This window comes from Poeciliopsis prolifica, unplaced genomic scaffold (assembly GCF_027474105.1).
Source record: "Poeciliopsis prolifica strain line A6 unplaced genomic scaffold, Auburn_PproV2 SCAFFOLD014, whole genome shotgun sequence".
NCBI lineage: Eukaryota > Metazoa > Chordata > Actinopteri > Cyprinodontiformes > Poeciliidae > Poeciliopsis > Poeciliopsis prolifica.
In genome coordinates, this window is record NW_026562389.1 from 3,693,313 (window position 1) to 3,815,208 (window position 121,896).

Genomic DNA, 121,896 nt, shown 5'->3' on the forward strand with positions numbered 1-121,896 from the left:
GGAGAACAGATAAACATGGCTTCCTTCTCACCGTTTGTCAAATTTTAAACTTTTTAATTATTCCTATGACTGCTTACTGAAGATTATTAACATGAGCCTAATTTGAATATCTTGTTTTCTTGTCTTCCCCATTTTTTATGAGGGACTGAGATAAATGTTCCTCTGTCTGAGAAAGCAAAAGACAAATTATCGGACAAATGTTTCCTGATGCACCGATCAGCTTATATAATAAAACATTTGAGAATGCTTCAGCTGCATTTATTTTAAAGGAAATGCACTTATTAAATGGCAACAATCGTTTAGTAAAGAATTAATTATATCACAATTGATGTAAAATAATAATACAAAAAAATAATTTTAAAATGTTCAATTGGTTTTATTATTTTCAAGTGAGATTTTAAATAAATGATTTGTCTGCAACATTCAAGCAAAAAACTTTACTATTGTGCATAAAAACAAAACAAAAAAAAAATAGTAACACACAAGTACAAAGAAATTGATCTAGTGAGCCGTGTGAGGTGCATAAGATTGATTTGATGAAAACTTTGCCGGAAATAAAATAAAACATAAACAAATAAATAAATAGGTAAATAAAAAAACTTAAACTTCTGTATTGTACATGGTTAACTTCTAAGAACCAAAGTACTGATTAATTCAGAGCAGCATTCGACTGATTTTTTTCTTGTTTTTTAGTGGAGTGATGATGTTACGAAATAACATCAAATACAAATCCCAAGATACCTGAGAACAATCTAGAAATTACTTCAAGAGTTTAGTTTTTTTTAAATATTGAAAAGAGACAAAATTTTGAATAAATTCCTCTCATCTCCATGATTTAAAGACAAATAAAACATGGCAGGAGGCACGTTTATTTTTCACTTCTGTTAGAATGGCATTAAAGTAAACAAAAACAAAAAAAAACATCCCGTACATCAGCCAGATTGGTTCCCGTTTCAGATTACCGTCTCTCGTTTCTCAAGTTAGCACATCGTTGGCTCTGCATTGTCAAAACCTGTAAGCTTAGCAAGTTGTTCATCACTTGTTTCTGACGCCGCAGAGTGGAGTCATAAGTTATAATCAGCCAGTGTGGCGATCAGATAACCAGGGCGTGGTTCAGATAATGAGGCCAGTCAGACTTTACAACGCTGCATTGTGTGGCTCCCATCAGGGCAAGTGATGAATCAGCGCTCAAGATTCAGATAAGCCTATTTCATCATGACAGGAGCAAAACTGAACCTACAGGTATTGTGAGAGGGTAACTTCTACAGAAACAGCCAGAGCGTGTTCTAAAGGTCACGACTCAAAAGGTCAAAAGGATTTCAAATAAGACATACAGGAATGCATGTAAATACAATTCCATGTGCTTCACAGACACTAATACACAATGCATCAAGAAAATATGTGGGTTTTTTAAAGCTGTAATTGCTTTAAGTGCTGCAAATCCTTGTTGTGTAAATCAGCAGAAATCAATCAAACATTGCTCATGATCTGGCATTATGACCTGCCAGCCCTAAAGCTTAATGGCACTTTTCCTTGACAGCGGCAGCAACAGAAATGTTGGTCAGCCAGGCTTTCAGCCTCCCAGCCAGCCTTTTACGTCAACCATCTCGTCGTTCATTCAGCCATTAAGCCCCAGCCCGCACCCGTCCCTCATAACTCTAATCCACCTGGCTGGCTCTGGAATAGGCAGTGCTCATTTTGAGTGCCCCTCAATCTGTGGACACAACCAGTTTATCTGCGAGCTAATCCACGCTGTCACATCCAGCAATCATTATCCCCATCGCTGATACTGTCTGCATCTATCACTACCCTTAATGACTCTTAACATACTGGCGATTTTTCATGCGTGTTTCTGTCAAAATATGGTTGCTCCAGTGACTCAGACACAAAAGAAACAGTCACAATAGGACAGACCGACCAGCCAGTGGAGGAGATAATTATCTGTCAAATTTCAAAAAGCCTGCAGAGAGTTAGATGAAGTCAAAACAGACAGGAAGGCAGACAACCATGCACATTTATGCTTCGTCTGTCTCTCACAGACACAGACACATTATCACGATCCTGAATGATGTGTCCCCTGGGTATTAATATGGTCCTCTATGAGCCATTAATGGGAGTCAATAGGCCCCTTAATGGCTGTTCCCCATGTTGGTTGGCCTCTCATTAATGCGTCATTGCATAAGTACTTGTTAGATTCATGATGGTCACCTCCATGCAATTATGTTTGATGGGGGTCATACCAAATGAGGAAACTCCTGTTAAATACAATAGGCATTTAGGAAATTTAGAGTGTATGAGTGTATTTTTATTCAACAGCTAAAAATTACTGCTTAGTAAATATTGGAAATGTGTAGAGGAAACAAATTTAAAAGGGCCATAAAGAGTGGTGGGAAGGATGATGGGGATGAGTGGGATGAGAGGATGGGCCGAAGGATGGGAGGGATGAAAAGAAGTTATAAAGAGGGATAACAGAGGATCAGAGGGACAAATATAAGAAAAAAAAGAAAGGATGGGTGGGATAAAGATTGTCCTAAATAGGAATAAATATGATGACAGGGATTTTAAATGGATACGAGGAGGATGAGTAGGTTTTAATGTTTTCCATTAAAGATGGAAAAGAAGAAATACTGGGATTAAAAGAATGGATTAGTTAAATTAATGGGTTAAAATAAAAGCATTTATAGAACAGAATAGATTGAACTTGGCAAGGAATTTCACTTGAACCCAAGTCAACACATCAAATGTATTTGTTTTGTATGAATATAATCAGATATTAAAGTTACAGTCAGGTATTTATACAGAATCACTTTGTTGGACACTGTTCCACCATCTCACATCGCCAAAGGTATTTTAATCTGGTTTAACTAATATGTATGTGTGCACAAGTTACAAAAACAGATGTTACTTCTTTGTCATTTAAAAAACAAAACAAAAAAAAAAAGAGATTTCCAAAGGAGTCTCCATAAACTAAATCAAACTATCTCAAACACTTCAAGAGCACTTAATGTACCTATAAGGCATTTAGTGGGTTTAGTTGTGAAGCATGGAGATGTGTGAACAATGAAAACAGGTCTATTTGCTGCAGCAGCTTGTGTGTCACAAAGTCTGACAGCCTCAGAAAAAGAAGGCACATGTGGAACTGGAAGATATTACAACACTGACTTAATTTATGATATTTCCCGGTTTCACCAATAAAGCATGCTGAATAGCGCTGCCAATCACTGTGCAATAAATGACTCAGCATTTAAATTTATGCATCTTTATCTGCAAAAGATCAGCATCCCTTTAGAAGCAAGTCTAAATTAATTTTAGAAACTTTGACCTGGAATGCAATAAAACTTTTGCTAATGGGTCTTATGAGTGGATGGCTCATAAAGAAAGCAAGAAAGAAAGAAAGACTTTCTGACATCATGGGAAGCATCATGAACACTAACATGGGAGTAACAGCCCATGACCTTATTATACCAGAACAACTTCAAGATGCAGCTCAAACTTCTCAGAAGTCTCCACAAATCCAGAAGAAGATTCTAAGTAAGGATTTACAGAAACAAGGGTGAAAGGAACTGTCTCTTGTGCTTTGAGAAAAAAAAAGCCTTGGGCTGTGAGGAAGCAGTAAGAGGAGCATACCTCTGGGAGTTCTGATGGCAGAGTGAGCGGGGAAAAGAGCCAAGCCTTGTTCTGCTGTTATAAGCCCTGCACTGCACACACTGACGAGCATGCAGGGGAGAAATTGGCAGTGGGAATAAGGGCAAGGCAGTGTAAATGTGGAGCAGAAAAGTCTTCAGGGTGCACTGTGCACTCATTCTTGTGACCCTGCACACACACACACACACACACACACCCAGCACAGGATGCATGGGGGCTTAGGAGATGGCTGTGGATGGGGATGAAAACAAAGCCTGTGGGTAATGTTGGAAGGAAGCTCAGGGAATTGGGAGAGAAGCCTGCTCCTCATCCACCGGCCATATGCAGCATTGGATGTCGCGCACGTCTCGTATTCACAGAGACTGGGAGCATACTGGCCATAAAAAGAGAGATTACCCAGAAAGAAAACAGGGGACGCCGGAAGGAAAGAAACTAAAACTCCCAAGTGCACATGCACCCAGTTACACACCGGACAAGGTTCTAACTGGCTGGTTTTGCCAGAAGTGAAAAGGGTAATCCTATGAAACTGTTTATGCGTGGAGAAACTTACTTTCAGTGGCCAAAAGAGAAAAAAAAGTTAGAAGAGAAGATGCCAGTGAAGTTCATGCTGCTGCAATCTGTGACCTGGTTTCTAAATCCAGCAGCTATAAGGAAGGAAATAACAGCTTCGCTGCTACATCCACTTATTTTTGCTTCGGTCCGTTCCTGCTCAAAAGGTTCAAAGCTGTGACAACTTTAAAAAGACATGTGCTTATTTTATTGTGTGAAACAAATAGTGTAATGTGTATTAGCACGGGGACTCGACACATAAAAAGACAGGTGGAAAGAGTGACAGGAATGTGCCTCTGGAATTCAAAGAGGATGAAAAAGTCTGAATTTACAAGCCATCTGTCTCTCATCCAGAGAGTCACAACAATGACATAAACATAAATAGGATGTGGCTTTATGACTTTGCATGAAGGCTTTCTTTCTGTAGGACCAAATAAACATATCTAGGTAGAATGACGCATCTGCTCGATGAAAACTGATTTGCTATGATGCATGTTGATGTGGTGACCCTAATCTTCACCTCATTCAACAGATTCACCATCATATTCACATTTAAAGAACCTTTGAACACAGATTGCTTTGAGTCAAAAACATGGGACATGAGTCTTGACTCCCAACCCAGCACTTTTCTGTTTGATTAATTTTGCATGAATGTCATTTAAAGACAAAACATGGTGACTTTCAGATGAGACTAAAACCAGCTTGTGGCTTCACTCTCCTCCCTTCATGTCTCTGAAGCCTCTCATGCAGAGGTAGATATTGATTGCTGATGCACGTCTATTTTTATATTTAGACAAACACACATATATGGCAGGTGGACTAGTAATTATCCTTGCTGTGGGGCTGGCTGCACATTCCTCAAACAAGCATTTATTTGTGATATGCTGAAAACAAATAGGGGGGAGTATATGCACAAATATAAACAGATTATAAACATAATTGATTTATTGGCCTCAAGTACATCCAGTGTCAACCTTAAGATCAACCAAACATTGACCTCCTTGAACCATCTATTCACATTTTCTCTCCAGCAGAGTGAGAAAGGCTAGCTTTTCTGGACAGATCAGCAGTTCAGCTCGGGGCACGCAGATATGTACACGAAAAAATCACATCTTTAGAAATGTTAGAGTTGTCACTATCATCACAGTTTTTCCTATCTGCTAAAACACTATCCCACCTTCTCTCAACCAAATATTCATACTAAAGTATGTAATAATTTGGAAATTAAAGGACTAAGATATATGTGACTGCTGCCTTGTAAGACATCGTGGAAAATGAGCAGAAATCAGTCAAGATATGCGGAAGACCACTGTGGATTTCCTGTTCATTCGCAGGTTCAATGTCAAATGTCTGAAGGAGCCGTTTTTATCTGATCAAACAATTATTTACAGGTACAAATATAATGCGAACGTTGACAGGTTTTTGTGCATCAGAGATATGCGTCTAAACTCCAAAACAAACCCAAAGGAGCTTGTGAGGATGTTGGCTGAAACTGTCAAGAGTGTCATGAACAATATACCATAATAATCTGAAGAATCACTCAAAGAAAACAAGGTTAAGGAAGATTTTCTCACATTGGATTATTCCACATGCAAACAAATTGTAAAAACAAACAAAACTTTAGCAGCATTTTGCAATTTCATGACAAAAGGAAAAAAATAAATCTCTTACTGACATTTTGATTTCAAGACAACAATCCTGTTTATTTGCTAATGTAGCTACAGCCTAAATCTATTTTTGCATATATGAGTATTAATAAGTTTCATCTTCAGAAGTAACATCCATAAGTGTGGCCATGACCAAAACAAGGAGAAAGTCAGGAGAGCGTTCTGCTGAAAGTCTCACTTGCTTCCCATCCCCTGTGGGCCAGGACAGGAGTGAAGGAATCCACTGCATGTGTGAAATCTGTCACATTCTTGTTAATTTGCTAACAGGGTTTCATCCATCCACACTGAACAAGGGAATAGAGTTTGTCATCTTGTTTTCTCCTCCCATCCTGTGAAAATCCCACTCTGCAACATTTAAGTTTCATCAGCTCTTTTTACGCTTTGACCAGGGTTTATTTTAGTTCTGTCATTTCTCTTCAAGCTCAAATCTTTTCATTGTACATATTTATTTAGCAAATGCTTCTCTCTTCTGCAGTGTTGCATCACAAAACTTCTAAAGAGGCTTTCAGGAGAGCAAGAGCATTGAAAATTAATGAATGTGTCATCAGCAATAGAGATTAATGAAGACTCAAGATTATTTATCTTTCACGCCTTTCCCAAAGTGCCCTGTCACAGAGGAGTTATAAATGGGGGTCAGTGAACAAAGTTTGGCTCATGATGTGATTCCCACCAAAAAAGTATTACCACTAGTAAATGAAGTTTAAAATGATAGTCGAAAAATTGAAATTTCAGATGTATCGTAAGTCAAATGCAATATTCCCCTTGACGTTCGTGCAACATTTTTTGACCTCTTAGTAAAGATGTGTGAAAAACTAAGTATTCCTTCCCTTCCTGCAGAAGAATAAACAAAAAATTTAATCTAACCTCACATTTGGTTATTTATATTCTGCAAGGGGGGCAATACATCTGCAACAACAAACAGTCTTTTAATAAAACGTTATTGACAGAACTGTTGTTTCAGCTGCTTTTGCCAACAGGAGAGCAGTTCATCCTCTCACATCTGGTTTCCTCCTTGGACAGTCCCAGATCCCTTCTTATGCTCTCTTCTCTTCAGATGGAGGATGTAGGTCTATGCACCGAGTTGGACATGGACCGAGGTTATTTTTACATCTGTTGAACTATTGTTGTGCTGTTGGAACAGGGTTAAGTACATCCAGTGACAATGTCTACTGTTTACTGCATGTTCACTTGATTTCCATGTAGCAGAAAAACCCTCAGCAGATGGAAAACTTCAGGACAAGAAAATTTGTGAACAAGAAGTCTCACTTTATCAAATATTCTGCTTAAAGCAACCTTGTTTTTCTTTCATTTAGTGGGTAGAGCATCTAGAAATGTGACTAATGTGGGGGTTTGAGTAGCAATAATGTAGCTCAAATATAAGTACAGTGTACCAAAAACCTACTCCTAAAAGTAAGTTTTGGTAAAATGAGAACCACTCATTGTTTTCAGACATTGACGTAAATATTAGCAATATTTAAAGTCTTTTTTTTATCATTATTAGATTTGAAACTATAATTTTTCACACATCAACATCTATAAGTAGTAATTTTTTTGTAATTAATTTGTAAAACCTTAATGTTTTATTTATTTTCAAACTAAAAATAATTTTATTATTTCTGCAGTAGATTTTTTGGTCCAAAAACTCATGTAAGCCGGATGGATATATTGATCAGTGACTGGATGTTTGCAATCCAATCAATAAAAGATTAATTCAAATCAAGGCTGTTTACTTTATTAGTTATTAAAGATAATGGTGATGTTGAGAAATTCTTGGCAAAGATGTTTCTGAACACCTGAATTACTCAGTGGTATCATGATGGGTTCTGCTGTCAAATCAGCAATCAGTTTCAGAACCACCGACTTACATCTGGAGACTGGAATTAAGTAAAACAAGACAAAATGACAAATGAGAGACTCGCAACTGAACGAGATAACATGTCATTTTCACCCTAAGGGTTTATGCAATCATCCATTTCACTTGGTGGTCATTGATGCAGGACTTTAACTGGAAACACGCAGCGCTGTGCTGATTGCTGCCGATGGTCCGGACTGTCTGGGCTTGTTTGACACCAAAAGCAGAACAAACATGTTGCACAGTGAGTGCGATCGCGCCGTTCTTTCAGCAGCTTTTGCTTCAGAAACAAGAACACGAAACTGACAACACAACATCGCAGGAATGCTCTGACTCCGCTGAGTTATTCCTGACAGTGAAAGGGGTCAGTCAGAACTTCAAGAGAAAGAAACACTGTTTTTATGTTTTAATCAGAAGTTTTGGCTCCACAACAAGAAAAGTCTTTTTAGAACATTTGAAAGAACAGAAAAGACTGAACTGTCTAAATTTACTCCTTGACGAAATTTTTCTGTTGAGATTTCTGATTTTCTGTTTTAGAGGTGAAAAACAAGAGGCTTGTCTGAATCATCTGTTGGCATTTGATCACACTTTACACTGGGAGGAGAAGAAATCATCTGTAAAATAATTTTCTTGCAGTGCAGCCAAAGGTGAATTAAGGCAACATGCACTTCTACTTTTCTTCTTTAACATTTAGTTGGATGGAAAATATAGCCATGATGGTAGAGATCAAAATCTCCTGATTTGGTATTGGTGCTGGAGATCACTTCAGCACAACTGAATGGAGTTAGAGCTAATGGAAGAGACGAGTAGTTCACCAGCTCTGTGTAGTAGAAAGGAAGCATGAGTGAAACAGATTGTACATTATGTGGGACGAAAGGATGGTTGTGTAACATCTTTTGCTCTGACACCGTTTAAGGAGAGTCGTTTTCAGATTGAGGTTATGATGAAATGCGCCCACAAGATCGCCCTTATTTCACTGTATAGAGCGAAATGTCATTGAATGTTTTTGGAAGATGATCTAAAGACAGAAAATGGACGAAGTTAGGGATAGAGATGTGTTCTCGTAGGTGCGGGAGCAAGTGTGTAAAAATATCACACCTGCATGTTACAAATAATGCTCAGCCTGCTTCTTACATGAACCTTAAGCGTAAGGAGAAGGAATGGACAGACATTTTGGGGATTTGATTACGACAATGCAGATGATACTGCAGTCCACGTTTAGACGGTGTCACAACGTCCGATGGCTAATTCATCCCACCCTACCCTGTTTCCTTGTGTTCACCATTCAAAGTAATTTTCATCAGGTGCCGTTTGCCTTATGTGATGTCACCAGACATTTCAATGTTAAAGCTCGTTTTCAGGAGGTGTGATTTAAATCTATCCTCATTAAAAAAATAAAAAACCAAATGGGAAATCGGACCATGACGTGGTTCTGTGATTGACGACATGTCCGATGGTGGTATTTCATGGCTTCACAAAAAATATTTGGCTAGTAGCGATAAAATAACACCTACATTACCTCAAGAGGACATTTAACCACATTTTTTCTGTCTTTATGCTGAAAAAGCCTTTAATGAGGACTGTGCTGGTACACTTGATGTCTGTTTTTTGTGATGTTTTCACAGCTGCACTCTAAAGACGGAAAGTGATGTCACCAGCTGTGTCCTTCACGACTCTTCATCTCTCAAAGGATTTTTCTGTCTTCACCTGCATTTTTTCCCCTCTTTCTTGGTCAATCTGTCAGGGGCATATTTCTAAGCCCCATCATTTGCCTTTAGAAGTTGTCACACCGTTGGACCTAATGTATTTATTTTTCTATCTTTCTTTTTAAACAGATTATCGGCTTTAGCGTCAGTTCTTCTGTCTTCGAGCAAACATAAGCCGTTGGCTTCAAATCCTAACAGATGAAAATGCGAAAGGAAATACCGAGGATTCAAGTTACTGCAGTCAGTTATTAACCTGCTCTGGGATGCATGAGAGTTAGGAGGCAGAAAAACTGCTAAAACATCAATTTCATTAACCACTGCCTATAATATAAATGTTAATAATCACTTACATCTTGATTTCCAATGCAGGACTAAAACATCAAAGTTACTACAGTTGTCTACTGACTGGTTATGTGTGTACAGATGTGTGTGTTTACTGTCTGCCTCTGTCAGAGCTGTAAACAATCCATCAGCACAAATCCATGACTGTCTGTCTGCTGGTTGGACAAGGTCACCTCACACAAACACGCACACAGACGACCGTCCTGGATCAGACAGGTTCAGGACAAACACAGCATATCTGAGGGCTGACTTGGCAAAACCAAACCAGAAACAAATTCATTTTTGTCATATTTGCTAAATTCCAGGCAAACAATTTTGGAGGAGAATTGACTTTAGCCTGGATTGTTCACTGTTAACTTACTCTTTGCAGTCAGTATTTTTATTGATTGCTTTATTTATCAGTTTTCCTGGTGCATGTAGTAAAGTCAGTGCACAAGGTACAGAATATCAATTTCATATGACTTTGTGCAATTTTCCATTTCAGCACAGTTTGTTGCCTGTGCGCTGTGCCAAGTTTGAAGTTCCCCTCTGTCTGAACAAAATTGATTTTTTTTCTGCCATAATGTCCGTCAAATTGAAGCACCTTCAGCAGCTGAGACTTTTTGTGGAAGAGGTTGGGGACTGTTGCTGCCTTTGTCTTCATGAAAACAAAAAAAGAGAGAAAGGAGCACCAAACACAACCTGAGAGAAAAACTGTCTGTCTATGCAGACTGGAAAAACCCAAGAGCACTGGTACATTTGCTGTAGCATTTGGTACCTAGAATCTAGACTGGAAAAAAATATGAAAGGTTTCTCAGTCCTTAAACAAACTTAAAGAAGTTAGACGTGAGAGCAGGCAGTCTGTTTAGTTTTGCTGTTTAGGACAGACTGTCAGCTAAGAAAAAGGTTATTCATATCCCTGATGGATTTAGAAATACGAAAATATAACAATAGTTAAAAAATGTATTTTGTAAATGCATGTTTTGTTAAAAACATGTTGAAAATAGCCTGATCAATGATCAACTCCAAACTTTGCACTTTTGGCATGTTTCACCAGTTATTTTGAGGATTTATTGTTAATGATGAGCTCAAGTGATGATGACTCAGATCTTGGAAGGTGGAGTGCCTCCTTGCAATTACCCTAATCTTCAGCTTCCTTTTCACATGTTCTCTGTCGGATGCAGGCCACACTCTGGCTAAACGATACATCCACTCTGTAGACATGTTTATTAATAATTCATTATCCTCATCTCTCATTCCTATCTCCTTTCCCCTCATTCCTTATGTCCTCATTCCTGCATCACTATCTCTATCAGGAAATCTTTGATCCCTCATCTCTTTATCTCCCTGATCAATAAAACTCCTCTCCACCCATCCCTAATTTCTACAACCTTTTTTGTTTACTCCATTCATAGATCATTCCTAATTATCTGATTCATCATCCCGGCATCATTACCTGCTTTACCCACATCTCCCTCATTCCCATCTCCTTTACCTGCATCTGGAGAAATCTCTTTAAACTGTGTCTGGCTAAAGCCATTCTTCTTCAACATCTGCAATTGTCTTAATTTTTGGGTGTGGTCTTTGCAAGAGAAAACTTAAAAACTGCTCAAGTTAAGGACCTTCACTGCATAAACTGCCTGCCAGCTGCTGTAAGCCTTACTGTTCAAAGAAATCCAAGCAGATTATATTCCCTCTTTCCTCTCATGATTGCTACCAGAAGACAACAGGCTTTTCTTTTCCCCAATCTTCAGCTTAATTATTTCTGTCCTTATTCATACATGCCTATATTGTGAATGCAGATGCAGTTGATGCCTTTTTCCAGACGTACTGAATCATGCTCTGCATGTGAAAGCAGCACAGAGTCTCATGTACTCAGGTTCACCTTTATCCCACCTCATGCTGACGTTGTGTGGTCCTAAGTAAGGTGCACATGACGTTGAGCCTCTATATTTATTTCCAACTGAACCACTCAGGGTTGATATTAACTGTGTGGAGTATCAGGAGCCATAATCACATAATGTCTGACAAGGAGAAGGTAGAGCAGGGGCCATCTGGTCTGCATGGGTGTGGCCAAGCAACAACACACTGACACAGAGCACAAAGCAACACATTTATTATGATAAAACAACAAAAAAATAAAACACATTATTGTGTAAAATGTCATGCAGGAGACACCCCAACTGAAAGGACTGAAACCCAGAAAGAAACTGTTTGCATATTTCATCTTTCTATCCCCTTCATTCTGCAACAGCATCTCTGTCCATTCTTTCTTCCTCTTTGTTCTTCCGCCCTAACATCATCCCCAAAGCCCAAACCTCCTCCTGCCCATCACCTCGGCCACCAGCACGTCACTGGAGTGGCAGCCATTGGATGGAGCTGCAGTATATCTGTGACCTCAGTGCACACATCCCCACAAAGACAAGCGCACACACACACACTGGCAAACACGTGACTGCCCCCTGCTGCCGCTGTGGACTATAATCAGTGAGGTGCCAGCTGCAGGTCTGGAGCACTTTTCTCTGAGGACTACAGAGATCAGTCATCTCTCGAGGGAGATGGCAGCATGTGGGCTTCCACTGTATGAGTTTGTGTTTGGATTTTAAATCAAAGAGGGGAGATTTTACTGTTCCTACCAAGTGGATGAGATGTGATCTGTGAAATTATCTAAAACCTGAATCTTAAAATCAAAAGACCCAAAATATTTCCAAGTTTTTTTCTAAATGGTAAGGCCATAGAAACTGTCTCATTAAGACAAAAGATGGAGATGCATCATAATGTGGATGTAAGCAAACCGGCTTTGATGCCATGGTTGCACAATGTTCAAAGTTTGCAGTGAAACAAAGCAGTGAATTGGTAATAATACAGTTGCTACAGTTGCAATTATTTGCAAAAGTATCGACACATGTTAAACCTTTAAACGCACTAAGAACCATGTTTCAAGTTCACGTTTCCCAAACAGGGCAATATTTCAAATGTACAAACTCCTGTGTCACTATGTAACAAAGGGAAAAAAGATCTAAGGTGTTTGAAAACAAAAACAAAAAACATTTACAAATACAAATGTGAAAAATGTGGTGTGTATTTGTCTTGAGCGGCACATGAGTCACTCTGGCATCTGGATATTTTGGGATACGTCTCTCCTGGTTTTTAAACTCGAAACAAACTTTTTCCCATTCTTCTATGCAAATAAACACAAGCTCAATCAAACCGGATGACATTCATCTTATTTTTTGCATCATGGCATAGTTGTTCAATGGGATTTCGGTCTGGACTTTGACTGGGCCATTCGTGAATATGTTTGGATTCAAACTAGTGGTGTACTGGGTGTGCTGGTTCCCTTAGCTGTTGCCTCGGCTCAACATATGTGAATCTGTAGAACGAGACACCGTTGATTTATAATGTTCAATAAGTGTTTGTGGATTTCACGGTGGTTGTGCTCCTTTACCCCTGTAAATCCAATGTTTATCATTTCCTTTTGTTTCAAAGCTACTTTCGTACCTTATGTCCATCTATCACATATCATAGAAAATCATTGATGATTGCTGCTGTAATGGGACATGATGTTAAACAATTAAAAGGATGTAAATGCTTCTGTAAGGGATTAAATCTAAAAAAAAAACACACACAAAATCCTGCATCTTCCATGCATCAATTTGTTAAGACTTTTGTTACTCTTTGTTCAGCCTTTACTCAGATCATCTCGTGTAAACTGAAGTTATTGTGCGCACAAAGTATTTGCCATTAGTTTTCTCGAGTTTATTTCCCTCATATGCTGAGAAAAAATGACAAGGTGCCTCGGGTGATTATCGAAAGTATAACCATGGAGAAAGACAGTTTAGACTGCGGCTTTACTTATTTATCCAGTGATGCAATTTGTCAAATTCCTCTAGGTTAGGCAAGTAGTGCTGTCCTAAAATGTCACCGCAGCCGTTCAGACTTGTGTTGACATATTCAGTTTGTTTCTGTAGTTTACCTAGAGATTTTTATCACAGAATTTAAGGAAAGGGCAGAATTTAAGACACGGCAAAGACATGTTCAGTTTACTTTCAGCTAAAATATCTTTCCAAAGCTATTCATGCAACTTTTCAAGCATTTTTGTCACATAGCAAATCACAACTGCCAATGTATTTTAAGACCATTTTATGTCATGTTATATATCTCAGAGGTTTTGAGTAGACAGAGGGACAGTCAGATCAGGAATATGGGTGATGAGACGTTTAAAGACAGGTTAGCACAGCTGCAAACACCAAGATATGTCCACACACCTAAACTGTCAGTCAAGCAAGAAGGGCATTGATCAGAGAAGCAGCAAAGAGGCGACTGGATGAGCTGCAGAAATCTATTGTTGAATGCTAACCAGGCATTCTACAGATCTAGCCTTTGTGGAAGTGTGACAGGAAAGAAGCCATTGTTGAAAAACAACAAATAAGAAGTGCCAGGTGAAGTTCAGAGATGCAGAAAACATGTGGGAGAAGGAGCTCTGTTCAAAGGATGCAAAAAAAAACTAATGCTTATTTCCCTAAACACACCATCCTCAGTAACAACAGGAGAGGATGACCAACAGAGAGACAACGTCCCTACAGCATGATGGTGTTGTCATGCTGTGGGGACGTTTTTCTGTTTAGTGATGAGATTAGCTGATGGGATTATGAATGGAGCAAACATGGAGAACAATTCTGGAGAAAAACTTGTTAGGAGCTGCAAGAGACTTGAGACTGGGGTTCATCACAAAATGTCCAAAGAAATCCCATAAAACTTCTCCATTCATCACAAAATGTCCTTTTGTGATGAATGGAGAAGTTTTATGGGATTTTTTTGTTGTTATTGTATCCAAAAATCACACCTCAGATGTGTGCCCATCTGATTTTTTTTTTTTTTACATTCTCCTTCTTCACAGTAATGCATTTTTTTCCATCCATCAATCCTGGAAAGCAGATCCATAACAACAGAGAGACAATGTTTCAGTAATTTTTATGTATGTATTATGTATCTACACACATATTGGGTAGATGTGTGTGTAGCATGTCTCCCAGCTCCTGTCTCCATATGGGAGTCTGTGTGTGCATGTGAGTGAGTGGATTGTTGGTATGTTCTCCAAAGCCCTGAAGGTCATCTGCGAGGTGATTACACTTCAGCTGTGTCCAGGTTTGAAGCACAAACAGCTGCACTTCCACATTGATTTCCTGTCACTCCAGATGGGAATACATAGTGTATACCAGACTGAACCCATCACACATACACCAACATCAGTTTCTCTATCTCTTATGCACACACACTCAAACTAATCATCCCAAAATAAATGATTTCAGAGTGGGCGGTGAAAAGGTGAAGGATCACCCTGTGGTTTGTGGCAGGTCACCAATGGTTTCCGTAGCTGGCTGGAAATGTATTCTCTGGGATCTGGATGAACTGTCAAATGAGTTTATGGGGAACCATTTCATCGTAGTTTTTAATTCTTGAATCTAAAATGTCTGACATGTTATTGAAATTTAAATGACCAGCTTTGCCGGTATTTCTCAATCTTGCTGAATGAATATGAATGGAGCGACAGCCTCCATCTGATTCTTGCTTAATATTCATGAGAGGAGGAGATTTGATGAATTACCCAAATCTGTGTACTGATCTCTATTTGAGATTATCGAACCAAGAAACCAATTGTTCTGTAATGAGAGGCATTCACGTTGTCTCGGGATGGGCTTTAAATGTTATTCTGGGTTCCATCCCGACTCGGCCGTTTTAGACAGGAGGTCAAGGGTCGTAAATCCTTTGAAGGGGAGCATCCGTCACACTTGACATTTTACATTGACCTCCATTCAGGGCGTGCAGCCTGGAAGCCGTGAGGGCGGTGGGAGTTGTTGACAGCTCTTCGGAAAAAGGTGCAGATGAATGGAAGTGCACAAAAACACTAGCTTGTTGCCCACACATGGATGCAAACGTCTGGCTTCACCCACAACTCAAATGTTTGTCTTAAAAACATTATTTTCCATTGCTATTCAGGGCTTAATTATTACTTGTGTGCATGGACTGCAATTAGGCTTGTTCAGACCTACTTCCAATGACAGGTCAACTCAAAGCAAATGAATATCAATAAAAATGACAGATTTTTTTTTACTAACATCTTGAATGCGACATAAAACAAACACCGCCACCTGTCAGCTGTACCTCCTCACATCTCTTTTTGTTCTAGTACACATTAATAAAAGCAAAACCATCTTTATTTTGCACCACCTGATCTAAAAAAAAATGCAACTCTTGAACCACAACCCTGAGATTTCAACCTCACTGTGACCATGGAATCTCATCTTCTAGTTAATCCACCATGTCACAAAGCTCAAATCGTCTTAAACAGGTTGATAATTCTGGACTACCAATTTAAATTTCTTACACACTTCGATTAACATAGTAACTGAAATATAAATTGCCTACACAAATTGCACTGGTGCCATTAAATGCAGTGGGGGCTGTAACTATGACTTGTCCAAAAAGGTGCCAGAGAAGAAGGATTATGGGATTAAATTTGTGTCTCTGCTTTGAGGTCTAAATGGACATGACCTGTCCATCTGACAAAGTGTTTTCCAGCTTAAAGTGTTTCTTTGCTCGTGCACAACCACCCCCAACCACACAGACTCACAAAGACACTAACATACACGTTTCTTCCATAATTGATGTGGGAGATGAGGCTCCCCAGGGGTCACCTCCTCTCCCTTCATCCCTCCCAATTTCTGCAGCTTTTCTTGGCTGCCTCCTGCTCACCTTCTACTCTCCTTTCTTACATTTCACCTCTTCATCCGCCCCCCCTGCCTTTCATCTAGTCCGTCCATTTACCTGCCTGCTGGCTCACATCCATTTAATGTGCTGACAGCACCGGAGGTGACCGGGTTGGGGTACCAGAAAACCATTCATACAGGAGCAATGTGCCTTTATTTATTTATCTATTTATTATTTAGCCTCTAGTCTGTTTTAGTGTCTGTATCTATTAATATTTCTAAAAAAAAAAAATCAAAAAAATCCTTTCCATCGAGATGAACTCACACAAAACCATCGCACACACAGAAAACACAAGCAACAGGAACACACCTTGTGTTCACTGTATCCTCAGAGGCTTTTATCACGGTGTACCTGGATCCTCTCCAGATGTTGAACGTCTTCCTGGCCAGGTGAGATAGTCAGCAGGAGGCAGACACGCACACCTGGAGAAAATAGATTCATGGTGGTGGAACAGCTAATTTATAGAGAAACCCAGCACGCCTGAACACACATTCACATTAGATATGGCTTAACTGTAATTTGTCACACTGATATACATCACAGCCAGCACATCTCATCACACATTGTGAATTTACATATGGAAAGTTTATATATTAAACATGACTCTTATACTGCAAGTAGTTTTTGATTTAAATGAGTCTTTACAGGATTTATTATTGTGTTTCACAGAAACTGAGCATGTTTTATTGCCCCGAACAATCATAAAATTCCTCCATCATGTCACTGCTTCCATTCAACTCAATGACTTTTAAAATCTCAGGAAGTTCTCTAAATAAAGGCAAAATAAAATCTCAAAGAGACCATCTTTTGCAATTAAAGGAAAATGGCCACGAACTTCAACTGGAATATAATCCAAGTCTGAACATGATGCTAGCAACACCAGACTTGACACTTGGTTCAGTTTAATTAGACTCATATTGACTCTTCAAGATGCTTCTTGTCACTGTGGCTAAAAAGTGAAACTTTCTCTTGTCTGAAGCTAAAATTTTAATATCCAATTAAACTGGAATGGGTTTATTCTCAGTCGATGTTGACACAAAACTGGGTTCACTGGAGAAAGTAGCTGGTGTTCCAACAGCTTCTAGTTTATGGGTTCTGGGTTATTCTTGGACATCCTGACTAATTTCTTTCCAGTTGATAATTTGGGTCAGGTGGTAGAAAGCTTGACACAAATGTTAATAAAATCCTGTTTCTAAAAATTATTAAAGTTGCTTGTGCCTTTCTGGTGTTAAATTTGCATAATTGGGATCTGGTGACATTCAGGCTGACATTAAGCCTCTGGAATGACTCCTATCAATACAATTTTGAAAATATGTGACTTGTACTTGGAAGTCATGTGTACCAGGAAACCAATAAGTTTGAATAAAATATTTTAAAAAGTGATCAAATCAAACATGATTCAGTTACAGTATCCCAGAGATGAATACAGAAATGCTGCCATTTCTCTGGAACTCCCTCTGAAGAGATTTAACAAAATATTGAGAGTGTTTGCATACATTTGTAGCTGCATGAATAACTGACAAATTCAGAGACGAATGCCCAATTCCTGCTTCTGACATTCCTTAGAGTTGTTTGTGCCATGATGCGGTTAAGTTGGGAGCCAAGTGCAGACAAAGCCAGGGGCTCTTGCTGAAGAGCAGATTCTTTAATAACAAACAGAAAGGAGAACTTACATGGGGAAATCACAAGGTTGAATTCAGGCAAGAAACATGGCAGAGGTTATAAATCCAAGAACAAAAATGAGTGGAAACAGCAAGGAACAAAGAGAAAGTTTTATACTTTTAACCCAGAAGGACTAATCAGAGGCAAATGGGAAGAGCTGAGGGAGAATGAAGCCAGAGGAAAACATCTGTGAAAGGGAGGAAACTATCAGGCTGAAGGTGAATAATAAATACAAAGAGGTTGAAACAGGACTAAAACCGGAAAGAATAACACTGATCAAAGATTACAACATTCAAAAATATAAATAGCAATTGTGCTACAATTTATTTTTTAAACCAATTATCTTCCAACATGACTTTATTTAAATTAAAATGCTGATTTTAGTCATATTTTTAGCAATTCTTTATAGATTAGCTAGAAATGTATTGAAGTTTTTATGCAAATAAGATCTTTCAAACCAGTCAGATTTGTTTTTACATTTACAGTGATGCTCGCTTTTCCATGTTTTTTTAAATAATCCATGATCACATCCATGTGAAATTTTCTTTTATGTCGTTCCATGATGTTTTGTTTCATTACATCAGGAACTATTTCTTCGACCGTAGTTTTCCAGATCTATTGACCTGCAGTAGATCTCAAGGAAAAGGGTTGGAGATCCGAGATTTACACAACTTATAGTAACATACAAATTAGGACAAATTAGGCAGATTTTATAGGGCTCTTTATGTCATAAAGTTTATATTTAAAGGGGATGAACAAAATGTAAAGATTTCAAATCAGATGTTTTATCTTACTGAGCAGATTTTATAACACTAGATAGCTGTTTTTGTTTTTTTTATAGAAGCTCTGGTCTGCTCTAAATGTTGATCCGTCAGGGTGCTTTAGGCTCTGTGACAGTCTCGGGTAGCCGTCTGGAGACCCTGTTTGGGCTGGGTGGCCCTCAGGCAGCCCTCAAGACCCAGAAGAAACCGCTGCTCCTGCTGGACTTTCTGATCATCCTTCACTCACCCTGAACCAGCAGATGGTGCAGGATAAAGTGACTGGCATAAAAGGCTTCGCATAAAACAACAGGAATGGAAGTGGAAACAATTGCAAAGTTGCAATGAATAAAACATGGGACAATGACTTCTGTTTCACTTTACAGTTTTTATGTTTTTTACAGTAAAAATAAATAAATAAATTTACATCCAGGGAATAGACTTCATGTCACAAGGAAAACAGTTCTGAGACATCACTGGTTACGGTAAGAGAAGAGAAACAGGAAGGAGACAAGAGAGAAAGTATCCAAAGTATCCAGGAACACAGAACCCTGGAGGTCTGCAGGACTTTGTTGTTTTCAAAGTTTTTAAAGCCAGGCTTTTACATATTGATGTGAAAGTCAGTAAAGATTAGAGCAATTTGAACTTTTAGTAGCTTTCTAAATGTTTGTCTCCCTCAGTTGGGACTCATTTCAAAAATGTAAAATAGTTTTTCTTTCTCTGTTGTTGCATTCTGTTGTTTCATTAGAGCAATCCTGCAGCTATTCTGGCTGTTTATGGATAATTTGGTCTTGCAAATGGTGTTCAGCTGTGCCAGTCACACAACCCTGAATCGCACTTTTGACACAAACACAAAAAGGCTCCTTGATATTTTTGAAAAAATTCTGAACAGAATCAGAACTAAAATGAGAACATGTACATTTCCAGAATACTTTTTCTGTAGATTTTCAGATGAGCATCTGGTAATGGGAACATACTTACACAACTATTGATATTGACAGATCTTTCACTTCACTAAGACTAAATCTGATGCTAGGAGCCAGATATTCACTGGATGAGGAAAACACATTTGTTCTGATTAAGTCAGAAAAAATATTCCTGTTAGTTCAATTAGAATTATAATTGTTACATGCTAGGAAAATGAGAGACAGGATTTTCCATTTTCTCCATAGTCAGACATTTTTCCTTAGCTTTGCTGCATTTAAACTGAAAGGGCTGTGTCAAGCATATTAGGTGTCCTACCACAAGCTTCTCACACTAGTTTGACCCGATGACCAGAAGTGATGCTGGTCAGGTTTGTAGACTGGCTTGTTTTCTCTGAGATTGGGGTCTTTATGACAGCCACTCCAAAACACTGACATTGGCCTTTACACCATTTTGTAGCTTCATTTGGTGTTATTGACCAACACCAATAAAGTTTGGAGAGTTGATGCCACGGGGTTGGCACCAACCCTCACACTGGATGCCAACCCGGTGAAGAGAGTTGGCATCTTCACAAGATGGATGATGCCATCCGTTCTGGGAAATGCACAAATCCCTCCTGCAGTAAAACGCCCTCTCAACTTGATGCTGCCACTGCAGTACTTCAAATTTGAAAAGTTCTAAGGCTTAGAGTCTTTTCCTTTTCTGCTTTGGTCAAACACTTATATGTTATATTCCTCAGAGCAAAGGACATGTCTCCAAGAAAATCAAAGTTTTGCATTTGCATTTCTAAGTTGCGATCTTTCTTTTGATGTTTGATTATGATGAACACACTGTTTCTCATTGTTTAACTCATCTGGTTGCTTTGTCATTTCCATCTCTGCTTTAACATAAGAGCTCATTGATTCTCAGTGTTTGCAACCTTAACGTTCAACCTTCACTCCCATCTTCGATCTCCATTTGGCTCTAGCTTGAAACCAGACATGACACTTTATCTCATTTTTGTGGGATTTAGCAAACAGAAATGATTCTGGTCGCCTGATCTGACCCCAAACTGGAAAAGTTTTGTCTGATTAAATCTTTAAGACAGTAAGGAAAATGTCGGTCTGTTTTTATTTGTTTTATTTGTTTCTCAAAGTTGAACACAGTGACTGAACTCAGCGACAAACAATTTGAAAATGGCTTGTTTACAGGGACATGAGGGAATATGTTCAGGACACTGAATCTTTTTTTCTCTTATATGTTTTATAGTCAAAGGAAAAATTGTTGCATTGTGACAGACTGGTGAACCTCCCCACCCCACTAGGGACAAAGGTGATTGATTGATTGATTGATTGATTGATTGATTGATTGATTGATTGATTGATTGATTGATTGATGGATGGATGGATGGATGGATGGATGGATGGATGGATGGATGGATGGATGGATGGATGGATGGATGGATGGATGGATGGATGGATGGATGGATGGATGGATGGATGGATGGATGGATGGATGGATGGATGGATGGAAAAATTGTTAAAAATCACAATAGGCATCAAAGCCCCAATTTCTATCATAAGAAACATTTTGCTAAAAAAGTCAAAGGGATTATCATGTTATTTTATTATCCAAGTCAGAAAGATATTGTTTCTGCTTAAAGTACGCAGGTAAAATTGGGAAAAGCACAACTTCCAGCAACAACAGACCATTGAGTGTAGAAAGATAGAAATCCAGGAGAGTCCTGGCACTCCAAGAAAGACTCACAATTAATAATTTTAAAAAATAACAGATGACTCAAAAGTTTTGCACAGCTCTGCATATTTATGTTTTACCAAGTAAACAAAAAATCCACTGGTTTAGTTTTGTGTCCATAAAAATAATATTTTAATGGATTTTCATGTTATACCGGGTGTAAATTCCTGCAGCTGTGGTAAAGCAGAGGAAGGAAGAAGAGGAAGAAAACGTTTTGAAACTTTCACTTGACCTCTTGGCTCAAGACCACAAAGGAGCAACATGGTTCAGGGTCAGCAGCCAAAGATTAGAGTTTAGGAAGCCTTTTTGTTCTTCAGTAAACGTCTCTTACAGCTTTCCCCTATGATGGGAACCAGAATCAGCTGATTCAGAGTGCAGATTCAAATTTCAATGGTTTCTATAAGTGTTTCCAGTCCATCTACCTCAAATACCATTACTCTTTTCTGACACAGCTTCTAAATAAAAGCCATCTCTATACCATTTTTCATCTGATGATAACTTAGTGTTTATGTACTGAGCATCTGTTTGTCTTTCAGATTCACACACGGCTGCTGCTCACGATTCAATGGATCACACGATTACAGCAGTTCACACCGGGTGAGTGGGTGGTAATCATGCATGTTGCGAAATGCTTCTCATCACCGTATTACTTACACACCACACATCTGCCGAGTCTGAGAGAACAAACAGCTTTGTCTGAAATATTCAATTACACACACACACACGCACACGCGCGTACATGCACACACACACATGCACACAGAGGCTCGGTTCTGTTTACCTCCGAGAGTAAAGCTCATTAACAACAAAGTACTGAGCAGCTTTCACCATTTCTCACATAGTTTATAATCATCTAAATGTTGTGACAAGTATGCAAAGAGGACAGAAGCATGGTAGCGCTGATGAATGGGGTATAACACCTCAAATTCGATAAAGCTGCAGCGCCGTAAACCGCAAGATGATCCTTTCACATGCGATAAATCCATTGCCACCAAAACACGAGTCAAACGATGACTCGATTATAGCTGACAACAGCAAGTGTTGCATTGAGAGATGCTAAGTCTGCCTAATACAATTTACTTCAAGCTGTAATTTATCTTCATCAGGTTACCACCAGTGAAGCCAAACACCCAACTGATTAATATTTCAGATGTTAGTTTATTAAGGGTAGAGTGGGAAGACTTTTACTTTTGCTTTCATCTGGGATTCTATCATATGCTCTTCTCTTAAGATCACCTCACATGTTTTATGTAAAATGTAGTTTTAAAGGTCCTGCTAAATGAGCATCTGATGACCAATCATTGAGTTTTCCTGTAATCCAGGAAATGTGGAAGAGATGAAATCCCACTAATTGGACTAATTAGCTCTAAATCAAATTAAGACAGCAGCTACTCTTTCTAGCCTGAGTGATCAGCACTTATTAGAAACTGATGTGGACACTCTGGTACAATTTGTTCCTCTCATGAAAATGTTCAGCAGTAATTACATGTAACTGAAGATAGCAGCAAATTGTTGCTTGTATTTTTGGTTTACTGTTAAAGCAACTCTGACAAGGGATGAGCCTGACTACTTCTAAAGACTTCTTAAAGGGAGAAAGGAGATAAACTCTCAAGCATTTAGGGCACGAAGGTCTTACTTTCTCTCCTGTAGGGTAAATGAAACATCTTGCACTAAAGTGTTTTCCCACTTTATTATGCAGCAGCATTGAGCCTCGGTCCCACAGTGCTTTGGAAACAAAACGTTCACACTCCTTAAATCTTTTCATGTTTTGCTACATTATATCCAGACTTTGTTACATGCTGGAGAGATTTTCTGTAATGATGCTAACATGTCTTTTGTTTGCTAGAACCACCCACGCTCTAGTTTCAACCCATCCCACATGTTGAGAGGTTTCCTTCTGGGGTAGGAAAATACTAACTCAATGACAGAAAGGTGACAGGAAACACAGATGTGGACAAGAAGATTTGACTCTTTAAGCTTCAAAATCAAAGCTTAAGAACAACTGAAAAAGCTGTATATGTATGTGAAAAAACATCTTGATCCTCTAAAACACAACCTGAATTCTGGCTTTTATCAACTACAGACACTCCTGGTCTATTCCTAATATGAGTGTAAAGCACACCAATCCACATTTCTTCAAATCCAGGCTCTCCACACGAAATTATTCCATAAGCAGCTAATCGGCCCTGAATTGCACTTTGGACACCCCTGCTGAAGGGGGAGCTGAAGCTTTGAACTGCTGAGCAGCAGCCAAGAAAACACAGGGATTAACAAAGAGCTTTTGCAAGTAGAGTGATTTAGAAATTCATCCCGAGATGTGTAACAACCTGGTGCTGCTAAAACACATCTCACTGCTGTGCTTAGTCATGCTTTCATGGAGGATGAAGTATTTATTTCACCTAGAGACATGCAAACCTTTTATTCGACCAGCTCAGCGTTTGTCCTAAAATACCCACTCATATTCATCTCTCTGCAGTAAAGTAGAGCTGATATAACAACTAGAGCCTGTGATTTTAAATACCACAGCATCTTTTAGAATGAAAATAAGTACTTTGTGGTAGTCTGACACATGAAAACAGTTTGTAATTTGTGGATGAAACATGGCAAGATGGTCTTTTTCCCGGTCACAGGACATAAAGAGGTGTGTGACCAACACACACTTCTTTACTCCTATAGCCCCACTGACATATCTTCGCTAACAGATGCAGAATGAAAACCTCACACACACTGAGGGACAGATGGTGCCAGCAGACATCCAAAAACATGCAAGCGCACTGAAATCCCATGATGCCACTAAAGCACTTACAGGTATTCAGTTAAACTGAAAGCTGTGGATATTCATCACAAAACTATCAGCTCAACAAAAAAAAAACACATGGACACAACTTAATCCTTTCTGGTGGTTTCGGCTCTGCACACGATGAAGAAAGTATCATCCTCCTGCAGATGTCTGTCAGATGCTGCGTATTTGGACAGATGGACAATCCTTTTACTTGTGCACTGCAGGGAGGCATGCGCGCATGACTGAATCCATCGTCCTCTCTTTCTTTGTTACAGTGGGGCTTTAACTCTATCAATAAACAAACGCAGCAATAAATAAACCACTAACTTAGTTAGAGCAGAACAACAGGCAGAGAAAAATGGAGGGTGTCCCATTTGCCTGTAGGTTTTTGTGCCTGCTTGAGATACTCTGCACAACAATGCATTCAATTATAAACTTGAGACATTACTGATTATGAATGCAACGCAGGGATTTAAGTGGGTGACTTCGGCTGGAAGGAGACAAAGGAATCCTCGAGAGCAGTGGATTCCTGTATGCCGAATCACATAGAGAAATGTGCAGCAGCAATAGGATTTTCTCCATGGAGTCCAAGGTGCTGGGATTTGGAAAACAGGATTAGCTGCTGTGTAATAATGTGGACGTGATGGGGGCAGCATGCTCACAGGAGTCCGGCTTTGTGCTGTAGGTTTACATGCATGTAGAGCAACCGGCGGGAAAACAGCAGTCATACGGATTAAAAATGTCCCACCAGTGAAATGCGGTTCTTTGTCTTCTTTTGGTCGAGTTTCAAGATATGATGAAGTCAGAACTTCAGGTGCGCAAGCTTTCACATAGTTCAATTCACACACTGGAATCTAAATTAATTCATAGTCTAAAACTGTGATAAATTACTTATTACCAACATAAAGTAGATCAATTTATTATCTCAAAATCAACCTTCACCAAATGCAAAAAAAAACTAAAATATTTCTTAAACATTCTCAGGATTAGTCTGATTTAAAGTTAGAAAGTGAGAAATAAGGGGTTTACTGTTTATTTTTTACACAGCGAATGTAAAAAACTGGTTTGAACTGCACTTAAAAGTAAGTTTTATATTTCACTGCAACATCTAGCCAGTGATTTTAATGCTTTAGTAAAAGCATAAAGACGTTCAATCTCAAAGTAATGCATTTTTAAGAAATCCACAGCTTGTACTTTTCATGAAGAGTAAGCACATGATAATTGAAGCCTGAAATAACATATTTTAATGCCTCGCAAACAGAATCTTTCAAACTTTCCGTCTCTCATTGTGACGTTTTCTCTTAAAAGCCTTCAAACCACTCTGCTGGCAGTCAAAGGTTAGTCCACTTATTACGGCACAACTGTACTTTGTGAGAAACACACAACAAAGAATGTTCCTCTTACTGCATGTATCCATGTTCTGTTATAATACATAGTCATGTATGTCAACACTTATTGAGTCTGTTGGGTAGAACAATGAACTGTTCATTTTGTAGATGCTTTGCACATATAACTGAACACATAACGTCTGTCGTGTCTAATGTTTTAGTCAGCAAAAGACACAAAAATGAGATAAAAATAGTAAGTATTCAAATAAAATATTTAAAGCCAACTAACTTTGTTAGTACGTTCAAAAACTAGTTTAACTATTTAATTTAAGTGTCATTTAGATGTTAAACTTGTATTATTTCTGACCAGGAATGTTGATTAAAATCTATCCATTTTACTTAAATGTGTTATGATTTAGTGTTGAACATGTTTTTCTTTGTTAATGTCTTTCTAAGAGTGAAAACTGTAATTATGCTGTAGAGACTCATTTCAAAAAGTCGTGAAATGTCTAGAAATTGATGCGTGGATAAATATTGTGATTCTCAAAAACACTGAGATTCAAGCAAAAGAAGAGGCCAAGATTTTGTTTTCCAGTTGGTGAAGAGAAAATGTCCAGCTTTGGACCTTTGCACAGTACAACATCCCTATGTTCATATTTCTTTCTGTGACAAAAAAAACCTAATAAAACTCAGCAGTGATCAATTCCTCACAATAATAAAAAATATTTTTATTACATTATTTAGGAAGAGTGTCACAGTCAAAGGAATTTTATACTAAATATTTCAATGCAAGTAATTTCAGATTAACAAATACATCCAAAAGAAAAAGGAGGTTGACACGAATAAATAAAAAAAGACATCAATAAAAAAAAGAAATTACTCTGATTAATGCGTGTGTCCTGGAATAGACCCTGCTTAACTTTTGCTTGTATCTTTGCTTTCCCCAAGTAATTGTTGCAGAGCTGCACCATTGCTCAGCAAAAGACAAATCTGAACTGACAGAAAGTAATAAATAGATTCCTGAGTTTGTTTACAGCAGCAACCTCGCATATGTTACCTCAACTCAGAGGTCAGGTTATCTGCCTCCAGCCAAAAAATTGTAAGAGAGGATTAAGTTAAAGATTTAAATGCTTTCTGGTCTTTTTGGCTTTTTAGCTGCCTTAAGGAAGGAGTTTATGTCTTAAAGTATTTCAGAGACTGTAAACAAAACTCTTCATAACTTCATTCAGTTTTTGTGAATTCCTTATTCTCTTTGGTGAACCTCTGAACAAGGTTGAATGTGTTTGTTGTTTCTCTGAAAAGTGGCCTTGCAGATTATGAATAATTCACATTTTTAATGAAATAATTATTATAAAAATCACATACTGATTTGTTCTGGCTTTATTGGTTTTAGTTATCCCAGACTGTTTACAGAAGGCAGAATAACTCCATTTTGTTTCTGTTTCATGATAACTACAAGTGAAACTAATGATTGTTATGATCAAGTCAGACTTCTGAGATGGTTAAGAAGTAATAATTTGCCAGAAAACTTGAAGTTTCAGCCGTAACTTCAGAGTATCTGTGCAGAAGTGGTTTTGTAGCACATCGTGTTCAGTGAACCGGGGAGCAGATCAGGTTCAACAAGAGCCCGGCTACAAACTACACAGGAGGAAGTACCAGTCAGGCATCTCTCTGGCCTACTTTCCCTCGTTTTATCTTCCTCTTCTCATATCTTCCCACTCTCTAACTTCATCCCTTCGTTTCGCTCCTGCAGCACAGAAAAACTGGTTTGAGTGCTTTAAAGTATAATTGATTAGATGGGAAAATTCTGGTGAAAGTTTTGGCTTGGGTGGATTGTTAGGTCTGAGGAAATGCACCTAAAAGGGAAAGATTTGGGTTTAGCAAATCTGCTTTCTGCTTTATATGCAGAGTAGTTTGATATGCAAAATGAGATGCATACATTAACAAGCACAAATAATAACCAACCATGACCTGAGCAGAGAGGAATCCCAGGTTATCAGGCTGCAAAAAACAAACCAGCTTCTGACTTTCCTGCTTTCTTATTTTATTTCTTCATCACAAGCAGAAAGTGCAACAAAGTTAATAAATGCTCTGGGAGCAAAGGCCTGAAAGGCATAAAAAGGTGATCATGCATACTGTAGATTTCAACTGGTAATGCAGCACATTTAAATGAACGCTCTCTAAAGCGTATCTGTGCTGTGAACGCTTTCACAGCACAGATAAACAACTTTCCTTCAGTAAATACATTTTTTAGAACTTTGCAGAAAACTATTCCTAATTGAAAGAGTTTTAAGATGTAAGCATGTGCTATAAGAGCGACTGTTGGAGTTCTGGGTTGAAATTACATTTTCGGGCAAAACTTTTCTTGATATTTTGAATTAAAAACCTATTATAGTTATAATTAGCATCCAAATGAGACCTATGATCAACAGTAAAATGTTTGTTTTTTTATGACAAGCCATCAAAAGGAAAAAAAAATTGACTTGTAATGAGCAATTTTATAGTCAAGTGTATCAGAAAAATCTGTCAGGGAAATGATGAGACAAGACTTGCATGGCATCACTCAAAATATAATATTATACATTATGTTTGTGAACATAATCTCCTTCTTGTGTTCTGCTGAGAGTATAAATGTTTTTTTTTTCTGATAAAATGTATCTGCAGCTTTGTGTGCCATACCTCTGTTGCATGTTGTGGTCGGTTTTTATAACCAATATAAAAGGACATGGAAACCAAGTGAGACATGTGGCATTTATGTCTTCACGACGTCTTTCCTTAATATGTGTATTTAATTTTGAAAGGAACAACCATAAGGGAAAATTAGTTTCAAGCACATCAACACTTTTCACAGTAAATAAATTATATTCTTGTCGGGACTTAAAATACCAGAACAGATGCTGCCAAGAGCCCAATAATGCACAAACACAAAAAATTTAAATAGGAAAAAAACCTAAATGAGCAGATGTGTAATAAAGGGGAATAAGTATTGAACTCATGCATTAAAGTGAATTATTTCCCCAATCAACACAAATTCATTTAAACCCATATTGATGACCTATGAAACATAATTCTCACTCCTGAGGAATCACTTGAATGGTGGAAAGCATTCAAATGCTCCTCTGAGCACATTTAGGGCCATAATCTAGAAGAAAAAATAAAAAATTTTACTATAACCTGTTCATGACCAGCTCCTCGCAAGATTTCAAACTGAAATGACTCACGGAGGCATCAAAAAATATCAGAAATGCTGTCTAAAAGTTTAGAACAATTCAGAGAAAACTTCAGAAAGACCTGAAATTCGCAGAGGAAGTGGCACTTAAAGTATAAAGTAATAATATTTTAAATGATTGTGAAATACTGTAATCGTGAACATTACAGATGTCAGTGCACAAACCCTGATTGGGGATGAATGGCACTGCACTTCAAACATAACAGCAACAGTCTGAGAGCAGCAGCATTTTAACCATTTGGTTCTGGGTGAATGGCAGAAATTTTATGAAACACTCCCAATGCAAAAAAATCCAATCAGTATTTGAGACATTTTCGTTTTGATTTCTCTGCTTGGATGACGGTTTTTGAATGAATTTAAAGACAATGAAAGTGTTCAGTCATTCTTACTGGTTGACTCATTCTCATATGAAACTCAGCAAATGTAGTCAGCTTTTTAAAGATTAGTTTACCAACTATCTGACCAATTATGAGAAAACCCATAATTAAAGCCTATGCATATTTCACAACACCAGAGACATTTATCATCTTTCAGAGGGATGCAAAGACAAACCGATGTCACTCTCTTCTTTCAGTCGTGGTTTGAAAATTCAGGACAAAACCTCTTAATCTTTCATGCTATATGACAGTTATTTTATGAAAATGTTGCAGTCCCCAAGAGTTCTTGTGAAGCATTAAATATCCTGTCTAGTAAAAGAACAAATGTCCTTACTCTAGTGGAGAATGTTCTGGCCTTTAATGTTGGTGCAATGTATGACGTGACTCTTCCCAGAGGATATTAATGGTGCAAAATTGCAGATAAAATTCAGTCAGACTATGAGCAATATTGTAATCTACTAAAACTGCACATAATGAATAATGAATACTAAGCTGCCTGCCTCATTTTACTTCATTTATTGCTAATAAAACATTACTTTTCATTGGAAGCTGCATGCTTTGATTCAGAATTGGTATAGTCATTAATACTTTAACTGAAAATTTAGTTAAAAGAGATAAAAATAGGATTTTACAGATGATCAATGAAAAGAAAAACAGAAAAAGCATCAGCATCACAGGAAAGGTTGACGTTTTAATTGATCTTGAATCTTGATACTCCTTCAGGAACAAGAAAGAAAACCATCATAAACATAGCACTCAGCCAAATACCTTAACAACCTTGTGTAGTTGTTTATTTTTGTCAGATTTTACTCTAATTACAAGTTCCAAAGGAAAGCTATGGGATAATAATGAACACATTTGGCTGAGGAAGAGAATAACACTTAAAGCTCCAAAAGAATTTGAAGCAATTGGGGTTTGTGACTCACAGTGGAGATGAGCATGACAGGATGCAAACACTACAGAGAGGAAGCAGGCTAGCATGAAGGCAGAGAGGGACAGGTGCAGCAAGTGGGCAAGAAAGAGGAAACACTGTGAGTGAGAAGCGACGACAGACACTTAAAACAGAGAAAATAAGACACGGATATCTTAGGATGGTAATATGAGAAGCTGCCAGGTGTAGCGGTATGACGAAAGTCCCTGTGAGCTGAAGTTGTTTATGTAACACACACAAAGAGGCTTTAGATGCGCACAGACATCAGTTATACCACCGTACATAGTTCATGAGGGCGGCTGCATGCTTCGCCTACCACAGCAATCAAAACAGCAACCAAACACATTCCAGGACTGAAGACAAGAATAACAAACGCCGACATATGTCTAATAATAAAATGTAAAAACTTTGAGTATTCATCCCCTCCTGTCTAATAGTTACCTGGAAGGTAAAGCAGAAAACTAAAATCTGCACTGAAAAAGTGTTAAAGCAGGGTCGCATGTTTATTTCTTTCTTTCTCCATGTCAAAATGGTTCATTCCACCAAATATATTCTCTGGCTTTAGATTTCAGATGTTGGGATTCTTTTTTAATGACTATATGCATAAAAACAATGTTCAACAATGTTCACATAAATGTGATTTGTGTCTTACAAATCACATCTCTGAGAGCAGTAAATGTGTTCTTCGTAAATGCTTTCTTAAGTCTTTAATTGATTTATGAAAATGAATGCATCATAGTCTCAGCCCTGGCTTACTGAAATAGCATAAAACTTCTACACAGAAGAGTGTTATGTAATACTTGTTAGCACTTAGCTGCAGTGAGCTTTTTGGCGAGGATAAACACACAAAGTATTTCAATAACCTAGCCACAAGTCAGTAACAATCAGGTTGAGAGTTGACCAGATCGGCCCAATTTTAGTGCATCTCTAGTTAAAGTTATACACCTTTGTTAGGTTTGTAAGGGTTTAGTAAAATGGATGTTTATTCCTGGTATTTATTTCAGCAGAGTCTGTGTAAAAACTACAGTCAGTCCCCAACAGTGATCAAGTACTTGTTTCTGTTTCAGCTCATCCTCTAGTGATTAAGAGGAAAAACCTTTGAACCAGTGCAAGTGGAAATCATGAACCAGTGTTGTGATGAATCCCCTTATTGACAGGTTGTAATTCAAAGATAGATATAATATATATGTTTTATTCATAAAAACAATTGTAAAACTGGAAGAGGGGATGAAATTGCAGAATAATGTTTCAGAGTGGCACAGAGAGTCACTGACTTCTGTCATCAAGCACAGAATCCCACATTATAACAGACACAGAAAAATAAAATCGTCAAAGAGCAAAGGAAGGCAAAGTAGCCACAATGTCCACTACAGCTGCAGAAAACAAAGAGAGAGATGGCCAAGAGAGAAAAACAGAGGTGATGTCACACATGTGGATGGAGAGAGCAAGACAACGCAAGAAGAGGATTGTGAGGAGAGCTGTGGAAAACAGACAGAAAGTGAAAGTGCACAAGGAGTGACAGGGCTCTGGACGGAGTGTGTGGAAGAAAAGAAACGTCCACTGAGAGTCTGGTGGTAATTGTGTTGGTGGGAGATAAAGGCACAAGTTTCCCCTGAAGAATTTAATAAATATAAAAATTACCATTAGCTGACCTTTACCAAAACCCTCGTCCCTGGCAGCGAATGACTAATCATAGCTTAACAAGCACAACGAAGCAGAGCAGCGTGTTGAGTTGGGGATTTATTTTTGCTGAATTAGACAGCAATATATGTTGATCAATAAAACATGAGTGGATTCATTGGTTGACCAGCGTGTAAAAAATAAAGGTTCGCAAATATATGAGTGTAAACAGTGAGGGTTTTTTCACTGTAATCTTACCTCTCAGTCTGGATTTGTGACAAATAACTTGTATAATACACAACAATTTCATCAGAAATAAGTTCAGAATGTGTTAGCATTAGCAGCGAACCCCTGCTGATAGTACAAATACTCTTTTTGTCTGACATGAATAAAATACTAAAACAAGACTACTGGGAATCTTATGTAGTTACTGCTTTCCGCAAAAGAAAAAAAATTGTTTGAATTTAAAACCAAATAAAATCAAATTGCTTTTATTTTACAACGACAAATAAAAGGTAGTTTTCAAACTGTTCTCAAAAATTTGAGGTAATTGTTTGTTTGTTTGTTTTGTTGTTGTTGGGACAGAAGCTGGAGAGGTTCAACCACACACTGGGTCAAAAACTGTATACAAGTTTGTTGGGTAACAAAAGAGACTAAAGTGAGTCTGAAGTTTCTTCAGAGAAGAAAAAGCTAATCCGTTCTAAATGAACTTTTTCCAAGGAAAAAACGAAGAAAAAACAAAATGATTAATTAATGAATGCTGACATGAATTGGTTGAGACGAAGACTTTAGTTCACTCTAAAGAATATATTTAACTTTGACATCCATCCATCCATCCATCCATCCATCCATCCATCCATCCATCCATCCATCTATCCATCCATCCATCCATCCATCCATCCATCCATCCATCCATCCATCCACCATCCATCCATCCATCCATCCATCCATCCCATCCATCCATCCATCCATCCATCTATCCATCCATCCAAACACAGAAACTTCTCTCTTGACTGGATTTTAGCTTCTTGCTGTGAGGTAAAAGTGCTGACTGTACATAACTTTCCTACAGCCACAAATTGGCATATCCACTGAAATAACAACTAATAAAACACATAATCCAACACTAACTACATGCAGAGCTAAAAATCTCTTTCATTGGTAAAATAACCTTGAACAGTTCGAAGTACTGTGGTTTCTGAACAACCAGTAAAAGATTAGAGTGATCTATTTTCAGGTTTCCGGTCATATTAGAAACACATGTTAAGAAAGAGAGCCGATAATGTTTAGCTTTGGTTTGTCAGCAAGGAGTGCTCTGTCAATGCAAAGATACAGCAAAAATAAAAGTTTAGTCTTTCAGCTTGAACCAAAGACAAATCTCCATTAAAGCGAAACGAACATCAGGAATTTAACTTTCTTTTTCACTGACTGGAGCAGCCTCCCCAAACATGTGGCTCTAACCTCCAGCGGTATAAACGGAATAAAACATCAAAACAAATCTGTGAAAAAATAAACACATTTTATGCCACAGAGCAAGCTTCCTTTTTCTTGGACCAGGTGCTCTTTGCCTGCGCCAAGGACGACTCCACAAAATCATATTGCAAGATCAAAATGGCAACTTGTTTATTGGAAAATCTGCCCATCTGGCTAAGCTTCACGGCTGGCAGCGAGATGAAAAAGATGACTCACTAAAGTAATGCTGGGGGAATGAGGGGAAAGCAAACGATGTGAATCATGAGTAAGGCCTGGCAGGTCCCGATTGGCTCTATAATGGAAACCAGAGTCCACTGAGCCAGTCTAGGCTGCAAGCCCAGAGTTGTCACCTAGGCCAGTGGACCAGAGATGCACAAGCTGAATGAGTGAGCCCATACATAATGCCAACTGAGCAGCCAGATAAGCAGAGCGGTGGCAGAGCGGAAGAGAAAAATGACAGTAGGAGGAAGACATAATGTTCACAGCTGGAAGTGTTTGCAAAAGTTTAGAGCTGGAAAAGTAAGGAGGAGGAGAGAGTCTTGGGTTTCAGAGTGATAATAATGCACTGAATTTAAAAAATGTGCACAGCAGAGGAATTACCTTGGAACAAAGAAGCTCTTTTTATGCTTTCTAATAAGACGTTAGCAGAAGCTTTTCTCCACATCTCAGCTGCAGCTGGCTGTATAAATGTATCGCAGTCTGGATATTTTTAATCACTTTGGACTGATTCTCAAAAAGTACCCTCCTCTGGTTCCCAGTCCTAACTAAAGAACTGTTACCTTGACATTTGAGGGCAGATGTTTCTCTCCTTCCAGCTCGTTTTAAAATAAGATCAAAGTTATTTTTGATTCAATCTCAATGGACATGTTAACAAAATAAAAGCTGAGAGTTGAGAAAATCCAAGAATCTTTAACAATAATCATAAAAAAACAGGTCAGTGAAAAGAAGCAGTTGTGTTTATGATACAGTAAACATATTGAATCATTTATTCACCTTTAGGTAGGTTTTATTTACCCTGCAAACAGTTTCACAAAGAGATTCTCATGCTAACTTTATAGATGGTTTCTAAGCATTAACTTCTACAACTAGATTAAAGTTACTCAACCTTTCTACTTGTAAAAGGATACCAAGTCTTTAAATTTTGTTTCTAAACGTATTAAAGTTTTTAAACTTTTCAGTCAGAAATCTTAGGTGTGAAAAATCCTTGAACCCAAACAGGGATGTGTAGCTATTCCTAACAGAATAATATCCACTTGCAAATCTATGCATGTAGTTTAATACACTGAAGATTTAGTAAAAATCTGTAAAATTCATTTGCACAGCTGACAAAAGAAGGCCCTGATTAAAGAAGTGCTTATCATGCTGAAAAATGAAAGATGATTACACAAGCACCATTTAAGCTGATAAAAATATAAGAGGAAATTTGCTTAGCCACCAATTTGACAAAAAGAGAATCTTAATTTGAGTCCAGCTACTCTGAGTTCAGACTAACAAATAACAGAGTAAGAAGGACCAGCATTATTTGGATGTAATTTGGTCATCAACACCAACAATAGAAATGGAAGCGATCCAGTTTGCAAAGAGCCTTTATGTCTGTAGGATGAGTAGCAGCAATTTCTCTTTTCTTGCATATTTCAAATACATAATTAAATGAAATTGTGATGGAGTAAGATTTTTCTTCAAGTGTAGGCAATCAAACAGCCTTTGGGAGAGGAGCGGCTAATATCATAGCTTGTGAATGATAAACAGCTGGACAAGAAATCAGCGTGATTTACTGCAAAGTAACATCAACGACACATCAACAAAAATGGGAGAATCAAGACTCACCAGTACAAGAGCTAAAGCAGCTTTTGCTTAATTTCAAAACCAATGTATGGAAAATATATATCACCATAAAAGTTTAAAGTTGTGCGAATATTACCAGAACAAAGAGATTTTACTTTCACTCTCAGCAGTACAGAAATGAATGAAAATAACAGAAAGTAAGTTCAAAAATAAATCAGGGAACAAGTGAAGCAGAAACATAGACTATTTCAATTAAAGTTAAGTCGCCAAAGCTTTTCTCTTACTGGAGGAAAACATGTCTTTCAGCATGCAGAATTTATGTTTTGCAGGTTTTTTACAATTTGATTAATGTGGTGATTCATGCTATTACTCAGTTGTTGAGCATTTGTCTTAACTTTCCTGCTACCACGAACATGAACATGAAGAAGCTCCTGAGGCCCACAGAACTAAAGACATGGACTAATTTTAGACATGACAGCAGCACAAAGCGAAACGTCACAGGAAGTTAGGCAGACATCCACTAATGGAGATGATGACTTATTCTGGTGACATGTTCAACAATTCAGAGAATTGCAAGGTTTGCAAGGCTGGCAGATCTTAAACAGATAAAACAATGTTCATAAAAAGACATAACGGTGTATGTCAAAGCAGCTTAGTGTCGTGTGTTTTTAAAGGCTGAAAGTTAAGAGTCAGGAACAGAGTGGCTAATCAGGACAGAGGCAGACAGAGTCACTCCGTTAGAACCTCTGCCGCAAGGAATATTTTGGCTTTCGGGATACAGAGGAGAAAAAGAGCTTAAGGAGGGCTGAGGTTAAAGGGTCTTTATCTGTGCAGGAACTGGAAACTACTGGGTCAAGTGGGGCTCAGAGCTTGGCAGAGCAGATAGTGGGCTTGAAAATTTGTAGGAGAGTGTCTCCAGGATAATAACGCTGGAAGAAGTGATGATGATTTTCGGAGAAAACCTCAGTGTCCCAGTTTAATTTAAGAAAATGGGAGCATCGGTTCCAAGAAAGTCAGCAACCTCAACATAAGAATGCAGGGAGAACATCTTGATTTAGTGTCTGAGTCGGGCAAGACATGCAACATAAAAATAATTACATAGAAAGAGTTTAAACAAAAAGGAGCATGACTGAAAGAATTTGTATTTAGAACAGCAGCAGAAACTGATGGTTTGCAGAGGATTTGTTTGCACAGACACTGACCACAGGTAGCTTATTAGGACTCAAGGCAGAATAATAATTTCAGATGGAAAACAAATACAGAGCAGTGGCGAATTTGTGATGTGGAAATGAAAAGTCGGCGCAGACCCAACGCCAGCAGAATTGTGTGTGACCGTTTCAATTCCACAGCCAGGAGAGAAATATCCAGTTTATTTTGTGAAAAGTTTCCCGCTGTCAGTGAGAAGCAGCTTCACAAAAACAAGGCTAAATTAGAAAGCCTTGGGTTCAGCAAGAAAGAGAGATTTCAGAGGAAGACTGTTTGGCTTTGAGTCTCCAAAGCAGGAAGGAGATTGAAAAAGAAAAGTTCAACCACAGATTGATAAAATATCCAAGACTAATTCTTTCTGGGCAATTCCTCATACATCTTTGGACAACCTCTAGATCGTCCTAAGTAAATCCTATAAGTAATTTCTCCTAATGAATTATTTTTTTCACATTATCACTATCTGGCACATTATATGTGCCAATTAGGACAAAGCCTTAAAACAATGTTGCGCTGTATTTTCTTTATTGTCTCAAAGTTTCTAGGTCGAAGGCAGCAAACGTCTGCGAGTCTTACCTACTTGAGCTCAGCTTCTGTATGCAGTGTGGAGACAATGGTGAGAAAAGTGTGTATAGGGGGGTTTGAAGAGAGAGGAAGTGACACTGAGAAGTCAGAGTTAACAACTCCACAGTTAACAAAGCAACAGAGGTGAGTGAAGTGCAAATTTCAAGGGGAATATGAACAAAACCTGCATAATAAAAGCAGCAGAGAGGACCGGTCCTGATGAAGCAGCAAGATGTCAGCATCATTAGCATGGCTGCAATGCACTGCAGGCATTAACATATTACTAGTTTAGGTCTCATGTAAATTAAGCTTTTTGTTATGGTTGTTGTCTATTGAACTTTTTTTCAGCGATTTCCTTTTTTATGAATTTATGAAAGACTCTTAGTTTAATGTCATGTTCTCTTGTCTTTCCCATTTTAAAGATCTTCTAAGAGAAGATTGTATGGTGACATAATGTACAGACACGTACAGAGAAGCATTTTCAGTTCTTCTGCCTGAATCTCGCCTGGTTTAGGAGTTTTATTTCTTCAAGATCCAGTCATACTTTCTGGGATAAAACAACCACTCATTGATGTTGTACTCATTAAAACTCCTTTTCTCTTAATGTTCCTCTCATAGGAATGGAAAAATGATGTCAAGATAAATGTGGCTGATCAAAGCATAATAGAAAACCAATGCTGGATGTGTTGACATAAAAGGCATCTCTTGAACACATTTGCTGCTCAATAAAACCTTTGCTTTCTCTGTGTAACTCTTTGTTTGGAGGCCTGAGCTGCTTATTCAGCTTATACCAGCGGCCTGCAACCAGCAGCTGCAGCACAGTAAGAGGCTCTTAGATCTTTGTTACATTGGACAAAAAATGCTATAGAATTGAGTAATGATTTCAAATGTAAAGGTAATTAGAAAATGTTGGTTGTAGTTATTTTACCTAGGTTTTTTTCCAATGCAATATATGCAATCCATTTGATATAATTGTCTTCCAAAAAAGATTATTTTCCTCTGAAGAACATGTTTGAAGCCTGCAAACAAAGTCGAAGTTGTTCTTTCATTTAAAAATGTAAACATTTTACACAGTAGATTTTATTAAAAAAAGAAAACTGTATTTTATTTGAATAAAATATGTTTAAACCAAAAATACCCAACCATCCCACTCATGCTAATTGTGCACAATGCTCATATAAGGCGGTTAATTCATCTTTGTAATTATTCTGTGTTTTCCTTAAACATTAATAAAATCCTGTTTTACGGCAGAGCTGTGTAATACAGACTTCTTTCATCCTGGTTGATATAAGTAATCATTTTCTACAACAACCATCAAGTTCTAATCCCTCAGTCAGGTTTTTCTCCTGGCCCGAAAGAATCTATTCCTCACATTTCAACAAAATTTAGACCTGCTGAAGCACAATCCTCAGAAGCTATTAAGTAAAGAACAGAAATACTTCCAGGTCCAAACATGTGGAGGAAATGAGGCACTGAGCTTCACCTCATTAACACCATAAATGATAAGATCATTCATGAGAACGCTTCATTTTGTTCTCACTAAAACCTCTTTCAGTGAAAACAAAGTACGGGACCAGAATAGTTCTCCTAATGAGGCATTGAGGGTTTTTTTATGCATGTCAGAGAGCAAAAACGCAACAAATGTTTTTCACTTAGAGTCTGAAACAAAGATGTGGGGAGTTTCAAAGTATAAAGTAACAGAAACCGTCCTGTTGGTTTGACATCCCAAAGATTGGAAAAATAAATGACTGAGACATTTGTAAGCACCCCAGAGTCAAACTGAATCAGGAAAACTGCTGCTACATGCTGTTCACTGGCAAAGTTGCTTATGGGTGAAACAGTATGAAAATATTTCTAATCTATTATGACCTCAGGAGGGGTTGTTTTATAGATGTCAGCTCAATAAAGTATTACTTTTATATATATATTTTCTATGTCTTGAGTAACAAACATCAGCTGAAAAACTGGCTAAGATGATTTTGCACCTTGAACTTAATATTTGTGCTTGCTTGGTCTTGCCTCAACAAAATACCCAAATGACAAAAATCAAATAAGGAAATATTAATTAACAGCACACAAGCATTACAATATCCTGCTGGATGTTTTATATTAGAAGGGATCCAAAGGAAAACCAAATTTTTGAGGAAGCAGAGAAGCAGAGAAAAAAGATACAAATGAAATACAACCCATCAATTTCTGAAGCTACTTCGCTCTTATACCAATAAATTAAATCCATGGCAATTATTCAAATAATAAATAGAAAAGGTGCTTCAAAGAGACTAAAGCTGAATTTTTATGGCCTAAATACAAAAATTACATATGAAGGAAAACTAGAAATGCATTGACCTGAACACACCATCTCCAAGTCCCAAATAACTTTCTTTTGAACAAGTAAAATTTTATCAAGAATTATTAACTACAAAAGTGATATTTAGATTTACACTGAGATAAAATATTGACTGATTTAGGTCTGCACTTTGACCAACTATTACAAGAACAAATAAAGTCATAGCTACTACAACAGAAAAAATTAGAAAAAAACTTAACACTTTTATAATAAATCATCAAAAAGGATTACATTTTACACAGGCTTGAAAGTTCAAGAGTTGTAAAGCAGAAAACAGGAATTAGGCCAACTAAATCAAGTCAAAACTAAAATTAAAAATCAAAGCCACCCCAGGCCTTCCTGCTGTGTGGAGCCAACAAGAGCAGCTGTGTTTTTGTGGAGTGAGAATTCTCGGCCCAGGTGTTGTTCAGGTGAGCTCCGCCTCACCTGAACAACAGGATGTTATGGAACAGACACAAGTCGTCACCTATTTCCATTCAAGATGAAACACTTCATTTATTGACCAATCAACTGAGTTTCCAGCTGATGCATCCTGACCTGCGTCAGGTGGAAGACCACCAGTAGGACTCTGTTATTTAGATATGAGTAAATAAACCTTCAGACAATGAAGATGATGCGTTTTATCAAAGCAAAACCACATAGACAGTGAAATTGTTACTGTAACTCATGAAGATCCCATGTACAGGCAGCTCCTGAAGCACATTCACACACAAATCTCCGTGCTTGGGCTCTGAGTCCAGCCAAAGCGATGACAATAAAAGGAGGGATGAAAGGATTGAAACGTTCACAGTTCAAAGATTGTACAATATTACACAATCTTCCAAGCTGAAATCTGTGGTGAAAAGATGGAAGGACGTTAACCTCGAATATTTGTGTGAAAGCCTCGTTGATGCCAGAGGTCAGGGGCGTGTAGTAGGTGACCAGTCATTACAACCAAAGAGTTCAGCGCACTGAACCAGTGCAGAAAATCATACCGGGTGCAGAAAAGGAAACTGCGGATACAATTTACCCGGCCTTTTAAAAATTATAAAAATACACCGTTCTCTGTCAGTTAATTTCAGCAGGAATTTGTGTCAAAGAGAAATTCTGTGTACAAGCAGCACCAGATAATTAGTTATCTCATCCTGAACATGTTTTCTTGCTTTTAGGCTCGTGTAGTTAATTCAGAATACATCTCCATCCTGTTTGGTGAAGAATAGGGAGACTAGATTGTTTTCTCTGTAGGACTGTCATGCATTTTGTCTCTCCCTGCAACACAAACTCACACAATTTTATGAGTTTCAGCCTGCTGGTGGACGGCAGCAGAGGCAGGGTCTGGCCCACGGCACCATTGTGTTGTGCCACCTGTCCATGTCAAAAGGTATATTGACATGCAGTGGTGTCTCTTTCTCACAGCTTGTTGAATCTAGACCACAAGGAGTTATGGCCATTCTCAGTGGGGAAAAAAAAAGTCTAACACAGTCCAACTAGCTAGTCTGTTTGCTCTTGCAACATTAGATGTGTTCACTTCAGTGAAATCTCAGCTCATATGTTGCAAGAACGGTTGATGTAAATTTGTCCAGTGATTTCACATGCAAAACTTGGCGTTTACCAAGCAACTGAACATGACTGCAAAACTTGAAATTCTGAAGAAATCTGACCTTACGTAACAGGGCTTTTTCCGTCACTGAAAAGGAATCATTATCAGAGGAATATTCTGATTCTGATTTTAACTGTTCCTCACAGAGATGCAATCAAAGACCTTGAAAGACCTGCAAGCCACTCTGTCCCTCTGCTTTACAAAGATTTCACTTCTATTTTCTGGCATGAACAGCAGGATCAAAGAGGGTTTCCATGTTGCCACAGAAATCCTCCCATGTTTTTTCAAGTGTGGATTCCAGCCTGGCTTAATAATGGCAACAATCTTCAATACGTGTTACCTTTGAAAAGTTTCTGTGCACCGGCAGCCTGGATGAGTCAGGAAAAATAGCTCCTCTTTCTCAAGTTTGATCCAAGAGACCAGAGCTATCAGGGTTTGTAATCTATAGTGCAGCTTTGCCAGTCCATCAAGATTACAGCCAATTGCAGAAGTAAGTGTGTTAGATACATTAAAGCAAAGGAAACAACAGACTGCCTATATGCTAAACTGTAAACAGCAAGTATGTTTGTTTGGCATCCAGGAGAGCTGATATTGTCTCAGCAAAAATATCAGAGTGTGCCAACAGCTTTGACACGTACATGCAGAGACGTAATTCAGTGTACAAGCTCAGAAACACACTGCTATCCCTGTGGCTGGGACTCTGTGTGCCTGGGTCTGCTGGATCTCAGTGTGTGAGTCTTAGTGTGAAAGTCTTTTTTCCTTCAGAGAATCCATCCCTACTCGGCCTCGCCATCTGTTCCTCATGCTGTGGAACACGGCGCTGTCTCTTGCTCCAGGCGTTATCACATGGTGGGAAAGATTGTCAAAAAAGAGAAGAAAAATGAGGACAGAGGTGTTCCAGGACAGACGGCGGGGCTTCAAAGGTGAGAGGAAGGCATGGTTGGAGTTTTTCTCCCAGCTGTAGGAGGGCAGTATGGATAGATTGGTGTTCCTGCAGTAGCTACCAAATCCATCCATAGTTCTTCAGAGTTTCTGAAGTTTTTCTTTAAACATGATCTATTTATTCCACTCATTTTCTTTCCCAACCATTTTTTATTTTTGTTTTACTTATTAAAAAGCTTAACTCTGGCCTATGAATCTTTCAGCCAAATATAAACCAAAGATGTTGTGATAACCTTAAGTGAAAAACACCACCTTTCACAGCACGAACACAATTTAAAGCAGAAAAGTATGTATAAAATGATCTAATTGATTTCATATGGATCTAACTGCCAACTGTTGCTTTAAAACATTAAATATTCAGTTTCTCAGGCTAGGCGGGAGAGATTACCGGAGCTGGTGGAAAACAAAAAGACGTGCAAGTAAAATAGGTCAAAAGAGAAAGAATATAGCAAACATGTGTCTCAGCTGTGAGCACAGGCTCTGAGGTGAGGTGTTAGTTTATAAGGTGAGAGTTTATAAGGAAAATCAACCAGGTTTTAAAAATCTTGTTTAAAAACTTAAGTACTTATCTTAACCATGCTGTTTCTATGTTGCATTCATCATGGTTCTCAAGAATCAAGAGCTGTCAGGAATCATATCTGTGGGCTGTTGTAGACACAGTGGACTATAGGAGCCAAGTGGAAATATATACCCAAACACAGATTATGATCACAAAACAGCAACGGTAAACAGTTTATGCTCCGGGCAGCGTGGAGTGAAGTTCGGTTTTCCTCCTTTTCTGCAGCTGGAGTCACTGATTTTTGCACATAAAGGGATTATATGTATACAGACCTCTGGCTTTCATTTGAAGGCAAACAAAAAGGAAAAGAAATAAGTAAGACTATTTTTGAGTTTTGGAAATAAATAAACACGCGGATGGATGATGGGATGGATGGATGAATTTATAGATATATGGAGGGATGGATTGACAGATAGATAAAAAGGTTAATAGAGAGGTGATAAAAAACAGAAGGAACAAATGAATTTATAGGTAGATAACGGAATGGATGATGCAGAGTTAGAAGGATTGATAAAGATATGGATGGATGGACAGGCTAGTAGAGCAAAGAAATGTAGAGGAAAAAACAGATAAATAGTGGAATAAAAGAGAAACCAAGTTTAAAGAATAGATGAATAAACAGATGGAGGTTCTATGGATCAAGAGTTGGAGTTTCTCCATCCATCATACATGTTTGGTTGGTGATTTATGGACATATGTACAAAAGTTAGACAAATGTTTTACACATTAGGAACAGTATGAAAAAAGATATGTTCCTGTATAGTCAAATTCCAGACTTAATCTAGATTGCTTAGAAATCAGAGATGCATTTAAAATAGTAGTGCAAGTAAAAAAGAAAACATAAGCTTTCTTTAACTAAAGATTACTTTAGAAAAACTTGTTAAATACAAAATCCAGTGACATTTTAACAGAGACCTTTTCCTCAAACAAAGTTCAATTTGATGAAAATCAGTAAAGATGTTTGAAAAGATCTTCTAAGTTGTTTAATCTCCAGAAAGGAATCAGATGACCTCTAAGGCTTGAATCTAAAGTGGAAAACATGAAGGACTTATCACAGATTGGGGAAGGTCCATGAACGAGAACAAGGATTTATCAGCGCACCGATCAGCGCACAGACACGTGTGCAAATGAGCTGAAGGTCTGCTGTGCATCACACACCTCCCATCTGTTGGAGCAGCATCCAGGTTGGTCCTAATGAGGAATAATGAGCCTTCACTGAACAAAAACAACAGTCTGGGCAGGCTTCATGTCCAATTCACAGTTTAATACAACAGCAACAAATGAAGCTCACTCTTGAAAGTGAAACAACTTCATTAATACAAATTTTAAGACAACTGAGTAATGGCACTTTAACTCCTAAGGGATCTCATTGTAGGTAATGTTTGGAGCAACTGAGCATCAGGTCGCTACATGCAGTAGAAAAAAAAAAGTAAAACTGATGAAGTACAATTCAATTTCCAAACAAACCAGTAAAAAAAAAAAAAAAAAAAGCACTGAGCTCCCAGTAATGAGCAGAGACTGGAATAGGAATAAACTTCAACACAGTCAAAAGTTCCTTCTCTTATGTTTGACATATTTTTCTCTAATAAATCAAGAGCAGAACTGGAATTGCTTGGCCTCTGACAGCTGGCCCAGCTGTCAACATCAACACTAACAACATGTTGTTTGTGTGGGCGTGGCTGTGCGCCGGGCATCAAGTCAGGGAATCCAACTGTCCCTGGACGATTTCAAGCTGAAAGAAAATAGAGGAAGATTTTGAGTTTTCAGGGGGGAAAAAAACTAGTAAACTTTCATAAAAATATGGAAAAGCAACAAACACTAACAAAAGCAAAGAGAAACAGAAATATATGAAAGTCAGAAGCACACAGGGAGGCAATGGTGTTGTCAAGCCAAGCGTCTAATCAATCGGGAAGATATCCAGCATGAACACTGCTATCACACATGCTTACTCAAAACAAAACAAACAGACCTTGTCGTAGAACTCAAGAAGCTGCTGGTGGTTGAACTCAACAAAGATGTTTTCCTGAACCTGCGAACAAAAAGAAAAACAAAGAATAATGAGGATGAGCCCGACAAATAAGAAACAAATGAGAAGCGGAGCGCACATATGAAAGAGCGATGACTTAGATCCGCTGCTGTGGCTTCTTGTGATTTCAATAAAAACATTCATTAATTATTGCTGTGGTCTGGACAATGTGCACTGACTCCAAATGTTATCCATCAGGAAGTCTAAAAATACAATGAAGGTACAGCGGCTGTCCATTAACTCTCAGTTGTGCTGGCTCACTTTTGAAGCAATGAGGCAATTTTTAGCCAAATTTTCAGCTTTACATCCAATTTTAAAGGCCTGAAAAGTTTCCTCACACTCAAGCTGAATGCCATTGTTGTGCTGTTCTATTAATTAGATGTAACGCTCTGAAGTGAATTGAGTATTGTCGAAACCTCTGAAATGAACTCTATGTCTTGCAATATTTTCCAGTGACCAACAGTTTTTCAAACTTTCTGATGGCCTTTCAAAACCTTTTTCTTTGGTTGCTTTTGCACCAATTTTCAGTTTGACACCTATTGCATCTCCACACCTGTAAATGTAAAAATCCTCCTAAAATCAAGAGATTCCTATAAAGAATAATGTGTCTTCACAAAACATGTAACTATATGAAAATAAAGAGTTTTGAATGGAATATATGAGACTGTAATAAGACAACCCAGTTCCAAGATGCTTCTATTTATTTATTTGACATAAAATAGTATTTTGGCTCCAAAACGTTCATTCTCAATGTGATATGAAAGCAAGAGGCCTAAGTAATGCATTACTCAGGTCATGTATTAGATTTTTTCTTAGAAACTAGTTTTTTAAATATTGTTTATCTCTTGAGGAGAGTTTTTAAGGTCAATCTCATCTGTTTTTGCTCCTCATCCCTTATCTTCCACTTGTTAAGCACAAACTGGGGCCCACACTGCAACATTAAAACACAAGGGCTGAGAAATGAGTGAAAAGACTCCAAATTAAGAAAAGGACCTTCAGAAGTTGTTTCAACTCCAGAACTAGACACTAAAATCAAAAGCCAGACCCTCATTATGTGTTTATAGCTGGATTCATCTCATTGCACCGTTTTTCCTCTTTTCATTCTGAGAACAATGTGACGGCTTCTAAAAAAATAAAGGGAAGCGAGGCTCCGCAGACAGCCACCAGCCATCTCTGGACTGCTATTATCATCATCATAATCAGTCCATCAGATACAACGACGGAACAATAAGCCACCCCCATGAGCAGGTGTAATGGCGATGTACTCGACGTTCAGATAAATGTGAAACAAATTTTAGGGTGGCACAGAATGAGAGGGGAAGTTTTGCACTCTGTGCTTTTTATGATGGTAGTACAACTGAGTGAATAACTGAGAGACAAATATACAAGTTTAAAGAGAAAGAAATGTTTCAAACCACATGTGAGCCGGCTGATTGTACACTCATCTCCAGATTCCCTCCCTGCGGTTTGGTGCTTAGAGATTAAAGGAGGCTTGGGGGGCTTTGAGCTAACTGGCTGGCTGGCTGGCTGGTTGGGTGGGTGGAGAGGGTATGTGTCACAGCAAATTAACGACAGAGATATTAATTAGAAGCAACATTAAAAGATCATAAAGGAGAGCAAGGAGTGCCGTTATCTCCTGTTGAAGCCCTCACTCTGCAGCACGAAGCCAAATGTAGGGCAAGCTTGAATTCAGCTACAATGGAGGAATCGCTGCGAAAATCCTGCCCAGCAGGAAACAAAGTAATATATTGAAGTGTTAATATAACTAAACGAGTAATTTGCAATGCAGCGTCTCATTTCTTAAGGTGATAAATAATGCTGTGGAGGAAACAAGATTGCCGTTTTCAAGTTATTTGATGTGAAGTGAAAATTTTGAACGCCGATAAATGATCTGAATGATGAAGAGCCGGTGCTTCCAGCAGCACTAATCTCCTCTCGCATCAGTCTCCTGTTATTGATCTCCACGGTGGCGAGCACAATCAAGACGATGAAAAGCAGGCGCTGCATAATCGTTTATTTTGGTTACGAGCTTCTATGGGGCCTGGGCCACAGAAACACCGCCGACCTTGATGAACAAAATAAATAAATGAGAAATAAACAGATTCAGCCAAACAGAAGTGCCTTTATCGCAATCTGACAGGGGTGAGTAAGAGGCCAATGGAGGTGCAGTTTGTTTGAGAAACGTGTCGATCAAAACTAAATAACAAGGAAGTGAAAAACAAAAAAGCCAGTCTGGATCACAGCTCCTGTCTGTTATCTTGTGGCTGAGACTGAAAGTATATTCATGTATGTTTGTGTGTCTGTGTGTGCATGTGGGATTGTGTCAGGCCCGTCACAATGTTCCTGAGGGTTGGGATTTCACCAGGCAGTAACCCAACAAGCCTCTGACAGATCTAGGCTGACACTAGTGGGGATAGGACGCATCATCTTCATCGTCCCAGCCTCATAAAACCGACATTAACATGTAAATGCACTCATACGTGTACATACGTCTCTGTGGAAAGTCTCAAATATTATAAACAATGATTATTTTACAGAGATGGTAGTATGTTCTTTAAAATCCATCTTGTTTTCGTATGCACTCCCTTTGAGGTTTTGCTACATTAGAACCAGAAACTTAAATTTATTTTGAGAGGATTATGTGCAACAAACCATCAGAAACTGGTGCTCATTTGTGAAGAGGAAGCACTCAATCTCTTCCCTCTGATATACGCAGAGCAATAAATCAATGACAAAGTTTGCATAATATGTGTCGCAACAGGCTTGTGATCAATATCCATAGAAAATGTGTCAGAATGGTCAATATCTTCACCATACTCCAATCTAGAAACGCACAGCATTCTGGGAAATGTATTCATTTCCAGCTAAGAAAGGTTGGTGCCATAGACTCGCTCAAGCAACAAGGTGTTGAGTAACTTGTGCAGCAGCACTTTCAGGTTTCACCACTTTTCCTCATAACTGCTTAAAAAAATAAATAAATAAATAATAATAATAATAATAATAATAATAATAATGATAATAATAATAATAAACAATGTAAAGTGGAAGGAAGTTTATCAGCTCAAGAGGAAAATGTAAATAAAACAAAAATGGTCACAACACCAGTTTGGCTGGACTTCAGATGTTCCAGCAAAATATGACGTTGGCAGCATCATTATTCAGTAGCTACACAATCAAGGTCACAACTTCAGGGGAGTTTGGGTAATGTGACTCAAGACAAGGAAAGAGTTTCATCTTTAAGCAGGAGAAAAAAAAGAGGAAGAGTTCAAATAATTTCCGGTGTTAGAATGGCTCAGTCAAAGTCGAGATCTAAAACCAGTCTGTGGAGAAAAAGATGAAAATTGGCTCTCACAGATGCTCTGGATGGACTCTCAATGAGATTGACTAACAGGCTAACAATCTCCTGATGTTCAGGGTAGGTTTGTGTTTGTCTATCACATGAAATCTCAATGATTTTAGTGAGAAACTGTAAACATATGCTTGAGTGTAATTTAGTAAATTCAAAAAGCAAGAGATTACAAACTAAATGAACAATATGAGATACACAAAGGGAAAATAAACTCATAAAAGAAAGCAAGTAGCTTCCATAACTCAGAGAGATGCCGCAAGGAGGAACTAAGTAAATATTTACATTTGATTTTCCAGCAAACACCTGACAGCTTTTAAAAATGCTGTTACTCCTGGGAAGGACCAACATATGTAGAAAGCAACTCAACATGACACCCTCCTCGTGTCATGCATTTAACTTTTTCCCAGACTTTATTCTCTGTCATTATGTTAGTCAGTCTAATCTCACAGTGAGACAGCCAACATGATGAATTCAGCTGAATGTAAATGTTTCTGTCAGCTACAACAATAATTATGTGATGAACAGTTTTATCATTCTGGGAGGATTCACCGAGAGGTTTGCCTGACATGACGGCAGACGATCTGTCCAAACATTGACGCCATTAGACCGTCACTCGGTGCAACAAGTGACTGAATAATAATTGTTGTTATATTAGGAGGAGACATCTCTGATCCTTGTTTTGTAGAAGGGATTTCCCGGCTTTATTTCTGTATTCTCTTTGCCTGAATGCTTAATAGATCATCAAATGTTCCTCAGAGTTGGCAGTCTGACTGCTCGGATGTCCAGGCCGTAACCTAAGAGTTAGAATACGTGATGTGATGAGGCTCTTTTCTCAGCTTGAAATCAACTTTTGAAAATAGCAACCTAAAAGCAATATTAAAAATAATTGTTATTAAGTCTACATTTCTGCATTAAAATGTCTTTTTTTATGGTTTTGATACAGTATTCTAATCTTACATGTGTCAAAGAGCTGCAAGTCAAAAATAATTATAATCAACAGAAAAAAGAGCTTTAAAATGTAGAATTAATCTGTATAATTATGTGTTTCCCTCAACTAAATTAAATGTGACAATTTACCATTTCTTAATTATTATTTTTCTCTCTAAATATTTAGCCACTAAGAAAAACAAACTGATGCTCAGTGGTTTATTTCTTGGGAACAGAGTAGAAGGAGATTGTGACCGAAAGAGTACACAGTGTTGCTTTTATGCCATTGAGTGCTTATTGTTGGCACTTTTCATAAGGCCGTGGTGTGAAATGTACTACAGAGGCAGTTATTTACCAAGGAAATGGTGTGAAGGGACTCAGAGGAAGCACAAAGATGCTCCTCATCAGTTATTTGACTCAGCACACTAAAGCATAGCTTGAATTGAAAAGATTTGTCAAAGCTGTGATGTCTCATGGCAAAGCACTTTAAAGGAAACTGAATTTCTCATATCAGTTTGATACAAGCCCAAAAACGCAGTGGGACTGGAGAAAAGATTAGGGACTGAAGGATGACAAGGACAAGACTGACAAAAACACAAAGAAGGAATAGGAATGATGAGGAAAAGTGAAAGAGGACAAAGCAAAGTTACTCACTGACAGAAAAAAAACTCAAGTAAAAGTTCAGGAGTGTTTAAGAAGAGGAAGAATATTAAACTACGGAGAACTTGGAATCGACACTTGTGTGCCAGGTGCTAACGTTCAACTCTAAAATAAATACATATAAATCAATGTAGAGCTACAGTAGATCAGGTTTATCTTCTTCCTTGATTCTGTTATAGCTTTCATGAACAGTCGGTATTTCTGGTTGGGGCACAGTGTGAAGGATTTTGGAAGGTTTCAAACTTACATTTTTGAATTTTTCCCTCCATCCATTGTCTACACCCGATTATCCTTGGAGCGTTTCGGGTTGGCTGGTGCCTACCTCCAGCAGTCAAACAGGAAAGGTCGTGTCACCAGCTACCCAGTAATTCAGATATTTAAAACAAAAAACAAAAAATCTAAAAAAAAAATAAATAAATCAATAATTATCAGGATCAACTGATATGAAAACCTCATATAAAAGTTTTACAGCCATTTAGTCCAGTCACATTTTAGACTTAATTCCTTTTTGTGCCTTCAAGATTCAGGAAGACTATAGTATGATATGACTTACAGTTCAATGATTTTGACAGTTGTTGCATTAAATACTTGTTTAGTTCACCGACGCTTTGACTTAGAAACCTTTCAGTCTTTCAGTGTTCAGCAGTCAAAGTTTAGGAAATGTAGCCACAGTCTTGTTTAACGCACAGCAGTGTTTCTGAACATGGAGCAACCTGAGGGCATGAAGTAGATTTATGCTACACAATTACCCTCGCAAAATACTTACCCTGCTGACTCTGCCAGCATGTGTTTGCTGGAGCACTGAGCTGTATCAAAACCATTACAGGTAGGAAAGACAAACAGAACCCTGCAGTGGTGGCTGCGCTGGCTCCCTTTGGGCCTTAACACTTGAGTCAACATCTCAATATTTTTACACCACGAAAACAGAGAAGTGTGAGTAACAATATGAGGAAACTTTAGTTTTTTTTTTTTTCCACCAAGAGAAGGTCTGGCCAATCAAAGTATAAGGGTTAGATATGTTAGTTTACTTTGCCTTGACTATCAATTGCAAATATGGCATCAGTTTGTTTTATGTTGTTTTTTTTTTTTACTGTGCATGAGTTTTTCATTCAAAAGCTCTCTTTTTTACATTTTACTTTAATTCTGTGAGTCAGAAAAACCTTGTGTTGCTCTACAAGCCTCATAAAAGTGCCGACAAGCAAATTTATGAAGCTATTTTAAGGATAAATGTGTGAAACACCAGTCTGAAGTTTTTTTCTAGTTTTGAAAGTAAAAGTAAACATATATTATTGTACTTTATGCTTCACATACTACCAACACAATAATTGACCACGTTATTAGGTACTCCTGTTCAGTTATTTCTTAATATGTATCCAGCATGTTTTTGCATTTCATCCTTGTAGCAGCTCTTCTAAACAAACACAGGAAAGTAAAATCACCAAAAATAACATTTATTTAACCAGATCTGCAATTTCTTTGTCAAGAAGACCTGGCAGGATAGCATCACTGTTTACAAGTATCAGCCTTTACATTCAATAATCTATCATTTAAATGTGACACCAGAAGAGCACAGAAACATGATCCAAGACAAAAACAACTCCATCACCTGCTGAAATTCTCCTGAGCGACAGGAAATAAAACACGTGACATGTTTTGGCACGTTTCCTCTGAGACTTTAAAATCTGTAACAGTTTGTCCAATTGCACTCATTACCTGGATTTCAACCTTCGTCTGACACAAATAAAAAAAAAAAGAGGTGGGAGGTGAGGCTGCTGAAATCTTTATTCCTGCAACTCAAAGCATGAAGACGCACACACACACATGCAAGCGCTCCCTTCCCTTTTCTGGTTCTCTTTCAGTAATTGGCACACAGACACACACTTCTTTGTATTTGCTTTGCCTCACTTGGGCTCCAGACAGTCATCAATCAAAACTTACTGCGATTGTTTTTATTATATTGTTTTGTTGCCAAGGATTACACAAAAACCTGATGAGTGATAACAACATGTCTGCATGCTTGACTACTTTTCTGTCATTTTGCGTTCAGTCATCTAACAACAACAACTACTTTGTGCACTCCTGCCTGTCAGTTAGCTTCTAAAACTCAGCTGTCTGCCAACCTGTCCCTGCCTGTCCTCTCTCCTCTCTCCTCTCTCCATGCCATGCCAGCCTCCTCAGAAACTTCACCAGCTGTCACCACCTCATTCTGGAGTCTAACTGAAGGGATGATCAATGGGAGTCACAGAACGGGGACAAGTTGTCTTTGGCCAAGAAGGCATGAAGGGCACAGGGTAGAGTTATTCCAGAAAGTTGTAACTGTGTGAAATGTTATGAAATAGCTCTGGAAGGAGGGCAAGAGAGGGGAAATGAAAGGAAGGGTTAGGAAACAATGAAGCAAGGAAGGAAAGGAGGAAAGGAGGGAGAGTAAAAGGAAGGAGGAAAGAAAAATGGGAAAAAGGGAAGCGAGTGAAGGATGGAAAACTTTTACAAAAAATGATCAGGAAAAATTTCTAGATGCAAAAATTTGTACATATCCAGATCTGAAAAACAAAAAAACAACACTGAAATTAAAATGTAGACATTTCCTGACTGTGTAGTAAAGCTGCTCTTGTGCTTCAACATGCAAATACAGTTGAACACATTTGCCTTGCTGTAAAGCTGTCAGTCACTGGAGGAGAGGAACAGAAGCTGGTGCGCTATAAAAACAATGTTTTCAGAGGTCTTGATTCAGATCCCTAATGTTTGCTTTAGAGCTACAGGTGAGATGTTAATGTTTCCTTTCCACTCGAAGGTTTGCGTAGTTTAACCACCCAGTTCACCACAGAAGAGGAATAACTTAGGGAAACTAGAAACATGTACAAATGACAAACAGGCTCAAGCATTACAGTGTGTTTAATAACAGCCCTCTACTCATTATGCCACACTAATCTAACAAAATTTAATATATTATAAATCTAATCTGTTTTCTAACTACATTTATTGAACAAGGAGGGGGTGGCATAATAAGGTAATTGCAATAGGCTGACTACTGACCCTCAAAAATTTCAACACGTCATCCTCTATTAGACATGGCATTCATCAAACTCAGCTGTGCAGCGAGGTGTTCCTGCAGCCAGTTAGCAGACGGGTAATTACAGACTTACATAGACAGCACAGGATGTTTGTGTTTAAATTAGATTCTCTCAGTACATACTGTGGATAATTTGGGAGTAAGTGGTCACTTATGAATGGAAGACAGTTTTTAACAAGCCTGAAGAAACTCTATTGTGCATCACCTGAGAACAACTTTCTTGCAATACCTTGTGTTTCTTAAAAGACACACAAGGAAAAATTTACTTCTTTTTTAGATCTATGTATTAAACTAAGGTATTGCAAGGCTTAAAATTTATTATCTTAAACATTGAAGCTCATAAATCAAATTTTAATATCTGTCATATCATTCACTCTCCTTGGGAGAAACAACCATGATCAAGTGCTTTTAATAATCCAAATCTTCATTGGTCTGGGGGGATTATGGCTCTGTATAAAATTGCATTTTTATTTAGCAAAGGCCTGTTCAAGGTCATTCCACATCATCTGAATCAGCCTTAAGTTTGGACTTTGAGTAGGCCACTCCAAAACCTTTATTTAGATGAATCGTTAATGAGCTCTTGAACTATTCTGGTAGAACGGCTACTCCTAGAAATTTTCACCTCTAATCAATGATTTCTCCATTTGTGAACAAAGACTCTTTGTGGTTCTTTGGAGCTCTAAAGAACTGGAAACAACTTTGTTAAGCTTTCCAAACCGATGATGTGATTTGTTCTCTGTTTCTTTTGATCAGGACATGATCTTTTGGTGCATTTCATGTTCTTTTCGAGTGATTCTTTTTTAAATTATTTTACAAGTTTGACAATGATCAGGACAGGACTGTAAAATTCAGCTTTTCACAAAGATCAGGAGTAATAAATCAGGTTGTGGTAGTTTGATATTTAAATTTGTTTAACGATCTAAAATGTTTAGGTATTAAGAAAAAGCAAGATCAGAAGCTATCTGTAAAAGTGAAAGTGCCTCTTTGCTACATTCTGTAGGAAATTGACCCATTTTGAAATGTTTATATAAATCACAGCCAGTTGTCCATTGAGAAAATTAAAATCTCACCCTCCTTAGAAACCTTATTAAATGTGCTAATTTAATAAGGTTAAATCATGTTTAACCCTATTAAACCTTATTTAAGGATTTAATCAAGGTCAAAAAAGCAAAAGTGAATATTATTGTGATTATAAATACCAAATTAGACAGTCTATCTTTAAAGATTAGTCAATGCTTTTTATTTTTGGGTGAATCAGTTAATGGTGTGAAACAACATCTGTTCAGCTGCAGTGCATTAAAACATCAACATCATTCAGTCAGAAGTGAAAACATTCTTCCTCCCTGAAACAGTCAATTGCTGCTGCTAAACTCCGGAGGAATATTTTGTTCTTTTCAGGGTATTTTCGATCACTTCTTTACTCTCTGCGTTTGCGGCTGAAGCAAAGGCGACTGCAACTTCATGCAAGAACAGGTGCGGCTCATTTGCCTCTGCTGGCTGTGTGTATTTACCACGATCTGCAAGACTGATTTGTGATTGGTTGTGTCAACTTTTCCATGGAAGTTTCGCCCACTTGAGCATCAGACTCGTGTTTCACAATAATGTATAAACATCGTGTTTTTTCTGCACTTCTTTTAAATTTCATGCTGACTTTGGACCATTTTTCTCTCAACACTACTATTAGTAATATGGTCTAAAGAAGCTCAGAGTTTAACTAACTCTTCTGTGTCAAAATAAGTTACTGCATAGAATATTGAGCACTTTCAATTAAAAGGATTACCCTCATAAAGATGCAAAGCTTCACCTCAGAAGCCATGTTGGGGTCATTTACATATTGTTTCGAATGATTTTGCCTTGAAGGCAATGGTTAATCTTACTTTTCTTTTATTAAAGCATTCATCCCAACCCCTGATTATGTCTGAATCTGTAACCTGCTGCACAAAAACCTCAAAATGTATTCTAGCTGTGAACACAATTTATTTTTATCGTGGCTGCAAACTGTTGGTTTAAAAACTACAACTAATCCTCAGATGTCTCATGTCTCTGCTGTGTTCTGCTACCCTGAAAACCCTGATCAACATTTTGTGAAAGGGCTTAAAGCTCCAGAAGGGCCGAACAGAGTTTGAATTTGGATTGTTTTCTCAGTTCCCAGAGTGTTTTCCACCCACTTAAGCAGTTTTCCAGTCTAGTGTTGGTGAGTTTTTAATGCCTCCCAGACACATCATGGACTGTTCAGGGAGTAGACGGAAGAGATCAGAGGGAAACAGAGAACATTTTAAAATATTAAACAGGACTTTCTCCCCAATGTAGAGTAAAACTAAACATATTAATCAAATACAAGAACACACCTTGTGTTAAAGCATCTAGTAGCCTACCAGGATACAAACCTTTTTTTTCAAAGAAATGACTGACTTCAACAGGTTTCAGAGCAAAGTCAAACTTCTGTCAGCATTTCTTTTTTATCCATTCTAGCTTTTATGTCTGGCAGGGTCAATTCAGTCGATGTTCAGCAAAGTAAGTGCAAAGTCCCTGAGCTGTAGAGGCAATTTGCTCGATTCAGCAACAAATTGTTGCGGCTTAGTAAAAGCCATGAGAGAAACTGGGTCTTAGGGAGCAGAGATGCATTTGTCACCTTGTGTCTAAATGCCTCCAACACCAAGAAAGTGACTTTTCTGAGATTGTACCATCTCCAAAAAGTGGAGAAAATGTCATTTCTGTAGATTTTTAATTAGAAATCTGATGCTGAGTAAATTATTTTATGGTGCTTAAAGCTCTTTGAAATGATGCTACTACAGCTTAAATAATCCATCCATTCATTGTCTACACCTGCTGATATTCTTTGCACGTCTAAAAATCTAATATTTGTTCAGTTTTCTTTCAAAATAACTCCCACTCAGTCATAAAGGATGGAGAATGTCTATTGATTAAAGTGAAGATCAAAGTGATACCATCAAATTTAGGTCTGGATTTTGATCAGGCCACACTTTGATCTATACCATGTTAATTGTTTAGCTGTGTGTTCCAACTTGTCTTTCATTCAAGTCTTAAGTCTTTTGTTGCTTCCGACAGGTTTTCATCAGTCATCCAGAAAAACCCAACTTCTCTGTCGTTGTAGACAAACATCTTCACACAATAATGCCGCCACCGCCAGATTTCATCGGTTTGGAGGGTTGGGGGTGATATATATAGTGTTTGTTTTGAACGAGAACTACAGATTCAACTGCTTCTCTCATTGTCTCTATCAGTTGTGTTTCGTCTTATGTTTTATTTCTTCACATCGTTTTTTTGTACATATTTTATACATCAACCAGCCAAGGGGCAAGAAGCTGGAAACCAAATTTACAGATACTTTGCATTTGTCTATTAGTATGCACTGTCCCTGTTTTAAATAAATAAATTTGAAATATGAAGTCTATTAGATGTCCTGTCAAAGCATTCCCTCTGCTGAGCTCAGGTCATGTGCAGCTCACCCTTGTCTTCTTTGCTCTCTTTGTCTTAGTAGATTTTTGTTGTTTCCATTTTCTGTCGATGGATTAAACGGCACACTGTGAGTCGCTCAAAGCTCAGGCTACTGTTTTATATTTAATCTCACCTGCTTAAAACTTCTCCTAACCCATTAGTGTTGGTCCTTGATCTTAATTATGCTTTGGGTTCACTAATGCATTATGAGGTCTTCACAAAAAACACAAGTGGATTTATTAATCGCTCTCAGAAGATTCATGACATACTTTCAAAATTTTTACTCGTAAAACCTTTTGAAAGCTAAGCACCATTATCCTCCCACTTCATGATTATGCACATTTCTGTATTAGTATGTCACATAACGTCCTGATCAAAAAAAAATTAAGCTTGCAGTTCAAACTTTGAAATCTAATTTGAAAAGATTACAAATGAATGAATACTTTGCAAGATGCTGTAAATGCAATGTCAAAAAATAACGGTCATAATGATTATTTTTCCCATAAAAGAGGAGAATACAAGGTCAGAAAAAGTTTCCACTGTGAGCCTATTTTATTTGAACTCAAACTGTACCATATTCTTACTTGTCTGATGTTGAAACATAACTAAACAACAATGCAACGTTCAAAAATGATCCATGTTTAATCTTCCCATGACCCTTTTAGAGAAGCACCATACAAAAACCTAAATAATCATTGTGCATAGACGCTGAATGAGTTGGTGGTGTTAGGGGGGTGATGGGCTGCACCATGTGTTTGGTATACACTCCACAATGCCGCCTTGCAGCCATTGCACAGTGACAGACATGAAACCTCAAAATGTCAGCCATTCAGTCAAAGCCCACTGTCTGCAGCAAATAAAGGCTGTCAAAGCCAAACACAAGAAGCTGTCAATCAGCTCTGGTGTTTAAGACAGCAATGAGCATATGGAGACAAGTGTGCAGAAAAACGGGTCCAAAGAAACCAAAAAAGAAGCGGTCTTTACAACCTACGTGGGTAAATGAGAGAAAAATCCCTTTTGCATCAGTCTGAAACATTAGGCGCACACCATGCATGTCACTCAGATGGATCAATTTCAGTGGTTCTGTGATGACACCTGGCATCCGTCGGCCCGGAATATTCCATCAGTGGGTCTGATTCATCTCCTTTCTTCTCAAATGTTCCTCTGATGAGTCTTTCGCTCAACGTGAACTCGGAGAACAACGGGGCGGAAGCAAAAATGGAGAGGAGCGGATTGCATGCTGCTTCATCAGGGGAGACAGCGGGGACGTTGACAACAACCAAAAGCAAAAACAAAGTGGGCAAAACAATAAGCAATCTGCAGCTTGTGTTTGTTTTTCTGTGGAGAAAAGAGCAAAGAAGAGAAGGAGGAGGAGCTTTCATGGCCTGATGGGATGGATATGTGACAATACACCAGAATAAGCAGCTAAAAATCAGTGAGTCTCCATGCAGGGGTTCAGATGCAACAACACAAACAATAAGTCTACACCGACAATCATAAATCACAAGCTTGCAGAGTTCACCACTTGAACTCAGCTTGTGTGGGACGCCCCCCTCCTGCTGCACGCATCGTTTCACAACTACTTCCCTCAGGCTGCGAGAGTGTCATCACTGGTCCTCATTCAGTCCTGGTCCGGTCTCTGTCCCTCCACCGTCCCTTCTCTTTCTCTCCATCTCTGCAACATCTCCTCAACTCCCATCTCCCCTTTTGCATTAACCAATGGCTTGTTATAAGCAGCCCATCAGTGAGCTGTCCACCCGCTTCTCAGTTGTGGACTGACGTTTATTAAGAGTCGGCTTTTTGCTCCTCGCCCTTTCCTCTGCTTCTCTCTGCATCCCCTCATGAATACAGAGAACCAATTAGAGGCAGAACAAGGCACGTGTCTGCACACCACGAGAGGCGAGGCCGCAAACACAAACACCAAAAATCAAGACGGCAGACAGGTGAAGAGACGCACAGCAAAAGAGAGAGAGAGACGGACAGAGAGGAGGGAGGATTTAAGTAATTCTCACAAGATTTTCAGCTTCTGAAAGGAAACAAATTGGGACACTGCCTGCAGTGCTAAATGGATGCTGTCAAAAAAGAAGACAGTGAATAAAAGACATCAACAACTTGTAGAAGCACTTTTATTCATGTCATTAAAGCTTTGTGGGGACCCCTCACGGTCAAATTGTGCAGCAAACTCTCATTCTGTAATCGCGAAGCTTGACATTTACCCTGAGCAGCAGGAGGATGCCCCTGTGGCTAAACAAATAACATCCTCAGCGGTGAACCAAATAGGATGGCTGATATTTTGCCTTTTGGTTTTGCATGAGGTCATCTATGCTTTGTCTCTCCAGTTAAAATGTGTGCGGCTCATTATTTTCTTGACGACATGTATTGTAAATCCAAGCTAGAATCACCCACATCCTGTGCTGTGGTTGGACACAATGGGACATGACTAGGCTTCCACTCTAGGCGCACTGTTCCCACATCCCGTCTCTCAACTCTTTGCATGCTGTGGTGCAGCAATGGCATAAACATGAGGGGTTTGTTGATGAGGAAGATGAGCACCATCTGAGGAATCCATTCAAATCTGAATCACAGGGAGCAGAATTAAAAAACAGGAAGATGATAATGGACAAAAAAGCCCCCCTGTTTTAGAGTCAGATATAAAATCTGGAACAAACATTATTCCGGTCGGTTTGTTTATATTTAGTCTTTTACAAACATCCCTTCACATCTGGGAATACTAGTGTGTTCATATAAGTCAAGAGTGTCTGAATAGTAGATAGTCTCTGGTAGAAGAATCAGCAGTAACTATAGCATTTAGTCACGTGGATGGGTGAAGGTAGAGAAATGTCCAAAGAAGCTATTGGGTTTCGGATGAAGTTCCCATTACAAGAGTTCCTTTAAAGCTGTTAAAAAAAAGTAGCTCAAGGAATTCAAAAAGTATTTGTATTAACCTGGCTCTTTATACTGAAAAGCTATTTTTTTAATGGAAAATTATCTTTATTTTGGAAAAACAAAAGCAACAAAAAAGAAAATTCCTGTTGATGAAAATCTATACAATATCGAGTTATTATCTATGACATGTAGATTTTTTCAAACAAAAACATAGAACAAAGCGTTTTTTGTAGAAATCTAGTTTTTGTCTTTGCTGTTCTGGCCTTTTACGGTAACAGTGTAATAAGCAGACACTAGCTGGTAAATTAGTTGGCCTATCTCCTCAGTGAGAGTTTGCTTTAAGCTCACAAATTGTATAAAGTTAGGTTAATTTCTATTCTATGACTACAGAGGACCGCAGTTAGGGACCCAACTACCAGGAAATATTTGAAGTTATATCCACCTATTACATGCATAATATGCACAATGGAAAACATCTAACATCTACAGTCTTCCTCTTGGGGATTCAGCCAATTGGCACAAAGAAAAATTAATACAGTTCCTGCACTAGCTGCATTGCAAACACCAACCAATAGCATGGAAAATAACATTATGTCTATAGGTATTTCAGATCCCCCAGCTGCAGTTTCTTTCAAACCTGCTAGATATGCTTTTGCGAACATCCATAAACATGTACAGAAAGGTCTGAAAAGGTGGATCCAGAAATACTGAACAACAAATCTGTGGTTTATGATCAGACAAATGCCTGCAACAGGAAGCATACAACATAAGCAGTTAGTCTAGATTGTTTGGAGTGAAGTTCTGAAGTTATCAGCTTTAAATTCAAAGATTAACTGGCAGAATGACATTATCATACGCACAAAAAAAAAATCAATATGCTTCAGTTCTACATACAAACAAGGCATAAATGTGTTTATTATTTCTACAGAACCGTTTAAACTGCCTGTTCCACATCATTAGAAAGCAACAGAGATCAGTAGAAAAGAGATGGCTGTGTTTGATGAGGCGAACATTCATGTTATTCATTACATCTGCTCATCTCAGGCTGTGACATGTCAAATTGTTGGCAATGAGAAAAATATGAAGACATTTTCACATCAAAGTCTCATTAAAGAAGGTAAAGAAAAGACACAAAAAGCAACAACTCTGAATCTGAGGGGAGAGAGGAGCCTTTGGTTGGGGTCGTCTGTCAAATCGATGGGTTCAGACATTAATACAATAAAAATTAATAAAGAAACTCTCTGTGGAGTCCAAAGCTGAGACCGGCTGTTTGTTTGTTGTCACGGCCTCATACAGAGCACACACAAAATCTCAAACATGCACACATGCGTCATTTTCTTACAATGTCCAGAGACAGATGAGCGGAGCAGAAACCCTCAAGGTGGGCAAGGGTGGGATTTTAACACGCTTCACTCCCCAAAGTGCATTCAGTACAGTGCAGAGCCGAGCAGGACGTAAACACAAAGGCTGGGATTGTCTGCGCCCAGTGGGCGACTCACTGAAGCAGAGTGACAGGAACACACTGAAGCATGGACACTGATATACAAACAGGCTCCATGCAGACATGCCTCAACACACACATATATTCACACATCACTACAGTCCTGTTTTGGTGAAGCAGAGGCCTTTGTTCCTCTGTGGTCCACAGTGAAGAAGAATAAACCAATTGACAGATTAGCTTTCTGGTTATTCTCTGTAACTTCCTCTCTAAGCCACCAATTATCTGAAGAGCTTTTTTTGTAAGTCTTAAAAGATTAACTTCTGCGCATGGTAAACTCATTCTTTAGCAAGAATAAAACATTTTTTTAATGGTTTGTTCTATATGTACACTGTTTGAGAACTTTAATGGTTCCACTTAAATATGTTTTCTTTCATTGAGGCATTTTAGTGGTTGGGCTATAAAATCAAGGATATGACAAACTTGATATGCAACAGAAATAAACATTTTATTGCCACTTATGACCCCTAATAAAATATTGCAGGGCTTTTTATTTCATCAAGTATGGCAGTAATCTTAAACATGAGCATTTTCAGAATCTGTAGAGCTGTGCTGGAAGGGAAACAGCAGAGAGACAATAAAATACATTTACTTCATAGCAGATCAGTTCAAAAACTGCTCTATTATTTAGATATTTCAGAGTGCATTAACACTGTAAAATTATTCACAATCTTTAAAGTTTTTCACATTTTCTCATCTCAAAGCAATAAAGTTAATGCATTTTACTTATGTGTTTAAAAGCAGAGCCTAATTGCTTGTTTATCACAAAAAACTACTATAAAACATATGTTTTGTTTGTTCAGGGACAAAATGCGACTGTCACTGTCAAACAGTCCTCATTTATAAAGTAATACTTACAAATAGTTCCAACTGCTGAAGCATTCCAGCATTAATTTTTCTTAAGTTAATTCATGTTTGAATACCAAAGCTGCCAGCTAACCCCAGGTTGAGCATTTGAAAAATCTTGCCATGGAAGATTAACACAAACTTACAGACGTGTGTGTTTTGTGACTTCACTGAAGGGAACGGCTATTCCTGAATTCAATTAAAATTTGTCTGCGTGAGCCAAAGCTGTAACTTGTGGGTATAAAAGTGCAATGTGGATTTGACGCTAAAACAAACACAAGCAGACGTTCATAAACAAGTGATGAGGCTCTGGGTTTTCACTGGAGTCGGTGAACATGTTCAGTGCCGTCATACTCGGCTGTAAAGTCTGAGATAAATCTGGTTTGCATTTTGCAGGGGGTGCACACTCGGGTTGCTTCAGAGGCAGCGCCATGACATCTGCGCTACTCTGCGAGCCAACTGAGGATGACTGGGACAGCCGCATCACTACCGCATCCTTCAGTCAGGCCTCTCGCCGCTTAGCAGCCATGGCTTTAATTAAAAACACAGCACAAGTACATGCATGCACACAGGCATATTTTACAGGGTTAAACCCATGTGCGGTGCCTTCCCTCTTTGTGTGACAAATGTCTTAAATCCCCCTTCTTCCCATCTGAATCCCTTTCCTCTTAACTTCTTTCATTCAACCACAGGGGAGTCTTTTCCTCCATTCTCTGGAGAAATATGGCAGCTCCACAATCCTCCTTTCTTAATACTGTGGTAAGTGTTGAGTAAGAGAGAGTGTGCATCAGATCAGCTTTCCAGTACATTTGCAAGCTGCTATACGCTGTGGTTGCTCATTTTCTTGTGGTCCATGAGCATTTAAATCTAAGCTAATAAGTCAGGGGTAACAGCTTGCCTTATTGATAGGAATGTTTTTCACTGGCTCGTATAAATAAGTACTTCTGTCTTATGACAGATTAATCATTTAGGCTTTGAACCTTTACAGGTTTTCCCTAATTATCTGACATTAGTTCACATTGGCTGAGGTTTGACTTGTGTATTTTCTCCCTAATATTATGAAGATGCTTAATGTGTTTGATGAAGCTCATTGTTAGTGTGGATTAGTTTCCTGAGCTGTCACTACAGTTGCGTGCTAAAGCCCCAGACTGTGAGAGCTTACTAAAAACTTTTCCTCGTTGATTTTTTTTTAAATTTATTTATTAATATTTCCAATTATTGCTGCCATTAATTTTGTATTTTCTGTTTCTTCTCTATTGTCTGAGCCAGTGTTGGAGCAATTTCTCTCCTTCATCTGTTCTGCTTATTTATGAAAGTACTCCTAACTCAGTGAACCTATGTTTAGTCATGTCCTTTCCTAAATGAATTCAATGAAAGACTTTTTGCTCTCATTAACATTACATAATATCTTCTTTTTTTTTCTTTAAAGTATGCTTGGTTCAGTGCTCTGTATTTGTCTGTGTCTAGGTGCAGCCACTAAAAGAAAAACTGCTTCCATTAACTGCACTGTTGAATTTTGTTTTCTCCATCAAAGGAGAAGACTTACCTCTTCTGTATTTAGCTGTCTTTTTCCTAAATGGGCATAGATACTACTACCAGAAACTCTTCTCTTTATAAAGTTTTTTTTCTCCTGGAAAGTACCCCAGGTTCCTGCTGAGCTTGGTTCTGTTGGAGGTTTCTTCCATTTAAAATGGAGTTGGTCCACTCCACCATCACTGCTTGCTTGCCTAGAGTGGGAGATTGCTGCAAAGTCAACGGCTAAATGCAATCGACTGGCCTTCCTTTGACAAGTAGCTGTTTATCAATTGATGAAGTGAAGCTGAATTTATTGTGCTACAGCTGGACTGACTGAATTCTATATGACTTTATATGAAATAGATCTCTTCTTCCTGGGTGAGTTTAATGTAAATGGGTGCTATTTACTTTAATAAAAGTTATAATTTTTTATAGTTTTGCTGGTGCTGCAACCTATAGTTAGGTTTGGCTTATATACTTTTTTTTCTTCTCCATGATCCATTTATTGACTGTTGTGTTAGATATTAATTTATGCTAAACCAAGGATTAAACATTACTGTCTGCAGAAATGAAGAAAGTTAATCGCAGGCTGAGTTAAATCTTCACAACCTTGAAGTCACCAAATAAAACAGAATAAAAATGACTTTGCAGGTGGGTCTTCTTTGTGTTGAGTTTAAAAGAATGTTAACACAACATGCTATTGAATCACATCATCAATCAAGCTTAATCATTTCTAAATGAATACTCATGTTTTTTGTCTCATGTGTTTGACTGAACATTCTCAAACTTCCTCTCAGAGCGACTTATATCCAGACGTCGCCAAAAGCTCTGCCAACAGTAGCAAGAAGAACTGACAAATACCATGGCATAAACAAAACAATCTGTAAATTTTTAAATAGGTGAATCTGGGGCACTCAATTCATTTTTAAAACACTGAGCGAGATGTTTCACATAAAAAAATAAAAACAACATCCCAAATGACTTTATATATGTTAGGTTACTATGCAGAGCATTTTAATGGAGCGCTCTGACACAAAACTATCACTTCAAAATTCACAGTTTGAGGCCTACTTCAAGACACTTGAATGACAAGGGTAAACGCATGAAGCGGGCTTTAAAAGTTTCAGATTAAATCTCTTCATGTAGGATGAGGAAGAGGAAATATTTCATGCATCAAACCAACCAACACACGTCTATTTGATTGATGTGCTTAGCTAGAAAAAACTGACAGGTTTTTAAACTCGAACCCACCCTTAGAGACATAAAATGACAGAAGGTTTATGACATCTTTTCATCACCTGAAAAGAAATCCTCAGTGTTAAGCCCCTGTGGTGAATTTGTGTAATGTGAGGAACACAGCAAGATAATAAATAAACATAAGTGCGACGTTGTCATGTCGCACTTATGTGTCATTTAACTTCAGTTCACGCCCTCAACTACTACAAAAATTTTCTTTCACTGCTAACGTATCCACCGATGTATTGTACTCATTGATGCAGTTGAGTTTCCTCAAAAAGCTTTGCATTTACAAGAATCCACCTTAGATATAAATGTCAGCTTAACGCCAGCTTAACATGATTTCATTCTCATCTTTCAGCATAAGGTGAAAGTCTTTGCTTGGTGCAGATAAGAGCAAATCTCCACCTGACATGCTTTTTAACGGTTTCTCAACAAAAAGCCTCAAAAGCGACAAGCTGGATGTAAAACACTCCAAATATAGGAGAAGAAGACAAAGACGAAACACGTAGGAGGTTTTTAAGGAGAGTCAAAAGATTGGAGCTTAAATGGGGAAAAGGAGGACAAAAACAAAAGCTGAAATTTTACATTTTTGATTAAAGTAAGGGAGAGACGTTAATCCATTTCACAGTCTCCCACCACACCACCTTTCATATGTGGTCTGTGGGAGTGGCACGGGTTGGGCTGGCCTAGATACATCCTAAATGAATAAAGCTATAATATCCTTTGATACAGGTCTTTGAAACACGTTCAGCTTCAAGCAGCATCTTTTTCCTACTTTTAATCTAGTTTGGGTGTTTCCTTAAATCCAGTATTATCCTCATCGCCAGGCGTTTAGGATAAAGGGGGATGTGACACAATTGATGGAATGCAATAATCTAGTGGAAAATAACGTTAATAATCTCCCATAATTCAGGTTTTGAGTGTTCATTTTTAACTTGGCTGGGGATTATGAGCAGGAGATTCACCAGAGGGGGGTAAAAAAAGACTCCATAAACACAATGATGTTGATTAACGATAAAGCAGCTGGCTTGGGGGTATATCTAAGAGAGAAGTCTGGTATTTGGCTCACACCGAGCTCTCCTTCTCCAACGATCCCTCCTCAGTGGCCTATTAAGCATCCAGCATCTGAAAAAGGCCAGACCTCAAAGTGAGCGAAGCCTCTCCCCGTGCTCGTCGTTACCATGTTTGTTTATCTGCAGCTCGCTGCCTCAGAGGAACACCCAGCCTTCTTAAGGAGGAAGAAGAAAGCTTCAAAAGTGGAAATAAGGCATACATTTGAGTCCACTCCCAGGACGGCACACCGTACCGAGCCATTTCCATAATGGCAGCCTAATAGGAGCAAGCCGGCTGTGAGAGAGAGGAGCACATCGCCCTCATTAAGGCTCTCGCTCAGAAACAGATTAGCGCTTCATTAACATACAGAGAAGCAGAGGAAATTACTGCTCTCCATTTCACAGTCTGAAAGGCAGGCAAAGACCAAACATGGAGATAAGTGCTATAAAGATGGACTCCATTCAGAAAAAAATGATATTGGTATGAAATTTTATTTAAAGGGACACTGAATATGGAAGACTGTGTGACTTTTATCTTTGTCTGAGCCCCTGCTATGACTGTTCTCTGTCACTTATTGATATTCTCCCACTCAATAAACCATTTGAAACCCCACTGACCAGACAGGCATCTGCCTGAGAAAGGATACAAAAATGTCAGGATACAAAAATGTCAACTGTTGGGTTCTGCTTAGTATTGATCAGAAAACTCAAACCAATTACAGCGTGACAATAACATCATGGTATTAATAAGGGCTAAACCAATACATAGAGGGTAATTCAACACACATTAAAAAAAACAAACTTAAAATTAGAAGACAAAATTTGAAACTTTAATGACATGAAAAAAACATGTGGTTCATATATATATATATATATATATATATATATATATATATATATATATATATATATATATATATATATATATATATATAAATATATATATAAATATATATATATATAAATATATATATATATATATATATATATATAAAAATATATATATATATAAATATATATATATATATATATATATATATATATATATATATATATATATATATATATATATATATATATATATATTATTCGCATGTGATTTTAATTGTGAAAATTAGATAAAATTGTATTTTGTATTAAATTGAAGTTGCAAGATTGTGGCTTTTTTGAATATTGACAAAGTTTTGCACATATTTGTAATGGAAACAGCTTATTTCTGCTAAAGTTGTCAGCTTCAATCTGGGTCCTCTGGTGCTAACGATTATCTTTGTTAATATTAGGTACATTAGCTGCCTTTTTTTTTTTCCTATTATTAATTGTCCCGGAGTCTAGTTTCTTATTAGGAAAGAGTGGTTTAAATCTAATCCTAATATTGGACAAGCTATTGATGGTATTGAACCACACAGTGAGTCTAGATGTTGAATGATTCCACAGTGCAAAGTATAACGCTTGCTCAATGCAGAATAGTGAGCTTTGGCAAAGTACATAATATTATTGTTTTTAGAGATCTTACTTTTCAAATGAAAATTCAGAAAATAAATATTCACATCGGAAAATCCATCCACAAAAATAATTGTTCTACACAAAATGGAAATGACAAAATTATTTGCAAATTTTCATCCTTTAATTGGTTGGCAAGGTGCTTTTGTGCAAAAGTTCAAACATCTGAATGAAGTCCCAAAGGGTAAAGTCAAGGTGAGGAAAAAAATACCTTTGTGATTTGTAAGGACATCTTGAAATTTACACTTTCAGGTCTGTTGATGTTAATTTAAGCAGAAGAACTGGCTGTCCATGTCATGGTAGAGACAGCTTCTGGGGCTGTCTTTAAACTAAATTAAAACAAACTTATAGACTTCAGTCCAAATGTTAACATACATGACTCCTGGTAAAACGTTTCACTTTTAGGAAATACTGCCATGAATATTTGATACAACTGACAATCTTACCAATTAACAAGACAGGACTGAAAGTCAGCATAGTTCTTAACTTAAAGAAAAATGTCCACAATACTTTAGCATATAGAAAAAGTTTAATTTGATCGTTCGTTTCTAATTAGCAGAAGAAACGATGGGTATAAATCACTTGTTCTCCTTCTTCCTTGTCAACCAGCTTTTATTCAATAATTACCAGAAATTTCCCTCCTCGATATATAATGATGTGATGCTTTGCCATTTTTCCCCTCTGTCTAACGCCATGCTGCCAACACCTTGTCTTTCTTTTTAATGGACTCTCGAGGGGGAAAGCCGATTATCTAAAGGTTGGAAGAGTTATCATTACCTCCACAGTATGAGCTGACTTTGGCCAGAAGGCAATTAAGCTAAAGAATGTGTTTTAGCCTAATGAGATATTCTTTATTCCATACAGGAAAGAACATGTCAAAGACTCTGTGAACAAAAGACACATTAACCCTACAGGAGAGTCATTCTAACATGAAAAACCTCTGGCGTCTCAAGCATGACATGAAAGAAAAGTGGTGCAATAGGTTGATTGTAGCTTTATTGTGCATGATTAGTAGCTTTACTAATTCCTTTATCAATTAAAACCATAAGTTGACAGTAACTGCACTGTAACTTTAAAACCTTTACATTGCATTACATTCATAGCTGCCATTTATCACAATTTAGCCTGCTTCTGCTGCTGGTGGTGTGATGTATTTTTCCTTCTGCAGAGGAACCCTTCACCTTTTCAAGAACCAGGGCTAAGTCAGAAAAAAGTGAATCAAAATCTACCAAGAAAACGACCCGAGCAGTCCTAAGGCAACTGGACTTATTTTCTGATTTCTTGAGAGATGTTTTTTCTGTCACGCAAAAGGCTTCTTCAGGTCTGACAAGTTGTAGTCAGAAAAACAACTAACTTCTGGTTTCAGCATCTCCTGAGACAGAGAGAAATGGTCTCATCAAAGCCTTTTTAAGATCTTTCAGCTTGCAAAGCTTCAATATTTTCAGCATTTAGATTACAACAAATAAAACTGCCCAAGAATGTTGATTATTCAATTTGAAGTTGAAATTAAGTTTAAATTAAAGCAGAATTTTTCTATGAGACTCATCTCATCTGCTTTATGATTTAAAATCTTTATGTTCATTTAAAATCCAATCTACCAACACATTTCCACTGAGTTTATAATGGCAGTCTGTGGGTTTTACACCACACCCACAATGAAACAATCAGAGATTAATGTTTCACCGGTCTAATTTCACCACGTTCTGTCCTCCACTGAGGATATCTGGATCCACAGACCACAGTGACACTCCTAGAAGAGGAGCACCTGCTCAGTGTCAGGGGACATAATCTACATAAATGACTGAGTAAACAGCCTCGATAAACAAAAAGATTAAGTTCTGGAGGAAAAACTCTGAATGAACCCACAGTCAAAGTGCAGATTCAGACAATCTTGTTTAAATGCAAAAGCCTGTTTGAGTGTAGTTGGAAATCACAGCATACACATCTTTTAATGTTCATGTCTTGAAGGATAATTGTCCATGTCACAAAGCTCCAGTCATCTCAAACTGGTCTGTTCCCTGGATTCCAGTGCCCTCCAAGATTTCAGTCCAACAAAGCACCTTAAGGATGCCGAGGAATAGGAGTCACCTATCAGAGATATACAACTGGCATCTCAGCAAAACCTGAGGAATGTATCTGTGGCTGAATCAACACCATGAAGGTCTGAGTTAGTACTAGAAAGTTGTACTTCATAAAAAAGCCAGACAGGGTGCACTGAACCTCGCTGACATTCCAGATTCTTAATAATAACAAGAAAGAGGAATTGTTCTTAAGTGCGAGAGAGTCGGCATTGCAGTGCAAATGTTATCAATGTTAGACATGCATCCTGAGGACTTTATAGTCAACTCAAAACATTCTGATTTAATTCACTTTGAACAATGATAGCCCTGAGCTAGAGGAAAATGGACACTTTCAAAATAATATATTGATGCCACTGTGGTTAAGAAAGACTGAAGTGTAGAATCAGAGGACCAGAAGACAAATTTGAGATTTATAAACCTTTGACTGGTGTTCCTAAGTGGCAGCAATGGTCTTGTAGAGCTGCTCTGTTTTATGTTGTTTATTGCTGTAAGAATTTAATTTTAAAAAATTCTGCACCAAATGTAATGCTTTACAAATCCAAAGTTTTGCTTTTTATAGTTTTTTTAGTTAGTTACTTCAGACTTTGTTGCATTGTTTCATCCATCCGTTTTTTCTTTGTCTGCTTAATTGTATACTTTATCCTCCAACAGGCATTAGTGCTTTTATACTGACTCTAAAGCACTTTAGTTACAATAGACTTTTTACATATATCTACAGCTTAAATAAGTGTTAAATCAATTTTACATTAGGATCAGTAGAATTTGCAAACTTTTGGCATAAAACTTGAATTTGTCCTGGTTTAATAATCTGTTTAGCAAATTATGGGGATTATTTTAACTCAGAATTTCACATTTTGCTTGTGGGTTTAATTATTTTCAAGCCATGCACTGCATCTTTAATCATTTCTAGTTTAATTCGCTGAAACCTCAAACAAGATCTGGATCATGAATCTAAATTCATCAGCTAAAACCTGGGAGAGATGGTAGTGACTCTCTCCACGTCATTAAGCATTTTCATTTTCAGCTTTCACTCAGTTTAATGACTTACCCAAAGCCTCTCTAAACCACCTACATTACATAGCTGCAGACTCACTGAATTAAATAATAAATGAAGCGTGCATTCAGAACCACAGCTAGCAGTGAGAATGCCGAACTGCTGCATAATGAGCTTGGTCTGTGGTGTGAGCCTCATTCACAAGTGAAACAATCACCTTTTGTGGTACGTCTTAGGTGTCACAGTCAGTCATGCGCTGGTGGCTGAGGTGAAAACACAAAATCACACTGGCTTGGTTGTGCAAAATCAAAAGAATAAATGAACATTTTGGCTACAGACAGTAAACTCTTATGTTAGTGGTCTCAGTTGTTGCAACTGCAAAAGAGTTGACAAACAACTATTGCGGTCTCTTTTGAGGGCTTTAAAACCTGATGATGTCAACACAGTTACAGAATACAACTCTGAAAACATTAGCTGTTTGCAGTGATCTTTAGATTGCTTTGCTAATTTGCTTTGTTTGATAGGAAAACTACTTGGTTAAATTTAAGCTGTTTTGATTTGATTACAAACAATCATGAACATGAAATCTTTTTAACAAGGGAAGGTATTGGATTGAGGCTGAATTGGAGGATAATGGAGAATTTTTTTAACCAAAAAAATGGAACATTCATTTTCAACTTTTTAAATTAAAAATATACAAATAAAAATTCAGTCTAACTTGGAATTAAACTTCAATTTGCTTGACTCGGATGAAATAGTTCTGGTGTATTCTTCCATAAATTGCATAATGATAAATAGTGACACTTTCCTAACCAAGTATACAATCAAGCTTTCATATCAAAACAACAAATCACTTTTTTTTTAAATTTCACACCAGGATCTGTAATAAGGCGCATCATATTTGCATCATGATGCACTATTATGAAAGGACCAAAAGTTTAACCATTTCAAGAGAGAATAGACAAAAAGCTTAACATTATCAAATGTCAGACCGAGTTTTACTTTTGTTTTCTTTGTATATCAGAAGGTAGAGAGTAAACCTATTTCCAAAGGAAGTTACTCTCGACAAAAGTGACTGTTAAATTTTTTTCTAAAAAGAAAATGCCCTCACGAGTTTCTGACAAACAAATACTTTACTATGTTAACTGTAGATATTGGGCAAGAGGAGTAATTTTTAAAAAAAATGGTGAAATCACCTATAGGTACATATTAAAATATTGCATAAGTACAGCCTTAAATTGCATAAAAACTCTTACTGCTCAGAAAGAGTGTCATCAGAGGTTTTGCACAAAGATAAAATGTTATTCTCCTGACTTGACCCTTTCCACTATTCTGCAGAGCTAACTTCTTCCAACTCAGTAACCTGGCTCTCGTAGAAGAAAACTCCACTTGTGTTTTATAACTGGAGCATGAAAAGTAAACATAGCCTTAGTGAAGAGAAGAAAAAGAGATAAAAAGATGGAAAGGAAGCATCAGGTTCCACGCAAATTCCACCACTATCTCAAGTCTTTCACAACCAAATCAAAACACACCTCATGGGTCTCTTCTTTATTGTCAACTGTTTTACCGTCTCATCCTCAGTCCCTGCTCTTTCATCTATCAACCCATGTTTTTCTAACCTGAAACCTTTCTGAGGCTCATGCACATCACAAAAACATCAACTCTTCACTCCAGCTACAGCTCCTTTTAACCACATGCTTGTAAAAGGTGTACGCCTGCAGTGCCCGGAAAAAAAATAAAAAATAGTGAAATCTTTTACATTTTAGCACACAACCATAAACTTTAAACCGACACCACAGTGCATAATTGTGAGAACTGTGTGACACCCCTAAATCACATTCAGAAATGATCTAATTCCTAAACTGAGTCCATCTGTTTACTATTTAATTTTGGCATTAAATTAACTCTAGAGGAGCTGTAGAGATTCATAACTCAGGTGGACACAACAACCATCCGTGCAGCAATACGAATATTTGGCCCTTGAAGAAAAGTGGTAAAAAGGCTGCAGCATCATGCAGAGGGCATGTGTTTCTTCAGCAGAAGCTAGTAGGAAGATCTAACACAAGTCAATCCTGGAAGAAAACATGTTAGAGGTTGAAGAAAAGTCTAAAGAAAGGAGAACTCTTTCTCCTTCCAGTAGGACAACATTCAAACCAAAGCTAGAATGCAATGATTTAGGTCAAAGCATTATTCATTTGGAAGAATCGCCTTGTCCAACTCCAGATCTAGACCTAATTAAAGCCTTGAAAACTGATGCTTACAGTTAGGGTTGCATAATATTGGATTTTTGGTCGATATCTGATATGCTGATGTACTAAAACTTCTTTGGTCGATACCAAAACTGATATTTTTTTTCCTACACCTACTTACTAAAATTATATGGCTTTCTCTACTGTGGAACTGAAATACTACATTGTCTTTGTCTCTTTAGACTGCTACCAAATGCAATTGCTAAAAAAGGAGGCAGAAAATGTAACACTTTCAACTTGCTTTATGTTTAATGTAAAATGTATTCTTAACATTTGCTCTCTCTAAGGTGACGACTACAATTAAACAGTGCAGGCATCAGTATCACTGGTTTGTCATCATAACTTTTATATCAATGAGTTATTTTTGTCGGAATAATTGATGTTCAGTACCCTATTTACAGCTAATATCGGCCGATACAGATATCATTCCGATAATATCATGCATCCCTGCTTACAGTCGCTCTCCATCCAAACTGATTGAGCTGATATGCAACGGACAAAATGACAAAATATCTAGAAATTCAGAAGCTGGTAGAAATGTACCCTAAAAAGATTTGCTGCTTCAATTACACAAAGAAGCGGTTCTAAAAATGATTTTTGGAATGCACATGAACGGCAAACATTTCAGATTTTGTGTAAATAAAAATATATAGCCTTTTAGCAATTTTACAATTACACACTACTTTTTGTTAATTATTGATTTAATATGCAAACTCATTAAAAAAAACATTTTAATTTGTCTTTGAACTGTAGCAAAAGTGCAAAAGTTCATTCCTTCTGCAAAGCACAATAGAACTGCATACTAAACACTTTGAATCCTCTGGGATTCATGATCACACCACAGAGCCTCACAGCTGAGATGCAGCCCTGACAAAACTACTTTAGATCAAAAATACTAAAAATGCTAAATAAAACTCATGGAGCAAAGTTTGTTAAAGAAGCAAAATCAAATCTTCTCAAGTCAATTGCTTTTCTAAAAATGCAAAATCCTTTTCATCTCCAGGCATACAGTGAAGTACTTTTTAAACTGTTAGCCGTGTCTTCTTTGATAATGAAATGCATTTCATCAAACCAAAAACCTTATTTGGAAGCTGACACCCAGGTTTTAAACTGTAAGAGAACCATATTTGCCAGTACCACTTAGCCCTGCCTTCAGACAGAATTAATGAAGTTTCAGACCACTGGCAAGAAAAGATCAAGTCATAAACAGGCTGTGTGTGTGTGTGCGTGGGTGGGTGTGTGTTAGGGGAGGATGGTAACTGTTTCCCTGTGAGGACTTCTCCAATCTCTGCTGTGACTAAAAGGATTGTCGGGATTTTTTTTAAACATAATGGCAAGGAAAAAAAAAACTTCTAAAATGAATCCATGCATCCTCGCCATCTCTCTTCCGGCATTCCTCCCTCTTCACCTTCTTGTCTTCCTCTTCTTCCCCACAATCTGTTCATTTAACACCCCAGCATGTCTTTTTAAAGCTTTCAGAACCCGAGTGTCTTATCAGGGTTTTCCAGGTCTGCAGGCGAGGCTGAGAAGAAGCTACTCTCAACCGGTCTTTCTGCTATCTGCTCCTCGGCAGTCACAATGAGACTGACATGCAAACCCAAGCGAGCTCATTTACCGCTGGTTTACTGCATTTCAACCAAAGTCTACAGTCAGGACTTTGGCAAACAGAAAAATGTGCTTAATAATTGTGAAAGAACTTCTGTTGACAGGAGTAAGACCAGTAAACAGAGACAGGTTAAATCTACATCATGCTGACACAATATTTAGATAAGATGCAGAACTATCTAAACTTTATCCAGACAGAAAAAAAGTCCTGCATAAAAACCAACATCGTTTTTACCAAACATGAAGAATTAATGATACATTTTGGAGACCCGTAAATGAGCTACATGTCTCCCATTTCTCATTCCAGTCAGCCCAGTGTCTTGTTTGTCGGCAAGAATCCTCCGACGCATAAAGAATGTGTTTGTTATTGCAGGGCGGTTAACCTAGAATATTTGATGAGTCATCTGATTAAAAAATAGAAATGTTGAAAAACAATCATGCAATTCAGATTTACATAAGATCTAGAGAAAGACGAAACAAGGAAAAGGAGTGTCAGAGACCCAGAGAGCACAAGGCATGAGGAAACACGCAGACTGGTTTCATTCATTGTCCATTGTTCTGTCAGACTGTGCAGGTGTGAGTACTAGGCTGGAAACGCAAACCGCACCTGTTGTTTTTAACTGTCAAGCCAGACACATATAAACCCACTGGAATTACTTATGTGCTTAATGAAAACATCTTGAGCAAAGCTGTGAGGGAAGTGAAGGGAGAAAGAGAGACGCTTTTATTAAATTACAAAATGCAATTAGGAGTTTTTTAGCACCAGGGCTTCTAGAGAGCCACAGACATGCGGGTCTCAATAGGTAAGTTTATTACAGTCAGTTGGATATATTACACCTCCCCCTGCGGGACTGCTTCTTTTGAAATGACCTGCTGTTTCCATAATAATTAGAAGGAATGTGCACTAGAAGGAAGCAGAACCTTTATCAAGCTAAACAGTGGAAACATCCACCATGTGCAAAACTCTTTTTTGAGAATATTACTGCACCTCAAGAGAAAAAACTCTGTGGATGCAGGGATAAAAAAACAAACATTTCTATGTACTATTTGTTTTTAAGCAAGCTGTGAACACTTTTTTGAATTCTAAACAGCAACGTGAAAGCCTTCCAACAAGAAAGGTATCCTAAATTTAAATAACTACAGACCTGCTGCCTACGGTCACGAAATCCTTTGAGACACTGGTGGGGAAGCATTTGAAGGACATCACAGAGGCCCTGCTGGAACCCCATCCAACTCGCTCAAAGAGAAGTTGATGTAGAAAACTTGAAAATTAATAAACCTGGTTCACATCCTGAACCACTTTGACCAACCAGGGATGAATGCCAGAATCAGTGTGGCCCTCCACCTGTTAGAACTGCAGCAGTAGGTGGAACTGGGGTTCTTCCACACAAGAACTATGAGAACCAGCACCAATCAAAGAGTTTGTTTGATTGGTGTCCTCATTTCTTTTCTCTCCAGTTTATATGTCTATACTTTATATCTGGAAATTTCTTGCTTGTGCACACAATCTTGGCCAAAAAAAAACACAAAAGACCACACAATAGTAAAATAACTAAAGAAATGAATGAAAAGAAATCACAATATTTTAAGAGCCTCAACATAATCACAACATATTTAATTATCTGGTAAACAGTTAAAGGCAATTTATATTGTTAAAACAATGTCACAATGTAAAGCAAAAATGATAACAAATCAGGTCCATTTTTATTCTAATTATCAATGATTACATTGGAAACCCAAAATACTTTCATCCATTTAAGTGCTTTTATTTCAGGGCTTTTCAACTGGAACATTTTTGGCTCAAAATGGCTTGTTGCACATCGATCATATATTCAACACTTAAATGGGATAAAATGTGTCACCTTTGAATGATAAAATGTTTCACTTCTACAGTATTTACAGAGTGTATTCAAGTAAGAGTGTGCTATAAGATTCACCCAGGACAAGAAAATAATCCCTTACCAATGTTGAAGCATTGACACTGCCTCTGTTCAACTTTGTTTTTTGTGTATTTTCACCTCAACATTGTACATGATGTAAATTCCCAGCAGTTTTGTTTGCACACCCGCGTTCTTGACATGTGCAAGGCATTGAGATGGAAAATAACCTACAGAATACACTTACTTAAAATAGTTTGAAGGTATGGCTTTGCACAAATATGTGTATTTGTTAGAATATTACTTTCTGTGTGCCTGCACGAACATATATATTTCATAAGGCCTCTAAGCCTGCAAGACATTGAGGGTGAATACGCCTACATAAACAAGTGTTTCCTGACATTTGAACTAGTCTTAAAACAATGAGGATTATTTCTCTACACCCACGACCACTGGTATGTTCTGACCTATCTGACAAGCTGTCAGCTTTTGCATTATGCTTGCTGGTCGACAGCACAGCGACAAATGTGGGAAAATAGCACAGATTTCCGGGGAGAAATGTCATACTGGATTTAATCTTTTTGCTCGGCAATTACCTGAAAGCCATTTGCAAAGAATCAAGCTGCACTGGTATGAATACATCATATGCAGACCCTGGCTGCCTCATTTGCACTGTCAAATGTCACAAATGGCAGTTCTTCACCATTCACATCAAACATACAATGTTTATGCAACAAACTCTAAAGCGGCGCCAGGAGTTATCACTCCTTTTAAAACAATAAGTAGGTTGTATTTCACCCTGCGTCAGTTTTATTTGGCACTCAAAATCATTTTATTCAGACGAAAATTAATGCAACCTTCAAGACGCTGAACCACAACCAAGTCTCAGCTGGCAGCCACTTGGAGGCTTTTAAAAGGTTGCTTGAAGTGTGAGAAAATATTCAGATTGCAGGAGGGAATTATGGATTTTCAACTGTGCGGGTGTTTTGTCCTACTCACTTTGTGGGGTCATAAATTGTTCATGCAGTTATAGTGTAAGATTTGACTCTCTTCAGGGGGCAAAACACTCAATGGCTTGGCATACCGAGAATAAAGCAAGTATTGAACACATTAACATTTTTATCGGATATAATTCTAATATATCTACAGACAAACTCTGGCCCAGATGTCAAGAGGCAAACTAAATACAAAAAGGCATCTGAACAAATTAGTTCATGAAATGTGGAATGTGATAAACTTTATTAACATAAGGAATAAATATTGAACACACTTATTTTTATCATATACTTGGGAAAAATGCTCTTTTTGTAATGCCACCTTAACATTTATTGTAGGTGAAGCAAAAAGTTAGATGCACTGATCAGATGTGATTCAAACTTGAAGGGTTATTTTCTGAGCTCTCTAATCTTGGATTTATGTGGGGGGACTGACTGAGCCTTTCTAGACGATTTATTCTCTTCATTTTAGACCAACTGAAGGTTTGCTGGGCTGTATGTTTGAGATCTTTGTCTTGCTGAAAAATACACCTTTGTTTCATTGTAAGATTCTTTTCAAAAATGTCGGAAATGTGCATTTCTCCATTCATCCTTCCTCGACTATGCAAAACTCCTGCCAGCAACACAAGGTGAAAAAAAAGCCCCACATTATAATATTCCCATCCTAAACTTCACTGTTTGTATTGTGATTTTTGGGTCATGTCTAGTGCTATTCATCATCCACACATGATGTGAGCAAGGGCATTCAGAAAGTTCAAGTTTGGTTTCATTCTCCCAGTACTTCATTGGCTTTCTAACACATTATGCAGAAAACCTTTAAAAGGCGTCAATATTTTTTCTTCTTCAGCAGTGGAGTTTTGTGCAGTGACTGTGGATACAGATCAGTGTTGCTGAGTGTGCTGCACGTTGTTTTGTGCCAGTTTGAGGTTTGAATTTCACTCATTGGTTTTCACAACTCTTCTAATTATTCTTCAACTCCTCTGTCAGACTTCTTGTGAGTGGCACCTGATTGTGGATGGCTCATTTTGCTTTAGATTAGAAACATCTTGAACAGAGCATTTATTACAACAATAAGGTTGTGAGGGTCTTTAACTCATTATGACATGCTTCTTGTATAAAACCTTGGCAGAGTGGGACCATTGAGCAAACACTTCTTTTTTCAATCCATATTCTGTTTCATTCTACTTTATCACACATAAATTAGGAATTATTTGTGTTCTTTATGTGTGCACAACTTGGGTTTTACATAGATCTTTGTTTTGCATTTGTTGTCAATAGCCCAATGACAAAAGTATTTCTAGAAGAAATATATTCAGATGTTCAAGTTATTTTATCCACATTAAATGGCTAAAATAATAGGTTTAGTTGGAACCATAGTAAATATTAGATTAATGGACTTCTTAGTTTCAAGAAATATAAAGATGCGGGAAAGTGAAATCAGGTTGAATGTGATATTTGTCCAACAGAGTATGTTTGTGCCTTCTTGTGGTTTGTGTGAGCCTTCATTAGAGGAAGGTCAGTGGGTTACCAACAACACTGCTTCATAAATAATGTAAAACAATATGAGAATTAGACTTTGTAATCACACATCTCCACTATGGGTGGAGATTGTCGGCATGAATGCGTGCACATCATTTACATGTGTGTTGGTATTATCTTTAATTAGCTCCAAGAGAATAGCAGGGACTTTTAAAGTACTGAATTAGTTAGAAGTGAAGAGAGAAGAGGCAGCAAAGAGTCGGAATCCTTGGTTCATTTGAATTTGTGGGATTTTGTATTTGCATGTGTAACTATAAAAAAAGCAGTACAAAAACAGAGAAAAAAAATCAAGCTAATGAGAAGGTGAAAATAGAACAAAGAAAATTGTGCATGCTTACTTCTTATAGTCTGCATGCACACAGCTCAACTAATTAGACCAATTTTGCTTAGAAACGTCTTCTGCCACCAAACCAACTCCATTCAGTCAGAACATGGACAAAAAACATCTGGGAGTGTCTGTTAATTGGATATTAGCATTAAATCCTTGAGCCCTGGTGAATTGTGCGATTAGATCTCTGATCCCAGACGGCTTCCGGCTGGTTTCTGGAGACTTCGGAGGCAAGGTGAATATCTATTGCTCTTCGACCTGCTCTTCAAACCATTTCTAAGCTGTTTTTGAAATACTTGCTGTTGTCTTTGAAGAGAGTAATTCTAAATACTGTTATTATATGATAGGGGACTGATTGTTTACATTGATGGCAAATATAGAACCAATCAAACGTCCAGCTAATTATTATAACACAAAGTCACATATAATTGTGAAGTTAAATTAAACATACATATTATACAAATGTGTGATTTTTTTTTTTTTTACATAAAACATTAGACAAGTTTGCCATACATTTATATTCAGCACCCTTTTATACTGACTTTAGAAGCTCCCTAATAAAAAAACAGAGTCCATCTGTTTAAAATAATCTGGTGAACAAACAGCACAATGAAGACCAACAGCAGGAATAAAGTTGAAGAGAAGTTGAAAGCAAAATTAGATTAGAAATTAAAAAATAATAGCTCTAAAACTCTCACTAAATAATGTTTAACTCATCATTCAGAAATGTAAAGTATCTGGTCAATCTGCCGATACATGACCTTTCACCTGAAATCATCCAGGGAAAGAAGAGCATTGATCAGAGAAGCAGCAACAGTAGTAACACCAGATGAGCAGCAGAGACTTGCAGAAAGGGTGGGAGAATTGTGAAGTTGTGCTCTTCACAATTTTGTCTTTTAGACTTGTAACAAGAAGATTGTCAGTTTTAAAAGAAAGCTATTAAGAGATCCAAAATCTCAACAAAATAAACACCCAATTTTTGTTGTAACGTGACAAATTCTGAAAAAGGTCAATACTTAATACTTTTATTAAGTACAACGTAGAGTGAGTAATACCTTTTACTCACTGTACCTGCCACTGGTGGTTTTACTGTTACAGCTAATCAGTGTTTGTTTTGCCAAGCAAATTGTGAATGACTGGCATTTATGGAGTATGTCTAAGCAGTGAGTGTTGCATTAATCATATTCTTCCCTGTCAGGTCAGCCACAGTGTACTCTGCCACTTTCAATCTAGCGGCTTTGCCTTTAACAGCACTTGGTATTTGGCTGCTACTCTAATGACATTTAGTGCAGACCAGTGGGGACTTCATGTCACTCCAATTAGAGAGAGCTCTCTCCTGTTTGGCAAACTATTAGAGCAACATCCAACTCTTCCCTGAAAATTTAGGGGATGAATTATTGAAAAGGGCAAAGCCGAGCACCTTGATGGGGTTGGCCGATTTGGCCGGCTGAATGGTCAAACCGTCACAGTTCGAGGAAACAGAAAAACATCAAAGCTATCTTGGTGGCACATATTCTTGTTGGTTCAGTGGCTTTGTCGAGACAGAAAAAAATATGAACCTATTAATTTATAGAAGTTAAACTGCTGTGAAGTAATAAAATACTAAGTTACTCCAGCTCTTCAAATGGAAAACATACAAATATTACAAAATGTAAAGTTGTTAGACTTTAATGCTGAGAAAATGGTGTGCATCACAATCACAAATCTTTGAAGGAAGCACCAAAAGGAGAAAGGTCGACAAGCCAATAATCTGTAGCTCAGTCTTCTATTGCATGAATCTGAAAACCTTATGTCAAAAGACTTTAAGCTAGGCCTTAAAAACTTCTAGAAGCAGACCTGCTGTTTTTACTCAGAGCTGCCAAGAAAGATTGACTGAGTTAAAATGGTGAGTAGGTGTAAAGTTGAGTGGTGGTGCAAGCATTACAACCAACTGATCTGCTCTCACTCAATTCCTTAAGAATGCTCGTCATTCCCCTAATATATAATCTTATCCTGGTCTTCGTCAAAAACCAGGCAGTTAGTGAAAATCTGGTCACATGATGCTGAGAAGAACCTCCATCTATAGGAAAGTTGATGCTTTCAGGCTAGAAAACCGTCATCCGCCCTCTAAAAACACTGGAGTTCAGAATGTAATTGAAACTGAGAAATCTGATAAGAAATATCAAGTTAAGAGTTTAAAAGCTGAATAAACTTTTTGAAGGTGTTGAAAAAAATGATTTTAAATAAACAGTGTTGATTCTGACTCTGCTGATAAAAAATAGCCAAGATTTTAAGAAATTACATTTATGAGCTTTTTTAGAAATGTAATTGAACTACATAGAAACTGAATGTAATCTCACTCAGCTGAACTGCTGGAAAAGGGATAAACATATTGGTTTTGCTAAAAGAAGCAGACAATAAAGGAAAATAAGACTAAATCAGTCCATTCTTGGGTGTTTTTCTCAGCCTTTGAGACATTTACGTAAATCACTTAATTTCCATTTCCATTTTCTTGCATTTCAAAAGCGTTCTTACAAATACCTTGACAGCAGACAGGAAGCACAGCTTTAGATCCTCGATGAGAACTAAACTCTTCTGTGCCGTTTTGTTCCTGAACGTCTGCATAAATCCCTTTCATGTGGGAGTATGAGAGAATTAAAGAGTGTGTTATTTTCTCCTTGCTGTTTGACTGAAGCTGCTGATGACAGAACGGTGGCGTTGGAGTCTGTTCTGCCAGTGTCCCCAAGCCCCTGACCCACCTAATTGGTTTTCAGTGTTTAAAAGACTAAACCATCAAGGGTGAAGCTGTCAGTCTGAATGTTTTTTTTTTCTTATTTCAAATTCTGCTCATTCTATTATTTATACCATACAAGAAATCCTCTGAAATGAACTCTCAACTGTGCAGAAATATATAACTCGTTTGTGGATGCCCTTTAATAAACATGCCAATTCTTTCTTTCCAAAGAAAATACCTGAGAAAGCAGCTGGAGTCTCCCAGCACAGCTTCACAAAGCAAAGAGAATATATGACCAATGCAGGGTGCTGACTGTGTCTGAGAGTATTTAGAAAGGTGGAGGAAGGACAGGCAGCGTGTGTTTGCATTACAGAAGAGGTGGAGAGATTTTTTTTGTGACTACATGCGTTCAAAGACTTCATACCCTCGCCTGTCTCTGCTGTTATTCTGACAGTGCAGAGGCACAAACCCTGATGCAAGTTCTCTGAGACACAGAGCTGCCCTCCAAACAGAAATGGCTCATATATCTGATCAGAGCTGCTATTTAACCCAAGGAGATGTTACTGCAACTTCAACAAAGAACTGACAATCCATGACTCAAACCTTTCAAAGACACATTAAAGCTTTAAAGAGAAATTTGATGCTTGGTTTAAGAAAAAAAAAGAAAAGAACAGAAAAAGCGAGCACTGTTTCTGTAAAAGGATTTCTTCAAAGAGGCTGAACTTTAATAAGTTCTCACAGAACTAAACAGCCTGTCTCCTGCCCCTGTTGTATTTACGTCTCATTGGTATGTAAACTAAAACCGATAACAAAACCACAACAAACAACAGGTTTTCCTTTATTCTCTGCATATATCTAAAGTGAAATCTCATCTGTTTTGCTTTATTTTGGGCAAACATTTCCCTTCATTGTCCCAAGCTAATCTGCACCTATCTGCCTAACCTTAGCTTGAAGGCTATAGCTCAGGGGAATGAGCTTGAATTCATGGGTACAGGCTTTGATTACTGCAAACTTATCTGCTTAAATCGTAAGAGGCTTTTTTATCGTTTTGTTTTTGTGTTCTTTGATGCCTCTCCAATCTGTAAACTGGCTCCATCCAAACCAACTCAAACCATAGCAGAAGCTTGCACCACCTACTTCCACCCACACATGTTTAGCAGTACCAGACAATGACTGAGGCTCCATCCTGTTTAGGATGCCAATGCGACAGTAAACATGACTATTCGGATTTTAATTTGAACAAAGCATCCATCTTCGCATTTTTTTCACCATAAATTATAAAAAGGTATGTGAATTTTCTCCCTCTTCCTACAACCAAAGTGATCCAAACAATAAAGCTTGTCTCTAATAATAGCGGTGTAGCTGAGCACTGCAGTTATAAAGATCTGACAAGGAGATGATAAGTAAAATGCCTGCTACTCTATTCTCCTTATGCTCCTATCTTATTTAGAAAAACAATTGCAGTGAAGCAACAGATCAGGGTCGGCTAATGGCCTAAAGAGTATGAATGTTGCTACTGGAGGAAACACTTACCATTAATCAGTCTGCAAAGACATTAAAAAGGACAGCACCTAATTGAAAAACGGTTATTCATCATGCTCCAAGAAATGCTTCTGTTAAACCCAAAGCTGCACTTTAAATTAAAAAACAAAAGAGTAAAACTTGAAAAGCTAGTAGCAATGACTTCTGTTCAGTATCGTATCGATGTTTTATTTTATGGTCCCAAAGCCTCTATTAAAAACTTGCATATCTTCTTGCTTTGACACTTTTTGGAGGAAACATCTCTCTGTATTTGCAGAAAAGTCACCTGGGTGAATTTTTAAACAAATTCATCACTTGCATTCATAATTATGATTTTTGAAGCAGCTCCACATCAGTTGGAGTCAGATCAATGGAATTAGATTTTAGTTTTTCTTATGTTTAACAGTGGATCTCAAAAGAGTACACACACTTGTTAGAATTCAACAAATAAATTCAAGTCATGATAAATGACTTATATATATCTGAATAAAGTTTCTCCATTTATGAGTGTCATGTCGGTATTGATGGAAAAGGTGAGTTCAGGAATGGTACGTAAAGACAATTCAGTTCTTTTGGCAATATGGAGTGCGTACATATTGTACAAATCAAAGTAATCTTTGATTTTCATCAGTGTTTGTTTTCTTATTTCAATGCTTTTGTCTCTTGGTAGGGAAGCTCTGCAGTTATCTTCTTCTTTTTAGCCAAATTTTAGGCAAACATCAATCCACCCACAAATATTATTGACACAGCAACAGTAGAAAAAGAAATCACACAGAAACACACCACCATCCCAGCAGATACAAAAACATGAATCATGTCCTAGTTTAGGAGAAGGAGCCTGCTGAGATTGTGTAAGAGGTTTTTCTATAGTTGAGCTCTGAAAAGACTGAAGAACACAAGAAGAAAGGCAGCGCAGGTTTTTCCCTAAGGGCTGATGTAACAGTGAAGATGGTGATTATCATGGTAGTACAGTATGCTGGTGTTCTGATTCTGAGATGAGTGTCTGTAACAAAAACATGTGTGAGTGGTTGCACTGAGTTTTGATCTGACAGCAGCAGTCTATGCAACTAAAGAAAACATGTATCTGTATGTATCTGGAGCAGAGTGGGTGATGGAAAAGCTGTCAGAATATTATCTACAAAAAGAAACTTGTTTCATGGGTTTGACAGAGGCCTAAGTGAAGGCTTTGCCTGATATTTCTCTGTTATTCAGGGTTGGCTTTGTACACATTTTCATCCAAATTTGTGGTGGTGGTGGTTCCTATAAGAATTATTGTCATATGTCACCCTACGCTTCATAGTCCAAGTGTTTGCCAAGCCTAAAAACCACCTAAAAAAGAGAGCATTCTCCTGCATGTATAATTCATAGCAAAAGCTCAAAACAAAGAGCAGTGGTTTCAATGTGACATGCTACAGGGGTGCTGGCAAAGCTGCAATGCTGCAAACAAAATATATTTACATTACACCTTGGACAGGAAGGTACTGAGACATTTCAGGCTGTGATAGCAAAAAGAATGTGTGTGGACAATGGGATCCTGTTCTTCCTTCTGTGTCTCTTCCTCAACGCCCTGATGGATTTTCTCTGACCCACATTATAAAGAAACAGACAAGCAGACTTGTAAACAGGTTTGCATATGACTCATTCCTCTGTCTACGCAGAAACAAAGGCTCTGTCAACTCTGTCCCACATTTATTTTGTTGAGACACACACCTTCAATCAGCCTGTGCTCACAAGGAGGACAATCATGCAATATTTAGAAACTCCAGCTCCAATCATTGTCAGGGAGAAAGATGAAACATTTATCCCTGTTGTGTGTTGAGGGTTGTTTTCCTGCTGCGCTGCCAAGAAGTCAAAGTCAACGCTAATTTGTGCGCAGAGAAGTGTTGTGGAAAATATGCTTTCAGACAAAAGAAGGGGGAATTAAGATACTTGCAATCTAAAAAATTTAAAAATGTTATATTTATACAATTTTTGTTACATTTTGTATAGATATTGTCAGGACATTGACTAAAAGTAATATTTTGCATCTTCGTACAATGTTTTTACCATCATTGTCATTTAAGATTAATGATATTAGCAAGTATTTTGGTAAATAATGAAATCACACCTCTGATAACATACCCCGCTTTGAGAATATGACAAATTATTTAATGATTTTTTCCTGTTTATGTCTTACAATTTATTTGAAAACACATTTATTGGAGAAGAAATTATCAAAAAGCATCAATCACTTGGTTGCATCACTGTACAAACTCATTTTTATTTGGTGTAACTATTATTTTGTTTTCAATGTATGCTTAGACTCACAGCCATAAATATAATCCCTCATCTTAAGCTTTCTAGCTGAAAATATAGATTGCTATATTAACTGCTTATGATTTCATCTACTTGACGAGAAAAAAACTCTAGATCATGGTGCTGCCACCGCCATGTTCCGCTGTGGCTGTGCTGCTCTATTGGTAATATTTACAGCTCCAATTTTGGAAAATGTCATCAAACATTCAACTATAGTTTTCTCAAACCATAATATATTCTCCCACAAGGCTTTGGAAGGCATATGTCGCCTTCTCCTGACTGATATTTCTGTATGATGACATTGTTTTGCTTCAAAGTTGAACCTTTTCCTGGCACATGGTACTTCAAGTAGGCTGCCCTTCCTCACCAATCCAGTCCATAAGTTATATGGACATGGTTTCTAGGGGCAGCCAAGTACCAGAGGAAGTCTGGTTTGGCGATCAGCGGATTTTGTCTTTGCTGATGATGTGGCTGGGATGAGATCAGCTCCTCAAAAGTGGAGACATTGGTCCTCTGTGTGCTGACTCTCACCTACTGTCATGATGTTTGGGTCATGACCAAAAGAACGAGGTCCCAGATACGAGCAGCGGAAATGAGATTCCTGACATTTCCGCAGCGGTTAGCCACTGTATAATTGCTAATCAGTTGACGGAAAACAGAACCTGTCAAAAAACGGTTTTCTTCTCATCATATTCTGAATACGGTCCATTGGATCATTTCTCTGCACGAAACTGCTGAATATTTTATGCTCCATTAAAATAAAGACTTTAGAGTTAGAGTTCACAAAGACAGCAAAAACTGAAAGCTATGAATGCATGATTATGCAGCAAGACTTTAGCAACGTATTCTCAAACTGACAACGAGATTCAGAGTGCAGTTGACTCCTGGTGCCGGCTGTGAATAACTGAAATACACAACACATCCTCCAAGAATGTTTATAACTGCCTATTTTAACATTTCAAACACAAAATGTACCTTAATATGCAAAGTAAGATGGTTTGCACACAGAAAACATCTTAGCACTACTGTAGCTCACATCTACAGTCTTCTCTATCACCACTCTTTGAGGGACAAAGAAAATTAGTGGCACTCATCGATTGACTGATTTGCAAATGCTAGGCAATGGTGTGTCAAGTGGTATTATGGCATTTCCCAAGATGCTTTTCCTTTTGAATATTTTAGATACGCCCTATGAAAAAATTTCAGGCCAGGCTAATTTTCCAGAAATAATTCCAGGTGTTAGCTCTAAAGAAAATTCCAGAATAGGCGTATCCTCAAATCCTGAGCCGCAAATACGTAGGTATCCACTGAAGTGTTTTTTTATGCACCAGTTTGTTCAACACTTATCTAGCTCTGAAAAATACATGAATCAAACTTGATTTTTTACTGCAGACCTAACTTGCCCTTTTCTACAGAAAGCAGCGGGATGCTTGTAACGTTAACACCATGTCATTTTCAGCAGCATTACACAGATAATTAGACTTCATATACTGCCAGGGCGCACTTCCACCTCTGTTGAGTCTCTGTGCCATCGGGCTAACCTGACACTTACTCCCTTGAGTTTCAGATTTAACAACTTCACTACTGCAGGCACACGCATGTCCTGTAATTAACATGCAACATGACAATAATAGCATGAGATGGATGGGATTGTTTTTTTGTGTTTACAAAATGTTGATGTCAAAGTAATGCTTGCCGCAATCACCACGCAGAAAAATCAGCAAGACAGATTGGTTTTGTATTTATTAGGATGTCAAAAAACAATGGTGGGAGAACACAGAGAGAAAAAATATTTAAATAATGAGAAAAGTTAGAGGAGTGACAGGAGATGCAGGAATGAAAACCGGGGAATGGAAGACGGAGCATATTTGCAAATTGTGAAAGGATCGTTCCTTATCTATTCATATGGTACTGTGACTCATCCTTTCGAGTAGCCAAAAATAGCTCAAAGTGCGCACAGTGCTGCTCAGCTCATTCATTCTGTTAAGTGAAAACAATGGGAGGATGTGCAACAGAAGGTTGGCGATAAAGGAAACTGCTCAGAGTGTTACAGTGAAAGTAATGTTCTGTAAATTTGCACAGCAGCGAGAATAAAAATGGGAGCACACACACCAGTTACGTAAACGCAGTAACTACAAACTTCTGAAAAACCATAAACTATAATTGATTCTGCTTGTATAATATAGGCTTTTTAACTCCCTGTGGGAATAACTGTCTGCAGAGAAGCTTGCTTTTTATTAGCTGAACGAAGGAATTTGTTGATATAACATATTTATCCTGTAAGCATGAGGGTTTGAGAAAACGGTAAGGAAAAAAAGAACAAAGAAGTAAAGAAACAATAATATTAAACCAAAAAAAAAGCAGCGCAAGAAAACCTAAACTAACAATAAAATCATGGATTGGATGATTCAGATACAATAATGCATATTGTATCTGAATGGCATCTAACCAGGGAAAAAATATTACATGTCTGGAAATAGAGCCTGGTGCTTTCACCGTTGAATTCTCACCTCCCACACTGCTTAGATGGATGCTGCAAACATTGAAAAGAAGACAAATCACTTTAGGCACCTACAAACTGCTGATCCCTGAACTGGAATGACTGCTGGCAGTTTATCATTGGCTGGAGAAACCTCAGCCTCTGTGGACAACTTATCCACTCACTACCTGCCTCCACTCAAGTCTTTCACCTCCTAAAACTCAGTTTGTGGCAACATCCAAAAAAATCTTAATACAGAGAAGGCTTAAGGCTTAGATATTTTAGATTTTATTACTATATTTTTAAACAATATGTCTTAATTGAAAAAGGCAACATCTTAAATATTGTAAAGATGTCCTTCAGCAGAGGTTTCCATCCATTTTCAGTCAATGAGTCAATAAAGAAAACTCAAGGCTTCATTATTATGAGAATTTTTTACAAGTTAATGTTAACTTTTTAAACTTGCAAACTCACAAAGAGATTAACAATTTTTTATTTTTTTATTTTTTTTCCATAATTTTTATCAGTGGCGATCTTCTGCCCAGGGATCACAAAGTAAGAGAAAAAAAAAAATCACCCAACATGGTGATTTTTTTTCATCATGTGAATAACCCAAGAACCCAAGAAATGCCCAACATATAAATTATTTTAACCCATCCAATGAATTCAATCTCAGCTTGTCACTGTAACCAGGAAAGACTCGCCTTTAGGAGCCTTCAGATTCTGCATGAATCAGGCCAAGGAAAACTAAGACACCCTCAACTGACATGCCAACACAAACAAGCTAAGAAACACGAGCTGTTAGTGAGCCATGACAAGACGATTATGTTGGTGGCAGCCAATTGTTCCCTGTTATGGAGAAACAGAGACTGGCATGTCATTTACCAGTCTCTGTTGCCAAACTCTGTAATGTATCCAACAGGGCAGGGAAAAAGAAGTTGTTTCATCAAAGGATCTTTGAAATGTTTGGGTAGTGAAAGTCTAAGTTTAGATATTCCTACTTTTGTTTCTGGCACTAGTCAGTCTTTCAAGTCAGAATTTAAGTTTCTTCTTTCAAACTTTGCAGTCACCTCTGAATCTGCTTGGCACAACATGGCACTGGGACAGAAACACAAAGTTAAAAAAGAGCTGTCAAATTTTAATCTTCTAAGTATGTGAGGTGTGGATTAAAAATAAAAATGCAGCAGTAATCTTAGGCGGTAAACTAACTATCCTCTGTGTGCCAAAAGAAGGAAAGAAGGAGCAGGACTCACTTAACCTCCTCAGCCAAGGTCAACATTTTGGAGCAGTAGGCCTTTTTAATGTACTGCAGAGGGCAGGAGGTTTGTCAAGGCTGTTACAGAAATGGGGACAAGTCTCAACTAGACAGGAAGATTTCTTCCTTTCTGTGACAGAGCTGGACAATTACCGAGGCAGCCCCTTTTGCCCCTTTTGGTATGTAGACTCTGTCTGTCCCATGCACAAGGAGGGACAGCGAGGGGGCTGAAAATGTACGTTTGTGAGAGACTGAGAAAAAGTTTATGACAAAGCTTAAATAGACAATGATGTTTTTCTATTTGCTAATTCAGCTCATCCTGAAACACAAGGGACTTTGAAGCCTACATACTAGACTATATCTTGAGCTATTTTTTCTATTAGTTTGTCATCTTGTATTTAGACTTTAGTTTAGTTTGTCTCTTTGCTTAATACAAAACATACATATGTTAAATCATGAAAGAAAGAAGCAATGTGTGATTTATGAGGAAGGTTTTTAGCCTTTCTCCTCGCTTTTTTCTGTCTTGCCTCTATCTGTGTTTTGAGTTTCTCATGTTGGGTAATGCTCTTTTGTGTACTGTTCTCCAGTGTCTGATCACTGTGTGTTTACTTTCTTTCTTCCTTTCATTCAATTAGATTCCTACATGTTTCTGTTTTCTAGTTTCCTCTCTCTGCTACTCTCCCTCTGGTTAATTAGTCTCCATCTGTCTCTAGTTCCACTCATTGTCTCTGCTCAGAAGATATTCCCATTTGGTTCTTTTTGTCACTGTTTGGTTCATCCTGTTGTCCATTATCGGCTCCACGGTCTGCTGTCGTCGTTTATGCTTCTACATTTTTGCCGTTATCTCAGTTTCCTGCTAATAATTCTTAGTTTTTGGATTTTAGACTTTACAGCTAAACATTTTTTTTTCATGGCCTCCCTTTTCACTGCACATTTCTACAACCACATAGTTTTAGATGATTTTTCCCTTGAAAACAGATGGAACCTGTTTTTCCTTTCAGTTGTATAGAGTACAGGGTCAAATTGAAGGTGAAAATGTTCAGATTTTTTTTTATGTAGCTATTTTACTTGCTGTAGACTTCATATAGCCTGTATTTTCCATGTACCCTCTGCCCTTACACTTCAGGTAAACACTCAGCTATAAACCTTGACACTATTTTAAAAAGCAACGTTTTTCCTTTCAACACTACAGTTAAAAACCGGAATTACTACAGACTGGTCGTACAGATTGACAATGGTGACAATTTGTTGATACAGGCACAAGAAGCTCTCTCTCCTGTAACACTGAATGTTGGATGACAACACTGCCGAACTCCAACCTACCCATTAAGACCATTATTTCAGGCAGCAAAGAGGCCTGTAGCTTACATGCTCATATTTCTTTTATGTCCCTTCATAGTAGAATGAAGGTGAACAAAGATAACTTGGAAGCAACCAAAGAGAAACTGTGAGACTAATACAACACCCTGCTTCATGACGTGATAATATGTCTCGATTATTACCAAATTGGGCATTTGAAGAGAAAAGAAAAAAAAAAACAGCCTTTTCACCCCATTCATGGCTGTCAGAAAACTTTCTCTGCTATGAATGGATGTGATTTGGCTCTGCACTTGTGTAATCAGTGCCTCTTGTTTAAACTGAAATAGATTTCTCATCCCGGCGCAGTTCAGCCAAGAGGCAGAGCAGCCTCTCTAAAATAAATGGCAATGCAAAAAACGACTGAAATTATTTTCCTTTTACTGTAAAACTGGCAAAATGGCAACCTCAGTATGATCAGGCCCAGGCGGCGGGAGAGAGATTAATGATTACTTCACAAATACTGTGAATCAGAAAAAAAGACAAGAAAATCACAAGAGTGGGACATATAAAAATAAAAAAAAGTGGGGGGTATGTTAAACAGATAAGATTGAACAGTGAGTTGCAGTTGGCAAAGTTGATGGCTCTCCTATCTGGGTGTCAACATGTAGCGTGGGTGTGCTAAACAACATCCAAACATCCCCAAATCCCCCAGGCGCCTATTGAGAGGCTAAAGAATTTGAGAAAGTGACTGGCTGAGGATAAAAAGGAGTGCAGGATTGAGGGTTGGTGGGGGGTGAGTGTAGAAGAGGTGGAAAAGGGAGATATAGGGAGTGTGTAATGGTGAGAGAAAAATCAATGGGTACCCCTGGAGGGGATAAGAGCCATGACATCATGGTATGGCAAGGAGCACAGAGTGGGGCGGTGGAGAGGGAGGAGGGCACCCACAGTCACCCATTCTGCCTGCCGGGGCCCATCCGCTGGAATGGATAAGAACCGAACAATATGCACTCCATGAATGGATCCCAAATCCCACAGGAGAAAAAAAACAAAAAACAAATCACCAGTGGGAAAGTAGAAGGCCGAGGATAAAGAGACAGAGAGAGATGGAGAGAGACTCCTTAAAAGATGTGCAGACAAAGCAACAAAGCATCCTGGGACATGTAGAGCAAGACAAGTAGAGGCCGACACAAAGCTGCTTTTGTGCTTCCAGGCTGGTGGGTGGCTCGGAGAAACCGATCTGAACTCAGCGCTATTTACATCTGACCCTCTCCAATATATCGATTGGGTCATGTAATCCCCGAGACGGTAAAGGGAAAGAGGGTTGGATCCGGGCGCGTTCGTTTGGCGCGCTGCGCGCGCCGGCAGCATGTGGGAGGCAGAAACGGTGCTTTACGTAACTCGTCAGGAGAGTGAAGGGCTTAGAGTTGGGATCAAAGTTGTGCTGGTTTGACAGAGACACGTGAGGCAAGGAGGGATGCTTGGGAAGGCTCTGATCACAGCACCTCCTCGTTCAAAGTTAAAGGAGGCGAGGCTTAATTGCACTCCTCGTCATGCAGCGTTAATAAGTAAAGTCACAGGCTTCACTCGGGGGGCTCAAACTGTGCGTCAAGTGTGAGACTTTGGCTTGTTTGCTTTTGAACAAAGGGCTTCCGTTCTTCCATGATTACAGCACTCATGGTGTAAGCAACAATAAGGAAAAAAATAGCATCAGAAGAGAAACAAGCAGTCTTTCATCCTTGATACTTTGATAACTAAAAGAAAAACAAGTAGGTTTCCACAATTTAGTCTGTGTTATAATTTGGAGTGGAGAAGAAGAAGAAAACTCGAAATGATCTCATTCCGTTGAACAGGGAAACCAATAGATAGGCAAACGAAGCAGCCGCTTTTTTTATTTTTTATTTTTTTGTCATAATTTCTGTCATTACCATATCAAAAACACACAATTTCACTATGAAGTGACTTGGTTTTACAATAATATATATTTGATAGCGTATTTAGAAATCATTATTTACGTAGCCCTCAAGGGGAGATGAGGAAAAACATTTCTTTTGCGTTCCCTCACAAAACTGTACTGATCAGTTCATGTGATATAATTGAATACTGTAAGCCTTTATTATGTAAATTTACTCATCACCTTGAAATTATTATTGTTCAAGGTAAGAAAGACAAAATTATTTCTCTTTGCTAAGAGCAAAGCACTGAACCTCCATCTATTCACAGTTCAGTATTTAGAGATTCACCCATTAGATTTTTCTTTGGAACATGACTCATACTTATTTGCAGAAAGAACAGCCTATCCAGAGATTCTTTTGTGGATTTATTGTAAAATATTCAAAAGAAACTGCATCTTGGGAAGCTGAAATACCTAAGAACAATGCCAGTTGGCTAGCGTCTGCCCATCCAGAGGCACCATTCGTTTTCTATGTTAGGATGACTAAACAGACCAAGTCCATGAGTGCTTAAACTAAGGTGGAGTAGTGCAACACTACATTGATGCAACTCTTAAGAGATCTGACAGAAAATTGGTCCTCCTGAAAACATAGATACACTTATGTTTGAATGAGAACAATTTCGCTCTCAGTTTCTGTGATGCTAACAGGTACTCAGTTGTTGAGAAATCAGAAAAGAGTGCTGCAGGTGCTGTCCTTAAAGTCGAAATCTTTCTGAAAGCTTACTGAACTATTGAAGCATCACAACAGGGCAGAGCGGGAACAGAGAAACTATTTTTTCCACCCTCCCAGGTTCTATAAAGGCATTTATCACAGAATTGCATGAAATAAGTTTCAGATAAATCTCAAGGAATCAGAAGAGTATCCAAAAAGTCTTTATTTAAGTAATTCAGCTCAAAAAGTGAAACTCATAATGCATAGATTTGTTACACACAGGGATATATTTAGATTTTTTTCCTGTTGATTTTTCAAAGCAATGTGTAATGCTATGGTTTATAGCTACTGAAAACCCAAAATACCTATAATTATCAATCAATTATGCAGTACATAAATTTGAAAAATACCTTCATAGAGAAAATATTTGACATCAATATGGATCCAAATGTCTTCTTGTTGTCAAGTGGGCAGGAAAAACATTTTATCATTGATATCAGGTGGAGCAGACCTAAGTCTAGCATTTTTGTAAATTACTATTGTTATTTGACCCTCTATTTTATGCTTGTGCAGCAGAGCCTGACAAAAGACCCTGATGTGTGTTTCGGCATGTCTGCTCCTTCTTCATTCCTACACATCGGAGACAGTGTTCTTGGGTTATGAGCCCTGTGGATTTGTGTCATCGGTTTTCTACTCAAGCTCATCATCCTGGAGTGGAGATGATGTGGCTTAGTGTAAGTCATATCTGTTTCACAACACCTGGAAGTTTCAGACATTCTGCAGGATCATATTATCCAAAACATTTATTCTGAGTACAGACAACATCTATGGGATTTTTCCTTGATGGATTCTTGGTTGCCGTTGTGAAAGTTTTACTTTTCCCTCATGTCAAGGGTTTTTTTTCAGAGTTTATCCCTCAACACCCAGGATTTTAAGATAGTGGGCATTATACGCTTGAAGGATTTAGCCAATTTTACAGCACACAATAACCACTAACATTTCACAAGGTTGGAACATGCAAAGAAATAGAGTTTTGGACATTCCTCTTTGAACAATCTAGATAATCCAAAGTCCTGGGTCATTCCTTAAGCACCCTTATCATCAAATTTTCTATATTTAGTTGTAGGGACCATGGAGATTTCAGGAGGCTAATTATCTTTAAAAATTTTCAAGTTCATTTGGCCATGAGTTCTGGATTAAAAAGACCCATTAAGGACCCTTATTTTTAAGAAATTCATTGCATCAGTAATATGTTTGTGGCTTTTTATTGTTCTAAATAAAAACATTTAATTTATGATATACATTTATATTTCTGTGAAACTGTTTTACGGTTTTATTTTTGGCTTGAAGAGCCAGAGATGCTGGTGTTTGCTATCTATTGTTTATTAAACTGCACAGCTTTATGTTTGTGATGGTAGAACAGACTTGTTTCTTCCAGTTTCTGTTTTCTCAGCTATTTAATTACAGTTCAGCTGACAATATTGACAAATTGCCTCTTTTCTAGTAGCTGTACTGATAAAAAGCTACACATATTTGCCTGACTTGCATGGCTGGTTCTTTTGTCTTTCCTATCTGGATGAGCACATGTATCCAAATTAAATGTTTGCTTTATTTTTTTTTTTGTTATGCTACTTCAAAACAAATCTTAATTCAAGGACTTTTACATGCTTTTGCCAAGGCTGCCATTTGGTTTGGAGAGTGCTATGTGAACCAAGTGTTTACTCCATCCAAACAAAATAAAAAAAAAAAACAAGTATTGATTAAATGTGCCACCAGATTAATGAAGAAAATCAGTAGGGAAAGAAACCCAGGATTTGTCTTCAAATTGAGTTTTGAACGGGGGAGTTCTGTGTTATCAACCGCCATCAAGTCTGTTTGAAGTTATTAACTAACGAAATCCCTTGAGGTCTCTGCCAGCATGTAGAAACTATATTAGCTCATTAGTTCAATGTGCCTTTGTGGCCTTGCATGTTTCTAAATAAATAAATATTGAAATCTGCCGTGGTTACTTTGTAGGTGAACAGTCTGTGGTAAAAATGTCACCACTGCGGGTTTTTTTTTTTTTTGATAAGTAGTTCACTTCAAAACCAAAAGATAAAGGAGAAAAGGCTACAACCCCAGGGAATGATTTTAAACTTTTAAACTCAAAAGCTGATGCAAAACACTTTATAGATTTATATCTTCAACCCTCTGGGGAATGAAAAGAATAATTGTCCACAAGAGGTTATGAGATATATGGATTTGTGAGTGACCTGTTAGCCTCAGCCTGTGCTCATTTTACATCTTTGTCTCCACATTATGATGCACTTGCTGAGATCTGTTTAATAAGAACCTCACTTAGGTTCCACAAAATTATACTCCAATACTACAACTGCATTAGTGCAGCTCATGTTGTTTTCAACCTCATTAATATCTCGATCTTTACAGTGACAATATATAAAACGGATTAATCTGCAATCTCCTGCACCTTCTTGGCTAGGATTTGCACATTTTCAATGTATTTTGATCTGCAAAGTCACTTTTAGATGACAGAATCCCAAAAGTACTTTTATCATTTCCACCATGAAATCGACCAACAGTCCCAGAATCTGTTCAATACACAACAATACCAAGAAGTCAAATGCTCAAGAGACAAATGAGGAAAACTTAAGTGATTTAATACTTTGTTTCATTTTAGTCAAATCAAACTTATTTAAAAAATCCACTGGTACAGCCACTAACCACTACCGAACTGTGTATTTCTGCAAATGGCAGCAGGACCACATTTTTTACTAAACTTTTTCTCCAAAATATTTGACCTATGTTATACTATCACAAAACAGTGACAGTTTTAGCTAATTTCAACAATATATTGTTTATAAAAGTTGTATATTGCATCTTTATGGATTATAAAGGTCTAGAAAAGGATGAATGGAACAGTAGCTGTTCATAAAGTGAGTTTCAAAAGTGCCAAATCTGAGGACGAGAAAGTCGTGATGTGAAGAGACAGTTTATCCCAAACTCTTGGTCGAGGTCATAGAAGATGGATATTTTATAAAAAATAATGGTTTTTCTTTTCTTTTAATTTCACTAGATTTGGTGGGATTCCCAGACACACCCAAGTCTGAAAGCATTTCTACCTTCAGGTCTTCTCATAATGAGAGATGCTTGGAGAAGCTCTAAACAAAGGCATACAAGAGTTGAGATGCAGATTATCTAGTGAATTAAGATATTTAACTTTTATCGCTTGCATTACTTCAGATGAGGCCCAGTCCGTCCATCCATCTTCCAATCCAACAAGAGAAGATACTGGAGACCTCAGGCTCTGAGTTTGAGCAGCCGCTGGTGGTCCATGAACCACCAGCGGTTTCAGCATTGTGTTTTGAAGCACAGCATCCGCCACTTAAAAACAAATCTAAACTGACAACAGATCTCAGAGTCAGAAGCTTCAACAGCTAGGTGTTTGTGATGAAAAACAATAAAATCAAGGTTTCTGAAGTAGGCATTGAAATCCAACAACACTCTGCTGTAACACAGATAAAACAAAATCGTGTTTGTTGTTGCACACTGATGAAAAGGAAACTGAATTTCATTAACAGCTGAAAAATCAAACTCCCTGAGGCTTTCCATGCAGACATCTGGTATTACCATAAGCACTTCATGTACCCAAAGGGGAACTTGAGGATAGATTTTAACAAATTCTCACTTGCTTCAGATTCATCTTTTTCCCCCACTGTGATCTTCGTGTTATCAATCCATCATCTTCCTCTGTTTTTTTACCCTTCTTTTCACCCTCCTCTGGATGCTACACCTCCATCGCTCACATCAGACTCTTTATCCAAGACAGGGATAAAAAAAAAATCTGGTTTTATATCCCACCTGTATGGATTGATATTTCCATCACTCTTTATAAAAATATTTAAACTACCTCATTTTTAAAACATTAAGGCCTGATTGTGAGGACATGTAGATGATCTAAAATGCATCATTTGGGAAACGGAGACGCCACAGTTATTTCATATCTTTCTACTTTAAGAACAAAGCAGTTTATATGGATGGGGTGCTCTAATGGTGGTTGCAGTACAGCTGAAACATGAAGTTCAAAAACACACATTTACCTTGGTTTTTATACCTCTCACCAAAATTACTGCTATGTGCTAGCTGCCACAATAATTCTACCAAAACACGAGCAAATTTCCAGAGTATTTATTAGCATTTATGTCTTGGATCAAATATTTTGAGTTTCCTTCCACAGGTTTCTCAGAACAGTTTGCTGGAGGTCTGGTCCATTCTGCCTGACAGATCCGGTGTAACTGAGACCGGGTTCACACACCTTTTCAGACTTGCCTTCAACTTCTCTAAAGGACTGAGATCAGGGCTTTGTGATGGCCATGGCAAACAAATACTTAAGTATCCCTAAACCATTTTATGATGCCTTGGGCTGAATGCTTAGGCTTGTTGTTCACTTGGAAGACCAATTTGTGCCCAACATTTTACTTCCAAGCTAATGTTTGCAGATGTTGCTTCAGTAATTGCACATAATTCTTCCCTTCTGATATCATCGTTTTTTATATATATAAAGTGCATCATTGTGTCATAAAATAAAAGAGTGTTTTTAAGATGTGGTCTTAAAATGCACCCAAGTGAAGCTCTGATTAACTCAAATGTGTTAGTTAACCAATCAGAAGGTTCCAAAGCCGTGACATCATCGCCTGGACTTTCCCTCGTTGCTTAACAAAACAATAGTTAATCTGTTTGTAAAGTTGAGATTTTGAAAACCTTATTAAATACATCTGACATATTCTTTCTTTCTCTCATTTTGGGGCATTTAGAAAACATAAATAGTTTTAGTCAATTTGACTGACCTACAACAAGAGATGTTTGGTCTGATTTAACTTTAGATGATGAGGAAAAAAGGTGTGTGTTTTCATACATTAGTACATTTTTGACCTCATATTCTTAATTACATTTAGGTCTGTACCTTGACTGGGTCATCCTGGGACATGAATATGCTTTGAGTTAAACTATTTCAGACATGTCTGGCTGCATGTTCATTCTGCTCCGGCAGGAGGATAAATCTCCTACCCAGACATTATCACCGCCTCAAACTGGTTTTCTTCAAGTATTGTCCTGTACCAAATTCAATCAATCTGACCAAGAAAAAAAAGCATCCCTTCTGCATGATTGTGCCACCATCATAGTTAGATGTCATGGTTAGATTTTCCTCACATACACAGTTTCTCATGACCAATTCCACTGTCATCTGACTAAATAACTTTATTCCATGTGTTTGTTGAGTCCCCATCTTTGCTTGCAGTAAATCTTAAATATTCTACAGAACAATGGCTTTGCAACTGTTCCATGAAGACTGGGAGATGGTGATGTACACAACTAAAAGTTTTTCTGTCTTCAGATTCTTCCACCTGAGCTGTGTGTAACAGAAGTTCCCCCAGAGTTACTATTATAATTTTGTTCTGCATTTTACTGAGAATAGATAATATTGTCCTTGGTGGATGGCCATGTTGGGAAAAATTTGCTGCTGTGCCACTCTTTTCATCCACCAATTATTTATCATTTCTTCCCCTTTTTTGCCCCAAACAATGCTCTGTTAGATTTTTAAAACTCTTTTTTTTTCTCTAATGTTTTCTATCAAAACTTAAAGGTTGTTATAGACCAGCTGAATTTAGACTAAGATTAAATTATACACAGGTAGACTTTACACATTTGACAACCAGATTTTATTTAGCGGTGTCATAGTGAAGTGGAAATAATGGAAGTGCACACCACATTTTTCAAATTTAATTGTAAAAACAGAGGAAAATATTTTACAAAGCACTGTATTTCAAAGCAGAGGAGATTATCCATGTCCTTTTAGTTTCTGTATTCTTTCTAACACCTTATGCACTCCACTCGTGATGCATTGAATAGCACAAATTGATTAGAGGAAAGAGATATGAGATGCTCTGGCAGTTCTCCTCCTCCTCCTCTGCTCTTCAGGGAGAGTTCTAATAAAGTAGGAGGCTGGTTAGATGCAGGAGTGTCTAACTCTCCACTTAGCTTCCACAGCAATCAATAAAATCTAGAGTACCAGTCTTGCCTTTAACTCCTTCCTTCTCTCCATCTTTACAATTTCATGACCTCTTTCCTTTTTCCAAGTTGCTTTCACATCCTCTTTCACTTGCATGTCTCGTAACATCTTTACTCATCACCTTTTAATTTTCTGTATTCTCCAATTAGCAGCTTCCCCTCTCTTTTAGACAATTAGCAGCAGTCAGGGTGTTTAACCTGTGTGGTAATCACACTTGGAGCTAAACCTCTCAGTTGTTGCAAACGTCTTCCCGAACCAGAAGTTGCGAAGAGAAATTTTTTAACAAGAGTCAAAAAGATGTTCGACTCAAAAAACACCAAGAAGAAGTCAGATTTTTAAAAAGTGCAAATGAAAAAAAAAGTTCATTTGCATCATCTCAGTCAGAGGAGTCCTATCCGTCTCAGATGCGTCATTGCTTCTGAGGAGGATGTTTTTAAACCTGTGAAACAACAGTGTCCCCTGCAGGCAAGTAACGGAAGCGCATCTCTGAAGTTTTCTCCTTTAACTTTTGCTTGTTTTTTTGCCCATCCAGATTTCCATAACAAGAATGAAAAAAAGTAAATGGATTTAAATAAATTAATGTTTCCTTTGAAAGCCTAGAGAAAACCAAAAGAATCTAGTTCAAAATGTCTATTTAAAAACTCTTTCTTTTATAAAGACAAACAAACAGTATTTTTATTCCATTTTTCACCTTGAGGCTCCAATTAAACATGGTAAAAAATGCTATATGTCGCACCTTATTACAAGTTTAGGCTAAGCCAGCATCGTCTTGGGGCAAAGAATCCAAAGAAGCGAGCAGGAAAAACATTTAACTATTCAACTGGAACAACAGCATCCAGGCTAAGAGGATAAACACCAACCCAGTCGAGGCTAAAGCTAACTAAGGACTTCAGCATCCATGACATCAAACAACAGTCCTCCACAGACTTCAGAACACAATTCAGTATTAACAGCGCCATGACAAATGTTTGACGTTATAAGAGAATCAAAGCATCCAGTGTAAACAGAAGATTCCAATTAAAAGTGCCAACAATACTCAAGCTCCCTTTTTTTTACCTCCCAGAAGAACAACAGATAAATGTGAAGAAAAATCAAACTCCCTTACCAATTAAAAATGCAATGAGAAAAAATAAACAGAAACAAGATGAAAAAATCTTTGCATGACATCATATTTGTATGTTTTCTAAAATGACAGCCCAAAGTATTGCTTAAATACATAAATTAAAGACATTAAGAATATTTAAAAAATTGAGAAAGAACAAAATATTTGTAAAGAAGTTAATAAGACAGACATGCACAGTAAATATTACGAAGTCCGTATTTAGCTACAAAGTGAATCTCTCAAGAGAACAAAAACACCCTGAAGGATTCAGATAACAAGCTCCCTGATCTCTGCTCTTTACACCACAGTTACTCTGGAGTCAGATGTCAGACTCTCTTTAAGTCAAAACAGGCAGTTCTGGGATTACTATCAATTAGCAGAGAGAACAAACAGACTGGAAATGATTTTTGCTTGGCATTCACAAAAGACACCAGTCTGATAAGCACTTCACATTGGCAGTTTTGATTTACAGTAGATATATGCAAGTATAGCTAAAGCACAGAAACAAGAGAGGTCATGTGGGTCATGTTTTTAGGAGCTCATACCTCTGAATCTTCATTTCGGACCCCCAGCTGCAGGACGGCACTGGGAGACTTCATACGAGCCTGACTGGACTGGGCCATCTGCAGGTTCAGCTGCCAGCTGACATAGTCCAGCTTAAAAATATAAATTATGCCAGTTTATAATTTGAACATATAACTCACACTTCAGTTTAATAAATGCTCAAGACAGTTAAATGTGAGTAGATAAAACCTTTCCTGTAATTCCTCTTTCTACGTATAATGTGACATAAACCCTGTGTGATGGTCAGTATTCATTCTGTTTTGTGGTCACCCATCACTGTGCTGTCTGTCTCATTCATAAAACAGGACAGGTCGAGACCACAACAAACAACAGAGGTCGGCAGAAAGGATCATCAGGGGTGACCTTCCCTACATCCAGAATTTCAACAGGTCTGTGGTCAGGAAAAGGACACCTATCATGTCTGCAGAACGCACATATGCTGGACACAAACTGTTAAGACTTCTACCTTCAGGCTGTGCACATGAGAGCTTTTAAACTTCTTAACTTTGTTAATTGTATTTAATTTATTTTTAAGTTGAATTGTTCAGGATAAATATCACAAATGTAAAAAAGGTTCTGAAATCATTTAGAAAATTCTTGCATTACAAGGGGATGTGGACATTGGAGAGACACTATATGCAGCATAGAGACAGAAAAGCTCCAATCAAGCCAGTTTTTGTTATAAAGACTTTAAACCATAGTAAAGTATTTAAAATGAGAAGATGAAAGCTTATTAAAACATTTGTACTCTGATCCTGATAACTGACCTGTACCTATTCATGGCCATGGTTGTCAGCAGCAGTTATTACAGATGGCTATATCGTTAATCATAAACATTTTCCACCAGGTTGAAACTTTGGCAATGGATCATTTTTTTCTTTTCAGCTAGTCTGTTAAAGGTAGGGGAAAAAACCCTTCTCATAGCATTCCCAGCCTCTCTCTGCTCTGGTTTGGTTGATTTATACAGAGGTGGTTCATCAGTCAGCTGATGCAGCATGATAGATTAGCAGCCTGAGTCAAGGCAGGACATCTAAGTGTTTTACGATTCAGATGGAGGCCATAATAATAAACTGTGAGTGACTTATTGAGTTGGGCTCCTTCCACAGGATCAGAGGACAGCTGTGAGCTAGACCAGCCACATTATTCACGACTGGCGCATCATGATGTCATTATGGTAGCCATTTTTATTTCAGGGTATGGAAATAAATCCACTTAGAGACATACAAAATTAAAATGGAGATAAACACCCATAAATTAAACCTGTTGATTAAACCTGCTGATTTGGACAATTTATCCAGCTCTGCCTTACCACATGGAGTTATATTTGACAAAACACATTTCAAATGGGATTTTTCCAAATGATAATAACATTTCCAGTCCTCTTCTCACATCATATACCACAGTGACTTTTTTCTATTAAGTCTGGCTCTTCCAGTTTAGCAGTAAAATGAAAAAGCACTGAAAGGCGATTTAGTTTACTTTCTCAGCTAAAGACCCTGAGATGACTTTCAGTATTAATTTGCACTGTGTAAGAAAAACAGGTGATAAACCTGGACATGTATGGTTGCATTTATTCATACTAGCTAAGGTTCTGAAGCAAGATTTCCATAATTAAATGATTGCTCATGCTTATGTGCATTTTTGTTATGCTTTGATTTATGGACTGTGACACAAATGCATTTAAATTATGAGCTGAACTTCCCAAATCCACTCATTAATCTGACTATAATTTTCACTTTTTCTTGTACAATATTCTAATAATGGGGAGAAAAATAAACTAAAATGCCCTTTAGTTGAAAGTGAAATGTTTTAGTTTATGACCAAGATGTCTTCAGAGGCAAAGTGACACAACTTTCTCTTTAAAGGGAAATTTAGAGAATTAAAATAATTTTTACACCTTACTGTTTAGTCGTCAATCTGATGACCAATTTGTAGGAAGTCAATCCATGACAAAGCATCATTGATCAGTACAAAATGCTGGTGATAATATTTATTATCATACACAGTTCCTCAAATTGTTTAAGACAAGATCGTACTATTGATTTTTTTTTAAAGTGCATGAGAGGAAACAAACAGCTGTCAGCTGCGCTATGTGGTTGATGCATACGTAAATTAATGCTCAAAGTCACAGCAGATGGCCTCCAGAGAATTGGTTGCTGTCACCGTCTGCGACTTACTAATTCATGGAGGAGGGAGAGATGACTTATGAGACAGAGGCAGGTGAGACATCTGAAAGCGTGACAGCAACACCAACTCCAACCTAATGTCTACACACTGTTTATTTCCTCTGTGTTAGATCTTGTCTCTTGAAGGGAAAGGCCGTTTGAAGTGTCACTCTTTGATGAAGGAGCAGAGAGAAAGAAGTCTAAAGTTTCAATGGATTTGAAACAAACAGCGGCAAAGAATTCAGCCAGTAGCAGAACGCCTGCACTCCTGAGACTCCTGCATTGTTTTTAAAGCTGACAACAGGTTTTAGAAGTGATAAATTTGTACTCATGACATTTTCTTTGCACCTTTCTATGTTTTTGCACTCTCAGAGGCTGGTGAACATTTGTCTGCATGTCTACAAAAATACCTGAAAAAAATAATCTCGCACCTTGCATCTGGGCCTACCTTCTTAGGAGCAAAGATGTTGTGCTTCAGTTTCCCCACCAGCTCCGGTCCAGCAGAGGCCCAGGCCTGAGAAAACACCTCAGCCTTATCGGAGTTTAGATGGATCTCCTCCAGTTGCTGCTGCAGAGAGGCCGGCTTTATGCTGTGATACACTGCCTACAAGCAGGCAGAAAGAAGTCATTTAAAAAACAGTTACATAATTTATTAAATTACATAACTTTAAATATACTAATATAAATTAAAACAAAGCAAAATACAATAAAATAAATCAAATTAAGCTGAAGCAATGTTAAAATAAATTTTTAACACAATAAAAAAATGTATAAAAAAATAAATAAGAAAAGAATTATAGATTTTATTGTTGTCCTGAAGTTGTACACTTCAGGACAACCTGTATTTTGAGCAGATTGAATTAGTCAGGAAGCATGTTAGGAAAAATGTATTTATAGTACAAACAATGAAAACATTTTTATAGTTTTATCTTTTAAATTAGTAATCCATGACTTTCTGACACAAGTATTACATGACACTAGAAGACAAATTTTTATCAACCATTCAACCCCTTCATTATGGAAAAATTCAAATGAAGGTGCAATTCAGACAAATAAAATGTCAGGTTAATGTCCAAATCCAAAGCTAAGAGCAGCAGCCTGACTTCACCATGACGGCCAGATTAAAACTTTTTTTAAAATGTCTACTTGTGTGGAGGCTGTACAATCACAACTACGGTATAAATAAAATCAATATGACGAAACAATGCATTTTCAACACAACAGTGACCTCTCCTGGAAAAAAACGAGCTCTGAACGTTATCCAAATATAAGAATACACTTTTTCTGAAAATGTCTTATATTCTAAGTGTGCATTTTCCAACATATTACTCCATTAAGTTTTGCATGCATGTCGCTTATCAGAATGAGTCTTTGTGTACTCTCATTAAGCACGTAAGAAAATCTGAGCAAGTAAATATAGACCAATTAATCTGTTTTGCAGAATGTCTTTCTTTATGTTTGAGATCTTTTATCAAAAATAGAAGCACAAGATATAAAAATAAAAACAGTTAAATCTCAATAAAATTATAATTTCAATAAAAACTCAATTAAACTCTGATCTATTCTCTCAGGATGTCCTCCTCTCAAGGGTAACTTTGTGTTGCAAGTTGGTGGGGACGAGGAAGAGGTGCATGTGTGTGTGTGTGTGTGTGTGTGTGTGTGTGTGTGTGTGTGTGTGTGTGTGTGTGTGTGTGTGTATGATGCAAACACAGTAAATGGAAGGCCTTTTCTTTGCCCACAATAATGCCAAAACTTAAATGTGAATGCCAGACAGTCTTATCCAATAAATTAGGATATACATCTTGATCAGAATAAGTAATTTCTGTGTAAACCAAGTGAATCCATGTCGGTGGGAAGGATTAGAGTCTTTTTTTAGAGTGATTCTGACTCCACAGATGTCCCTCAATTGATGTGACTTTAATGTAGCAAATATTAAAGAGGCAAAACCTTTTTTGGGTGTGTTTGGGGCAGTTGGTGAGTGGAGTGACCATCGATGTTACTGGATTCTATAAAATGTGGCTTAAAGCTGAGATGTTTGGATATGTAAAAAATATATAATTTCTCTGCATATAAATCTATAAATAGTTTGGTTTTTGTCAGTTTGTAAAGATACAAGAAATAACGCTATTTTTTTCTTTTATAATGGGCAATAATTTAATTTTACTAATTGTTGCTGTTAGAGCTATGGTTTAAAATTTAACAAACTTTAGCTCCTATGCTTTATGAAGTATTTTAATCCTGTTCTACAAAGAAATTATGCAATTAGTCCAGAGGAAAAAAACAAAATGGGCCATTTAAATTTCACAAAAAAATTTTAAAAAGCATTAACTGACTGTCAATGCTTTGAATATAGGATGCAGCTGCTGCTGAGTAACTGTACACAAGTAGATGCAGGCACATAAAGGAAGACAGGTGCAGGAAATATTGGTGGGAACTGTCCCTATCTGGCCAAAGCGGGGACACGTCCACACCAGTCCTTCAGGAAGCTACGCTTAAGCCTCCTCCCACCTGCTCCAGAATAAAGGCAGTCGTCTCCAGGACCAAGTTTAGAGCATGTTTATCCAAGGTCAGAGCAGCCCGCAGCTTTTGCTCTTCTTCTTCACTGAATGTTCGTTCCCCCTGTAAAGAAAAGAAAACAATCACAGTGCCAATTTTAAAAATTCTCATTAATATTTACTAATTTGACAAGTGGAACAAATTTGACAAACTTTCTTCTCTTTGACATCAACATCTCAGTGTTAACATTCAACAATTTTACAGGGAGACTTGAAGAACTCAAAAATCAAAGTTGTATTAATGTTAAGCTTTTCCTGAATATTTAAAAGGAATTTCACAAAATACAACAAAAATAAAACAAATTACAGAGGGATAAGACAGTCCAGATCCAGCAAAGAGAACACACAAAAATCTAAAAAAAACATTTTAAAAAAAGTGAATTTTCTGCAAAAGGTATACGTTAAGGCCGTAGCATTACAAGGTGTGATAAAACAAATAGCATCTAGTCTTCTTTTAGTACTTGAAACAGATTTTTCCAGTTTTTCGGGAGAAAAGATTGGTAACCATGTAAAATGATTCAAGTCAAACAGTGTTTAAACTGCTCTACAGTCATCAACTTTGATGTTAAAGCTTCATGCTCTTGTGATTGGTTCACATGGCACCATGTAGTGTTTGTACCTTCACATGAAGTTTTTGTATGATGCGAGAGAGAAGCCTGGAGAACTTGCTCACGTCAATTGTGTTGATGAAGTTCACCGCTTCTTTAATGCTGTTTAAAGAAAAGATTTAAGACGTTAATGATGATCAGATCACTAAGACTGTAAGTTCTTTATTGACTAACTGCTTCCGGTTGGACTGCTTCCGGTTGGAGTAATAACGATACTCCAACATTTTTCCCAGATGAAGTTGTGACACAATAGAAGCATCATGCATTGAAGGGGTATTTGTCCTATTTTGACCATAAAAACACAATATTTATGACTGAGACTAAGCTTGGGTCAGTTACCACTATGAAGGCTTTAAAATGTTAAGATCTGGAAAGACATCCAGATTTTTCTTCATAATGTTCAGTTTGAAGTCCTTGAAATAAGATTATAGAAAATGTGAAGGAGTGAGTAGAAGTTATTTTCTTTGTATAGAGCACAGAGTAATGCACTTACCAAACACTACCTGGTTTATTCATTGCCTGTCAACTGACTGAAAACCCCATATCAGCTTTTCTGGAAATAATATTTTACAAAACTAAATCACTGTCTAAGTAATGTAACAGTATTTCTGAGTGAATCTCATAGTGGACACATCTACTTTATTATATAGTACATAACTCTGTGTATTTCACATGATTTATAACTAGTTCTTATATCAGTGTAATATTAACTTAGCATGTGAAATACAGCTGTATAATGCTTGGAATATATTAGCCAGCTATTATTGTACTTCAAACAATCCTTTGAAATATGAATATCTCCTTCAGAGGTTTGTGGGGAGCAGAACTCAAAACATAATGGAGACCATAAATATCATCCAACACAAAGAAAATCTGAAAAGAAATGCATAAAATACAAAATGATGAGGGTGTAATTTCCTCCATTGGCTGCCCTAATTTTTAGATATCAACACTACCTAAAAACACACACATCAAGTTTTTGCATTTTACTGTGGTCTGCCTGAAAAAAAGTTGCTTTCATGTATTTTATCGATTCCTGAGTAAACTTTGGCTAATTCTGAGAAACTTACACTCTCCATCCATTACTCTACACAATTCATAGCGGCCAGTACAGGGGGCCATCTCATTATTGGGGGGACCAGAAACAGGACAATTTCTTAAAAGCAATTTTGGGGGTGTCGGCGATGTTACAGTGAAATCTAACGTAAGACATGGTTTAAAACATTTTTAAACCACATTCAAGCTGCAGGACCAAAAATGACGAGTAATGCATATCGGCAAACTATTGAGAAATAAAACTAAAATTCAAATGTTGCTTCTATGCAAGTTTTGTTCAGTCTTACTGATCTAATCTCTTCCACTACTTTACAAAAAAATAAGGTTCTAAAAAAAAAAAAACTTTAATGAGTAACTGCTCTCAATAAAATTTCTCATTAACGTTGATTTATTGAAATGGCTCCCAATACAAGTTATGGGCTATTTAAATTATAACTTGAAAAGTTGCTTTATTTTTAAGCTTTGCCATGTCCTTGGTAACTGAGAACCAACATGTATCTAGAAATGAATATCTGGAGGGTATTATAACTTAAACATCACACTTAAAGCACCAGAAAAATATTCAGATTTTATTTTGTAATTTTAAAGGCTCTGTGTTGAAGACAGTGTGAAATTAGCATGCTACATGCTAACTTTGTGCCACTAAAATTAATCTGCGTCTAAAAGACCAGAACCGAGCCCACCTTTGCGTTTCCTTTATGATGGAAGTCATGTTTGCGTTAGTTTCTCCAAATTAAGAGTAAAACTATCACAGCTGCAGCAACATCCTCACACCGATGTTATTGTTCCTGCTTCCGGTTGTCACAAGACGGGTCACGTGAGAGTGGTGGTTCTACGGAATGCGCGAGGGACAAATTGTGTTAGCAGCGTTTCCATCAGTGGTTTAAACGCAAACGGATTTTGCTTCTGTTCCTATATATTTTAATTCGTGCAATTACCAAAACAGGTTTTAGTTGTAGTTTGAGATTGTTTAGCCGATATTGTCAGAATAATCCATAATATGGATTATGATAGAATTCGATTTACAGATAAAATCAGAAGTTTGCATACACCAAATAACACATTCACATTTGAAGTTAAATTAGGCCAGTTTTCTTTTGTTTAAAGTCATTTAGCTTTACCAAACTTATTTTATATGCTAAATGCCACAATAGTGGGAATAGAGAAAATATCTGAGATATGTGTTTATTAATGTCTTTAAAATCAGAAGTTATTTCTTCAGGATTTTGTATCGTTACCTTTGAGTTAAACATTTACGGTTTTCTTCCAAATGTTTCTTGTAATAGTTTGCTGGAATTTTGGTTAATTGCTCCAGAAATAATTAATGCAGTCAGGATAAATATTTCTCATTTACTTTCTCTCATTTTTTTAAACAAATAGTAATCATTCTTTATGTAAACGTCTGATAAGTTAGTAGATAATCAACTGAAGCATATCTGAGGTCCTGATTCAGTTCTTTCTTGCATTTCTTCCCATACAATCCTTTAGCTTCTAAAGGAACACACTACACCATATTCTGTAATAGTCAGGTAAGGAGACTGGACATAAAGTAGATGAAAAAAATGTGTGGTGCATACAAAAATGGGTGTAGGATTTAAATATTGGCTTCTTTCTTCTCTTTTTCAAACTAAAAATGAATGCTTTATTTTAAGTTTATCATTCCTAATTTAAATGTTATGCATGTTTTTCTGTTGAAATTTGTCATTTACATAATACACAACAATGCTTTAATTCATTCATCTACTGACCAGTAGAAAATTGAGGAATATTTTTCTTGTTGGAGGCAATACATTGATAAATAAGGGTTACCATAAACCAACTGCATATTACTATACCTGCTCAACTTGGAACAAATGTGCATTTTCTTCTCTCTTCTCTCTCTGCTTGTAATGATGCTTCAAACACTTTCTCTGACCTTGGACCACTTTCATCTGCATCAAGTAGTACCATCTCCCATCTACATATTACCTTTTCATCCAAATAGTATGCAGTGGAACAGCAGTGTACACTTTTTGTGTAAAATAGATATTAATACCCAAAAAAAATTCTTGAGAAAAAATAATAAACATTTGTTGAGTTTTGCAAGTTTATTGTTGAAAAAGAAGCAAAGTAAAATCATACACAGCAGAAAATTAACATAATCATTACATAAATCATGACAAATCTTTTAAAATGGTCCACAAATCAATCAGAAAAATCAAACAAAATCAACATTTTTGTATGTCTAAATTCCTTCATCTCCCTAATTTACTATCATTCCATAATTTATATCCAAACACTGCGGCTGATTTGGAAATATGTCATATTATTCATCTGAATGTGTCTGACCCCTCTCCCCAAATAAAGTTACCATTCTCTTTAAAGTAAACACTGATGTTGGTTTCTTTCAGTAACAAAACGCCACATGGAGGTGCTGAATGCTACAAGTCAACCTGCAGTGAAGCAGAAGGAATGTAAATCTGATAAATACTTTTTTTTTGTCCTTCAAACAAAGAAAAAAACCCAAAACATTTAATATGTTGCTCAACAATAAACCCAAGGCGATAACATCACAACATGGAGTGTGAAACCACACAGTACCTTCCAGACTGATAAAAGTTGGTAATCTGAAGATTTGGTAAACAGATCACATTGCGGTAAACATCGGCTGACACCTCATGGATCTTGCTGCCGCTATTTGAAGGAAGGTAAATTTGGCACTTTTATGCTTATGTCGCCGATGTTGATGTTTTTGGGCATTTCCGGGAGGTTCATGTTCTTTACTGCTGACACTGCGCGAGCCGGTGCTCCTGCGATGCCAGCCTGTGCAAACCCAAACACATTTACACACACAAACACACACAAGGAGGTTTGATAAGAAACAAACCAGTGAAGCAAAAACATTAATAGAGATAACAGCTGAACACAAGAAGACACAGGACGGAAAACACAGCTGAACGAACAACAATCATCTGCTGACAAAATGCAAAAGCACTGAGACGGACAACATATGCAAAACGTACATTCAGATGCCTTTAGAGCTTTCTATGCACATGCATTTTCTATTTCTAGAATGATGGACATCACAACCAGAGCCAATTAGAAGTCAACTGTGAGGACACACTGATCTAAGCTACTCATTCACTGACTGATGTACTGAGCAGCACTGAACATTCATCAAATGGACAAAAAGGCGGCATTGCTTGGAAAGTGAACCCACCGGACGACTGTGGGCCAGTGGGGGCAAAAATGCAGGGAGAGAATTATGTGAAGCAGAAAAATGGATCTAGGTTTGAAAATAAATGATGCTCGGATAATCACGCAACTACAGCATGTAGGCGTCAAAGTTTTAGCCATTACTAATGCAGGGGATACTGTACCTCTAGATAAAACTGTAGCTAGCATTTTTATGTGTGAATACATTTCTGTGAGGAGAAATATTAATGCTGTGCCATGTACACATATATAGTAACATCTCAGTAAATTAGGCCATCACCGCAGGATTTTTTTATTTTAAATAAATTAAATAAATATTTATTCAATATTTATTTTGAATCACTTTAATTCAAAAGTGATTGAATTAAATCACTTTTTGATTTAATTCAATCAAAAAGTGATATTCTATTTTACTGAGTTGTAAGTATTACTACAAATTTTCTGTCTAGAAACATTATTTGAACAAAAAGCCATGTAAACATTTATGACACCTATCATTGATATTATGGGGAGATTGTTAGTCTAATAGAGAAACTACACTCAGGGTAAAGGAGGCTCTGCACTCTAACACAGTGAATCTCAACAGGAAGCTCGACAAGGCAAATGTAGCCTCCAATAAAAGCATCAGACTAGAAAAATCTAAACATTTATGAAGGAAAAAGTCTCCCTTTTTCTTCTATAGCATAAAAAACGCTTGAGAACCACTGCAGTTAGAGAACTCCAAAATAAATCTTTACTCGACAGAACCATAAATAGCCAAACTGATCAGCAATCCTGTACATTTACTATCTGAGAAAGACACTCAAAACAAGCTTAAAAATATCACAGGGTGAAGGAAAAGTATGTCTGGTATGTAGATAAATTTATGTTCTTCTTCCACGAGGTCGTTTCAATAGGCTTTTTGTCTAATGGAGATTCCTTCCTGTGCCAGGAATCAAGGACATTGGTGTTAGACGGGAAGACAGCCAGGTCGCTAAACGAGAGGAATGCTGATTCAGGGTAGAGGATTCAGAAATCACAATCATTGTCTTGCAGGAATTTGTTTGAAAACCATCTCTCTTGAAAGAGATAACAATAATCTGATTCTGTGCACAAAGTTTGAGGCTTTAGACGAATTTCGCAGCATGCAATATTGTCCGTAAAACTGCTGTAACAATGTTTCTTATCATCTACTGCTGAAAAATGTGTGCTACATGTGCTAAACTCAGTATTTACCCTACTTAGTGTCTTTTGATCTGAGTTAGCTATACTTAACTCTACAGTGTTATTTTTGTATGCAGTAAATTTGGCCTTTCAGTATAATCTTAGCAATAATTTTATATTTAGTTTGAATATGCAGAATTAAATTTGCATTTAGCTTACTGCTGTTGACTCTACCCTGCTGTCAAAATGTTTTGCTCTTAGTTGTAGAGATAAATTGAGGCATTTTTGGGTCTGTCGTAAAAGATTCCTACTGTTGTTAGTGGCATCAGTTTACAGATAGATGAAGGGCCATGTGGAGAGGGTCAAAGGGGACGTAAAAAGCTCAGTTAAGGTTACAGTGTTTGGTTGTAAATTTAGCAGTACCTGTGTCTACCTGTCCTGCCTGGTAGACTGAAAGATAAAGGTCTGTAAAGAGAGAGAAGAATGGAAAGAACTGGACAGGGTCAGGAAAAAAAGGAATGAGGAATGTTAAAGCAGAGTAAAGTAATTACAGTTTATCTCCACAGATAGTGATAGGACCTATTGTGCACCACATCTGGAATTAGAAGAAATATTAACCTTGGTCCAGTTATTCTTTTTGTATTTTTTTTTTACTTAAATCTTAATGAAAACAAAATAGAGCTATGGTATTTAGTGTTCACCATATTGCAGGAAGGAGAGCTTCATCCTTGTTTGCCAGACGCTGACCTTTAAGCGAACAGTCAGATTGAATTAGCATCAGTGCATGAAAACCTCTGTGGTCTACAATAGGTCCAAAAAAGAAAAGGCAGAGCAGCTCTCAATGTCAGAACAGTTAAAGACTGCTTACAAACTGCCAATTGAACACAAAAATTATCTGTCAGGTTAAAAGCATACAATGAAATTCATATTAATGTAAAAAAAGAGAAAAAGAAAAGACTAAATTAAGACCTTTGATTAATACACAAAAAGCAGCCATCCAGCATTCTTCATCTTTGTCAACTAAAATGAAAACTTTTTCTTAGTTGTGTTTAGTGCAATTGACCTTTAAGACATTTAATAAATCCTGCAAACCAAATGAAAAGATAATGATCCGACTGAATTGTCTCTGGCTGTTTTATTTCATTTTTTCCACCAAGCAAAGGATTATTTGCCGGTCAAAGCTGAAAAAAAACAATGCACTTTAACAAGGCTCTAAGCAGGGACACTCGGTTACAGATATTATGCAATATAAAAATTTTACACACAGAGTATCTAAAAACTTAAATTTTTTCTAAAATAACAGGCCAAATATTGTAAACCAAACTCGAATGATATGAGATTTACCTGTGACAGATTCTGCAGATTCACTGGATAGTAGTACTCTTAGTACAAAAGCACCAGACGCATGAATATTTTTAATCATGTGTGTATAAGGCGTAGACCATGTCTGATCAACATTAAGAAGCAGTGAAGCGGAAGGAGAAGGCTGAAGAGAGCACAAACACTCCGGAAAAGGCTGGGAGCATCCACAGAAAGTCACTGGAGAGTAAGCATGCAGGGTGCAGCATACACACATGCCTGCATACTGTACACAACGCCTCAGAGAGATGTGGAGGCAGAGTCAAGTCAGCCAGCAGGCAGGAAAGCACTCACCTCAGATTTCTCCATCTTGTTCTGGGCGTCCACCTGTGTGATGATTTCGTTCATGTTGGTCTCCAGGACCATCCCGCCCATCACCATCTCCGCCAGAATGTGGTGGACCTGAAACAGGAGAGATCCAGAGCATCTTCTATATTTTATCTCAAAGACAAACTGCTTACCTCTGTCCAATTGTTTGTTTCTTAACTATAAATACATCAATGCCATACAATCTAAAAATTTGAGAAATAAATTTAAAAAAAAAAAGATGTACAGACACATTCAGAGTTAAAGTAAACAAAACAATTCCCAAAGCTCAAACAAATGAAGTTCTGCTCCTGGAAATGGACTGGTGAACAAACAGCATCGCTCTGTTCGATGCCTGGGTCGATTACTGGCATAAAAACCAGTAAAAAGATCCCAATTTGGTTTAACTATGACAGAAAACTGAAGTCTTTTGTAAAAATACTAGTGAAAGCCCCCCTCTGTTGCTGCTGGTCAGCTGGTTGAAAGAGGGCTAATGCACTTCACTCTCCTGCAAACAAATCTGGCATCTTGGGAGTATTTTCTCAATTTAAAAAAAAAACAACAACAACAACAGACTCTACTGAAAAACATAGTCTGACTAATTATCCAGCTTATAGCAACCAGTTTTTTCCAAGTTAGCAATAGCAGTTAATTAAATCATACATTTCGATTTAACATTTCTGCAAATACAGCAACACTGTGGGAATTTTGTTCAAAGTTATTTTGAAGCCCTTTTATTGACCGGTGCTCACTGTGCTTTGATGCAGTTTAAATAAGATATAACACATTCATTTAGGGTGAAATTATTGTGCATTTATGAATTTTTGTGTTCACAACAGCAGCAAGAGAAATTTGCATCAGATTATGAAAGATCAGCAACAAAATATTCATCGTGTCCTGAAAGCACCTGGTAATTTGACACAAGAGAAGCAAACAGAACTTGCTGTGATGCGTGTCTGATGATTGTTGCAAAATTGAATCAAACATGTTTTGTGACTCATCTGTAATGTAGCCTGTTGTTGCTTTTCTACAGTAAAGAATACAAACATCGTTTGAGCAGATGCGATGTACATGCAGAGGTTAAATACGTCTGAAATGCATCGGCAGTGTCCTTATTATGCAGTTTGGCTGCGGCACACTGAAGACGGCAGCAGCTGGGAGTCATACAGAGGGTAAGTCCTGATGCAAGCAGCTCTGTGTTTGTAGCAGTATGTAATGGTGGACGACAAAGTGTGTGTTTCTTTTTTGTACATCACAGAGTTCTGGTGTGTTGACTACCTAAAACTCTGAATTTGCACAGTCTGAAATATTTATTATTTTAATCAATTTGATTTTTTTCTTAAGTGAATTTGTTAAAAAGAATTTTTTTTATTGTTAAAGAAGGGCAGGTTCCTCTCTGATTCAGTCAGATCTTGTTAGCTTTACAGTTATTCTACATCTTTTCAGAGCCACTTTGTGAAGAAATATCTTTTTTAACTTTTAACTTCTTTTGATACCACGTTTGTGGTATCTTTCTGTGAAAGGAAGATACCTCTGACTTAATAGTAAAAGCTTAGACTTGGGTGTGTTTTGTTCAACCTGTAGTTCAAGAAAAAAAATAAAAAATAAACATCTTAGCATATTCTAGTCAGTGTTTTCAGTGAGTTTCTGAATTCAAATCTTTAAAGTTTGCAAAATATTCAAGAGAAACTTAGAATCAAGTCAGTAAAAGCAGGTAAAATACACATTCACATAGGCCAATTATAGGACATTCAATGTTTCAAAACGGTACAATACTAAAATATCAGTTAATGTGAAGATAAATAGTTCTAGTGCATCCAAAGTATATCCTTTTAATAGTTAAACATCTGCTGCATTAAGGTTTTATGCTGAACTGTTATTTCTTTAAGATATCTAGTTTTCCTAAAGCAACCAAGTGTAACTAAGATACATGAAGTCAAAAGTATCCATTCTAGGGGTGCAACAGTAGACAAAAGTCACAGTTCAGTACGTACTCAGTTCGCTTCATTTCAAGAGAGACAAACAGAAAGTGGCCTTCATTCAGCTGACCCTTACATGACCTGTGACAGGCTATTTAGTGTGTGGTGGAAAATTACGACAATTTAACATCCGCAGATCATGTTAAATGAAATGATTGTGAACTCTCACCAAAAGAACTATTTGGGTTACATGTACAAGGTTGAAAGTTGTTTTCTACAGCTGCATCAGAACCAGACTGTCTCGCCTCTTGTTTTGAATTCCTTGTCCTTGGTATAAAACTCATGTGTTATCTTTTCCAGCCATAGCTTTTCATACAGACCTGCTTCATTATTGATTGTCCTAAAAGCTCTCTGTATTGTGCACAATATATGAATAAACCTGATTGAGTGATTTCACCTGACAGGGCTTGTTAAAACATTTTTTTTTCACAACAAGTGACATAAGCAAATTCTTATGACAAACAGTTATACTGGAGTCTATTTGGGATTTGTCAAAAAATTTGGAAAACCACCAGACACTTTTCTTTTACACATAAAAGGTGAATATTTTTGTAAGGCACTGTGTTTTCTAATAAACCATACAAAGCTTTTAATTACCACAATATAGGCTCTTTAAATTATTAATAACATGAAATACCATATATGATATAAAATAGCTAATCTAACTGTGTAATTAACCAATGAACTCATTACATCACATCTAATCAGCAGTACGTTCTGGTTTTAGGTTGTTTATAGGAAGTTGGTTGTAATAAAACCATCAGATGTTGTGCAACATGTTCCAACATGTGATTGTTGATCAGACAAGTACAGCAAGATAAATCGAGCCATAATCACTAAAGGATATTATTACAACAGTATCAAAAATAATCATGATGAGGCCTGAACAAACAGAATCATAAACATTATATAAAGGAATGACACAAATTCCTACCTTGTCTACATGAAAAATTAAGTCAAGCTCACAGACATTCTCAAAGCATTTGTCCAGCGTTTCCACGAAAACCTGAAATTAACATAAATACAAGCTAAGAAACACTCTAAAACCAAACCAACACACAGTAACCAATAATGTCAAATCTGCAGGGTTTTACCTGGATTAAGTCTAAAATTCCTAATTCACTCTCTGATGAGTCGACACAAAACACGAAGTACAGCGTGGCGTAGTGTCTGTAGATCAGCTTGTAGTCCGATCCTCCAATCAACCTGAAATGCAAACAACAAAACATAAATTAAAAAAATAGAGTTGCAATGATCATGTCTTCCCAGCCAACGACAACCCAAGTCTGGATTGGTTAAAACTGGAATCAGCAGCTACATTTTTTTAAGCATTAAAAACACATTAAATAATTAGATCCAGGTTTTGTGACAGACGTAGTACTGATTGATTGACTGATTGATTGATCAATGAGCAATAGTTTGTTAAAACTTTATGAAAACACATTTCCAGAAATTAATCTTGACTCCTCTTGATTTTCTTGACATCAGCCCCAATAGGTTAAACTTCATTAGGACATGCACTTTGGCCAGAGCTTGACCCATAAAACCTGCAGAAACAAACATGTTGACAGACAAAACAGAAGGTGAAAAGCAACAGGATGTTTTGTGCTATAAATGTACAGATAGGAAACTATATACTCTATAAACACAAGATATGAGAAGCAGTTAATCTGATGAAGGGTTTGATAAAAAAAAAATCTGTTGCTGCATTTCTGTTGCCACAGGAAATGTTGCAACCCTTACAAAACCTGTGCAATAACTCAACTGCCTGCTAATACAGAGACTTTTGGAGTGCTTTTACAAATGCATTACTATGACCATTTAAACATTTTGCGGTTAAGTGCTTCACTTCATTGTTTCACACTTATCAATCAAATGAGAAGCAGGACGTCAAGAGAGGAAATGCGTACAAACACTCTGCAGCCACTCGTTGGTGAATAATGAATTATTCTTGCAAGAGACTTAATGTGCAGATGGATTTTGTAGCATTGAGACACTCACAAACAGTTTCAGTCACCTGCAGGTCATTACTTACAATCCGCCTTCTAGGAAATTGCAGACGTTTTCGTCTCTTTTCGAGACCAAGTGGAAAGTTTCCCTGATGATCTGTTGCTCTGTGTCTTCATTCTGCACAGAGAGCAAAGGGAGACGTTCAACAAAGAATAATAATTTCTGGCCTTTAATTTAGTTTTGTTTGTTTTTTATGGAAGGCTATAAACACAGATGGTTAATTGATAAAGTTATGTTTCTAACCTTTGCTTGACTTTTAACTGAGCTGAGAAAAATCCAAGAAAGCATATAATAGCGCTTGATACATTTATGGACTGAAAATGGTGGAAGTTTTTACTTCTGGTACAATTAATGAATGGAGATTTTTGTTCCCCACCTGTTGATCTGATCAGACTTTTTTTTTTTTATTATCCGAATTTGAACTCTTTCTGACTGATGGGTGTATTTCTAACACAGAGGTGATAAACAAAATGTTAAAAGGCAGAGCTGTTGGGCAAATAAGTCCTCCAGGAGTATTTTCTTTTAAAATACTCCTAAATCAGCAAAAGGTGATTACACATGCCAATAGTACACAGAGGCCACAAGGAAGAGGATTCATATCAGAGTTATGTCACATGTTCTCCAGGGGAGAAAATGTTGCTTAAAACAACACATTTTTAAGGTGTCACACAGATTTGTGACTTAACATTGTTTTACTGAAAGTCCTACAGCAAAAGGGGAGAAAAAAACCCTCTAAATCCTCTATACTGAGGCAAAGGGAGTAAATAACTCTCTGGGGGGCCCGAACGGATCAGTGAGTTCAAGGAGAAAGGAGACGGCGAATACCCAGCGTGCCGGGGGCAAAAAACAGGTCATGTGACCTGCAGCATGGGACCAGCAGCTTTAACCATAATTACAGTTTAATGATCCAACCAAGAGCAACAGTGAGAAACTGAAAATGACAAGCTTCTGAATTTTTCATCATGATGTTCAGCGATTTATAAAACTCTTGATTCAAAGTGAAACATTCTGCTCCCTCCGTGTTTAGGGCTAACAGAACAAAGAGCTGTCTAAAAAGTGTAAAATATATGTTGCACAGAAAATTGTAAAGAAATACAAGTTTTATTTGAGTATGTTTATTCAGATGCCCCAAATAACCATGCAAAATAACTAGCTTGAAATAAAAATCACATCTTCTGCAGTTATAGACTGCCTTAACACAAAAACACAATTCAAGCCTTTTGTAATTGTATAGATATAATTTTATAATTTGATCCAGGCTAAATAACTTTCATTTAGGACTTCCTGTTTCCCTGGGACATAAACATGATGCGACATACAGAGCCATGCTTAGGAGAGCTATAAGCGAGGAAAAGAAAATTGTCAAAAGGTCACGGTGGGAGAACTGCATCCATGATGACCTGGAGGAGAACAAATCTAAATAACTCATTTGTAGGCATTTACCATGGGAGTCAATAACAGTGGAAGGCACTGTGTGGATTTTGTTCTATAAAACTAAAAAAATGCAGCAAGGAATAAGATATTAATGCAGGAGGAAGTGTATTTAGAGCCCTTAGAAATACAGTAGATATATAGTGCATTCTAATAAAGTGCTTTATACCCTTATGTTGTTTATAAATAATAAGTAGACTGTGTTGCCAATCAGTAACATAGACATATTTTAAATAAAGTCACTTTACTTTCATGTTCAAACAGACATTTGCTGGTCATTTGACACCTATGAGACTAACACACACAGAGGCAACGCCCAGTGTAAAGCAAAATCACCTATATTTATACTAAACCCCCAGTATGAATGTGGCCTGTTTATTTGCAAGCTCTGCATCCTCTGCCATTCAACAAACATCATTCATGACTTTTCCATCAACTCATTTCGGCCACAGCAGCAAACTCAGCCCCTCCCTTTCACAGATAATAAAGATAGTTCTCTCGGCTCACAGCAGCCCACACAGTGTGTGAAATGAAATCTCCTGCAGACGGTAATCCAACACCTTGGCTTGCAGAATAGCAGATGGTGTCTACACAGCCTTCTTGTAATCCAATCAGTCGCAACTGATCCTCCTCAAATGTGTACCAATCAATGTCTGCCTCAATAAACAGGTTAAATATGAGGTGGGAAATTAATAGGATGCCTTATTTTATTTTTAAACAAGGTTATCAATAGCTTGGTCAATAGCAGAAAACAGAGGTCAGAGTCAATTTGTGTTTTGCAAAGCTGCGGATATCTTTTTGCAGATGTGTGTCTGCAGTTTTCCTCCTCCCTGCTGACACACATCCGGGTCTGCAGGGACAAAAACGTCCCATCAGACCACTGGACATGTCTCCAAAATTCAAGATCTTTGATTTGTAATTGGCTTTTTTCAGCAAGTCATAGCAAGATATTACTATTATCTCCAATGTCTTGTGTCAATTTTGGAATTATGGGCAATTAATCTGGATGTTTTATTTGGAGTAAAAGACGTTTGTGTAAAACAAAAAGCATTTTTCATTATTTGAAAATGTGAGTAACACATTGTATACATAATAAAGTAATAAAAAGATTGGGCTTATTCATGATGGGTAAAACATCCCTACAGCATGATGCTGCCACCCCCGTACTTCAGAGATAGGATGGTTTCCCTAAAGCTTGCTGGTCATTTCTGCTAAACATTTTAATTATACTTTCATCAAGCCACAGGACAGGCCTCCAAAATACAAACCACCATAGACTGCCTTTTAGTTACTTTTTTTTTTTTTTTGCAGTTTCATTTATGTGCCAATCTTTAAATTGTGGCTCAAAACCTAAATAACCCAATCTGAATCTTAAGCATGTCTGGATGTTTTTTGGAGCAAAAGACAAAAATATATGAAAAAGAGTTTCACATGTTCAACATCAAACAGACCAATGCGAACATACAGCTGTGGAAAAAAATAAAGAGACCTCTTAAAACGATGAGTTTCTCTGATTTTACTTTTCATAGGTTTCCGTAAAATCAACGTTGTTCTTTTATTCTACGAAATACTGACATGTCTCCAAAGTTCCATGGAAAAATTTAGTATTTATTTACATAAAATGAGAAATGGTCAAAATAACTCAAAAAAAAAAACATGCAGTGCTTTCAGACCTTTCAGGAAAGAAGTTCATTTCGAAACAGCAACACTATTTACTCAGAAATCAATATTTGGTGGAATAACCAAGAGGTCTTCAATAGGGCTCTTTTTGTACTCCAAAGCTGTATATATTAAAAACGCATCAGAAACACATAATAATAATAATAATAATAATCTCAAAAAGTTGCTGTTTTCTTTGGAGGGGTCACACAGGCACCTTACCATCAGGAGCCACCAACTGATGTGATGCACAAATCCAATTAAGAGAAGTCAGCACTGCCTGCTATGCAAAGACTATTACATAAGCTGACTATTTTATATTTTAGTTTCACCAATAGAGCAGGTACATACCAAAGCCTTCAGGGGGAATAAAGGCCAGAGTTCAACACGAGTTACTCACAAGGGCGTCATTACAGTCATGTGACACAAACAGTGAACTCACATCAGCCACACAGCTGGATGTTCACATGAAACCAGCATGAAACTGGGAGCAACCCTGCCCTCATACTGGCTCAGGCTGAATGAGAGAGCCTCGTTTTGGATTGCACGTCTTTAATTATTCAGTATTTTCTTTAAAGGGCATCGTGGAGTAGACGTTTATATGACTAAAAACTAATAAACACACATGCTTCCTACCAGCGGCGGCAGAATCACTGATTTCATTAAAAAGTGTCACGTTTTTCATTATTAATCGGCTTCTTTTCTAATTAGCTCGCGGCGAAAAGTGGGAATAAACACCAAAAGTGGCCGAAAGAGCCCGTCTTTACTCACATAATGTTCGTAGAATTTGGAAAGCCTCGGTTTGCCGTGGTTGTTGAATATTAAAATGGCTTTAATCATGACTGGAGCTGCAGGGGGGGAGGAGGCGCACAGCGCGGCGGCTTCAGCCTCTGCTGGACTCGGTTCTGTCGGATCCGGAACAAGCCCGACCTGACCGGGTTTAAGGGCTTCAAATCCCGTCTGGGTCCGATGGTTTCCAGGTTCACCGCGCTGCTACTTCTCCATCGTCTCTGCACGGAAATATTCCACGTCAAGAGAAGCAGTCATCCGCCTCTTCTTGCTACGGAAGCCGCGATGGATTAAAACTCTTGTTTTCTTTTTCTTTTTTTTTTTTAGTTCAATTTGCTTTTCGGGTGCGTGATGCCAGCAGTGTCCACACGGGGGCGAAGCGGAAAACAAATTACAAACACTCATCAGCTGAGCTGATTTTCAATAAGAGGATATAAACCTGCATCGTACGCCCTCTGAGTGTCTTTGCTTTTGCTTGTTTCTTTATATTTAAAAAGGGTTTAATTTCATTATTTGTATTATTATTTTAAGGTCAAATCAAAGGGAACCTTTTAGAAAACATTTTTAAAAGTTTGTATAGTTAGGACATTAAAATGAATCAGTCCATCCATCCATACATCCATTTCAGGTTGATTAATTTAAAGTAAAATGCTAAATATTCCTAAAAGCATGGGAAGCGGACTTGGGAGAGAAGCTTAACAACTTCAACTGGAGCTCAGGGATAATTGGAAAAACTTATTTTGTGTTGATGCACACATGGTGTCTCCACAAAGGCAATATAAGACAAAAAGACCTGCAGCAAATGGATAAGACCCAGAAAATCCTCAATTAAACCATCCAGGTGAATTTACACATGGCTGTAAGAGTTAAATAAATAAATAAAAATATGTCTTTTTATTTTTTTAAATACAGGAGTTTATGTAATCAACACAAGCCTGTTTGCTATAAATGGAAACTGGTATTAGCTATTATCTTAACTGAAGATCTTATTGTTACTGAATGCTGTTTTTTGGTTTTGGAGCTTTCATTCAAACATTTATTTATTTATTTATTTATTTATTTATTTATTTATTTATTTAATTTTATTTGTAGCATGAATGTAAACCCAGTCTGCAAATTGACTTTAAGGAAATTTAAACTGACTAACTTTGTTAGCATTTGTGAGATGATGGTTGCAGAACTTTTAAAAGAGGAGATTCTATGCAAATGCCTCAAATGTTTTAATTGTTCTATGTAAAAAGTGGTGATATTTCCTGTAAATTGAGCACAACCTCAAAGAATTAACAAAAGTGTGTTTTTTGAAAAGTTGAAAACCTTTTACTAAATTGGAGTCTGAACCTTTGAAAGTTTACTCAAGATTTATCTGTAGTAGCCCCAAAATCAGTCAAACACTTTCACTTGAGCCGCCTATAAATCACTGGCATGACTTTGTTGGTGCAGGTTGTTCTTGCTGCAGGCTCTGAAGCCCCACATGCTCTTCAACCAGTGGGGGGAGCTGCACAACATCTGGGACTGATGATGTGGCAGCTGTTCCTGAAACTTGGCTCAAGCCCCCATTCAAGAAGGTTCTCCACTTTTCATGCTGCCTGTAAACATGGTGGCCTGACTTCATGGTCTGCCAGGGGGGATTTTTCCTCTCACACAGTGCCACATGTCAAATGAGTGAAATTAATCGGTGTGTTTTCCTGCTGCAGCATCATAGCTCACTTGATTCCACCCACTGCCTTTCAAGAATTATTT

The 121,896-nt window shown here is 37.5% G+C and overlaps 2 protein-coding genes across 3 annotated transcripts; both read right to left on the reverse strand.

Moving 5' to 3' along the window:
- Positions 1-43,551: 43,551 nt before the first annotated feature.
- commd10 (COMM domain containing 10) lies at positions 43,552-107,092 on the reverse strand. Its single transcript, XM_055039313.1, has 7 exons — positions 106,969-107,092; positions 105,241-105,331; positions 104,575-104,685; positions 102,515-102,670; positions 99,883-99,993; positions 44,278-44,337; positions 43,552-44,040 (listed from the first exon to the last, which is right to left on the reverse strand). The coding sequence occupies exons 1-7, from the start codon at positions 106,995-106,997 to the stop codon at positions 44,002-44,004; spliced, it is 597 nt and encodes a 198-aa protein (XP_054895288.1). The 5' UTR covers positions 106,998-107,092; the 3' UTR covers positions 43,552-44,001.
- A 1,261-nt stretch (positions 107,093-108,353) lies between these two features.
- Positions 108,354-120,447, reverse strand: LOC129365817 (AP-3 complex subunit sigma-1). Of its 2 annotated transcripts, XM_055039315.1 has the most exons (7): positions 120,139-120,447; positions 116,303-116,394; positions 115,362-115,473; positions 115,202-115,273; positions 112,277-112,384; positions 111,047-111,088; positions 108,978-109,087 (listed from the first exon to the last, which is right to left on the reverse strand). In XM_055039315.1, exons 1-6 carry the CDS (start codon positions 120,205-120,207, stop codon positions 111,053-111,055), a joined length of 489 nt encoding a protein of 162 aa, XP_054895290.1. In that variant the 5' UTR covers positions 120,208-120,447; the 3' UTR covers positions 108,978-109,087; positions 111,047-111,052. The 2 variants fall into 2 exon arrangements, with proteins under 2 accessions (XP_054895289.1, XP_054895290.1); XM_055039314.1 differs by lacking the exon at positions 111,047-111,088 and having other exon boundaries at positions 108,354-109,087.
- Between the last annotated feature and the right edge of the window lie 1,449 nt (positions 120,448-121,896).

What these genes read in the sequence shown, in the direction of transcription:
- commd10 (XM_055039313.1), bottom strand. Translation starts at nt 106,997, where the DNA reads ATGACTTCCATCATAAAGGAAACGCAAAG. An exon ending in TCCGAAATGAAGATTCAGAG is followed by an intron (nt 44,338 to 99,882) that starts GTATGAGCTCCT and finishes TTTTGTTCGCAG; the next exon opens with GTTCAGGAAAACATCTTTGT. An exon ending in TTCTTGAGTTCTACGACAAG is followed by an intron (nt 44,041 to 44,277) that starts GTCTGTTTGTTT and finishes ATTTTCTTTCAG; the next exon opens with CTTGAAATCGTCCAGGGACA.
- LOC129365817 (XM_055039314.1), bottom strand. Translation starts at nt 120,207, where the DNA reads ATGATTAAAGCCATTTTAATATTCAACAACCACGGCAAACCGAGGCTT. An exon ending in CCAAATTCTACGAACATTAT is followed by an intron (nt 116,395 to 120,138) that starts GTGAGTAAAGAC and finishes CTCTCTGTGCAG; the next exon opens with AATGAAGACACAGAGCAACA. An exon ending in TAATTTTTCATGTAGACAAG is followed by an intron (nt 112,385 to 115,201) that starts GTAGGAATTTGT and finishes CTCCTGTTTCAG; the next exon opens with GTCCACCACATTCTGGCGGA.